Source organism: Magnolia sinica, chromosome 5, assembly GCF_029962835.1.
Source record: "Magnolia sinica isolate HGM2019 chromosome 5, MsV1, whole genome shotgun sequence".
Lineage (NCBI taxonomy): Eukaryota > Viridiplantae > Streptophyta > Magnoliopsida > Magnoliales > Magnoliaceae > Magnolia > Magnolia sinica.
This window is the reverse complement of record NC_080577.1, coordinates 112,050,403-112,187,424: the sequence shown is the minus strand read 5'-3', so window position 1 is coordinate 112,187,424 and position 137,022 is coordinate 112,050,403. Positions and strand designations below refer to the sequence as shown.

Sequence of the window (137,022 nt, the reverse complement as noted above, 5' to 3'; positions counted from 1 at the left end):
ATGTGTCGCACTAATGATACTCCAAAGTAAATTAAATATTGGATATAAGACTTAAAATCATATCAAAAGAATGATCCAAACTGCACAAAAGATGTTTATTTAAACGGATGATTAAAAAAAATGTTATCAAGTTTGTGACTTATTTGAGATTTAAATTTTTTTATTTTTGTCTAAAGTATATATTTCAATAGGTTTATTACAATCCTTCTATTAAATAATGCATATGTAAGCTAAAATGGGATATTCGAGCTAATTTGGAATATTACATGTATTACTGTGAATATATTAAAAAATTCAAATGCATTCTAAATCCTTTCATATACTCCCATCTAAACATAATATTTTGATTTTAAATGCATTTCATTTGCTCCTATTAAAACACAACTTTGTGGACAGTAGAAGTGAAAAGTTCAACAGTCTTAGTTCAATATTATTGCCAGCTGTGTAGAGGTTAATACCATTTCAATTATTGTGAAAATTACTTGACAAGTGGACTCACCATTTGGATGGATGGTTTAATTTTAATTACGTGTGACATATGTAAAATTGGAGCCCCACCATATATATTTTTTGTAAATTGGAAATAATACACTTAAAAGGGAAAACATAGATTACCTTGGTGACCCCGTCACCATGGACGGTGGTGATCTGACTTGGTAGAATTGATTAGGCCACATGCCACTGTTTTAGATGGCTTGAGTCTAGCATACCCAGCGACTTCCAAACATGTATTGGGTGGCCCCAATATCCTTGACGATGACAAGTGGGCTAATAAAATCCCATCAGGTCAAGTGACCAAAGATGGCCGTGGTAACAGGGTTAGACATCATGTAATCCATCAGGCTAGTTTAGAATGTGATAGGGGAGAGAAAAATAAATTTAGAAGTGTAATGATTATCTAGCTTTTAATTCAAGTGAGTGGATTAGGTGCGGCCCATGTATGTGGGGCCCACCCTAATGTATGTATTCTACATTCATGCCATCTATTTATTTTTTAATATCATTTTAAGGCGCAAGCTCAAAAATGAAGAAGATTCAAATCTCAAGTAGACCATGCTATAGAAAACAATGGTGATTGAATGCCTTACCATTAAAAAACTTCCCAGGGCCAACCATGAGGTTTTCGTAATATTTGTGCCATCCAACATTTTCATAAGATCACATCAACTTAGATAAAAGGATAAAACAAATATCAGCTTGATCCAAAACTTATGTGGCCTATTAATAGTTGATAACAATTGTTTCCTTCAGCATAGTCCACACAAGAATTAGATCCACCGTATCTTGTGGGCTCATGCCCTAAACACAATCCCTGAAAAATGGTTGGACAGTGGATATAGAATGCATGCATCAAGGTAGGCCCCACGGTAAGGGTTGTACTGTCCTGGGTGAGGCCAGGTTGCTCCTAATGTACTCCCTAATTCAATTCCTAGGGGTTGGGTCAGACTGACAGTTAAACTTGAGCACTCAAAAGAAGACTGGCCTGACTCAACCCAACATTCAATTCCCATGGTTGGGTCAGGTTGGAAGCAAGCTTGACACCTCGACCCGATCTACCAGCTCGCCTCGAGCTTGACTCGAAAGTTTTGGCTAACAAACCTAGCTTCAATAGTAAGTTCGAGCTCGAGCTCGAACTCGAGAAGATCACAGACAAACCAAGCTAAGCTTGGCCCACCTCAACTCGACTCGATGTACAACCCTATTCACAATCCCAAGCCAGCTCAGGTTCCTCAGTACTTGACCCTAAACCTACATGACCCGGCCTGGCTCAAATACATGTGATAAATCCATACCTAATTTGACCCAACCCAAAATTGATCCACCCGATTTCAAATTGAGTGGGACTTTTCCAACCCTAACCTAACCTGATGATCCTGATATAGCCCACCTAGGCCAATCTCAAGCTAATTTCGCAGTTGTTATTATTATTATTTTTTAAAATGTATTTGTTTCCCCATACATTGTGTCTTTTCATCACCAACATCAATCTGCTTACACAAGCAAGCATCCAATTCATTTGAATTCTTACACCTCTAAAAAATTATATATAAGAGCAGTGTTTTTATTTTTTCAGACTTTGAAAGTATTAATTAATTGACAAATTCATGCATAGACCATTAATTAGAACTGGATCTCTTTCTCTCTCTCTTTTTGATATGCACCCTCACACCCATACACGTCACAATGGGGTACTCGAGCCCATGACCTTAAAGAATGCAATTCTTTCAGGTACATCTGCGATTGAATGTGGGATCTATGTTGTGCGTGTATACCATTCAACTCGTTCATTAGGTGGGCCCACGAAGATTTAGGGACACCAAAAGACAGGCTATTCAGTGCTTGGGTGGCCCATGCAAGTCAATGCATAGGTTTTAGGCACGCCGGTGTCCAAATCCCCCTTTCCCCAGTGCTAGAAATTGGGGAGGGTGGCACCCGAGCAAAAACATCTAGATTGAATGTGGGGTCCATCATGCTAACACACATGCCATTCAACCCATAAAACCTTTGCGAGGCACCAAAAAGATAAGCCATTCTCATACTGGTGAGCCACAACAAGTCAATATATAGGTCTTATCAGTTGAGCCACAACAAGTCAATGTACAGGTCCTGGTCTTATCAGCTTGAGCCGCAACAAGTCAATGTACAGGTCTTAGGCATGTGTTGATGTGTCCTGTCTGGTGCATATCAAGAATGCCATTCTTTTCGAATAAAAGCATGTCCAGGTAAGATATATTATAAGAGCATCAGCAAGTTTTTATTTATTTATTTATTTATTATTTCAAATGAAGCGTTTAAATGAAAAATTACATGCTTCTGGATTATTAGAGATTTTTCATAGGGGTGTTTGTTTTCCAATTCCAGCCTTTAAATACAGGTAAATGAGTAATAATTATCATTTATATATGTTTGGCATAAATGAATATTTCCTTATTGAAATGCTTATTTGAAAAGGATGGGCTTAAATTCATGGGCCCCACTATAATATTTGTGACATGTCCATATTGTCCATCCATTTTACTGGAACATTTTAGGGCATGAGCCAAAAAATCCAATAAATTGAAAGCTCAAGTGGCCTACCCCACAGGAAATCGTGATCCTAAAAGGTTTTTAACAATAGGCATCCAGCTCACTGTTTTGTGTGGTGTGGTTTGCTTGAGCTTTGAATCCGCCTCAATTTTAGAATCGTGCCTTAAAATTAGCTCACAAAATGAATAGACAATATGGATAAGCCAGCGGTCATTGTTGATGTAAAAAAATAAAATAATAATATTAATAATAATAAATCGTAACCCATTTACTTGTATTAGACGATGGAATTGAAAAACAACACCCTATTGGTATCTGATTATATTCAAATTTAAAAAATTGTTTCTTATCGGATGTAGATGTAAATGAGTCCAGGATATATCGATATGATATGGATTCATCTATTATTGAAAGAGTCAATAACTTTAATAAAAGCTAAAGTCATTATCATGTAGGCTTTAACGGCTCATCATTTCATATTGTACTCAATAATGTTTTTAATTAAGTAAATTATAAGTGCTCTTTCATAGTTTGGTACCATATCCAAATCCAACCTATTTAGAATTGGATGAGTACTGAGTAATCAAGTAAAACTTCTTGGACACGGTAAAATTGGGAGCCAATTAGGTGCAGCCCACCTCATCCAAGATGGTACCCCCCTTACTGTGGGGCCCACCTTGATGTATGTATTATATATCTACGCCATCCATACGCTTTGATAGGGCATGAGTACAAAACCAAAACTGATCCAAATATCAAGTGGACCATACCATGAGAAGCCGAGGTGAGTAAATGCCATACCATAAAAATCTTTTTATGGCCCACCATAATGTTTATGTAGTGTCTATTTGCCATCAACCTGTTGATGCAGTGAGCAGACTTGAATGAAATAAAACATAAACATTAGCTTGATCTAAAACCTTTGTGCAACATAACAAGTATTTAATGGTAAATTACTCATGTTTCTTAGGGGTAATTTGGCACGGTGGATTTGAGGGGATTTGGGTTTCAAATCCCTTCATTGCTTGGCAACATAAAGTAATTAGCGTTTCAAATCCCCAAAATCCACGGTGATCATTTCAATAGGTGCAGGTGTAACATGTGTATTACTATACTATCATTCTATTGGACACATGGCCCACTAATGATGATTGACACTGTCCAAACATTGTCCCTGTAAATCAGCTCCGACCAAACATTGTCCAGTACCGCCCAAACATTGTTCATGTAGATCAACAATTAAAAATCGTTGGTTAGTCACTAAGACATGATCTTGTGCTTGTGGCCCGTCCGAGACTTGAAATTTCATCATTTTCGGATAAAGCATATATTTCAACGGGCTTATTACAATCATTATGTTAAAAATCACATATCTCACTAATTAGAGTTATTAAAGTTGATTTAGTAATTAAATTCAAACTCCTGTACCATGCATGACTATTTTTGGATTAAAGTTGGTTTACAATCTGGTGCCAAACACACTAAGGGCCTATTTGGTCGGGCAGATCCCATAGGATTAGGAGGGATGGGATGGATTTTAAGGGCGTGTTTGGGCAGTGGGATTGGAAGAGATTAGGTGGGATGGAATTGCATCTGGTCACGTGCCAATTCCACTCTATGTTTGGGGAGGATGGAAAAGCTGTCGATGGAATTGCATTGGGTCCGATGCCAATTTCACTCCATGTTAGCAAGTTGTGTAGGTCCCACTATGATGTGTAGGTTAGATCCACACCGTCCACCCATTTTTTGAGATTATTTTAGAGCATGGGCCAAAAAATCAAGTTAATCTAAAGCTCGAGTGGACCCCACCATAGAAAGTAATGGGGATTGAATACTTACCGTTGAAAACTTCGATGGGGCTATATAAGTTTTGGATCTACGTCATTTTTAGGCCCATGCCATAAAATGAGGTTACAAAACAAATGAACGGTCTAAATATAACACATGTGTGTTATTCCCAATAACTTTGAATGATGGTTAGTATATCCATTCAATGTACGACCGGATTACCAACAAAGGATGGAATTATTATCATCCCATGGCAATAGGGTAAGTATGTTTTCTGAATCCCATCCCACCGAATCCCTTCCAATCCCAACGCCCAAACACGCCCTAAGATAATGATGGTGGTGTCAGTCGATTGGTTTAAGATCCATGAGATTGCTATAACCCGGGACAAGTTCACATCCGTTTGGCAAGCCCGGCATATCCCGGGATTTTACCTTCCAATCCGTCCAACCAAGGGATAGGATCAAATTTAAGGCAATGATGGTGATGTCAGTGGATTGCTTCAAGATCCATGGGATTGCTTATATCCCGGGACAAGTTCACCGGGTCTGTTTGGCACATCATGTATATCTTGGGATATCGCGATCCCATCCCTCCTAATACTGTGGGATTGGTCTGGCCAAAAAGGCCCTAAGAGGATTTCAAATCCACGCTCCCAAGCAGGCCTTATGGTACGGTCCACCTGAGATTTGGATTTGTCTATTTTTTTGGCTCATGCCCTAAAATGATTGGGAAAACGGACGGAGAACGTGGATATAGATTACACACATCAAGGTGGGCCCCACAGTAATGGCTGCACCTAATCCGCTCCCGGTAAAAATCCGATACCCGAGACTAAATTTCTCGGGTCACCTAACCTCACAAGTCATATCCATTTCCAAGCCAATTCTCGGAGGGCTATTTTCGTCGATTAGAAACATTCAGGAGTCGATGCGTCTAAAAGCTAAAAAGCAAGGACTAATCGGCAAAACGCGGCTAATCTCTCGGCGACCGGATAAATACCCTTTAGACCGCGTACGGCTTCTGCAGCATCGGAAGAAAGTTCTCTTCCTTTCAGCGGTTTTTCCATTCCTCTCTCGGAGATCTAGGGATTTAGGGTTTCTTTTTTCTTCTATATCCGAGATGGACGCCATCGATTCAGTCATCGATCCCCTTCGAGACTTCGCAAAGGACAGCCTCCGCCTCGTCAAGAGATGCCACAAGCCCGATCGCAAAGGTTAGATCGATTCTCAGTCTCTTTGATCAGATCTCTCCTTTCGGATCTTGGATTTTAGGGTTCTTTCGCTGTTTCTCGTTTCTATAATTTTTTTCGGGGTTTGACTTGGTGGAAAATAACAAGGATTGATCCGTTTGGTGTAGAATTCACGAAGGTGGCGATCCGGACGGCGATTGGCTTCGTCGTGATGGGATTCGTTGGGTTTTTCGTGAAGCTCATCTTCATCCCGATCAACAATATCATCGTTGGATCCGGTTAGGTAAAGATCTGAAATTGCAGTTGTCTCTCATCTGTTGGGATAAACATGCATGCATGCGAGGAATTCCGTGTTTTTGTATTTTTTAAAGTAATTTATTATTATTATTATTTTTGCGGAATGAGGTTATTGTTGTATGCAATGTTTTCGAAATCATTATTGTATAATATATTGTACCCTTGGGATATTGATACATATCGGGTATTGCACTGGATATATCAGTTGTATTGCATAATTTATTTATATTGTTGGGAAACATAGGGAAACATTGGGAAATTGGTTGAATTTTTCAATAAAACTTTGAGGATTGTTAAAAAAAGACACCAATACACACTTTTATATATATATATATATATATAATCACAAAAAACAAGTGCACATAAAAAGTTTCCTTTGTATAAGGTCCTAATCTATGCACTGTTTGAATAAACAAATGCAACTATATTTGAAGTCAATTCGTAAAATTTATAAATGTGAGAAGACATGTATGGAAACGCAAGCATTGCATTCAAAAGCAAAAGAATAAGTAGAAAACTATATATATATATATAACGGAAACCTCATTAAACGCAAAAAAGAGTTACAGAAAACAGAGGGAGCTGGACCGCTGAGATAGCGATACAACTATGCTCCTATGAAATGCAAATTACAACCCTTTATCTTTTCTGCAATAGCTGCCCACTCAGCAATTAACTTGCCTCACCCTTTAAGCTATGGATTCCCCCGAATTTGAAGTACCACTAAAACATCTCGCATTCCTTTCTTCCCAAATGGACCACCATACAGCTAGGAGGGACATTCTCCGTGGTATAGTATAGTTTTGTGTTTTCCCAATCTAAATCTGTGCCAGGCCTTTAGGAGTCTCCCTGCTGAGTCTGGAAAGGACCATGAAATCTTGAAGTGGTGTAAAATTTCTGGCCAGATCTGATTTATAAAAGCACAGTGAATAAAGAGATGTTCCACCGATTCTTCGTTTTCCATACAACATAGGTAGACATTCGTGATAAACGTACCCCTTTTTCTCAAATTGTCAACTGTGAGGACCTTCTTCTTGCCTACCAGCCATCCAAATGCCGTTATCTTGGGCGGGACTTTGTATTTCCTGACGTAATTAGTCGCTGCCTTTTCTCTTGAAGGAAGATTACTGACTATTGAATCATAGAAAGACTTGACTGAGAATTTGCACGATTTGTCTATTCTCTAGACTAGTCTGTCTGCTCTGTATTGATCCGGTTTGCTACTGTTTATGCTGTTGAGAAGCGCCACATATTCTTCTGCCTCCCAATCTTGAAGATTTCTTCTGCACCCTGGACTCCACACAACCTCCCCTCCTAGGAGTGAATAGCATTCACCCACAGATATGGACTGGTTCGGGGCGAGACGGAAAATACGTGTGAATTCATCTTTTAGAGCAAACTCTCCCACGTAGATGTCTTCCCAAAATCGAGTACATTCGCTGTTCCCTATATCCATTCTTATACCTTTAAGGACATCCTTCTTTATGGATAGCACCCCTCTCCAAAGGGCTGAAGCTCTGTAGTAGGTAGAGTCCTTGGTCCACCAACCTCCTTTAGATCGCCCATACTTGCTTTTGATTATCATGTTCCAAAGAGTTCCGTTCTTGGTCCCAAGCCTCCAGGTCCACTTACCTAAGAGTGCCTTGTTCATGCTTTTGAGGTCTTTAACTCCTACCCCTCCATATTGGGTTTGCTTGCAGACCTCCTTCCACTCCATGAGGTGGAATTTTTTCTTGTCTTCCTTCCCATGCCATAGGAAGTCACATCTTAACTTTTCTAAGGTTACCATTATTGACGTCGGGCATTTAAACGGGGACATGAAATACAAGGGAAGGTTCGACAACGCTGCCTTGATAAGGGTGAGACGCCCGCCCAGGGATAAATATCTGCATTTCCATCTAGCTAGGTACTTGCTGAACCTGTTGATGACCCTGTCCCATAGTGACTTTGGGGGCTTTCCAATACACAGCAAATGGGCCACAAATGTAGTCGGGAAATGGCCGGCTGAACATTTGAAAAAGTCTGCAAATTTAATAACCTCTTCTTTCTCCATATTCACTTCGAACATCTTGGATTTTGCCATGTTAACCCTAAAAAAAAAAAAAAAAAAAATTAACAAGTTTTAATTAAAAAATTATTCTTTTCCCGAAAAATTCCAAATTTGCCAAGAATGTGTAGATTAGGTTATATGTATGTTTGCCTTCATGTTTGGACGCTAAGATAGCAAGTAGCAACTGATTTGGAAAAAAAGAAAATAAGATATTTCAATTTTCAGCAACTCGGTCTAATGGGAAGTTCCCATGAGGTCGACCTTATAGTACCATTTCCCTATATGTATATAATTAAAAAATACGCACATTTTAGAATCCGGCCCCAAGAAACTTCCTATTGCGATTTTGGAGAAATTTCGCCCAGATGGGATAATGGATATATTGTAGGATATAATAGTGCCATCACAAGGTATTGAAAACATTGGTCGTATGAGGATTTGCATGAGATCCTGAAGATCTCATTATGAAAGGAAGATTCTCTAAAGAGAAACTATGAGGTGACTCACCGAAGCTGCTTGCGCCTTCTGCCTTACCATGTGGTGATCTAAAGCATTCATCTAGAAGCTCCCCCACTGTACATGGTTACAAAGTTTCAGTTGGCGGAGACTTCATGTCCATACAAAGGCGAGTTTGAAAGAGTGAGCAGAAAAAGGACTCTGTAACTCACATTTATATGGAATGTAAGGATATATGATCAATGAAGGTTTTTTCCCTGTGGCCTGTGGATGGTGGGATCTTCTTGGTTAACAATTTTTATGATCAGGAGGTGGACCAAAAGGGAAGAGCAGCTTGGGCTTACCTTGAGGGAGTGAGCCTCCTATGAATTCCTCTCCCAAGGTCTCTCTCAAAAAAAAAAAGAAAAAGTGGTGTTACATTGCCATTAGGGAAGTTCAAAGGCTCCAATAAATTGTGTTTCATTCTATCCTTGAACAACGGACTATGAGCCAATGATGGCTCTGACGTGTTATTCATGGATGAAGAAGTAATGCCGATCTGGAGTGCGCCCCTATCTGTTCAGACAATTTTGTGCGCCCCCGATGGTTTGATTGACATGTGGGCCCCACAATGTGGTTAATGATATATGGGTCCCACAAGGTGCTCTGATTGATCTGTGAGCCCATGGTCCAGGCAATTGGGCTTATTTTTGTAGAATAGTAGCCAGTCACTTATTTTTGGGCAAGTTACCATTAAGTATTTTTATCACTTATTTTTTGTAACGCTTCTTGAGTCACAAATGATGTTTGAATGACATGAAGTTGGTCTTGTTTTTAACCCTATTAAGTTGGCTTTCAAACAAGCCCATGGTCATGTGATTCTAATATTACTTGTGTAAATTATGGAAGGCTGTATGGTTGTGACATGATCTGTCCCTTTTGAAAGTTTACTAGACAAGATGGTTGGGAGTAGATTTGATTGAATGACTGTGATTATAATGGTATTGAGTCCCAATATATGTTTGTAGATGCTGGATGACAAATGATGTATCGAATGTTTTGGTTCTCTATTGCTTGACACAATTGAATTTAGGGGGTGTGATGCTCCTTTGGATAGAAGTTTCCTTCTGCATCTGTGGTGAGATTCTAACAAGATATTCCATAATGGTAATGGTGGCCGTAACGGCCACCATTGTTACCGTTATTGTACAGGCTGATACTGTTTTTTCTGTAATGGCCGTTTCGGTCCCATAATGCGTAAAGGTTACTGCTGTTACTGTTACTGTTACTGTTACATAACGGTTGTGTAGGCATGCCTTGGATTCCAAACAACCATGTTTCAGAGAAATTCCATGTCATCTATCATTCCAACTGTTCCTCATAAAAAAAAGTGAATTACAAAAGTATGCCCTCTTAATCAGTCAAGGGGCATGTAGTCATGATGAGATGTTGACATGAACACCACAAAGCATGTGGAGATGCAGCCTTGAACCCTGGGAACCTTTGTGTACCCACACCTTGGGGGCAATTGTGGCAAAACACCTGTCAGATCTAAACTTGAGTTGATTGAATGGCCTGGATTTGATCTCCTTGCAGACATTCTTAGAGAAGAATTGGTGAGCACTGGATGCTTTGAAACTGTCTAGAGGTTTGAGAACTCACCTTTACATAAATATCTAAACCCACCAAGCCTTCCTTGACTTGAATCAAGAGTTCAAGATGCTCCATCTTTTCCCGTTCAAGTCAAATAACCCAAATGCTTGTCGGCAATTTTTCATCAATACAATTCATTCCCAATGTTGTAACTATTTCAAGATATGCCACTGATAATAAACACCTGGAATTAAACGTGTTTTGTACCATAATAATAAGCATTGTGGGCTTGTTCTAGCTATTAGGTGTTTGCTCTGCAGATCATATTTCACCATTTTATTTAAGACAAAGATTTCTCATAATTGCTTGGCAAAAATTCTATGACTGGTTGTTACCAGAAATGAAGCCCGCTTCTTTACAACCGCTTTGGGCCAGATGGCTCATCCCTTCCCACCAGAGTTTCCATATGCATCACATAACTTGATAACCTGTGCATGGACAAGGGTCACAAACGCATACCTTGAACATCCACCCAATCATCATACCTACAAGTTATGGTAAAATCCACGGGTTTCTTTTTTTAAAAAATAATAATAATAATAATTTTAAATATGAGTAAATTCAAAAAAAAAAATTTAAAAAAAAAAAAAAAAAAAAGAAGAAGAAAAGAAAAGAAAGAAAGAAAAAAAAATCCACAGCAAGTATGTAATCTCGAAACCTAATTTGTATTCTTTCTGCTGCCTTCCTTAACAATGCTGCAAACATATTGAGGCTGTGTTTGTTAAGATGACTCATCATCATCTCAGTCATTTGATCTGTCTTTTCAGTTCTTTACTGTATTTCTCTCATTGGGATACATATTTTATGGTTGCCATTAAGAGGGGGAGGGAGAACTTTATGGTTGCCATTAAGATGAGTTCTCATAAAGTTCTCACGAGAGAGAGGAATGCTCACCAGTGCACCTTCTTACGTGAGCACCCATTTTGCACACATGTCATGGGCACAGAATCTGAATGGTCCACGTATGCGGCACCCCTTGAAACTTTGTGGGCCCAATTTTCAGTCTGATCCAGAACTCTAGTGAGCAATAGCAAAGAGAAATGTAAATCAAGGGAGGAAACTGTTTCCTTTTGCCATGGCCCACCAGAGTTTTGTATTGGGCTGAAAGTTGGGCTAGTGAGGTTTCAAGGGGTGCTGCATCACGTGGACCGTTCAGATTTTGTGCCCAAGACAGTTGTGCAAAGGTGCGCAGGTGAGCATTCCCATATATATATATATATATATAGAGAGAGAGAGAGAGAGAGAGAGAGAGAGAGAGAGGAGATGAACTTATTTTCAAGTGTCTCTACCAAACAGGGCGTAAATTCTTTTTCTATCATGTGGTTCATTGGTTTGAAATTGAATATCATAGCCTCCATGTCTGTTCCAGTTGCACTTGCACCACATCACCCAAAATCTCTGACCATTTTCTTCATTAAAATAAAATATTGCAGGGTCATCTATATGGAGATTAGAAGAGATACCACACAAGTGGGGCTGGAAAGAGATTACGAATTAGTGGCCATATGTCTCCTTTCCATGTAGACTTTTGCTTTCTTTCTCTTCTGGAATCCCTTCTCTTACTTTAGGTTGTTTATTTTTGTTTTTTGTTTTATTTTTTTTTTTCCCCCAGAGTTTAGGCTTTTATAATTTTTTAATTTGTGAGCTTCATAAATGTTGTTTGGTTATGTGAGGCTTCTTTCCTGAATCATAAATGTATCTGAATTGTACCTTTTTAAGTAGAGGTATGTGCAAGATGTGAGCTTTTCTCACGTCTGCCCTCACAAACATGTGGTCTGAAAATAGCCTAGATCCGGATCATCTACAACACCTATGGCGCCCACCATTTTTGTAAATGTAAATCCACTTCTTCCATCAGGTGTGACATTCCTTATTTTAACTGTAGGTACAAAATATCAGCCCATGAAAGACCCTTATGGGCCACACCAATGGGAAAGTGTGAAACTGCTACCGAAACCTCCAAGGTCGGTCATCAGCATTGTTGCCTGCTGAAGTTTTGGATGTAACTGATTTTTGTATCTTCACTTCATCCTGATCGCTTACACCTTGATTAACGGGTTGTGTGAAATGAATCCCACACAAAACCTATGTTTGGGATCCCATCCCCATTGCTCCCTGCGGTGTGGCCTAGCAAAAGTTGTGGATCTGGCTGAATTTTTCGCCAGGGCCTAGAATCAAAAGTATAGAACTTGGATGGATGGAGTGGATTTACTTTTACAGTTAGTGGGCCCTACAGAGCTCTGGTGTTTTATCTGCTGTTATTGCAGAGGATTCAGGCCCAAATAGCTCGGTTGCCTATGGAGAGAACCAACCAAAAAAAATGCAGGTTAGGCTGCTCACATCTTCTTCGATATTTTCAGAAGCATGTGGCTGCTCCATTGATTAATGAAAAGGAGACGAATGGAATAGATCTCACTTTGGCACGTGTAGATGAATCTACTTCCCAACGTTGATGAGAACCTGGTCGGCTCGTGGTGACCCAAAAAGATGGGAGTTGTTTAAGTTGTCTTGTTTGTTGAGATGGTATTGTGTGTACGTTATGAGGTTCGATCCTTGATTGTCTTACGCGGTAAACTCCACTAGAAAGAAAGAAAGAAAGAAAGTTGAGCTCATCAAGTAATGAGAAGAATACAAGCCCCAGTGCCACTTGTCTAGTGCGAATCTACTATAAAACGAGAAAAGCTTCAGTGCTCTCAGAGCCACTATAAGTTATATAATAACTTTGACAGTCTGATTGATCAATCTGAACCGTCTGTTAAGTCTCTAACAAATTCCATGGGATTCCAAGAAAAATCTCCACTGATCGGATGGTTCAATCACACTTTATTTCGCCTTAATATCCATAGCCGTCCCTTTCCCAGGCAATGGATGGGATGGTTATGACTGCATCATAAGCAATCTATGATTGGCCCTACCAAACAGACATCAAATTATTGCATGTAAACAATATTATCTGTCCATATTGACAGCCGTTGATCAAATGGTTAATATTTATCAGATGACTTGATGTTTGCAGGGTAGCCCGTGAAGTGCGTGTTGGACCTGATGAACAGTCTGGATCAATGGATTGGACAGTCTTTAAGGCCCCGTTTGTTAAATCTGAAATCTGAAGTCTGAATTCTGAATCTGTTTGGCAATTTTGGATGAAGTGAGTATTAGGTACTGAATTTGAAATAACCTGTTTGTTAACAAACATATGAAATGTCCGAATTACATTAATCTGATGCATTTGCCCCTATCTCCTAGTTGGAAATGTTTTACATTATAAAGAAATTATTTTTATTAAATGAGAATAAAATTATTCTGTTTAATTCAAATAAACTAAAATACTTATTAAAAAAATTAAAATATCATTATTTCTTAAAAATAAAATAAAATAAAATATCATCATTCATGAAAAAAAAAATAGATAAATTCCTTATGTTGCCCCACGAATGTTTCAAATCAGGACGTTCAATCCTCACGTTTTGGGCCCACTTAATTATCAGATCCACTTTAGTTTTAGTCCCATCTTCTAAAATAAACCCACAAAACAGATGGGCAAGGTGGATTTTTCATAAACATGAAGGTGGGCCCACATACGTTTCCAGCGCAGGGAATTCTACAAGAGGCTTTAGTGGTAAATCTAGCATACGGAGGTTGCATGAAGTTTTAAGGCAAGGATTTTGGGTGGGGCCCACTATAATGTTTGTGAGAAATCCAACACGTCCATCCATTTTTCGTTCTCATTTTAAGACATTCAACCAAAATGAGGAGTATCCAAAACTCAAATAGGCCATACAAGATGAAACAGTGGGAAAAGAAATGCCTACCATTGAAACCTTCCTAGACTCCACCTTGATGTTTAAATTCCATCCAAATTGTTTATAAGGTCATTTTAACTGAGATGAAGAGAAAATACCATGAACTTAAACCTATACAAAACTTTTGTGGCCATATAAATGTTTAAACGGTGGTCACAAAATCCCCACTATTTCCTATGACGTGGCCCATTTAAGTTTTGGATACATCTTATTTCCTATCATGTGGCCCATTTAAGTTTTGGATACATCTTATTTCCTATCATGTGGCTCATTCAACACCGTAGATTCAGGCTTTAGACTTTAGATTTAACAAACGTGGCCTAAGTCATGGCCCCCCAAAAAGTTTTTAATGGTAGACACTCATTCAACAATGTTTCCTGTAACGTGGTCCACTTGAGATGGGCATATACCTCATTTTTGGTCTCATACAATAAAATGTTCTAGCAAAATAGATGGACAGCATGGATGAAACAAATACATCATGTTGGGGCCCCCATAGCACCATCCACCAGCCATTGGCTGGTGGCAGGGGGAGTAGCCAACCCGTTTCCCGTATTGGCTGTTGTACTACACACCAGCTATAGCCGGCGCATTAACGTCAGCAAGTTCTATGGTCCCATCATGAGGTATTTCTTATATTCAAACTGCCCATAAATTTTTTTAGCTCGTTCGTAGTTCTTGAGCTGAAAAATAAGAAGATCCAAAAATAAAGTAGACCACACTGCAAAGAGCAGTGGGGGATTGAAACGTCTACCATTGAAAACCTTTTGGGGGTCACAGAAGTTTCGGATCAAGGAAATATGATTCATTTTTTGGCTAATGCTCTAAAATAATCTCAAAATTTTGATGAACTGTATGGATATAATAAATACATCATCGTAAGGCTATGTAACTTTGATCTCCTTTGAACCGTTCGTACAACTTAGTAGCGACGGACGCAGAAGTTCCTGCACTGCGAACCTAGATGGGCCCACTGTCATATTTGTGAGAAATTCTCTCTGTCGATCCGTTTTTTAAGTTCATTTTAGGATATGAGGCCAAAAATGAACTGTATCTGATGCTCAAGTGGGCCAAAAATGTGATAATTGAATGTCCACAGTTGAAATATTCTCGGGCCCAAAAAGTTTTGAATCATGCTATTATTTGATTATTTCTGTTTTGAGTTCATCTCAGCACAAATGACGTTATTAACAGTATGGATGGCATGTAAACATCACTGTCGAACCTAGGGAGGTTTCAATGGTAGAAATTTCCCTAACCACCTTTTCCTTTAGTACGGCCCACTTGAATATTGTATCTTACTCAATTTTGATTTTCCTAAAATGAGCTCGCAAAACGGATGGACAGAGTGGATTTCTGAAAAACATCACGGTGGACCCCACTTAAGTTTCAAGTGCAGGAACTTCATGCGAAAGCTTTCGCAGGAAATCCGCGTCCAGGAGCCTCGGCGCCGCGTCTTCGCAGGACATGTATCGGAAACGGATGGGCTACTCCCCTGACATTCCACTGCACTGTGGGCCCCAACATGATGTATGTATTTCATCCATTCCGTCCACCTATTTTTACAGATCATTTTACAATATGAGACAAAAAATGAGGTATATCCCAATATCGAATGAACCACATGACAGGAAACAACGTTGAATGAGTGTCGACCATTAAAATCATTTTGGGGGCCATAAAAGTTTTGGATCAAGCTGATTTTTGTTTTTTCCCTTCGTTTGGGCCTGTATGACCTAATCAACATATTAGAAGTCAAATAAACAGTACAGTGGGCCTTAGGAGGATTTTATGGTGGATATCCAATCACTATTGTTTTCATGTGGTGTGGTCCACCTGAGATTTATATCCCTCTCATTTTTGGAATAAAACCCTAAATTGATCTTTAAAAATGGATGAACGAAATGGATGAAACACATACATCATGGTGGGGCCCACAAAGCACCAACCACCAGCCACGGTGCTGGTGGCAGGGGAGTAGCCAATCCGTAGTAACTGGGTAATTTTGGAAGCAAAAATTTTTGTTTAATAAAAAATTCATAGAGCGCTTCGCATTCACCATTAAGCCAGACTCCTATCACCGAAAGAATTCGATGAAAAACCACTTAGCGCTTTCCTTTTTTAGCGTTAACAACACATTAACAAACACCACTAAAGACAGAACATTTTCCCAAAATCCACGTTAAGTGCAAAAATTCAGCGTTAACAAACAGGCCCTAAGTGTCCAAACTCACCGTGTATTGGGTCTGGGCCACCTAGCACTTGCCTCTTAACTTCTCCAAAACCGTTGTGTATCAGGTCTGGGCCATCAGGAATTTGCTTCTTAATATCACCAAACCCCTTGTATATCGGGTCCTGACATGACCATTCCCATTGTTTATTGGGTTTGGTGGGCAAGTTGTACATCGGGTCTCGTCCTCCTGGAACTTGCCTCTTGATATCACCAAACACCTTGTCTATTGGGTATGGGCCACCGCCAACTCGCCTCTTCTTATCGGGTCTGGGATGGCGGGAACTTAATGCTTGATATCCACAGACCCGTTCAAACCTGTTCTTCATCGGCTTTGGTTGAGCTGGAACTTCGTGGCTGTGAATAATCATAATCGAGGTTTGCTATAATTCATACCAAGTTAGAGAAAAAACCTTAATACTCTGGCAGAGTGTGATGGTTAATACTCGAGCACTTAAAAATTACACACTCATACAAGTTAAATTAAACTGCCCAAATTATGGTACCAAGTGTAGATGTCTCATAAACCACAAATTAAACTTATTTGATTATACGATGATCAGATTGGCGGCAACTCAACTCAAAGTGACCACGAATCAGAGGATAGGATTTTATTTGAGTGAATATATGGCACCTGTGTATTGAGTGTCATATGCAGACTGAGTATCATATAACTCCTCCCTGCATTATTGCTTTAAAAATAAAAATAAAAAATAAAAAATCAGAACCATTGATTTTGGAGTCCAAGCAAATCCACAAGCTGGTCACTAGCTAGCACATGGAGTCACAATTTCCTTGTTTATCACCTTCTCATACACAGGATGACAATCAACTTCAATGTATTTGGTGCATTCATAAAAGACTAGATTAAGATGACAATCAACCCAATCAGCATGTAAAAGAAGCCCATATAGAAACTCGATGTTCGTGTTCCTTGTCTAATAGACCCTTGTCTTGGGGCTACCTTCAAGTACCAAAGAATAACGAAACATTGCATCAAGATGTGCTGCAAGGGAAGCATACAAACACTAACCAACCATTCCTGCAACATAGGACATATCCGGACGCATGATAGTGAGATAGACAAGTGGTCATCGGATGGTCTGAAAGAGCACCGTCAACATATGGCTTCTTGGTACCATCCATTGGCGAATAAATAGATTTACAGCCCACGTCCAACTGATTGAAGACATTTTCATTCAGAAATGGTCACTCTTGCTTTAGAATGGGCACCATCAATACCATGAAAGTATTGCAAGGTTCAAAGATCCTAGATTTCAAATCTCTGAAGAAGGAATGGAATGCCTTCAAGGCTGTAATGTCCATAAAATCATTCAAAGTAAGAATAATACCATCCAAACGTACAACCAAGTATCGTCCCTCTCCATGACGATGGAAGAGAAGTGGTGGCTTTGATGGAAGCTTTGCCACCAAGAGCAGACTCCGTTCCATCAGCTAAGTGACATACTACGAGGATGAGATTTGGCAGAGCATCAGGGGACTCGGAAGAAATTTATCTTACCTTTCTTTATGTTCGGAACCTTACAAGTCAGTATAAATTTATCTTACCTGTCTTTATTCTTTATGTTCAGAACCTTACAAGTCGGTGTCTATATATATATATATATATATATATATATATATATATATATATATATATATATATATATATATATATATATATATATATATATATATATATATCTTCCTTCGATATTTGGCATAAATATCACTGATCTTGGAGATCCATCTGATGATGCAGCCTGTCCAATATCCATCTAATCCATATGTTTTACTTTTGAATCCTCTGCATTGAACAAATGACATCGAATTATGAAAAACTGCTGCAACCACGCACCCTATTTGCATCATCATAGCCATTATTACAAATATCACCATGATTTGGAAAATCTTGTGGTATTATTGGAAATCTGATTAAATGATGTTATTATGATAATATAGCTAGATTTTTATATATCAGTGGTATTTTTATTTTTTATTTTTTATTTTGCGATTTTGTTGTGAAATTATTGTGATTTTAACAGAAATTATTTAGAAGTAATATTATAATGAGATTCTCAGCTAGATTTTCCTGATAATATTGGTTGGTGGTGGAAATCCTACGAACTACCAACATCTCGATCACAATGGTCCATGCATATCGTTGCCACACACGCACACACACATATATGGTGGTGGATCTACATGCAAATACTATCTACTCTTTCCTATAATTGCTCAATTCAAATATAGAATTAGAAACCCAAAAAAAAAAAGAAAAAAAGATTTATTATGAAAATCAGTGGCGGAGAATTAAGGATTTGGTTTGGCCACGCAAACACTAACTGAAATGAGAAAAAATGGTTGTTTTCATCCACAAATGAAGTTATTAAGAAAGCTCATCATTTTTTTTTTCTTTGATTGGGGTTGAATCTTCTCTTTTGATCTACTTCGACTAGTTGGAAATTCAATCGCCCATTCTGCCATTCTCACCATCTAGAAAGGTGGCATTCCTGTGACCGGAGAACCGCACCAGCGTCTCATTTTATCAAGTATCTCATTTCTTTGTAGTTGCATTTCTTTTCAATTGTTGGAATGCCAATTGCTAGCATAAATCGAGATCCGTGGGTGTTCATCAGGTGGGCCACACGAAGGATGCGGTCCAACTAAAAAATCAGGCTAGTTTACATTTCAAGTAGGTTACACCGGCATGAAAAATGGACAGCTAAAAATGAATAAGAATCTGACATGTTTTATTATACACATTGTATATAGGTTTTCCTGCAGGCATTTGTTTTTAAAGTAATATATTTATCATATATCAGTTTGGTATTCACTTAAATCGACAAAATTTTGTCTTCAGCAATTTTGTTATTATATGCTCTCTTATTGCAATACAGGTTGCTGCAACTCCCATGGCAATTTCACTAGTGAAATCAGCGAAGAAGGGTTCGTATTTTTTGTGCCCATTTTATTTATTTTTTGGTTGATTTTTATTTTTGAGAATTAGTTAGAGCATTAAGTTTGGCGATTTTCAGGAAAGAGGCATCCAGAGGAGTCTATTGAGAAACAATCTGCTGCCAAAAAGTTAAAGAGAGAAGTAGAGGAAGCAGTCGAGAAGCAAAGGAGTGGCAAGAAGTCAAAAGCTTCTTTTAAGGTGGCACCAAAGAAGAAGCCCGAAACCAGCAGTTCCGAGGATGTATCTTCGTCTAAGTCAGAAAAAGAGGTTTGCTCGATTGAAGCAGATTGTGTTTTCCTTTATGCCAATATAGATGTTCCATGCTTGGGGGCTTTTTGATGAGGGAAAGAAAATGTTCAGTAGTATTTTCTCACTGTTGGGTTTGCCTTGCAAATACAATAACTTAGCAACAACTTGCGATTTTGTGGTTTGTGGCACGAAATAGACATTGTATTTGATTGAATGAATGAATTACTGACTATGCACATGTTTATGAATGGGTTAAAATAAATGATTTAACCTCAGTTGTTGAGAACTGAGGTTAAAAAGTGAATTTAGCCTCAGTTGATGCCAACAAAGGCTAAATCTATCTTTAGTCTCAGTTTTGCCTCAGTTACTTAAACTGAGACAACAATGTGGATAAAGGCTTTAGCCTCGGTTGTTGAGAATTGAGGTTAAAAATAGATTTAGCTTTAATTGGAGGCAACTGAGGCTAAAATTTGAATTTAGTCTCGGTTGGAAACAATGGAGGCTAAAAATAGATTTAACTTCACTTGAAGAACCGAGGCTATAAAAGCCGTTTTAGCCTCAGTTGCTAAAACTAAGGCTAAAGCTAGCCACGGGGGTTCCTGCAGCCTCGGTTTGCATAATTGAGGCAAAAGTGAGGCTAATGGCTTTAGCCTCGATTTTTAACCTTTTTAGCCACAGTTTTGAACTGAGGCTAAAGCCTTCTTTTCTTGTAGCGATTATAGCATGTGCAGGTATGAACTCATTATCGAGTTCAACAATACATTATATTTTCATACTAAAATTTTAAAATTGTGGGCAAATATATCATACAATATGAATTATGTAATCAAGTTTTGACTAAAAAAAAGTCATGTCCTAATCATATCATTTGATTGCAATAAAAGTTCAATTAATAGCAATTTCAATTTACCGTATCTTCATTTGGAAGTCTTAGTTGTAGTTTGTGTTATTACCATGCCCATAAAATGTTGCTTGGACACTTGTAAGTTAAAGGCGTGCGCCTATTGAACATGCTTGGTGATGATGGGCTCCTTAAGCAGAACCATTGATACTTTGTTTTTCTTTTATTCTCTCTATATAAAAGCATCTTCATATTCATTATAAAATTTTTACAACATATACCATCTATCTATGGATTGCTGGAACTTGTCTCTTCAATTTCACCATGATCTTCAAAAGCAATAGGGCCCACCATTTGGATGCACCCTTCGAAGGGGCATTGGAGGCCCAAATACTATTTTGATCCAAACGGCCATTGATGTTGTGCATTTGGATGCACTTTGCCCTTTTCATTTCCCACTCGACAAAATAGGCGCTAAAATGCCGACTCAGCAAAAACAAATCTGTTTGGTTTTTGCCAAGTCAACCCAACAAGTAGGCTTGATAACCCCATTTGAAGAATTGCGTCCAAAGGGGCCCTTAATTTATCTTGATCCACCACTTATTACTCTTCCTTCTTTCCATAACGTTGTTCAACAGTTGGGGATATATAGTCTTAAAGATTATATAACAGCTCAACCAAAACCTTGAGACTTTTGTCTTTGCTCCTCTTTCACATTTTCAAAGGATAGAGATGCCTTTCCATTGACGGACTGGGGATATAAGATTCTACCAGATTTTCATTGTTTCTTGGAACGCCACAGTTGCAAGCAATTACATTCTTCTAATAATATAACAAAGACATGGGTCCCAAAGGCCCAATATATGGGTTATACATCCCATATGATGGGCCGTGGGTTCTATATATGTCACTACACCAAAATTGCTGATTAGGAACAGTTTATTATTGGTTTAGGTACAACTTAGAGCTGTACCTAATGTGAAATTTCTTGGGAGATGCAGAGGTTCTGGATTAAGCTAGTATTTGTGTTTTCACTTGCGTCCAGCACCTCCCGTCTCCAGCTAGGAATAGGTAGGAGCTTTGACTACCCTCCCATCTTCTCTCCACAAACTCCTCTCTATCCCTCTCCTCTCTCCTCTCCTACAAACCTCCTTCCCTCCTTCCTCACTTTTCCCATAAATGCCCCAAAATCCCTTCCAAAATCTCCTCCCTCTCCTCCAATCTCTCACCTCCAAAGCCCTCCCCATCCCTCAGATCTTCCACCTTCAAATGCTCGCCCTCCATCATCCCCCTCCAGTCCCCACTCTGTCCCAACACTGCGTCCCCGATCTTCATCTGGGTTAGAGGATCTTCCGGAATGCAATTGCCAAAGTGCAAGACGGTAATTTCATGTTGATCTAGGGGTACTTTTGTTTTTAATCTTTTCTTTTCCTTCTTGGGCTGTGATTTTTTAGATTTTAGGGTTGGTTGGGAGGAGGAGGATGGTCCGACGGACTACTCGGAATTGTAGTACACTGGCACCATTCATTGGCCCCTTTCGGTGGTGATCAGAACCGTTTATCCAGTGAGAACCATTGTGGATGGGCCATGCTACGAGGATCTCATTAATTGGATTGTCTAGTGGATCCCATTATTGCCTGAAACTGTATGGTTACATTAGATAGAGAAACTGTTCACATGATTTCCTAAAAATCTACTCAAGTTTAGATCATTCATGTGATCTGTGAAGTTTTTGCTTCAGACAGATGGATGGTTCTGATCACGGGGCTGAATAGTGAGTGCCTGTGGGACACAAATTCACATGGCTGCTGTGCAAGCTAGTTGGGTTTTTGGGCAGAGGAGGTTTCTAGGGTTTTGACCTTGCTTTGATGTGGTTTCGGCAATGCATTTGAGTGTGGATGAGTATTTGGCCGACTGGTTCGGTTTGAATCAACACAAGTATCAATGGACATTGAACTACATTTTATATCATAAGTTGTGCATTTGATATCCAATCTGTCTATCACATTCACCACAACATTTTCTTCTTATATCCCAAAACTCAGGTCCATTCGAGACTTAGAATTCAACTACATCAATCATTTTGGTGGTGTAATCCAAACTATCCAAAATTTATTTCTTAATCCAACTTTTCTTTACACTTTATTTTGAATGTAATCATTATCTTAACTAAAAAATGTATGAACTAGCTTATATTTTGATAGATTTATCTTATATGATTTGCAATATTTGGGATATTTTTGGTTAACAAAGATTTGATTTTTGTTTCTTACATTTCTATTTTATATTTCTATAGTTATTTTTTTTTTAATTGTACTACAACATTTTTTGAGTTTTAATATATAAAAAAATACAGGTTCTAAGCGAAAAAAAAAATTCCTAAATAAGAAAAATAAATTGAAATTTGAAATTTTCGGAACGGTTTTAAACCGTCCCTACTTTTTTGCGACGCCCTATTTACCCACGGTTGAAAACCGTTCCTAAAGTGCAATTTTGGTATGGTAACCATATATCAGGCTTTGCAAGGCTTGTTTCTAGTTGTTGGAGGAATTTTATTTAGTATTTTCTTATCGGGTTTTGTTCGACCACATTTAGTTGGGATAAGACTTAGATGATATGATGATTTTCTTATTGGGTTATCCTGACTTTCACCCCGATGTGCTCATTGATCTAAGCTGATGTTAGAATATACACATCTTGGATAAGACATTGCTCAAATTCCACATTAGTTGGATGATCTAGACCACGTAAAAGTAGAGCTTATGATAGCCATTAAATGGAACAACAATTTATTTATTTTTATATTGTTGTTGAAATTGTTTGCCTGTCTATTTATGGGCATTGTAGGCCATTTTTTTCATGGTTCGATCATCCAATCAATATGGGTTTCGAGCAGTCGCTTACACAAGTTAATGGGCATTATAATTTCACGTGTTCTATTCTATTTTTATTTCACAACAAGAGAATTGGCAATTTCCACTGATTAAGGATTTACCGGCGGCCAGGTAACCGCTAAAGGTTGCGTCGGTAAAGGCTTTACTGGCGGACAAGGAGTTTTACCCGCGGTTGTGCTGGACGCCCCTAAATCGTAAGTTTTTCAGAAAAATGGCCAAAAGGCTACCAGTTAAATCCGTAGCGTAAATCAAAGGCTTTCAAAAATCCGTAGCCACAGAGCTAATCTTTCTCATAAAAAATAATAAAAATGATTTTTTAAAAAAAAGGGAGAGAAGAAAAGGTGACATGGTCCCATGCCCTGCCAAGTAGTCTTGACTCATCTATCACATCTTCAATAGTCATGCTCTTGGAGTTCCCTTGATCTTGGGATTCTTTGAAATTAGATTCCATTAGCAATATGAGCTTCACCCATTTTCAGAGTCATCTCCCTCTTCTCAAAATAGCTTGCACTTCTTTGTCAATTTCCCTTCTCCTCAGGTTATCTTTTGTGGGCAAAAACCTGCAGTTTGATATTGCACACAAGATGGGGCCAGATAGAATGTTCTGAATTTCTGGATCGTACACTGCCTTTGCCTGCAAAGAACGAAACATAAGTATAAATCCATACCTTATAAAGCACTCCTAAGGCAAAGACAAAAATGACTAATATTGGTAAACCAAACTGACCTGTTTCTCTTGCAATTCCTCTGGACTGAAAAATTATCATACATTAGGATCAAGCGTATCCACCAACTCATATTGAACACCTATTCGGAAGAAAGAAAGTGTTAACTTAGCAAATAAGGAAAGAAAAACTTTCATAATCTTATGCAAATGATCCAGCCATACTCTCGGAATCATTATGAAAAAAGATACTTTTGATTATGTGATTTCGCCATAGACAGCATGCTCCTTTTGCTACAACAACTAATTGAGCACTTATGCATGCTTTTAATCCTTTAAGATGATTGCCTAACAATAAGAATCCTTTCTTTGATAGTTCTGATTTATATGGGCTGCTAAAATCACAGGGTAAAATCACAGGGTGTGTAAATCAAGTTACCCAGGAATGATCCTTTCAGCAGCAATGTATGTGAGAGAAATTGATGCACCACCTGCAACATTACATGGACCACATGTTCAGATGGTTAAGTTGACTGCACATACATACAAATATAGATGTTGGAATGAAATGCTTGAACAACGACACATAGGAATAACTCGATTATGAAATCGCTGCAAGATATCCATTCCGGGATGTCTCTAATAGAGGTTTACATTTAGAAAATAACAAATAAGAAAAATCAGGATTCACAGTAGTTTTCAGAAAACAAAATCCAGTGTCAGCTACCATTCAAAACAGGGCATCACCAAGTTTTAGGAAGTCAAAATCTATGCTGAGATTCATCTATCCTGTCAAGGAACAAAGAAATAGATATTTTTGTTGAACTGGCACTCCGGAATAAAACCTTTTGTCTACATTTACATCCGATGACGACAAAATGTTCTCACATCTTATGAGATAAGAGCTACAAAATGAATAAGGACATCATAGCACCAATATAAGAAAAAATTATTTTAGTCAACCATTAAAAGTAGCTACAATACAAGCAGAAATATGGATCTACACAGCCAGTGAAAAGAATAATTCTTTCAAGCATTTGTTTGCATGTGCAAGGAAATTACAACAATGGAAGCATCCAGAAAACAAGTAACTACGAACTACACAGATGAAACATTCCTATTTAAGTTGATATTCAGTTTCAAAAACATACAACCCAATTTCATTATGCTGTGATGGAGTAGGCACTACACAGCTGCATTTTTCAAGCAAGGCATTGGAAACACGATATATGTCACACAAGATGCAGATGGCTAAATATCGAATGCGAAACAGTTCGAACCCTTGTCATGGTTTTTTTATTTTTTTATTTTATTTTTTAAGATTGAAGTTTGGTGATGCTGGTCAAATAAAAGGCAATCCAAGAATATTCAAGCAACTTCAAATTCCTTTAGTTGCATACTGATGGTTATAATCAAGATGCACTTACATCAAATTGTTGATTGGACCTGTGTTTGTGTATATTATCTCAACTGACCATATTAATGACCATTGATTAAATGTTTTGTTTTTGTCCGATCAGTGTGATGTTTGCATGGTAGCCCTTGAAATGTGCATTAAAACCCAAGGAACACTCTACATCAATGGATTGATCTGTTTAAGTGTCACAGTGCAACTAGGAGCATGAGTATCCTCTTGAGGGCAATGGAGCATCTCTCACATTAAAGTAAGCCATTTAACGGTCTGTACAAAACCATATGGGTGGGCCACACATCTCTAGTTGATACAAGATATTCACTTTAATTCAAAGTGTATCTTGAGCAGGAAAAACAAAGAAACAGTATCTGCATTGATACAAGATATTCACTTTAATTCAGCTGAACAAATCCACAAACAGATGGTAGGAAAGTGACATGACTGAGAGAGGCTTTTTGCATGCACACTCAGATGCAATAGGACTAACCGCCACAACTGTAAGGAGTCCCTCTATCCTCTTCCTCTTTATTCATTATAAGGGCACATTCTCATACATTTCTCACATGAGACCACAAGATCTGAAAGACAAATTATCCAAGTGTTGTGTATGCGATTGGATGCATATACCAAACCCAAATGGCTAAATGATAAACAAATCAGAGCTCAGCCAAAAACATCTGTCCAACTCCTAATTCAGATGCACTTTTCAGTACAAACGCTAAAAGTGGATGGATTGCCATGAAAAATAAAAAACCAACAAAGAAAATAAATGGGGAACAAAACAAAAATTAATAACAAACGAACAAAGCATGTAGCCATCCTCTCTTGGAAGATCATTTACAGTGTTGTCCCGGTCGATGAAAAAATTCAAACTAGAGGGATCTCTTTGGCGTCTCGATGTGCTTGCTACCTACCACCCCCCGCAACATGGGCCCCACGTCAAGACGATTGATCATGTCTTCTCGTCCGGTCCCCTAGCCGTCAAAGTGTGGGACAACTTTGAACTCCTCTTCAATATCCATTCATTGCTTCCAGATGGTGGTCCTCAGCTGGATCCTCCGATCGCTTCTCAATCTTAAAGGGCCTAAACCCTTCATCTTCTAGGAAATCTGGTTGGCCAGGTAATGCAGGGGCATTTTCACACCGGGCTTGAGTAGGGTCGTTGTGGAATACAGGGGCATTTTCACATCGGGTGGGCGGGGCCCACGGGGGGTGATTAATGCAAGGGCATTTTCCACAGCATTTTCACATCGGGGAGGTCTCGTGTTCGAGACTCCTCACTGGGGATGATTAATGTGCATTTCACACTGGGCTCGAGTGGGGTAGCCTGTGGGATGCGGGGACACACTCAGGGTGGGCGGCCCGTGTGATTTAAGGCCCACGAGCCCACGAGGGGGGTTTAGCCGAGGTCCTAACCCATGAGATGTGGGGCCTGGGCTATGAGATAAAGGGATTAATTCGTCATACTCTAACAGTTCGAGCTTTTAAAGCAAGTGGTTAATTGTCCTGCATCACCAGGAACACGGTTTGCTTTGAAGAATTGTCGGATATTGTGATCGCCAAGGTCCATCACTGGATCACCCATCTTGGGCCTTCCCTTCCTCTTCCTATGGTGATCAGGAGGACCTCAGCAATGGCCCTTTCTACACTGGGGATTGTGGGGTCAGCCACGGCGGTTAGGCCTGTCCATGTAGTCAAGTGGTTGAGACCGCATTTGGGCTGGATCAAAATCAACGTGGATGGCTCTTCCCTGGGCAACCCGGGCCCTTCCAAGGGTGGTGTTGTGTGTAGGGATCATGCGGGAGACGTCCTTTTCGCTTTCTTTTCAGGTTATGGCTTCAGTTTGAACACCAGGGCCGAGATCAGAGCTATTTGGGAGGGCCTCTCCCTATGCTTTTCTTTGGGCTTCTCTAAGGTGGAGTTGGCCAACGAGTCCAAAACGGCGATCGGGTCCCTTCTAAAGTTTCCTCCATCACTTGGGCCACTCAATACTGGTGAACTAGGATCAAATCTCTTATGACCAATATGGACGTAGTCATTTCCCACACTTGTAGGGAAGCTAACACGGTGGCGGATGCGCTAGACCAAGGGGGAAGTAACAACCAAGCTCACCATTTCTTCAATCGCCACGAGGAGCTCCCAAGGCGGATCAATGGCCTCTTTTTTCTAGATAGAGTTGGCTTAGGTTGTTTGAGGGAGGGAAATTAGCTTTGTTTTTCTTAATCTTGTTGCTTTCATATGATAGGTGGGTCCTTCCCCTTTTTGTCTTTGGGCTTGCCCGAAATCTGTCATGTACATCTTTCTCGTTAGATGAATCTTCCTTTTAAAAAATTAACATTTAAAATTTTAAAAATAAATAAATAAATAAATAAAAAGACTTAGGGTTTGCTTAGGCTTTCCTTTATATATATTTGTTTGAGAATTGAGACTTGGGATAATGGACATTGAATGAAATTTCTCTACATTGCTTATTTGAGCAAGAAAACTTCCTGTGAATGGAATTTGGTGTGAAGCCATTGGAGTGATTCAAAGTTATATCTAGGTATTCCTTTCTTCTCTCTCGAACCCTCTTTTCTCATTGAATTTTTCTCTTCTCTCTCAAACCCTAACTCCATCATCAATCCAACCCATCACTGACCAACTCCCACCACACCGTCCGTACAACTGTACGGACGTTCCCATACACTACACGGATCTATCCGTACAGCTGATCGGCCTCCCCCTCATTGATCATTTTCACTTCTTCCTTATTTTATATAACCCTAGCCCTAGCCTTTTATAAAATCCTAAAGTCCCAATTTTTTATTTCCAAACCCAAAACCTAGCAAAGCGCAATTAAATCCTCGAATTTAGAAAGAATCCTATGCTAGATGAAAGTCCTACCTTCCATTGAGCCTTTTCCGATCAATAGCCTTATGGCGTGTTTCGCCCGACACACTGGATGGAACTGGATAGTATTAAGTGGGATTTTATCGGAATTTCCATCCAACTGTCAGTTTGGATGGCTGGATGTTACTCCAGCGCAAAACGCCTCGTAATCTGCACCAGCCCCCAAGGGATTCGTGAAATCCCTCCTTCAGGCTTCGCCCATCCCTCGGTACAACGTGGGATACGGGATGGGAGCATAGGCGGCCCACCGTGATGTATAACTTTGATCCACATCGTCAGTATGCAAGGTCCATTCGTTATAGAGAATTGGACCAAAACAAAGGTAGATCCAAGGTTGCAGTGAAGCAGTGGTGCTAAAGACGCCCACTGTTGAAAAATGCTTGCATTTCCAAACATTCCCACAAGTTTATAGCTGGAGGAGGGCCGAATCCCACCAACCATCCAAACAAAAAACCTAGATCATCCTAGGCTCTTCCAATCCACTGGAAGTCCTGGACAACCACTGACAGTTATCTCATTACCTTAAATCTAATTCCATCCCTTCTAATCCACTCTAATGCAACGTCCCAAACTGGCTCTTAAGGATCTATTTTGCAGGATTGTGCAGTCTTGAACTTAAGCTTAATTGAATATTTGATTTCTCTAAATTTGTGGTAGATTGACTTTTATTTTATGCTTTGATTTACTCCGGTAATCCATTAATTAATTTATTTGCATCATCCTAGTTTAGGCCATCCGTCCTGCATCATTGAGTAAAATTTGAATTAGTGACTTCGGAAGCTAGTTTGACAGCTTGAAAACCTTCAAAAATCATATCAAAACAGGACTTCAGAAAAAATTACTTGACCAAATTTAACTGTCAGATTTAAGCCCTCATTTTGTCCAGGTCAATTTTCAAATTTCTAAATCTTTCTACTCAGTGCCCTCATTTGTTTATGAGTGTTTTAGAACTAGAAAAGGTAGTCATCACAACAACAGGTATATTATATGATGCTCAACATGAGAATTATCTACAGTTTACTCACGTTTCCTACTTTGTAAAAGTGACCATGATACAGCAATCCAAATAGTTAATACGATGGGCTCCACAATGGATGGCTCATGCAACAAACTTACTTTCCAGTCAGGAAAAGCTCTAACCCCTCAATTCACCGTGGCCAGAAAACAGATGGTTAAAAAATAAAAAAAAATTATAGCAATGATCTACACTCATCAGAAGGACAAAAATTCAATGCCTAGGATCTTCCAACATGGTAATTTTTGGCTGCTGGTACACAGTACATCCAAGGTGGTGCCAATCATACCAATGATTTGGAACCATGGGAAGCCCCACTTGTTCAATTTGAAATCCAGACGAACTGTAGACATACTCAAATCGGTTTGTATGATATCTCTAACAATAATACTACAAAAACGAGACTCACCAATTCCTTCACGAACTGATAAGTTTGGTCTAATTACATCTCTGGAGTTGATTAGAAATATATCCATATCACCGATGTAAAGGTGGTTGGTGGGTACATAGACACAGCAGAGCTCCTCTTCCCCAGAATCACTCTGCAAACAAAATCACAGATTTCATTTAGGGGGAAAAAGCATCATCATCCAAATGCTCTAGTGAAAGTGTAAAACCCTGAATATTAATAAGGAAAAAAAAAACATTAATTGACGTGAATGTGCACATGGCTTAAATACATGCCACATGCATAATGCATATAAACACATGAACACATGCATTCCAACATACATGCATATACACTGTACGCATAGAGGCCCACCAAGCTAGGAGACTTTAAGTGTCGTCACATCTCCAACAATGAAAAGTTGTGACTTACAAGATTCTCCAGAAGTGATGAAGAATATGCAACCACAAGACTTTCCTTTTGCAAAAACATCAAAGAAAAATGAGAATACTTCAGTTGACGAGAAGAATAACTAACAGAACATACATGTATTTGAGTAGATAGCTACTTGATTCATTCTCTGACAATAATAACACAAGAAAAACACCAGATCTTCTCCAGAATCTTTTAAGAACCAATCATCAATACCCATGTTCCTTTTTATTTTAGAACACTCCATTTTGACAAAACAATAAACTAACCAAATTGCACAATTTGGAGATAAAACAATCCAAGACTTCTGAGTTCAAATTTCCATAGAGAATACAAGACTTGCCAAATTTTGTACCCAAAAAAAAAGGGCATTTCAGCTCTCTTCTTCAAGCCAACCAAAACTGAGTCGACCCAGTTTCATGGGGAGCAGCACGTTTTTGAACAAGGGCACAGCCTTTGAAAATGAAGGAAATGTTTCATTTACAAAAGTGAATATTACAGTCATAAAATCCACAACAAAAAAAAAACCCACATGTAAGCATTCATTACGCCATGAACCAATTCAAATCAGCCAGCAACTGACAAGCACAGGTAAATGGCTATTATGCAGATGATCAAGGTTTAAGTTATAACTGAAAAGGCAAGGTATTATTTCAGAAAAGTAAAATGGATGGTTCATACTTTACAAGGTAGCAAATGGAGCCAGGGATTCATTTCAGACCTGAAGAACGACAGCTGAAGTGATAAATCCGAATGCATATTCACCAATACGTGGATGTCTAATAATAGCAACTTCCTTGAAGGCTTGAGTGTTCTGATCTGTGGAGTAACAGAACGTTAGCAATGTGCACTCATATTCAAATTGAATGAGAAAATGAAAATCATAAGGAAATACCAGGAGATATGGCCGCACTGATTTGCTTGGAAGCATTATAAATATGACGAACAAATGGCATACGCTTGATAAACCATTCGCCTAGGCCAAGAACTGATGCCCCCAACCATGATGACATGAACACCCCGACCAAGAAGATGAACGTTATGGAGGTTAAGAAACCAAGTCCTAACCAAGAGAAACAGCAAAGTTAAATCTTTAAGCATACAAAATAAAACAGGTGGCAAGGGAAACAAATCAAGGGAATTGCAATTCGCATTCAAATAATGTCAAATGGGATAAGGATACACCACTCTTTAGAAAATTACTATATCCAATACCCAATTCAGATGCTTTAAAAAAATCAGGATTACATGTCAGAAACACTTTTCTTTTTGGAAAGGTATGTAAACACTTTTCTTTTTAACGGTGATGAATTTATTTCAAAGAGGACAAAAGCATAAAGATTAAAGAATACAAGAAAAAGGAAAAGAAAAAGAAAAAACAAAAGCTACAAAGCTGCTCAATTGTCAAGAAACCGATCCGCCACTATCATTTTGGATTCAATCACCCATTCCAAAACCAGTACTATTGCTGACTAGCTGACTTCCGAAAAAAGACCTATACAGTTCCTGAAGTACCAATTGTTCCTTTCCCGCCATATCACCCAGATCCCAGGCAAAAGACAAAGACGCCATATCTTCTTTCCTTTGCCTCCTTCATGCCAAGACAAAAAGAAAACAACAATAGAAGCCGGCATAACCCATTGAGGTACAATATTACCAAGAAAAATATCACAGACCTTGGCAAAGTCACAATGAAGGAAGAGATAAGCCACCGATTCCTCATCTTGATAACATAGTAGACACGCGTTCGGAAGGGGCATTCTTCTCTTGCACAAATTGTCGACCATAAGCACTTTATTTCTTCCCACTAACCAAGCCTTGCCTACCTTCGGGGGAGTGCCATATCGCCATAGATAAGTTGTGTGACTCACCTCAAAACCATTTAAACCACCACTAATCCTTCAGTACAAAGATTTGACTGAAAACCTTCCAGACTTTTCTTCTAACCATCTCATCGAGTCCCTTTGAGAAACCATCAGACGAGCCTTACTCGAAACTTCCAATAATCTCAAATACTCCTCCAACTCTTTTTCATACAAATTCCGCCTACAAAGAGAGGCCAAAATAACTTCCTCACCCAAGGAGAGAATAACATCTTGCCACAGGAAAGTTTCCCTCCAATGATAATCTTGGGGGAAGGGGAAAACTCTCCCTCAACTTTTTTACCCCAACATCTTCCCAAAACCTTCTACCCTCACCATTTCCCAAAGTAAACATCACGCCTTCCCAAACCTTGTCCTTTAAAGAGGCTACCGCTTTCTAAAGGGACTGTGCTCTATACAATGATGATGTCTTTATCCGCCAAGATCCCTCTTGAACCCCATATTTCATACTCACTACCTCCATCCATAAGCTACCCTCTTCGACCCCAAATCTCCACACCCATTTACCCAATAACGTTAAATTCATCTATCCCAAAACCCTCAACCCGGCTCCCCCTCGATCCCAAGGTTTGCATACTTCTTCCCACTTCATAAGATGAAACATGTGTTTATCACCCCTCCCCCCCCCCCAAAAAAAAAAAAAAAAAAAAACCTCCTAATATTTTGAAGCTTATTGACTACCCCCTCTGGGCACTTGAATAATGACATATAATATACCAGTAAATTGGACATTGTCGCCTTAATCAACGTTAATCTAGCTCCCAAAGACATGTGCCCATTTCTCCAAACTGATAACTCACTTGAAACATTTCAATAACTTTATCCCATAGATGTTTGGTCAACTTTCTTATACATAACGGCACTCCAAGATATGTGGTTGGAAATGAACCTTCCCTACACCCGAAAATCAAAGCAAAAGGGACTACCTCTTCCCTTGATAAACCAACTCCTAAAAGTTCACTTTTTATTGGAGTTAACCTTTAATCCCGACACCACCTCGAAACAAACAACTATAAAACGCAAATTATCTATTTCTAATTCATCTGCCTCACACATGAGCAAAGAATCATCCGCATATTGTAAATGAGATATTTAAAACTGAGAATTGTCAACTTTAAGACCTTTCACTAAACCGACCACCACTCCCCTATCCATCATCCCATTGAAAGCCTCCATTATCACCACAAACAAGTATGGCGACAAAGGATCACCTTGTCATAACCCTCTTGATGCTTAAAAAAAATCCATTTAGGGAACCAGCTACCAAGATTGAGAATTTTACCGATTTCATACAAACTCCAATCCACGATAGTCATTTCTGACCACACCCAAATCAACCCAACATATAATCTAAAAAATCTCAATCAATATGATCATATACTTTTTCAATACCCAACTTACAAATCGCCCCTTTTACTCCCTTTTAGTTACAAGAATCAATTACTTCACATGCTATCAATGCACTATCCACAATTTGACACCCATTTACAAATGCCCCTTGTGATTTGGAAATCACTTTGCCTATAACCATACAAAATCTGGAAGATAAAATTTTTGCCAATATCTTATAGGGGCTCCCCAAGAGACTAATGGGCCTAAGGTCCTTTAAACTTTTTGCCCCCACTTTTTTTGGAATTAATGCCACGAAAGTAGCCCCTAATTTTGTCGCTATAAACTCCTTTTTAAAAAATTCATACACAAAATCATCACATCCTTCTTTACTAGCTCCCAAAACTTTTGGAAAAAAAAAAAAAAACAATCAGATAACCATCCAGACCCAGGGCTTTATCACATTCCAACTTCGAAATAGCTGCTTCAATCTCATTAACTGTAAAAGCTTCCTCAAAAGATTCGGCCGCCTCCCTCGAGATAGTATCAAAATGGAGATCATCAACTATAGGTCTAACCCATTCTTCCTTTGATAAGAGCTCCTTATAGAATTTCACCATTGAGTAGAGCTAGACACAAACCGAGTTAGCTCGCTTGACTCGACTCGAAGCTTGGTTCAGGCCTAGTGAACTTGTTTTTTGGGGCTCGAAAAAATTTGGAGCCGAGTCCAAGCTGGCCCGAGCTCGACTTAGCTTAGCTCGGACCACAACTCGAACTCGACTCAATTTGACTCAACTCAATCTCAGTCACTTAATATAAATTGAAATTTCAAACCCTAACCCACCTTTCCCATTCGAACACCCGAGCCGAGTGCCCCTGCCCCAAATTGAAATTTCAAACCCTAACCCTCATTTCCCATTCAAACGCCCAAGCCTAAGGGCCCCCGCCCCAAACCCTACCCATTTTCCCATCTCTCTACCCAAGCGCCCCCACCAAGAGCCCTACCCCCTTTCTCCTCTGTCTGATCCCCAACCCCACCCCATCCCTACCTCCATCCGAGCAACTTGTTGCCTTGCGCGCCCATCCAACCTTCCCTGCCTCCACTCGAGCTTGTTACCTACCATGCACGCCCATCCATCCAAACCGTTTGCATCTCTGTCCACCCCGACAACACACTCGAATGCCTCTCACTCTCTTAATCATTGTATTTTGGCGTTCAAACCGTTTACATTTGTGCCAGCCCCAATAACATGTTCAAGTAACCTGAAGCCAGTCTTCCTCTTGCTTCCACAACATTAAAAAGAGTAGTGTAATCCTATGGTCTATCACCGAAAGTAACCCCCAGCATGCGAGCTATCTGCCCCACTACCTTTTTCACACGCTTCATTCCTTGCACCATTGTAACTTTATGTACCTCATTTTCCTTTAAGACCGTATCTGCCTTTTCCGTATCCTGAAGATTCGTATTGACTAACCTTCCTTCCACAATTTCCTTTGCCTGTTGAAACTCCACCGAGGAGCCGTCAAACTGTTTTACCAGTTCCCCAACCACAACCGCTACTACCCTTTCAGTACCTATCTCCTGCCTTTGTATTTCTATTACTGTGAATGCTGAGTTAATCTAATTTCTCAAACCTTGCCCCGTACTTACGAAAAATTGCTGATCTGCGCTTTTACCCCTTCTTTCTTCTGGCTGCAATTGAGTCTCTGCTGCTACCAGACTGAGAATGACCATCCAAGAGTGACTTTCTTCTCCTGCTCATAGCAATTTGAAATCGAGAAAAAACAGGAAAAGGCAAACCAGCAATTCATTCTGAGTTAACTTCAAACACGTGCCATAACTAAAAACATCCCTTTCATGTGTAAAGAAAAACACGTGCCAAACACATTCTGATTACTCCAAACACGTTCTGATTACAGCCATTACAGAAAAAGAAAAAAAGGATCATCATTTGTCCTTTCCCATATCTTTTGGTATTATTCATACACTTCTTTTTGCATAATTCTATGTTAGTTCTATTCGTCCAGATACATTTTGGCCATATCAAGTTCTTTTGTAGACTACCATTTGATACATCAATACATCTTCTAATTATCATAAGGTTGTACTTAAAATAGTTGGCATGTGGAGTTCCCTCAGCTGCCATGTGCCTGACCGCATGTGCTTGTGCCGAAGTTACACAAAAAGGCCCCGGAAGAAAACAAAGTACAATCACGGAAAAGAAGGCAGTCAAAACCTACTTATCATGTATTATGGAGGCCACTCAGGCAAAACATAGGCAATGAGCAACTTCTACTTGGGAACACATGACCTTACTCTTCGGTATTCGGTCCCTTCGCATTCTATTTTTTCTTCATATATATATATATATATATATATATATATATATATATATAGAGAGAGAGAGAGAGAGAGAGAGAGAGAGAGAGAGATGTCCCTTTGCATTTATCACTGTTTATGTTAAAACTTTTCTCTTGAGCTAAAAATTTGGTTCAATGATCGAGGGACAGTTTCAATCATAGACCATGCAACATCAAAGCCAACCTGTCGAGTGAAAGATTGTCCTTAGGTCTGCCAAATATGGATGGTTTATTTTATGTAGCATTCAAAGAGGAGAAGGTAGAATATTCATTCTGGACTTTTTGACAGCAAAAGTAATAGAGAAAATCAAGTTTCTTATTATTCAATGCAAGCAGGGAACTATCACGACAGAAAAAGAACGGATGACAGCAGTAGAAGGCAATGTTAGAGAAGTCAAAAGGGCGGCTAGGTGGGAATAACCACCACCACCATCATCATCGAAGCCTTATCCCACTTAATTGGGGTCAGCCACATGAATCATGTCCCATGATTCCACTCTATTAAGGACCATAATTTCAGTTAGACCATAGGTCATCAAGTCTTTTCTTACAACCTCCACCCATGTCCTTTTGGGCCTTCCCTTTGCCCTTTTAGACACTTCGACTAGTACCAACTCACTCCTAAGTTCTAACCAACACAGTTCTTGGTCTCCATTGCACATGACCAAACCACCTATCTAGATTCCCTCATCTTATTACCTATTGGTGCTACTCCTAAGTTTCCCTCGGATGCATTCATTTCAATTTCTATCCTTCATCTTCTTGCCACTCATCCATCTCAAAATCATCATTTCAGCTACACTCATCCTGCAAACATGTTATTATTAACTGCCCAACATTCTGCCCCATAGAGCATAGATGATCTTATAGCTATCCTATAAAACTTCCCTTCTCTTTGAGTGGTACACAATCATCACATAGAACCCCAACGGCACATCTCCATTTCTTCTACCCCGCTTGAATTCTATGGACAACATCCTTCTCAATCTCTCCACTCATGAATTATCAACACGAGATATCGAAAGTAGACATTTTGGCAACTTCTTGGTCAGCAATCACACCTAATGCCTCATTCTCACTCCTATTGTTACTAAAATTGCACTCCTTGTACTCAGTTTTTATTTGACTAATTTTAAATCCTTTAGATACTAAAGCATCCCTCTAGCTTTGTTTTTACGCACTCCCTCATCTTGTTAATCAAAATTATGTTATTTGCAAACAACACACATCATGGGATTTCTTCTCATTAATTCGCCCATAACCAATGCAAAAAGGCACAGGCTCAATGACAATCCCTGGTGCAAGACTACAGCAATTGGGAACTCACTTGTCTCTCCACTAAGCATTAGTTGCTTCAACCCCCTAGCATGTGTTTGCTGCAATTTTATAGCATTATTTGCTTATAATCTATCCTTCTAGTTGAACAAACAAGAAGACTGCTGGAATTTACTTCCACAGTCAACTATTTTAAGTATTTATCTCAAACATCAGGCACATTGGTGAAGAAATTTTGAGCTTTAACTGGTATGTATTTATCCCAATACTAAAGTTCGGATTCTTTTCATATCTTGCTGCATCAAATAGCATTGCAATATAAGGAGTATCTGATCAGCATTATGCAATAGGCAGTCTCTACCCCATAGCAGGCTTGTATTTGCAGTTTTCTTTTCCTCTTCTTTTCTTTTCTTTTCTTTTCTTCTTCTTCTTCTTCTTTTTTTTTTTTTTTTTGTTCGTGGAAGGATACCTTGTATTTCTTTTCTTTTTTGGAAGGATAGTTTGTATTTGCAGTTTAAAAAGAAAAGAAGAGAAAAGAAAAGAAGAAGAAAGGATAAAGGAGACATCAATAACAAGCAGATGGCAATACAGGAGTGTTTCAGCAGAATATGGGAGGCATTTCATGGTACCAAATATTTCTCCTAGAGGCATATTCAAAGGTTTGCAAACCAAGCATGTTCGCATATTCCACACCATCCTCCCACACTGTTAAAACTTGTTCTGATCCCTAGGAAAATTCATTAAGATCCATGTAATAGGACATGATACTTTTAAAATAATGTTATCACAAACATCACCATAGCTACTAGGGAAAGAAAGCATTGTTTCTTTCATCTCTAGCCCCATATTCAACTTTGGCAAAGTTAGAATAACCAGCAAGCCACAACTTATAAGGATGTTGATACCCATCCACCGTAAATGTGGCATACATGCGTGCCCATCCAAACTCACCAAATATTGGGCCCAATGATAGAGCATTGCCAGAAAATGACACTGACCAGATTACCCTAGCCATTCAATATGACAATCAAATTCAACAAGCAAAATAAGAAGGTTAAGATCATATAAACAGTCCACGTTGGCTTTCATGTATGCCACTAGTAAGGTGGATGAATTCCAGCATCCAAGCGGAGATAGCACCTAGAAACATTAACTTTACCTTATTAAGTTCGATGTGTTTTATCCTTGCATCGCAGGCCTTTATTAATGAAAATATATAATAAAATAGCTTTTTAATCATATAAAACTGCACGGGCTTGTGCACAGGACAAGTTTCCCATATTCATGTGTTTTGACGCCTTGTCTCGGTATTTGAAAAGGTTGTGTCAACCCAGTTAGACACAAACATGGGAGTGTGCCATAAAGAGGAATCACATCTTTCCGTAATCCAGTTGGACACAAGCATCTTTCTGCTAACTAATATGTCAAATGGAAACTCTTGATGATTGTTTTCCTTCTCTCTAGCACCATAAAGAGGAATCACATCCAATAGGAAGAAGCATTGGATGATGGATTTGTTTTATGATGCATCATGAATGTCAAAAAATGAATTATGGTTAGCCCATGAGGACTACAGCACTTATAATTGTAATCATACAATGTGTGATAGACATCTGATATGTCAAAAATTAAAAACACAAGCAACTGAGATTAAAGCTTCTTCCTTCACAGAATCAGCTTGCTGAAAACTTATATCTATGGGTCCATGACATCATCCACGTCAATAGGTAATACAAGATGTCGAAAATTAAGCAAATAATGAATGTAAAAAATAACAGTTTCAATAGTTCCAACTTTTCTAATTCTCAAATAATGGTTTTAACAAGTTATAGCTTGTCAATGCATAACTCTCATGTGTTCTCTCCATATGGGTTATATGAACCATGCACGAGTTCCATGCACGAGTTAAGAAGGATTTATTTTTTATCAATTTAAAAGGTAACTACTGTCAACCAGCACAATGCATGTGATGAATGAAATGTCAGCTTCACTAAATTCTATACATTCAATGCTGGTCCTCTATGTATCCTTAAAATATATGTATAGTGCATGCATGGATGCAAGCACGCACGCACGCACACACATGTATATGTGCAGAAACTTGGAGAAATGTATATCTGAGCTGAGAGAGAGAGAGAGAGAGAGAGAGAGAGAGAGAGAGAGAGAGAGCATACCAAAGATGTTGATTCCAAGCTGAGCGTAGATCGGAGAGAAAAACCCATCCACGAATTGTATAAACCAAAAGGTGATGTAGAAAGTGAATGCTATTGGGAACAGTATAACACTGTAAAGTACAAAAACAACAAGCAAGAAAAACTAATAGCATGAGAGGAAATACAATTTGAACATAAAAATTTAAAAATAATAATAATAATAATAGCATAGAAAGCTCCAGAGACAGCCCCATGATAGAATATAAAAATTACACAGGCCATGGAATGCCAGGTCATAAGCAAGGATGCTTGAACACCATGACTTCCTAATTTATCAGCTAAAATAATATGCTTTGCAATGAGTATCACACTTACTCATCAATATCAGTAAGTTTATTCACTTTGGCCCCATTTTTAAAAAATGGAGCTATGCAAAATTGGCCACAACCCTAGAGAGAGATTATTCATTTAATAACAAAAAAAATTGTGGTCTATGTGTCCTGAGTAGTAACAATATAACAAATTTACTATAAGGAAATAAAACTCCTGGCATTAACTGTGGATGTATTGTTGAACATGATTACCAGGAAAATGTTCGATATAAAGAATACAGGATACAAGAACTCTTTTTTCTTTTTCTTTTTGTCAGGGACAAATAAATATGACCATATTTGAAACACTTGTTGTTAGAAGATTCCAAACAAATGGAAGCAAATGACCATTATTTAGAAACTTTCAGCTCGTTGACTAAAGGAATGCTTTTGGCTGAATATGACTCAGCTAGCATTGTTTTCTAAGCTATAATAAAATTCTAGACGGAGTTTCTTCCATAGCATAATGTGACCAACCAACACCCAATGGCATTTAACCATATTCAAATGTGCATTAACAACATTCCCAATGTCCTAAACCAAACAATGTATTAAATTTCATAAATGTAGAATTTCCAGACATTTCTCCCAAACAAGGCATTAACAACCGCCAAATGTAAAACCGCTAAATTGAATTAACATTCTCCAATAAGTGAATCTAACCAAATGTACCGAAGCATTAACACAAAACCAGTGCATATCAATTCATAAATGTGCATTACCATTCTAATGGACAAACAACAAACCCCAGAGCATTTAACACAACTAATGGATTTAACATTTCTCATAATGAATCTACCAAGTTCCATGACATAACAACAAAAATCCCAACCAATACCTAAAGTGGACATTAACCCATCATATGGAACAAACCAAATAACAGCAACTAAACCTCAAATAGATGATTTAACATCTCCATAAAGAAAAATAATGATTGAACACCTACAAATGCATTAACCATCATTAAACATCAATGTGGACATTTAACCATATTCCATCAATAAAACCAACACACTGTTCATTTAAAACCAAATAGATGTATTTAAATTTTATCACATATCCAAATATTTCAATTTTCCCGAAAACAAAAAAAACCCAAAAGCCCCTATCCCCGGGTACATATGAGTCCATCCAAAAAAAAAAACCCCAAAACTTTATCTAAACGGTTGTATCATTTTAATTCATCAAAAAAAAAAACCCCCCAAAACAAGTTACCCAAACCCCTTACAAATTATTTAAATTCTCAAAAAAAAACCCAAAACAGTTACCAGACATCCGCTTAACAATTATTAAATTCCTCAAAAAAAAAAACCAAAACGAGTTACCATGACACCGCTTACACAAAATTATTTAATTCCTAAAAAAAAAAACCCAAAACGAAGATTTTTCAAATCCACAAGAATTATTTAAATTCCTCAAAAAAAAAAAACCCAAAAACAATTACCAGAACGCTTACAAAATTATTAGAATTCTTCCCAATGTTACTCCAAACAAACAAGTATAAAATACCCAAACTCAAACCGCTCACAATGTGACATTTAACCATCATGCCATCAATGTGACATCTAACCAACATGCTCCCTAGATGGCCATTTAACAACCAAATAGATGTTAGTATTAGAATTTCTATTAAATTACGTTACTAGGATATGTTATACCCGAAAACAAAAACAAGTATAAAACCTGTCACACCACGCTCACAATGTGGACATTTAACCATCATCCCATCAATGTGGACATCTAACCAACATGCTCCTAAGGAGTGAAAACCAAATTAGATGTTAGTATTAAATTTCTATTAAATAGCAATATTTTTCGCGACATGTTACTCCTCAAAACAAAAGCAAGTATAAATACTGTCAAATCGACACCGACAATGTGGACATTTAACCATCATCCCCCATCAATGTAGTTTACTACCTCAGAGTGGCCATTTAACAACCAAAAGATGTTAGTATTAAATTTCTATTAAATAGCGTTATTATTAGCAAGTCATCAAACAAAACAAGTATAAAGTTATACACAATCGACCTCGCTAATGTGGACATTTAACCATCATCCATCAATGTGGACATCTAACCAACATTCTTCCTTAGGAAGCAACCCAATAAAATGTTAGTATTAGAATTTCTATTAAATAATTTTAATTTCGGCGTAATGTTACTCCCGAAAACAAAAGCAAGTATAAAAACTCACTCCCCAACGGAAACCCGGCTCACAATGTGGACATTTAACCATCATGCCATCAATGTGGACATCTAACCAACATGCTCCTACGAGTGGCCATTTAACAACCAAACTAGATGTTAGTATTAGAATTTCTATTAAATAGTTAGTAGATTCTTCCGCGATATGTTATCCCGAAAACAAAAACAAGTATAAAACCTGTCACGCCAAAACCCGGCTCACAATGTGGACATTTAACCATCATGCCCATCAATGTGGACATCTAACCAACATTGCTCCCAGATGGCCATTTAACAACCAAATAAATGTTAGTATTAGAATTTCTATTAAATAATTAGTAGATTCTTCCACGAATGTTACTCCCGAAAACAAAAGCAAGTATAAAAACGGTCACGCCTAAAACCCGGCTCACAATGTGGACATTTAACCATCATGCCCATCAATGTGGACATCTAACCAACATTGCTCCCTAGAGTGGCCATTTAACAACCAAACTAGATGTTAGTATTAGAATTTCTATTAAATAGCTTTAGTAGATTCTTCCACGATATGTTACTCCCGAAAACAAAAACAAGTATAAAAACTCTCACGCCCCCTCGGAAACCCGGCTCACAATGTGGACATTTAACCATCATCGCCCATCAATGTACACATCTAACCAACATTGCCCCAAGAGTGGCCATTTAACAACCAAACAATAGATGTTAGTATTAGAATTTCTATTAAATAAGAGATTCTTCCGCGACATGTTACTCCGAAAACAAAAAGCAAGTATAAAAACTCACGCCCCAAACTCTAAAACGAGCTCACAATGTGGACATTTAACCATCATTGCCCATCAATGTGACATCTAACCAACATTGCTCCTAGAGTGGCCATTTAACACCAAATTAGATGTTAGTATTAGAATTTCTATTAAATAAATAGCGTTAGTAGATTCTTCCACATGTTACTCCCGAAAACAAAAGCAAGTATAAAAACTCACACGCAAAAACCCGGCTCACAATGTGGACATTTAACCATCATTGCCCATCAATGTGGACATCTAACCAACATTGCTCCCAGTGGCCATTTAACAACCAAAATAGATGTTAGTATTAGAATTTCTATTAATAATTGCGTTAGTAGATTCTTCCACGATATGTTACTCCCGAAAACAAAAAGCAAGTATAAAAACCGTCACGCCCCAAACTCGAAAACCGGCTCACAATGTGGACATTTAACCATCATTGCCCATCAATGTGACATCTAACCAACATTGCTCCAATGAGTGGCCATTTAACAACCAAAATAGATGTTAGTATTAGAATTAGTAGATTCTTCCGCGATATGTTACTCGAAAACAAAAGCAAGTATAAAAACTGCCACGCCCCAACCCTAAAGAGAGCTACAATGTGGACATTTAACCATCATCGCCATCAATGTGGACATCTAACCAACATCGCTCCCTAGAGCCATTTAACAACCAAACTAGATGTTAGTATTACAATTTTTATTAAATATATTTAGTAGATTATACCGCGAAATGTTACTCCTGAAAACAAAAGCAAGCATAAAAATTGTCATGCCCCAAACTCGGAAACCGAGCTCACAATTTAGTCATTTAACTATCATTGCTCATAAAGGTGGATATCTAACCAACATTGCTCCTTAGGAGTGACCATTTAACAACCAAACTAGATATTAGAATTAGAATTTCTATTAAATAGCGTTAGTAGACTCTTCCGTGACATGTTACCCGTGAAAACAAAAGCAAGTATAAAAACTGTCATGCCCCAAACTCGGAAATCAGGCTCACAATGTGGACATTTAACCACCATTGCCCGTCAATGTAAACATCTAACCAACATTGCTCCCTAGGAGTTGGCCATTTAATAACCAAACTAGATGTTAGTATTACAATTTCAATTAAATATATTTAGTAGATTCTTCCGCGAAATGTTACTCCTGAAAAGAAAATCAAGTATAAAAATTGTCACGCCCCAAACTCGGAAACTGAGCTCATAATGTAGACATTTAACCATCATTGTCCATCAATGTGGACATCTAACCAACATTACTCCCTAGCAGTGGCCATTTAACAAGCAAACTAAATGTTAGTATTAGAATTTATAATAAATAGTGCTAGTAGATTCTTCCGCGATATGTTACACCTGAAAACAAAAACAAGTATAAAAATTATCACGCCCCAAACTCGGCAGCCAGGCTCACAATGTGGACATTTAACCATTATTTCCCATCTATGTGGACATCTAACCAACATTGCTCCCTAAGAGTGGCCATTTAACAACCAAAATAAATGTTAGTATGAGAATTTTTATTAAATAGCGTTAGTAGATTCTTCCGCGACATGTTACTCCTGAAAACAAAAGCAAGCATAAAAACTATCATGCACCAAACTCAGAAACCAGGCTCATAATGTGGACATTTAACCATCATTGCCCATCAATGTGGACATCTTACCAACATTACTCCCTAGGAGTGGCCATTTAATAACCAAACTAGATGTTAGTATTAGAATTTCTATTAAATAATGGAAATAGATTCTTCCACGACATGTTACTCCTGAAAACAAAAGCAATTATAAAAACTATCAAGCACGAAACTCGGAACTGGCCTCACAATGTGGACATTTAACCATCATTGCACATTAATGTGGACATCTAACCATCATTGCTCCCTAGGAATAGCCATTTAACAACCAGACTAGATGTTAGTAATAGAATTTTTATTAAATAGCGTTGGTAGATTGTTCCGCAACATTTTACTCCTGAAAACAAAAGCAAGTATAAAAACTGTCACACCCCAAATTTGGAAACCGGGCTCACAATGTGGACATTTAACCATCATTGCCCATCAATGTGGACATCTAACCAACATTGCTCACTAGTAGTGGCCATTTAACAGCCAAAGTACATGTTAGTATTGGAATTTCTATTAAATAACGTTAGTACATTCTTCCACGATATTTTACTCCTGAAAACAAAAGCAAGTATAAAAACCGTCACGCCACAAACTCGGTAACTAGGCTCATAATGTGGACATTTAATCATCATTGCCCATCAATGTGGACATCTAACCAACATTTCTCCTTAGGAGTGGCCATTTAACAACCAAATTAGATGTCAGTAATAGAATTTCAATTAAATAGCGTTAGTAGATTCCTCCGCGACATTTTACTCCTGAAAACAAAAGCAAGTATAAAAATTGTCACACCCTAAACTCAGAAACCAGGCTCATAATGTGGACATTTAACCATCATTGCCCATAAATGTGGACATCTAAGCAACATTGCTCCCTAGGAGTGGCCCAGATAGAGCCAAACATATAGTAAGCCCATGTCCTCACAAAAACTAAGCTAATTAGATATTAGTAGTAGAATTTAGATGGCTCATGTCTCTCAATCCCCACAAAACACACAAATAAGCTATGGTTGAATTAAAAGCTGCACATGTTAAAAACAACACAATTAGATGTTAGCATTAGAATTTCCATTAACTATAGTTAGTAGATTCTTCCACGCCATGTTACTCCTAAAAACAAAACACGCCCTAAACTCGGAAACCGGGCTCACAATGTAAACATTTAACCATCATTGCCCATCAATATGGACATCTAACCAACATTGCTCCGTAAGAGTGGCCATTTAAAAACTAAACTACATGTTAGTATTAGAGTTTCTATTAACTAGATTCTTTCGCGACTTGTTATTCCTGAAAACAAAAGCAAATATAAAAACTCTAATGCCCCAAAATCGGAAACCAAGCTCACAATGTGGACATTTAACCATCATTGCACATCAATGTGGACATTTAACCAACATTGCTCCCTACGAGTGGCCATTTAACAACCAAAGTAGATGTTAGTATTAGAATTTCTATTCAATAGCATTAGTAGATTCTTCCGCGATATGTTATACCTGAAAACAAAAACAAGTATAAAAACAGTCACGCCCCAAACTCGGAAACCAGGCTCAGAATGTGGACATTTAACCATCATTGCCCATCCATGTGGACATCTAATCAACATTGCTCCCTAGGGATTGGGCATTTAACCACCAAAATAAATGTTAGTATTAGAATTTCTATTAAATAGCGTTAGTAAATTCTTCCACGACATGTTACTGCTGAAAACAAAAGCAAGTATAAAAACTGTCATACCCCAAACTCGGAAACCATGATCACAATGTGGACATTTAACCATCATTGCACATCAATGTGGACATCTAACCAACATTGCTCCCTACGAGTGGCCATTTAACAATCAAAGTAGATGTTAGTATTACAATTTCTATTAAATAACGTTAGTAAATTCTTCCCCGACATGTTACTCCTGAAAAGAAAAGCAAGTATAAAAACCATCACGCCCCAAACTCGGAAACCGGGATCACAATGTAGACATTTAACCATCATTGCTCCTTACTAGTGGCGATTTAACAACCAAACAAGATGTTAGTATTAGAATTAAACTAGATGTTAGTATTAGAATTTCTTGACATGTTACTCCCGAAAACAAAAGCAAGTATAAAAACTGTGATGACCCAAACTTGAAAACTAGGCTCACAATGTGGACATTTAACCATCATTGCCCATCAATGTGGACATCTAACCAACATTGCTCCCTAGGAGTGGCCATTTAACAACCAAAATAGATGTTAGTATTAGAATTTCTATTAAATAGCGTTAGTAAATTCTTCCACAACATGTTACTCCTGAAAAATAAAAGCAAGTATAAAAACTGTCACGCCCTAAACTCTGAAACCGGGCTCACAATGTTGACATTTAACCATCATTACTCATCAATGTTGACATTTAACCAACATTTCTCCCTAGGAGTGGCCATTTAAAAATCAAACTAGATGTTAATATTAGAATTTGTATTAAATAGCGTTAATAGATTCTTTCGCGACATGTTACTCCTGAAAACAAAAACAAGTATAAAAACTGTCACGCCCCAAACTCGGAAACTGGACTCACAATGTGGACATTTAACCATCATTGCCCAACAATGTGGACATCTAACCAACATTGCTCCCTAGGAGAGGCCATTTAACTTCCAAACTAGATGTTAGTATTAGAATTTCTATTGAATAGCGTTAGTAAATTCTTCTGCGATATGTTAGACCTGAAAACAAAAACAAGTGTAAAAACTGTCACGCCCCAAACTCGGAAACCGGGCTCACAATGTGGACATTTAACCATCATTGCCCATCAATGTGGACATCTAACCAACATTGCTCCCTAAGAGTGGCCATTTAACAACCAAAATAGATGTTAGTATTAGAATTTCTATTAAATAGCGTTTGTAGATTCTTCCGCGATATGTTATTCTTGAAAACAAAAACAATTATAAAAACTCCCACGCCTCAAACGGAAACCCGGCTCACAATTTGGTCATTTAACCATCATTGCCCATCAATGTGGACATTTAACCAACATTGCTCCCTATGAGTGGCCATTAAACAAATAAATTCGAAGTTAGTATTAGAATTTCTATTAAATAAAGTGAGTAGATTCTTCCGTGACATGTTACTCCTGAAAACAAAAGCAAGTATAAGAACTGTCACGCCCCAAACTAGAAAACTGGGGTTACAATGTGGACATTTAACCATCATTGCTCATCAATGTGGACATCTAACCAACATTGCTCCCTAGGAGTGACCATTTAACAACCAAACTAGATATTAGTATTAGAATTTCAATTAAATAGTTACTCTTGAAAACAAAAACAATTATAAAATCTGTCACGCCCCAAACTCGGAAATTGGGCTCACAATGTGGACATTTAACCATCATTGCCAAACAATGTGGACATCTAACCAACATTGATCCCTATGAGCGACCATTTAACAACCAAACTACATGTTAGTATTAGAATTTCTATTAAATAGCGGTAATAGATTCTTCCACGACATGTTACTCCTGAAAACAAAAGCAAGTATGAAAACTATCACGCCCCAAAATCAGAAACCGCGCTCACAATATGGACATTTAACCATCATTGCTCATCAATGTGGACATCTAATCATCATTGCTCCCTAGGAGTGGCCATTTAACCACCAAACTAGATGTTAGTATTAGAATTCTATTAAATAGCGTTAGTAAATTCTTCCGCGACATATAATTCCTGAAAACAAAAGCAATTATAGGCCTAACAAAGGCCTAAGGAAAGGTCACAATGTGGACATTTAACCATCATTGCCCATCAATCTAGACTTCTAACCAACATTGCTTCCAAGGAGGGCTATTTAACAACCAAACTAGATGTTAGTATTAGAATTTCTATTAAAAGGCATTAGTAGATTCTTCCGCGACATGCTCCCTATGACAAAAACAAGTATAAAAACTGTCACGCCACAAACTCGAAAACCGAGCTCATAATGTGGACATTTAACCATCATTGCCTATCAATGTGGACATCTAACCAACATTGCTCCCTAGGAGTGGCCATTTAACAACCAAACTAAATGTTAGTATTAGAATTTCTATTAAATAGTGTTAGTAGATTCTTCCGCAACATGTTACTCCTGAAAACAAAATCAAGTATAAAAACTGTCAAGCCCCAAAGTCGGAAATCGGGCACACAATGTGGACATTTAACCATCATTACCCATCAATGTGGACATCTAACCAACATTGCTCCCTAGAAGTGGCCATTTGACAACCAAACTAAATGTTTGTATAAGAATTTCTATTAAATAGCGTTAGTAGATTCTTCTGCGGCATGTTACTCCTGAAAACAAAAGCTAGTACAAAAATCGTCATGCCTCAAACTCGTAAACCGTGCTCACAATGTGGAAATTTAACCATCATTGCCCATCAATATGGACATCTAACCAGCATAGCTCCCTAGGAGTGGCCATTTAACAACCAAATTAGATATTAGTATTACAATTTCTATTCAATAGCGCTAGTAGATTCTTCAGCGACATGTTACTCCAAAAAACAAAAGCAAGTATAAAAACTGTCACGCACCAAACTCGGAAACCGGGCTCACAATGTGGACATTTAACCATCATTACCCATCAATGTGGACATCTAACCAACATTGCTCCCTAGGAGTGGCCATTTAACAACCAAACTAGATGTTAGTATTAGAATTTCTATTAAATAGCGTTAGTAGATTCTCAATGATTTAGGTTGACTCAGAATAATGAGAATGGGCCTAACAAAGGCCTAAGGAAAGGTCACAATGTGGACATTTAACCATCATTGCCCATCAATGTGGACATCTAACCAACATTGCTCCCTAAGAGTGGCCATTTAACAACCAAACTAGATGTTAGTATTAGAATTTCTATTAAATAGCGTTAGTAGATTCTTCCGCGACATGTTACTCCTGAAAACAAAAGCAAGTCTAACAAAGGCCTAAGGAAAGGCTCACAATGTGGACATTTAGCCATCATTGCCCATCAATGTGGACATCTAACCAACATTGCTCCCTAGGAATAGCCATTTAACAACCAAATTAGAAGTTAGTATTAAAATTTTTATCAAATAGCGTTAGTAGATTCTTCCGCGATCCTGAAAACAAAAGCAAGTATAAAAATTGTCACGCCCCAAACTCGCAAAACCAGGTACACAATGTGGACATCTAACCAACATTGCTCCCTAGGAGTAGCCATATAACAACCAAACTAGATGTTAGTATTACAATTTCTATTAAATAGCGTTAGTAGATTTTTCCGCGACATGTTACTCCTGAAAACAAAAACAAGTATAAAAACTGTCACGCCCCAAACTCGGAAACCGAGCTCACAATGTGGACATTTAACCATCATTGCCCATCAATGTGGACATCTAACCAACATTGCTCCCTAGGAGTGGCCATTTAACAACCAAACTAGATGTTAGTATTAGAATTTCTATTAAATAGCGTTAGTAGATTCTTCCGCGATATGTTACTCCTGAAAACAAAAATAATTATAAAAACACAAAGGCCTAAGGAAACCGGGCTCACAATGTGGACATTTAACCATCATTGCCCATCAATGTGGACATCTAACCAACATTGATCCCTATGAGCGGCCATTTAACAACCAAACTACATGTTAGTATTAGAATTTCTATTAAATATAGGTAGTAGATTCTTCCACGACATGTTACTCCTGAAAACAAAAGCAAGTATAAAAACTTTCATGCCCCAAATTCAAAAACCGGGCTCACAATGTGGACATTTAACCATCATTGCCCATCAATGTGGACATCTAACCAACATTGCTCCCTAAGAGTGGCCATTTAACAACCAAAATAGATGTTAGTATGAGAATTTCTATTAAATAGCTTTAGTAGATTCTTCTGCGATATGTTACACCTGAAAACAAAAACAAGTGTAAAAACTGTAACGCCCTAAACTCGAAAACCGGGCTCACAATGTGGACATTTAACCATCATTGCCCATCAATGTGGACATCTAACCAACATTGCACACTATTAGTGGCCATTTAACAATCAAAATAGATGTTAGTATTACAATTTCTATTAAATAGCGTTAGTATATTCTTCCACGGCATGTTACTCCTGAAAACAAAAGCAAGTAAAAAACTTTCACGCCCCAAACTCGAAAACTGGGCACACAATGTGGACATTTAACAATCATTGCTCATCAATGTAAACATCTAACCAACATTGCTCCCTAAGAGTTGCCATTTAACAACCAAACAAGATGTTAGTATTAGAATTTCCATTAAATAACGTTAGTAGATTCTTCCATAACATGTAACTCCTTAAAAAAAAAAAAACTTGTATAAAAATTATCAAGCCCCAAACTCGGAAACCGGGTTCACAATGTGGACATTTAACCATCATTGCCCATCAATGTGGACATCTAACCAACATTGCTCCATAGGAGTAGCCATTTAACAACCAAACTAGTTGTTAGTATTAGAATTTTTATTAAATAGCGTTAGTAGATTCTTCCACGATATGTTACTTCTGAAAACAAAAACAATTATAAAAACTGTCACACCCAAAACTTGAAAATCGGGCTCACAATCTGTACATTTAACCATCATTGCCCATCAATGTGGACATCTAACCAACATTGCTCCCCATAAGTGGTTATTTAACAACTAAACTAGATGTTAGTATTAGAATTTCTATTAAATAGCGTTAGTAGATTCTTCAGCGATATGTTACTCCGAAAAATAAAAGAAAGTATAAAAACCCCAAACTCGGAAACCGGTCTCACAATGTGGACATTTAACCATTATTGCCCATTAATGCCGACATCTAAGCAACATTGCTCCCTAGAAGTGGCCATTTAACAGCCAAACTTGATATTAACATTATAAACCATGCAACATCAATGGGGCTCAATGATTTAGGTTGACTCAGAATAATGAGAATGGGCCTAACAAAGGCCTAAGGAAAGGTCACAATGTGGACATTTAACCATCATCGCCCATCAATATAGACATTTAACCAACATTGCTCTCTAGGAATAGCCATTTAACAACCAAATTAGAAGTTAGTATTAAAATTTTTATCAAATAGCGTTAGTAGATTCTTCCGCGACATGTTACTCCTGAAAACAAAAGCAAGTACAAAAACTGTCACGCCCCAAACTCGAAAACCAGGTTCACATTTGGACATTTAACCATCATTGCCCATCAATGTGGACATCTAATCAACATTGCTCCCTAGAAATGACCATTTAACAACCAAACAAGGTGTTAGTATGAGAATTTCTAATAAATAGCATTAGTAGATTCTTCCACGACATGTTACTCCTGAAAACAAAAGCAAGTATAAAAGTTGTCGCGCCCCAACTTAAAAACCGGGCTCACAATATGGACATTTAAACATCATTGCCCATCAATGTGGATATCTAACCAACATTGCTCCCTAGGAGTGGCCATTTAACATCCAAACTAGTTGTTAGTATTAGAATTTCTATTAAATAGCGTTAGTAGATTCTTCCGCGATATTTTACTCATGAAAACAAAAATAATTATAAAAACTGTCACGCCCCAAACTCGAAAACCGGGCTCACAATGTGGACATTTAACCATCATTGCCCATCAATGTGGACATCTAACCAACATTGCTCCCTAGGAGTGGCCATTTAACAACCAAACTAGATGTTAGTATTAGAATTTCTATTAAATAGCGTTAGTAGATTCTTCCACGACATGTTACTCCTGAAAACAAAAGCAAGTATAAAAACTGTCACACCCCAAACTCGGAAACCGGGCTCACAATGTGGACATTTAACCATCATTGCCCATCAATGTGGACATCTAACCAACATTGCTCCCTAAGAGTGGCCATTTAACAACCAAACTAGATGTTAATATTATAATTTCTATTAAATAGCGTTAGTAGATTCTTCCGCGATATGTTACTCCTGAAAACAAAACCAAATATAAAAACTGTCACGCCTCAAACTCAGAAACTAGGCTCACAATATGGACCTTTAACCATCATTGCCCATCAATGTCGACATCTAACCAACATTGCTCCCTATGAGTGGCCATTTAACAACCAAACTAGATGTTAGTATTAGAATTTCTATTAAATAGCACTATTAGATTCTTCCGTGACATGTTAGTCCTGAAAACAAAAGCAAGTAGAAAAATTGTCACGCCCCAAACTCAGAAACTGGGCTTCAAATATGGACATTTAACCATTATTGCCCATCAATGTGGACATCTAACCAACATTACCCCCTACGAGTGGCCATTTAACAACAAAACTATATGTTAGTATTAGAATTTCTATTAAATAACGATAATAGATTCTTCCACGACATATTACTCCTTAAAAAAAATTTAACAACCAAACTAATTGTTAGTATTAGAATTTCTATTAAATAGCGTTAATAGATTCTTCCGCGACATGTTACTCCTGAAAACAAAAGCAAGTATAAAAACTGTCGCGCCTTAAACTCGGAAACCGGGCTCACAATGTGGACATTTAACCATCATTGCCCATCAATGCGGACATCTAACCAACATTGCTCCCTAGGAGTGGGCATTTAACAACCAAACTAGATGTTACTATTACAATTTCTATTAAATAGCATTAGTAAATTCTTCCCCGACATGTTACTCCTGAGAACAAAAGCAAGTATAAAAATTGTCACACCCAAAACTCGGAAACCGGGCTTACAATGTGGACATTTAACCATCATTGCCCATCAATGTGGACATCTAACCAACATTGCTCCCTAGTGGTGGCCATTTAACAACCAAAATAGATGTTAGTATTGGAATTTCTATTAAATAGCAATGTGGACATTCTCCCGCGAAATGTTACTCCTGAAAACAAAAACAATTATAAAAACTGTCACGCCCCAAACTCGGAAACTGGGCTCACAATGTGGACATTTAACCATCATTGCCCATCAATGTGGACATCTAACCAACATTGCTCCATAGGAGTGGCCATTTAACCACCAAAATAGATGTTAGTATTTGAATTTTTATTAAATAAAGTTAGAAGATTCTTCCACGACATGTTACTCCTGCAAAAAAAAGTAAGTATAAAAATTGTCACGGCCCAAACTCGGAAACCGGGCTCAAAATGTGGACATTTAACCATCATTGCCCATCAATGTGGACATCTAACCAACATTGCTTCCTAAGAGTGGCCATTTAACAACCAAACTAGTTGTTAGTATTAGAATTTCTATTAAATAGCGTTAGTAGATTCTTTCGTGACTTGTTACTCTTGAAAACAAAAGGAAGTATAAAAACTGTCACACCTTAAACTCAGAAACCGGGCTCACAATGTGAACATTTAACCATCATTGCCCATCAATGTGGACATCTAACTTACATTGCCCCATAGGAGTGGCCATTTAACAACCAAACTAGATGTATTAGAATTTCTATTGAATAGCATGAGTAAATTCTTCCACGATATGTTAGTCCTGAAAACAAAAGCAAGTAGAAAAATTATCACGCCCCAAACTCGGAAACCGGGCTTCAAATATGGACATTTAACCATCATTGCCCATCAATGTGGACATCTAACCAACATTGCCCCCATTTAACAACAAAACTATATGTTAGTATTAGTCCACCATATGTTACTCCTTAAAACAAAAGCAAGTATAAAACTATCACACCCCGAACTCAGAAACTGGGCTCACAATGTGGACATTTAACCATCATTGCCCATCAATGTGGACATCTAACCAACATGGCTCACTAGGAGTGGCCATTTAACAACCAAATTAGATATTAGTAATAGAATTTCTATTAAATAGGGTTAGTAGATTCTTCCGTGTATTTTACTCCTAAAATAAAAAACAAGTATAAAAACTGTGATGCCCCAAACTCGAAAACCGGGCTCACAATGTGGACATTTAACCATCATTGCCCATCAATGTGGACATCTAACCAACATTGCTCCCTAAGAGTGGCCATTTAACAACCAAAATAGATGTTAGTATGAGAATTTCTATTAAATAGCATTAGTAGATTCTTCCGCGACATGTTACTCTTGAAAACAAAAGCAAGTATAAAAACTGTCACGCCCCAAACTCGAAACCGGGCTCACAATGTGGACATTTAACCATCATTACTCATCAATGTGGACATTGAACCAACATTTCTCTCTAGGAGTGGCCATTTAAAAATCAAACTAGATGTTAGTATTAGAATTTCTAGCGTTAGTAAATTCTTCCGCGATATGTTACACCTGAAAACAAAAACAAGTATAAAAACTGTTACGCCCCAAACTCGGCAGCCGGGCTCACAATGTGGATATTTAACCATCATTGCCCATCAATGTGGAAATCTAACCAACATTGCCCCCTAAGGGTGGCCATTTAACAACCTAACTAGATGTTAGTATTAGAATTTCTATTGAATAGCGTTAGTAAATTCTTCCGCGATATGTTAAACCTGAAAACAAAAACAAGTATAAAAACTGTCACACCCCAAACTCGTAAACCAGGCTCACAATGTGGACATTTAACCATCATTGCCCATCAATGTGGACATCTAACCAACATTGCTCCCTAAGAGTGGCCATTTAACAACCAAAATAGATGTTAGTATTAGAATTTCTATTGAATAGCGTTAGTAAATTTTTCTACGGTATGTTACACCTGAAAACAAAAACAAGTATAAAAAGCGTCACGCCCCAAACACAAAAACCGAGATCACAATGTGGACATTTAACCATCATTGCCCATCAATGTGGACATGTAACGAACATTGCCCCCTAGGAGTGGCCATTTAACAACTAAATTAGATATTAGTATGGGAATTTCTATTAAATAGCGTTAGTAGATTCTTCTGCGATATGTTACTCCTGAAAACAAAAGTAAGTATAAAAACTATCACCTACCAAACTCAGAAACCGGGCTCACAATGTGGACATTTAACCACAATTGCCCATCAATGTGTACATCTAACCAACATTGCTCACTAGGATTGGCCATTTAACAAACAAATTAGATGTTAGTATTAGAAATTCTATTAAATAGCGTTAGTAAATTCTTTTGCGATATCTTACATTTGAAAACAAAAACAATTATAAAAACTGTCATGCCCCAAACTCGGAAACCGGGCTTACAATGTAGACATTTAACCACTATTGCCTATCAATGTGGACATCTAACCAACATTGCTCCCTAAGATTGGCCATTTAACAACCAAAATAGATGTTAGTATGAGAATTTCTATTAAATAACATTAGTAGATTCTTCCGCGACATGTTACTCCCGAAAACAAAAGCATGTATAAAAACTGTCACGCACCAAACTCGGAAACTAAGTTCACGATGTGGACATTTAACCATCATTGCCCGTTAATGTGGACATCTAACCAACATAGCTCCTTAGGAGTGGCCATTTAACAACCAAATTACATGTTAGTATTACAATTTCTATTAAATAGCATTATTATATTCTTCAGCGACATGTAACTCAGGAAAACAAAAGCGAGCATAAAAACTTTCACGCCCCAAACTCGGAAACCGGGCTCACAATGGGGACATTTAACCATCATTGCCCATCAATGTGAACATCCAACCAACATTGCTCCAAGGAGTGGCCATTTAACAACTAAATTAGATGTTAGTATTAGAATTTCTATTAAATAGCGTTAGTTGATTCTTCCACGACATGTTACTCCTGGAAAAAAAAAAAACAAGTATAAAAACTGTAACACCCAAAACTCGAAAACTGGGCTCACAATGTGGACATTTAACCATCATTGCCTATCAATGTAGATATCTAACAACCATTGCTTTCAAGGAATGACCATTTAACAACCAAACTTGATATTAGCATTATTAGAATTTCCATTAAATAGCGTTAGTAGATTCTTCCGCGACATGTTACTCATGAAAACAAAAGCAAATATAAAAATTGTCACGCCCCGCACTTGGAAACCGGAATCACAATGTAAACATTTAACCATCATTGCCCATTAATGTGAACAACAAACATTATTCCCTAGCAGTAGCCATCTAACAACCAAACTAGATGTTAGTATTAGAATTTCTATTAGATATCGTTAGTATATTTTTCTACGACATGATACTCCTCTCTGATACTAACTTTTCTCACGTCCCAAACTCAAAACCAGGCTCACAATGTGGACATTTAACCATCATCGCCATCAATGTGACATCTAACCAACATTGCCCCCTAGGAGTGGCCATTTAACAAATAAATTAGATGATAGTATTAGAATTTCAGATTCTTCCACGACATGTTAAAAAACAAAAACAAGTATAAAAATTGTCACCCCCCGAAACCCGGCTCACAATGTGGACATTTAACCATCATTACCCATCAATGTGGACATCTAACCAACAGTGCCCCCAGGAGTGGCCATTTAACAACCTAACTAGATGTAAGTATTAGAATTTCTATTAAATAACGTTAGTAGATTTTTCCGTGACATGTTACACCTGAAAACGAAAACAAGTATAAAAACTGTCACGCCCTAAACTTGAAAACCGAGCTCACAATGTGGACATTTAACCATCATTGCCCATCAATGTGGACATCTAACCAACATTGCTTCATAAGAGTGGCCATTTAACAACCAAACTAAATGTAAGTATTAGAATTTCTATTAAATAGCGTTAGTAAATTCCTCCGCGATACGTTACACCTGAAAACAAAAACAAGTTTAAAAACTGTCATGCCCTAAACTCGGAAACCGGGCTCACAATGTGGACATTTAACCATCATTGCCCATCAATGTGGACATCTAACCAACATTGCTCCCTGAGAATGGCCATTTAACAACCAAAATAGATGTTAGCAAGAGAATTTCTATTAAATAGCGTTAGTAGATTCTTCCACGACATGTTACAACGTAAAATAAAAGCAAGTCTAAAAACTATTACGCACCAAACTCGGAAACCGGGCTCACGATGTGGACATTTAACCATCATTGCCCATCAATGTGGACATCTAACCAACATTGCTCCCTAAGAGTGGCCATTTAACAACCAAATAAGAATAGATGGATCATGTAATTATCAATGGGGCCCAATGATTAGGGTCAACCCAATTAGAGAAGGATGAGAATGGGCCTAACAAAGGCCTAAGGAAACTGGGCTCACAATGCTGACATTTAACCATCATTGTCCATCAATGTGGACATCTAACCAACATTGCACCCTAGGAGTGGCCATTTAACAACCAAATTAAATATTAGTATTCGAATTTATATTAAATAACGTTAGTAGATTCTTCCACGATATCTTACTCTTGAAAACAAAAACAATTATAAAAATTGTCACGCCCAAACTTGGAAATCTGGCTCACAAAGTGTACATTTAACCAGCATTCCCAATCAATGTGGACATCTAACCAACATTGCTCCTTAAGAGTAGCCATTTAACAATCAAAATAGATGTTAGTATGAGAATTTCTATTAAATAGCGTTAGTAGATTCTTCCATGACATGTTACTCCTGAAAACAAAAGCAAGTATAAAAACTATCACACACCAAACTGGGAAACTGGGCTCACAATGTGGACATTTAACCATCATTGCCCATCAATGTGGACATCTAACCAACATTGCCCCCTAGGAGTGGCCATTTAACAACCAAACTAGATGTTAGTATTAGAATTTCTATTGAATAGCATTAGTAAATTCTTCCGCGATATGTTACACCTGAAAACAAAAACAAGTATAAAAACTGTCACGCCCCAAACTCAAAAACTGGGCTCACAATGTGGACATTTAACCATCATTGCCTATCAATGTGGACATCTAACCAACATTGCTCCCTAGGAGTAGCTAATTAAAAACCAAACTAGATGTTAATATTAGAATTTCTATTAAATAGCATTAGTAGATTCTTCCGCAACAAGTTACTCCTAAAAACAAAAGCAAGTATAAAAACTGCTACGCCCCAAACTCGGAAACCGAGCTCACATTGTGTACATTTATCCAGCATTGCCCATTAATGTGGACATCTAACCAACATTGCTCCTAGGTAGTGGCCATTTAACAACCAAACTAGATGTTAGCATTAGAATTTCTATTAAATATCGTTAGTAGATTCTCCCACAACATGTTACTTCTGAAAACAAAGGCAAGTATAAAATCTATCACGCTCCAAAATTGGAAACCGGACTCACAATGTGGACATTTAACCATCATTGCCCATCAATGTGGACCTCTAATCAACATTGCTCCCCGGGAGTGGCCATTTAACAACCAAACTAGATGTTAGTGTTATAATTTCTATTAAATAGAGTTAGTAAATTCTTCCCCAACATGTTACTCCTAAAAACAAAAGCAAGTATAAAAATTGTTACGCCTCAAACTTGGAAACCGGGCTCACAATGTGGACACTTAACCATCATTGCCCATCAATGTAGACATCTAACCAACATTGCTCCCTAGGAGTGGCCCACAAAGAACCAAAACATGTATAAAACCTGTCACGCCCCAAACTCGAAACCGGCTCACAATGTGGACATTTAACCATCATTGCCATTCAATGTGGACATCTAACCAACATTTCTCCTAAGAGTGACCATTTAACAACCAAACTAGATGTTAGTATTAGAATTTCTATTAAATAGTGTAAGTAGATTCTTCCGCGACATGTTATTCCTGTAAACAAAAGCAGGTACAAAAACCGTCACGCCCCGAACTCATAAACCGGGCTCACAATGTGGACATTTAACCATCATTGCCCATCAATGTGGACATCTAACCAACATTGCTCCCTAGGAGTGGCGATTTAACAACCAAACTAAATGTTAGTATTAGAATTTCTATTAAATACCTTTAGTAGATTCTTCCACGATATATTACTCATGAAAACAAAAACAATTATAAAAACTGTCACGCCCCAAACTCGGAAACCGGGCTCACAATGTGGACATTTAACCATCATTGCCCATCAATGTGGACATCTAACCAACATTGCCCCAAGAGTGGCCATTTAACAACCAAACAATAGATGTTAGTATTAGAATTTCTATTAAATAAGAGATTCTTCCGCGACATGTTACTCCGAAAACAAAAAGCAAGTATAAAAACTCACGCCCCAAACTCTAAAACGAGCTCACAATGTGGACATTTAACCATCATTGCCCATCAATGTGACATCTAACCAACATTGCTCCTAGAGTGGCCATTTAACACCAAATTAGATGTTAGTATTAGAATTTCTATTAAATAAATAGCGTTAGTAGATTCTTCCACATGTTACTCCCGAAAACAAAAGCAAGTATAAAAACTCACACGCAAAAACCGGGCTAACAATGTGGACATTTAACCATCATTGCCCATCAATGTGGACATCTAACCAACATTGCTCCCAAAGAGAAGCCATTTAACAACCAAAATAGATGTTAGTATTAGAATTTCTATTAAGTAGCGTTTGTAGATTCTTCCGCGACGTGTTACTCCCGAAAACAAAAGAAAGTATAAAAATTATCACGCCCCAAACTCGAAAACCAGGCATATAATGTGGACATTTAACCATCATTGCCCATCAATGCAGACATCTAACCAACATTGCTCCCTACGAGTGACTATTTAACAACCAAAATAGATGTTAGTATTAGAATTAGTAGATTCTTCCGCGATATGTTACTCGAAAACAAAAGCAAGTATAAAAACTGCCACGCCCCAACCCTAAAGAGAGCTACAATGTGGACATTTAACCATCATCGCCATCAATGTTGACATCTAACCAACATTGCTCCTTAGGAGTGGCCATTTAACAACCAAACTTGATGTTAGTATTAGAATTTCTATTAAATAGCATTAGTAAAGTCTTCCGCGATATGTTACTTTTGAAAACAAAAATAACTGTAAAAACTGTCACGCCCCAAACTCGGAAACCGGGCTAACAATGTGGACATTTAACCATCATTGCCCATCAATGTGGACATCTAACCAACATTGCTCCCTAAGAGTAGCCATTTAACAACCAAAATAGATGTTAGTATTAGAATTTCTATTAAATAGCGTTTGTAGATTCTTCCGCGATATGTTACTCTTGAAAACAAAAACAATTATAAAAACTCCCACGCCCCAAACTCGGAAATCGGGCTCACAATGTGGACATTTAACCATCATTGCCCACCAATGTGACATCTAACCAACATTGCTCCCTAGTAGTGACCATTTAACAACGACACTAGATGTTAGTATTAGAATTTTTGTTAAATAACGTTAGTAGATTCTTCCGCGACTTGTTACTCCTGAAAACAAAAGCAAGTATAAAAACTGTTACACCCTAAACTCGAAAACCGGGCTCATAATGTGGACATTTAACCATTCTTGCCCATCAATGTGGACATCTAACAACCATTGCTCCCTGGGAGTGGTCTAACAACCAAAGTAGATATTAGTATTAAAATTTCTCATAAATATCGTTAATAGATTCTTCCGAGACATATTACTCCTGAAAACAAAAACAAGTATAAAAACTGTCACTCCCCAAACTTGGAAACCGAGCTCACAATGTGGACATTTAACCATCATTACCCATCAATGTGGACATCTAACCAACATTGCTCCCTAAGAGTGGCCATTTAACAACCAAACTAGATGTTAGTATTAGAATTTCTATTAAATAGCGTTAGTAGATTCTTTCGCGACTTGTTACTCTTGAAAACAAAAGCAAGTATAAAAACTGTCACACCTTAAACTCGAAAACCGGGCTCATAATGTGGACATTTAACCATTCTTGCCCATCAATGTGGACATCTAACCAACATTGCTCCCTAGGAGTGGCCATTTAAAAACCAAATTAGATGTTAGCAATAGAATTTCTATTAAATAGTATTAGTAGATTCTTCCGCGACATGTTATCCTGAAAACAAAAACAAGTATAAAAACTGTCACTCCCCAAACTCGGAAACCGAGCTCACAATGTGGACATTTAACCATCATTGCCCATCAATGTGGACATCTAACCAACATTGCTCCTTAAGAGTGGCCATTTAACAACCAAACTAGACTAAGAGACTAGCCCAAGAAGAATCCTATTTGGGATGGGCCTTATAGCCTTGGTTGGGCTGGAACTTTTGATAGGCCCATTGAACCCTTGGGTCCTATATTTACCATGTCATTGTGATGGGCCTTATGGGCCAAATCCTCAAGTAGTTGGGCCCTTGTTTGCCCACTATAATAAATCCATACTTGGGCCGAGATGTGAGGCCCAACTTACATGTGTTAAAAATTTAAGGATTTCCCATATGTTGGGATAATGGGCTGCCCATTAGGCCCACCACAATAAATGAACCTATGACCCTTATGTTTGGGCCCTAACCTTGCTTAAGGGCCCATCAGGTTGCCTTTGTTTTTGGGCTTAGTGTATGGCCCACTAGGCCATGGATTGATTGTGCCTTGGACCTTTCTTTGCATCTGTAGCAGGCTACCTTTTGGGACCCAGTTGAGGTTGGATGTCCTCCTTGGTGGCCCTAAGGTAGGCCCATAGAGGCCCTTATAGGTGGTTAAAGGCCCACCTTGGGCCTGGCTAGGACCGTTCCTCTCTTAGTTTGTGGGTCATCCCAAAGTACTGGGCTCCCACTAGAGGACTTCTCTTCTTCTTAGAATACCTGTCGATGTGCCTAGATCTTAACCCTCCCTGGGACAGACGATTTCATATTCCTCAGGTAGCACACTTACATCATTGCGACCCATATGCATCATCTGTATGAATTGATTGCATTGTATAGTGGTCATTCATGGATGGAGTTTCTCCCCTTGTGCACATTGAGTGCCTGAAACTTGTGCATAATCTGTGTGTGCGACTCATGCATTGGCATCGCATTTCATGAGGATACCGCCCTTGCTTCATCAGGGCCTTGCCTCCACAGGGACATTTGTGGATGGCCGCATGTGTGGACACCGGAAATATTACTTGAGCATACCGGGTGCATAGGATGCCCATGGGTGAGATTTCCAAAACTTTCATGGTACCAAGGATCTGCTCCAACGCCGTGACCGTGTGGAATACATGAGCGCACGAGGGCCTTATACTAGTAGGCTCCCACTCGTAGGGGGTGTAGCCTTACCTACCTGGCGAGAGGAGGCATTGCTAGGCTGAGTTGACTAGCTGTAAATGGGTCCGCTACCTTCGCCTTGTTGGTGATTGGTTGTCCACAAGGTAGTGAGGTCTCTTATGCTCGTTAGACTGTGCAGCAGTCATTCAATAGTGTAATGGACCCCGCTGATTTCCTTATGATTGGAAACATTTGACATATGGTTTGGATATGAGCACCGACATTATTTGCATCGCATTAGCATTGGCACAAGCCCCTTCATGCATTGCCTTGTATGACAGTACTTTTTGCATCATATTCATGGTAAGCCGGGTAAGGCTAGTGATGTTTTCTTTGATCATGCTTCTCTCCTTGTATCTCCTACTACTCTTCTGTGTACCATTATCACACACCTACACCACCCTCTAAGCTTCTATAAGCTTAGCAGCAGAGCGTGGAGCAGAGCTGAGCATTTGAGGACCCTAGTGTTGCCGACCTTTCTCTCTTTTCCTTTTTATCTCATGTATGTCCTTTTGGACCTTATGGATGATTGTAAAAGTTCAAATTCTTAGTGGATTTTGTGATGTGTGCCCTCTGTTATTCTCAGGAATACTTGCTGTGATCTTGGGTATACTTGTATTGGAATGATTATAACCGTATATTGAAAAAATACCTACCATTGTAGTGATCGCATGACAACAATGTGGACATTTAACCATCATTACCCATCAATGTAGCCATTTAACAATGACTACCTAAGAGTGGCCATTTACCAACCAAACCAAGTTGAATTTCTATTAAATACTTGTAGATTCTTCGCGAATCTTACTGGCTGAAAACAAAACAAGTAAAATATCAGTGGACATTTAACCATCATTACCCATCAATGTAGACATCTAACCAACATTGCTCCCTAAGAGTGGCCATTTACCAACCAAACCAACGTATTAGAATTTCTATTAAATAGCGTTGGTAGATTCTTTCGCGATATCTTACTCTTGAAAACAAAAACAAGTATAAAAACTGTCACGCTACAAACTCGAAAATCGGGCTCACAATGTGGACATTTAACCATCATTGCTCATTAATGTGGACATCTAACCAACATTGCTCTCTAGGAGTGGTCATTTAACAACTAAATTAGATGTTAGTATTAGAATTTTTGTTAAATAGCGTTAGTAGATTCTTCCACGACATGTTACTCCTAAAAACAAAAACAAGTATAAAAACCATCACATGTTAAAAACAACACAATTAGATGTTAGCATTAGAATTTCCATTAACTATAGTTAGTAGATTCTTCCACGCCATGTTACTCCTAAAAACAAAAGCAAGTATAAAAACTAAGCTAATTAGATATTACTACTATAATTTAAATGTCTCGTGTCTCTCAATCCCCACAAAATACGCAAACAAGCTATAGTCGAATTAAAAATTACATGTGTTAATAACAACCAAATTAGATGTTAGTATTAGAATTTCTATTAAATAGTGTTACTAAATTCTTCCACGACATGTTATTCCTGAAAACAAAAGCAAGTATAAAAACTGTCACGCCCCAAACTCGGAAACTGGGCTCACAATGTGGACATTTAACCATCATTGCCCATCAATGTGGACATCCAACCAACATTGCTCCTTAGGAGTGGCCATTTAACAACCAAACTAGATGTTAGTATTAGAATTTCTATTGAATAGCGTTAGTAAATTCTTTCGCGATATGTTACACCTGAAAATAAAAACAAGTAGAAAAAGTGTCACGCCCCAAACTCAGACACTGGGCTCACAATGTGGACATTAAACCATCATTGCCCATCAATGTGGTCATCTAACCAATATTGCTCCCTAGGAATGGTCATTTAACAACCAAACTAGATGTTAGTATTAGAATTTCTATTAAATAGCGCTAGTAGATTCTTTCGCGACATGTTACTCCTGAAAACAAAAACAAGTATAAATTGTCACGCCCCAAACTCAAAAATCGGGCTCACAATGTGGACATTTAACCATCATTGCCCATCAATGTGGACATCTAACCAACATTGCTCCATATTTAACCATCATTGCCCATGTTCCTCCTGAAAACAAAAGCATGTATAAAAAGTAAGCTAGTAGTAGAATTTAGATGACTCGTGTCTCTCATTCCCCACAAAATAAACTAACAATCTGTGGTAGGATTAAAAACTGCATGTGTCAATGACAACCAAATTAGATGTTAGTCTTAGAATTTCTATTAAATAGCATTAGTTGATTCTTCCACGCCATGTTACTCCTGGAAAAAAGAAAAACAAGTATAAAAACTAAGCTAATTAGATATTACTAGTAGAATTTAGATTGCTCGTGTCTCTCAATCCCCACAAAACACACAAACAAGTTGTCATCGAATTAAAAACTGCACTTGTCAAAAATAAAACAATTAGAAGTTAGCATTAGAATTTCCATTAAATAGCGTTAGTAGATTCTTCAGCACCATGTTACTCCTGAAATCAAAAGCATGTATAAAAACTAAACTAATTAGATATTGGTAGTAGAATTTATATGGCTCGTGTCTCTCAATCTCCACAAAACACACAAAAAAGCTGCGATCGAATTAAAAATTGCATGTGTCAACAACAACCCAATTAGATGTTAGTATTAGAATTTCTATTAAATAATGTTAGTATATTCCTCTGCGCCAAAACAAAACCATGTATAAAAACCAGTGTTTCAAATATCGCCTGTAGTATAGCGGTAGCGTACACTACATTGCGTAGCGTGATTGTAGCGCTATGTAGCGTCCTCAATCGCATAAATATACAATAAAGGGGTCGTAGCGTACGCTACAGATATGTAGCGCGTAGCGTCCGTAGCGTAAGATATAACGTATTTTTTTACTATTTTATTTTCTTCACGTTTTCTTTGTATCTAAAGTTGAGGAATGCGACACTTGTATTGTACTTGATAATTTTAACCAATAAGAATTTTATTTCTTTTCATAATCATGACTTGTGGTTTCGTCAGACATTATTAATTAAAGTGGCTTGATTAGTAAGTTTTTAATGTGCTAAATATTTGATTTGACTTATATATGTGGATAGGCTTTGAAAAATGATAACTAATAACTTGTTTGAAGATGCTTATAAATAATAAAATTAATCATATTTTAGGAATATTTATATTTTTTTTTCCTTTTTTTTCATATATATATACACATATATATATATATATATATGTATATATATATTTCAGCATTTATTATATTTATCCTATTTTTAAATTAATCATCTTTTAAGCTACATAATAACGTTAACGTAGATTCTTCTGCGCCAAATTACTCCTAAAAACAAAACCATGTATAAAAACCAGTGCTTCAAATAGCGCCCGTAGTGTAGCGATAGCGTACACTACGTTGCGTAATGTGATTGTAGCGCTACGTAGCGTCCTTAATCACATAAATGTACACTATAGGGGTCGTAGCGTATCCTATAGATATGTAGCGCGTAGCGTAAGCTATAATGTATTTTTTTATTATTTTATTTTCTTCACGTTTTCTTTGTATCTGATGTTGAGGAATGTGACACTTGCATTGTACTTGATAATTTTAACCTATGAGATTTTTATTTCTTTTCATAATTATGACTTGTGGTTTCATCAGACATTATTAATTAAAGTGGCTTGATTAGAAAGTTGTTGATGTGCTAATTATTTGATTTGGCTTATATATGTGGATAGGCTTTTGAAAAATGATAACTAATAACTTGTTTGAAGATGCTTATAAATAATAAAATTAATCATCTTTTAGGAATATTTATATTTGTCCTTCCTTTTTTTCATATTTATATATTTTTTTCTTTTTTTCAGCATTTATTATATTTGTCCTATTTTTAAATTAATCATCTTTTAGGCTACGTAATAATGCTACACGCTATAGATGGCTCGTGTCTCTTAACCCCCACAAAACACACAAACAAGCTATGGTCAGATTAAAAACTGCATGTGTCAACAACAACCCAATTAGATGTTAGTATTAGAATTTCCATTAAATAGCGTTAGTAGATTCTTCCGCGCCATGTTACTCCTGAAAACAAAAGCATGTATCGGAAAATTGATTTCTTCTCGTATAAGTGAAGATCTGATGTTGTGAGGAAAATTGAAAAATCATATAGTGGACTAAGGAGATAAAATTTCAAACAAAATTCACAATGACTTATTAAATACAAAGAAGCAGAAAATTCAGAATTTCAATCAAACTGGCAGGTCAGGACAGATGCAACCTATTACTATGAAATCTAAAATTTTGAGTAAGAAATGATAACAGAACAGAACCTTTCTGTAAATCTTCACAATGAGCATATGTTTTTTATAATTTTTAGTTGGAATTATAATCTAATGGTACATATCATGTGCCGTGTACTCATGTTGCATTATGCATACTCTTTCTCTATTTTCAAGCAACCACTAATTTTCTTTTGAAAGTGCTTTAAATTTGTCTGAATTGGAAATCTTCCATCTCTTCTATTCTATCTGTTTTATTCCCTTAGCTTCCATTTCTAATTAGTTTTCTCACTGCCTTTAATGAAAGATATGATTGTGGGACAATTCTCATATATTATATGATTATTTTTATTTTTTTTCTGCGCTCTTGACTCTCTTCTCAATATCTTCCAAAGAATCTTATTATTATTCAGCAAAATCCAAAAAATCTGGCTGTAATGTTGTGTGCATTATAATGACTGACTTTTTGTAATCAGCCAAATTCTAGCGATGTGAAGGAATTCAGAATGAAGCTTGAGGAGCGGAGACACATGTTCAAGCAAGACAATGTAAGAGCACATGATGAAAACATAGCCCACGTACAGCTAAAAGTAACTGGGCGATTGAAGTGACAGATAGATTGATTTTAAAAGTTTTAAATTAACCTATGAGAGGCAAGCATAATCTATCATGCAGTTGAAAATGAAGAGAACGCAGACCAGAAAGACATTACGCTTGAGAGTGAGTTTCAGGTGTAAGTTGCATACAAGTGAAATCACTTCTTTTGCTTAGGATTTCAAATGCACTAAAAAAGTTGTGAGTGACTTACAGCTTTTAACTCGCTTACAGGTGAAATTTTCTGTCCAAACACCACCTTTAAGTGGGGTTGCTTGTAAACCCTTGACAACTAACAAAACTTCTAGGCATCCAAATGACCCCTAAATGCACCAGAAAATTAAGAAATCATATGATCCTTGGTCTAAGCATGTAGTGTCCTCAGATAGATGGCTAAGAAAGAACTAGAGTGGCAATCTAAATTCAACAGAAAATGCCAAATTTGGGTTAGTGGGTCTTCCCAATCTTGCTATATTTGGGGCATGGTCCATCCACTGTGCGTCCCATCATAGCAATGGTCTCAAAGACTGAACCACAAGCCCCACTTGTACAAATTCAAGGCTTACACAGTAAGTATCCCTAGGCCAAGGATCAAATGGTATTTCAAGGAGAAAATCAGATAGAGGAGACAATTACCACAGTCAATGCGGTCCAACCATTTAAAAAACCATGTTGTCTGATGGCTTCTCCATCTGGAGACTTAGACATACTTGCCAATAAGCACAGGTTCCAACTATAGACATTTCCACAGTCATGAAGCATGACCTGTGTTTCTTCACCTGCACCAAAAGGAAACAATATAGAAAGGATAGAAGAAAATGGAGAAAATGGAGGAATGTAAAGGAGTCTAACCTGAGAAGCCCACTGACAGGCTTCCAACTATAGACATTTCCACAGTCATAAAGCATGAGTTGTGTTTCTTCACTTGCACCAAAAGGAAACAATATATAAAGGATAGAAGAAAATGGAGAAAATGGAGGAATGTAAAGGAGTCTAACCTGAGAAGCCCACTGACAGAGAGAAGAAGCCAAACCAGAGAGCACAGAAGCAACTAAAACAGGAATGATTCCATGAAAGAGAACTTGATCTGGGTTAGTGCCACTAGAATCCCTACCAGAACCTTCTCCAAAGATTAGAAGTATGGCAGCAATTATTGGTAAGAATAGGGCCCCCATTTGTTTATCTAAGTGCTTCTGCCTGCAGATTGCACCCAGAAAAAATATAGTAAAGTGATTGTCAGAGAACTTGGTAATTCTCTGAAATTACCTGCAAGCGCATAGCCAATAAAAAGGCCTAGCATCAGCCTAGCCAGCAGAAATGCTCAACTCAGAAAATATAAGAAAAGCTTTCTCCTGCCTTTGGAACCAATAGGAAATGATTGAAAAGTTAGACATAAGACAGTGATTTACTATCTGGAATGGGCCTAGGAAAATAACCAGTGATTAATAACCACTACATTCAAAGAGTAAAATGGAGAGAAAAAAACAATCTACAATACATCTGGTAGTATAAACTATAAAGTGAGTCAGGAGTCAACAAAAAAATTGAAACTTCTAAAATACTCTTACATGTATCAAGACGGACCAAGTCTATGGTTCTTATACTGTTTCCCCTCAGCTAGAAGCAAGGTTCTTAAAACTCGGTTTCAGTGTGCAATTCAACAACAAATGAAACCAACTAGGCAGACAGTGACTCATCCCAAAGCATACATGTTTTTATACTCAAAAGTCCAAAAAGAAAGAAAGAAAGAAAGAAAGAAAGAGAAAAAACGGATGGCTAGGATTATCCGGTGGGGCTTGTGGGGCTCCCCCTCCATCACTTCTCTGCAACACAAGATCCACATACAAATAGGCACATGTACTAAAGAATTTAAAAATAAAAAAAATAAAAAATCCTTGAACAAAGACCCAAATGCATATAAAAGAAACACAATTCTTTATCATGTTTCCATTTCCATCTTTAATGAAAGTGAGATCTCATGCATTACCTGGTAGAAATCGACAGCAATGAAGTTGGGCCATCGTTTTCCTACTGCTTCATGGCATGTACCGGTCATGCTAGTAAGTGGAGCTGAGTTGTCCTTACAAGTTGTCGCTAAATTAGGATTGTCAAGGAAATAGTTCTCTAAAACAAGGGATCTTGTTGTTGTGTTCATGGGAGATGATTCCGCACGATTAGGATAAGAACTCGCCTTCATCCAACTGTCACCATCTGCAGTTTCAGCCCAATCACCAAAACCAATAAAAAGAGAATCAATGATAGCTTCACATGTTTATACTCCTATGCATCAGAAATTTAAATTGGACAATGCTTCCTATTCTGATGTATTTTATATCAACTTCATTTTATCTCCAAAAGCAAATTGATTCAAGGAGAAAACACAGAAATTTTATATTTTTACTGAATTTCATTAACAGTGCAGACCTCCTCATGAGGCCGCATTCGCCAACCTGCGGAAAGCATTAGAGCATGCATCAAGCGGTCCACGCTAATAAATAACCAGGCCCGAAAATCACGCCAGTTCACTCGTCAGGTGGAACACACATTTAAAAAAAGAACAATGAACATTTTAAAAGAATTACCAGGAGTCCACATTCAACTAAAGCACGTGGCCTGCCCAATGAGTGTAAAAGCCTGATTCTCAGGCCACATTATCTACCTAGCAGGTCCCATGTTATGCAGGGCTCTAACATCAGTGATGGATGCATGTGGGCTTAGCAAAGCATGTACTAAATTTCTACATTAAAAAAAAAAAAAAAAAAAAAAAAACATCCATCTATCTATTGCAAGATCTGCATGGGATATACATTTATGAAAGGAGAGAAAACAGGGCTTACATTGGTTTTCTACAATGTATCTCCACTCATAGGCAATGCCTTCAGAAGCCTCCTTGGCTGATTTTGAGGTGAATACCAACAAACGCTGGTTCTTACTAATCATATCATCGATGATGGGCCAATCCTGCCCATTTTTAGGCATCCCTGATACCAGAAACCAAAATTTCCTAAGGCTGGCGGCATTGAATACCTTAGTTAGGCCGTGAGGTGATGTGACATAATCTTCTATGAAGATTGTAATGATCTCCAAAGGGTTGGCATCAAGGAACACTTGAATTTCTTTCAGCACATTGATAGCAGGTTGTTGTTAATCAGATAGGTTAATCAGAATTCAATCATTTCATTAGATTTATATAAAAAGGAATCAGCTGCGACTTATGAATGCTATTAAATTGTAGCATTTGGCCTCCAAAGAAGTGGCACAACCAAATGTGATTGTTGAAGTCGTACATGTCAGGCATCACCCCTCTAACATCCTTCTGCAATAATTCAGAGTATAAATAGCAGCAATTAAAAAAATAACCGTATCTTTTTTTTCGTTCACTTTTTTCTTTTTGCAAAAATAATTATATATTTGTTAAGATGGACATCTTGTTCATGAACATTATATAGTAGCGAGCATGTAAATCATATCTTCTATCTAAGAAGACCCACCTACACATACATACAGATATCCCATCTTCAAGATACAAGTATTTCTATGTTGCGTGTATGTGATTTTCTGTTAGTAGAGATTGCTTACGGGTTTATTATGGATTCCTAGCTGAGCCCAGGTGATGACTTCCAAGAGCTCTTCTAAGGTTCCATACCCACCTGAAATAGGAAAGGAAATAAGAAAACCTGAAGGCTTTAGGAATCTAATTAAATGGGTTATTGAGAGAAGAAGAATAGAACCTAGTAATGCGATGAAAGCATCGGAATGGCGGGACATCTTTGCCTTCCTTTGATGCATGCTGGCCACTAGTTTCAGCTCTCTTTCTGTTTCTCCTGTAATCTGCCATTAAAGAACATCTTTCAGCAGCATAAGAAAATGAGAATAGTTGAAAGAAGCAAGAGAAGAAAGGCATATCTACTTACTTCTTTGCACATGAGAGTCTTCGGTATGATCCTACAAAGAAAAACCATCAAAGAAAAGGTCGAAAAACGTTCATTAATCCAATGAAAAACAAAACCCATATCAAAAATCATTCCTTTCTTTTATGATTGTGTTGGCTTTTCTCACCCTAGAACATGTCCTCCTCCTTTATGAAACGAGTGAGAAAAGAGTGAGAAACTCAGCTCCTTTCTTTCAACCAACATTTATGAAAATTTTTATTTTCTTTGTCAAGGAAACAATGATAAAGGTTGATAGAAAGAGTAACAAAACCTTGAGGAGAAAATAAAGTGACGATGAAATGATCAATGCCCTAGTCGCGATTACAGGATTCAAATGTCTAAAAAGCAAGACATGCACACATGCCAATATGATTAATGCCCCAGTTGCGATTACAGGATTCAAATGTCTAAAAAGCAAGACATGCACACATGCCAATATTTAGCATTAATATTATAAAAACCTATGTATCAAAAAAAATATATTATAAAAACCTACCAAAAAAAAAAACCAACAAGCTTTTATTCTCTTCACAATCTGTTGAGAAAAACCAAGAAGACAAATAGTTTGATCCGGATCCAAAAGAAATAGTACCATGCCTGATCAAATGACACCTGATCATCACATCAAGGAGTAAAATAGTTTGTGTGATGACTTCCAATGTGTCCACACATGCAAACATGGGTAGAAGCCCAATTGTCAAACTTAATTCTAGAGCATTTAAGCAACCATGAAAGGTAGAGATAAATTAGTACAGGGTGCACAGGATGAGATTTAGCTTACAAGAATGATTAGCTTCTGCCCCCCACAATGGAATTCAATTCTCCAAAAGGTTCCCTACAAGGACAGTTTGAGTCTAAATACATTATTGAGCATGACAAAAGGAAAAACAAATCTCAGCAGGATAAATGGTGCTAATTCAAGGTAATTACGAACCATCCACTAAAAGATGCTTTTTTAGAAATTGAAACGGGAATGGAAGAAATGACAAATAACAAAATGACAACGAAAACAAGAAAAGAATTCACATTTAGATACAAATGGCAAAACAAAATACCTTTGACAAAAACAGTATTTTAATGAAATCCCAATTTCCTAGTATTCATGATGAGAAAGTAGCCCGCAAATTACAGATAGATTCTTTTCAAATCCAACTTGAAAGTAATGCAATTGCAATTTGGAGCATGGTTCCTCAATTTGAATGCTGAGGAAGGTTAATTACAATTAGGTTGTTTGTGCTTCATTAGTCTGAATGGACTACTGAATATTTTTCCTGCTCTATTTTTAGTGATTTTCAGCTCCATTGCTGAGCATTGGAGGAAAGTCGATGTGGGTGTCGTCGTTTACAGCCCGCCAAGCCTTCAATCAAGTGTTGCAGCAAAGTGCAAATCACGAACCATATGGGGCACATCCAATGGACCAATATTCCACTTCAACAACCACAACTTTGATTTATAGAAACTTTCCACTAATGTATAAAAGATGAGAAACGGTAACAGATCAAACCTTGAGAACGAAACATGGCAAGCACATCTAAGGTCTTGTAGCAATCATTTGACGCTTCAAATTCGAACCTACAGTAGGCCAATGCCGTTTGGCCAGCTTGGTTATTGCAAGATCCAAATGCGATTGAATTAGCTATATATGGGTAGTAATTGTTAGTTGATAGTCAGCAGCAATTATATCATTTGGAACATTACTCATGTGAAAACTCAGTTGTAATTTCTATATTCAACCAAGACCTGACTCAAGACCGACCCAAACCCAAACCATGTGATAAATGGGTCGGGTTTGAGTCCTCTGCTCTTACTGATCACACCAGCAAGAGTACTGCAATGAAATCCCAACAACAGTCTTGCAGGAGTATTGTAATGAAAACAATAACAAATATACATCAGCAGTTAAACATACAATGCAATGGCAATATACAAGTGAGCTTATCCTTTAAGAATCCATCTTCATCTTTCAAAAAGAAAAGGAAAGGAAATAGTTCAACAGTCCACACTCAAATGTAGATGTGTGGCTCATGGGTGAGTGTGCTGCCCTGATTTTGTTTTTTGGTTTTTATGCATTTGCCCAGATTTGCTTCAGATTTATCAGAACCGATATGAGTGTCCATCTGGACAGGGGGTAGCCCAAAAACTGGGATATTGGCTCCATGACCTCCATGTCAGATTTGTTTAATTACAACTACATAATTGTGACTAATTAGGGAACTCCATCACCTTTGGAAGCAGTTAACCATCTCTTGCCAAGGGGGCATGGAGGATGAATGGCTGTACATGCACAAATGTCCCTTATGGAAAAGAAAAACAGATGTTGTAAAATAAATTAAGCTATATTTACAAAGCTCATCCATGACCAAGCAAGATGGGGCCTATTCACAATTGAATGGTGAGGATTGACAGCCCTACCAACCAATCAGGTGCATCCGTATGTGTGAGTGTGATTTATACAAGCTTCAGTTTCTCCTCACTTGATCTATGAAAACACTAATGTCCATTTGCAAAACTCCAATATGTTAAGTAGTTTTTGTCTGGCGTTTGTGATTTCCACACTATAACTTGGCCATATTGGGTTATGCAAATGATCGAATATGATCATCAAGTACAACAGCATTCTAACCGTTGATTCACGCATCCAAGCATTCAGACAGTAAGGATTTCCACCGGTGAAATGGCCCATCTGAAGTGGGACACAATTAGTGAAATTCCAATCACCGAGAGATAGGTTTACATGAACGGTGAATCATTCAGAAAGAAGGTTAGAAAAGCTTCTCGGGGTTTTCTAATCATTGATTTTTCATCAAATCTAGCCGTTAGGTTCCTGTCCAAAACCAATCCGATCGTACAGCCAGGAGTTGGGTCTGGGTTTTAGAACTGGTTCTAAGATCACGAAAGAAGGTAAATGAAACAGGATCTAACCAAAAGAACTGGTTCTAAAATTTTCTCAAATATATTGCACTACTTGTTAATTTCAGGGATGTAATGTGAAAATATAACAAAATCCAGAGGAAAAAATAAAACATACTTCTGATAGAACCTCCAAGTCTTTCTTCAGAGAAGACGCTTCAAGAACATGCTCATACTTCTCCCTATCCATTTCCTTATCAAAGAATACATTTTCTTTGATTTTCCCTCTCTGTATCCAAGGTGATTGAGCAACATAGGTTAAGAAACTGTCCAAGGAGAGAGGGAGAGAGAACGATGGGGGCCGAGAGAAGTATCCGGTGAAATTCGAACTGTATGCTGGCGCCTGGCTGTTACCGTTACGTTGATATGGGTTTGAAACTGGACGCGGATTTCTTATAGGTTAAGAAACTGTCCAAGGAGAGAGGGAGAGAGAACGATGGGGGCCGAGAGAAGTATCCGGTGAAATTCGAACTGTATGCTGGCGCCTGGCTGTTACCGTTACGTTGATATGGGTTTGAAACTGGACACGGATTTCTTATAGGTTAAGAAACTGTCCAAGGAGAGAGGGAGAGAGAACGATGGGGGCCGAGAGAAGTATCCGGTGAAATTCGAACTGTATGCTGGCGCCTGGCTGTTACCGTTACGTTGATATGGGTTTGAAACTGGACGCGGATTTCTTGCGAAAGCCTTTCGCAGGAAGTTCCTGCGCTTGGGAATCCAGGTGGGGCCCACTGCGATGTTTATGAGAAATCCACCCCGTTCATCCGTTTTTTGTGTTATTTTTAGATTATTATAGAATAAATGAACCGGATCCATTGCTTAAGTGGCCGATGACGTGAGAATTGAACGTCCACAGTTGAAATATTCGTGGGCCACAGAAGTTTTGAATCATTTTAATATTTGTGTTTTCAGCTAATCCCAGTTATGAACGGTATAGATTGCATGTGAACATCACTGTCGACCCAGGAAGGTTTCAACGGTGTGAAATTTCCTAACAACCTTCTCTTTTAGTACGCCACATTTGAGTCTTGAATCCTGCTCAATTTTCGTTTGAAATTCGAAAATGAGCTCAGAAAACGGATGGACGGAGTGGATTCCTTGCAAACATCACGGTGGGCTCCACCTCGGTTTCCAGCGCAGCTGCGAAAGCTTTAGCAGGAAATCCGCGTAATTCAAACTTGCGAGCGGATTAAGTATTGCCGCCACCTCGGGACAGGGGAGGCTCCTACAGGGCACACTGGATACTGTGATGTATGAACTTTATCCACACTATTCATCCATTTTTTCATATTATTTTGGAATATTATCCCAAAAATACAGAAGATAAAATTCTTAAATGGGCCACATGGTGGATATTAAATTTCTACCATTGAAAAATTCTTAGTGACCACGGAAGTTTCGTATCAAGATGATTTTTTTATTTTTAACTTCATCCTGATGTATATGACCATGTTAAGGGATTGGATGGAAAATAAACTACAAAGTGGGCCCTAAGAAGATTTCAACGGTTAGCATTCTTAGCACCGCTGCTTTTCAGGAGTGTACATCGGGCCGAACCGAGTCGAACTAGGCTCAACCCGGCTCGGTCCGGTCAATCTACAAAGGGACCCACGATTTGGACGGCCTGAATTGCTGTAAATGGTTAGGGTAACTGAGTAAGAATTTAGGAATATATATATAAGTCGAGTCGGGTCGGGTCTGGCCGAGTCAGGCCGAACTGGAACCTATCCAAACTCGGCCCAAACTCAATTTCGGGCCGAAGAAAATGGTTCGTCCCGACCCGAACTCAGTTCCGGGTGGGACCGAGTCGAGCAAGTTAATCCGACTAGCTTGGTTCGTGTACAACCCTAAATGGTGTGGTCCTCTTGAGAATTGAATATGTGTTATTTTGGGTTCTGTATTCTAGAATGATATGAAAAGAGTATGTACGGTGTGGATAAGAGTCATACATCATGGCGGCCCCTCAGTGGCCCTCAGAGCCTCCGCCTACCCGAGCTCCGAACAAGCGGGGTAGTACCGCGCAGGTTTCAAAGGACACAGATTTCCCGCCAAGGGATAGTTCCTGCGTGAGGATTCTGAGTGAGCCTACTGCAATGTTTGTGAGAAATCAAACCCATCCATCCGTTTTTCAACCTCATTTTAAGACATGCTACTAAAAATGAGGGGGATCCAGAGCTAAAGTGGGCCATAGGAGATGAAACAATGGGGAAAGGAATGCTTATGTTGAAACCTTCCTAGACTCCACCTTGCTGTTTATATGTCATCTAAGCTGTTTATAAGGTCATTTTCACTCAGATAAAGTGCAAACACCCAAATATTATACCGTTAAAAAACTTTTATGGCCATATAAATGTTTCAGCTATGGTCACTAAATCTCCACTATTTCTTGTCGTGTGGCCCACTTGAGTTTTGGATCCTCCTTGGTTTTGGTTTCATCTTATAAAATGAGCTTAAAAATTTGATAGAGGGGTTAGATTTCTCACCAACATCTAAGTAGGCCCCACACAGAATCTTTGTGCAGGAACTTCCTGCCAAAGGCTTCCGCATAAAATCGGCGTCCAGTTTCAAACGGGCGCGGATTAGGTACTTCCCCGCCTGTTCACCTTGATCCAAAACTTCCGTGGTCCCTAAGAAGTTTTCAACGGTAGGGATTTAATCCCCACCTTGTGGTTCATTTAAGCCTTTGATACTCTCCATTTTTGTCTTAATAATTTAAAATGATATGGAAAAATGGATGGACGGTGTTGATAAAATTCAAACGTCACGGTGGACCGTCAGTTGCCCTCAGATCGTCCGCCTGTCCCGAGCTCGGAACACGCGGGGGAAGTACCTAAACCGCGCCCGTTGCAAACCCATATCAACACAACGGTCACAGCCAGCTGGAAGGCGCCAACGGATACTTTCCGTTTGCGCCAGTATCCGTTGGCGCCAACGGATACTTTCCGTTTCCAAGGGAAACTTCTCTGCCCTCATCGTTCTCTCTCCCTCTTCCGAACAGGCAGGAGTATCAAAGTTTTTCTCTTCCAAATTTGAACGCGGTATGACGGTCTCTGTATGATGTATGTTTGCCACCGTTTACCGTCTACCATACATGTGTACGGTTATCCCGACCATCCAAATTGTGGGTCCATGGTGGATTGGGAATAGCCCGACAAGACGGTTCCTAGCCACCTCTGCTGATAAAATAGGTTGCTAGAAAGAAAACGGTCAGTAGCCGAATTCAACAGGCTAAATAAGAGAGTGTCAGGATCTTAGATCGTGGACGGTTTGGATTTAGAGACATGGGAAATTTTGTGGCCCAAATATCAAGACGCAAATTTCTTATAGAGATCCTGTGCAACAAAAAAAAACCTCTGTGGGGTCCACTGTACTGTGTGAGTGACATCCACTTCGTCCGTCATTTAGAATGCCAATCTAAACCTTAAGTGGAACCGCCCCACACAGAGAACTGGAAATAGGGCCACCTACGAATGAAATCTTACTGGGCCTATCCTTGCATGGCTCTCCTTTTCAACAGGTTGGATGGCATATGAGTATCGTGGAGGGCCCCAGGAATGTTTCAGCGGTGGGTGTTGCCATGAGTTTTGGGATTGTGTACTAATATGAAATGGTGCAAATGATGGACGGACTGGATGTCACACACATGTCACGTTGGCCCCCACAAAGCTTTTTGTAAACGAGCTCCCTGCAACAAAGACCCAAATATCACACGTTCCTCTGGCATAGAAACGAGCTCCCTGTTACAGACATGGACTTCGATCCAACTGTCCAGATCATGGCACAGTTGCCTTAATTTTACCAGTCAGATGATTTTGACCATCCAATTTTGTCCCTTGACTCTGTACTGCGGAACTAACCGTCCGCTTGAAGGCCAAAAATTGGATGTGCAAAGCTTTGGAGGCTAAGCTTAACTTACCATGTGTTGTATTGGGCCACTGTGATGGGTGCATGACACCCAATACGTCTATCATCAGTGTCTTCTTGGGTCATCCTTGCCTCCCAAAAAATCAGATGGGACATATCATGAAAAATCATGCCTAAACCTTTAAAATCCAGTGGTGAGGTCCACCTGGATCTTGGACTGGTCTGATTTTCTCTGTATCAATTCATCCTTGTGGGATGTATCTTGTGAATGGATTAGATGACATGTAAATAATAAAGTGTGCCCCCACAAACAATCTAAACGGTTTCTAATGGTGGTATTCTCATTCCAACTGTTCCTGTGGCATGGCCTACTTGAGTTTTTGAGTTTTTGATCCACCTGGTATTTATTTTCTAATAACAACACGAGGGCCCGCACGGATGGATTGGATGTCGTGCATACATCATGGTGGGCACCACACATTGACTTGTACGTTGAGCTTAACTTACCAAACATACTATTGGATCCAGCCTCGTTTATCAATGTGGTTTTTGGTCAATGGCCCATCCACAATGAAGCCCGTAATTTGGACGGTGCAGATTGGTGACCACATGCTACGTGTACGTTGGATAAGTTGCCACAATCTAGTAAGCAGTTGCAAACGCAAACCGTAGTGCCTGCCCCCGGCTTGGGGAAAAAAAAAAAAAAGACCAATTGTCTACATTGAGTCGTTGCGACCATTGTTCGGTAATCCGAACCGCCAACATGGTTTGGACCATTTTGGATGGCTCAGGCAATAAAAAGGAAAAATAATAGTAATAATGATAATAATCTACTGGGTGGATGAAATCTAACCCTCCGATGCGAAGTCCCGACTCCCGAGCAATCAGAGAGCTCCCTTCCACCAATTGAAAGTATCCAAGTTATCAATCATGATATCGATGCACGTATGCACGTTGCATACGTGTACAAGATCTGGACCATTTATCTATGAAGCCTTACCTTAGATAGGCCATACCCCCAAAAGCTATAGTCATATAATTCTAGCCAAGTGAATGACACGTGGATGGATGGAGATGGATTTTTGCCTTCCAACTAGTGGGCTTATCTTCATGGGCAGAATTGTCCGGTTTAAGTGTTTTTCAACCTTAGGCCATCCAAGCACTAACCACTGGATAGACGGTTTGGATCCACCGGCTCACCTGCCAGGTTTCAAATACTAGAGGGGCACGTCTTACGGGGGCTCGGACTTGTGACACGTTGACACAGACTAAGTGCTTCGTTACCACTGGGGGAAGTGGGCACAGATTGCCTGGTTCCTGCAGTGGGAAGCTGTGTGGGGCCCACAGATATGCGTGTGACAAATCCACTCCGTTGGTAGGTTTTGCAATGTCACGACAGGACAAAATTATATTATTCTTAAAAACAAAAGCATATATAAAAACTAAACTAATTATATATTAGTAGTAGAATTTAGATGGCTCGTGTCTCTCAACTCCCATAAAACACACAAACAAGATGTGGTCAAATTAAAAACTGCATGTGTCAACTATTAGTATTAGAATTTTCATTAAATAGTGTTAATAGATTCTTTAATACCATGCTACTCCTGAAAACAAAAACATGTATCATAAATTTTATTTCTTCTGGTGTAAGTGAAGAACTGATTTAGTGAGGAAAATTGAAATTTCATTTAATAAATCGAGGAGATAAAATTTCAAACAAAATTCACAATAAATTATTAAATACAAAGAAGCATAAAATTCAGAATTTCAATCAAACTAGCAAGTTAGGACGGATGCAACCTATTACTATGAAATCTAAAATTTTTGAGTAAGAAATGATAATAGAATAGAACCTTTCTGTAAATCTTCACAATGAGCATATGTTTTTATAATTTTTAGTAGGAATTATAATCTAATGGTATATATTATATCCTGTGTACTCGTGTTGCATTGTGCACACTCTTTCTCTATTTTTAACCAACCACAAATTTTTTTTCTTAAAAGTGCTTTAAATTTGTCTAAATTGGAAATCTATCCATCTCTTCTGTTCAGTTTGTTTTATTCCCTTAACTTTCATTTCTAATGAGTTTTCACACTGCCATTACTGAAATATATGATTGTGGGGCGATTCACATATACTATATGTTGATGCAAAAATTTGGTTCACCCTTGCCTAGCTCCGAGCACTAACTCCGAGCCCTATAAGCCTGCATAAAAGAAGGACAAAGGAGACCTTGACTAGAGCAGGGGACCCTCCGATGCCAAAGTCAAGCTAAGAATCCGGGCCTAAGTAGTGCGGGGGGTAGGTTTCTGGTGAGAGATATTGCGTACCTTCCAATGTAGATGAGACTCTTATCTATAGAGAAGATAAGACAGTGTGGTCTGTAATTTCAGGTACAATTTCAGTCATTACACGAGATGTCAGGGAGTGATGGATGTCGACAATTACACAATAATTACGTCGTGGGTGGTTACTCATGTCGTGTGTTACTGGGAGAGAATCTCGTACCTAACTGATCTAGCCGAGCCGAGATGACCGAGGCCGAGCCGAGTTGACCTGCCGAGGACGCACTGACCAGTCGAGCCAAGCTGACCTGTTGAGGCGGAGCTGAGCTGGCGAGGGCGAGTAGAGGTGTCGAGGTCGAGCTAGTTTTGGCCGACATCTCTACCTTGGCCATTGAGGAGCTCACTAGTCATGACCGGCGCTAGCCAATCTCATGTCCCGCTGAGATGTCCGAGCTGACCTAATCTCCTTAGTCAGTCCATTTTTACCCATAACAGTAAGCCCCCTATTTTCGAGCTCCGTAGTGGATTTGGAAATTAAGTTGGTTTTGTTGAGGTTGGACATTTTAGTTAAGTAGGAGTGTTGGAGTGAGCTCTTCCTTCTTAGTTGATCTTGTCATTTGCTTCTGTTGAATAGATAGGTTGGCTGCAATGACCCCTTCATGAGGAGCCAAGCAGTTTACTTTAGAGGATTATTTTCTCTTGCACTAAGAGATCCTCACTATAGATCGCACGATCCGAGTAGCGTTACCAATTAGTGATCCGACCTCTTTTTTAAGGGACGGACGACTGGTGAGGACTGTTTTTCCCTTACACTTAGAGAAGTACTCAGCAATTTGTGTAGCTCAGAGTGAAAAAAAAAAGAAGAGATTTTCTTCCCGATCTAGGGAAGCTCTTCCATAGTAGAATTCATGGTAGAGGATTTTTTTCCCTTTTAAAAATGGACGTCACTCTTGTTGAGTAGGTTGGTCAGTCGGTGCACTCCTGGTCGAAGGGCCTCTTGAATCCCTGAGAGTAGTAGACCTTCATGCATTTAGCATCTTATGGGCGAGATAAGAGCCCCTCCCCCCCCTCCCCTCCCCCCCCGTCTTCTAGTTGATACATCGCTTAGTATTTAATGTTGAGGTCGGAGTTGGCCGATGAGCCTTATTGTCGAGTTTAGCTGTCGAGGCCGAGTTGACATGCTAAGGCCGAGCTGACCTGTCAAGTCTAAGCGGGCCTGTTGAGGCCAAGTTGAGCTGCTGAGGCCGAGATAAGCTGACCGAGGTTGAGTTAACTTGTTGAGGTTGAGCTGCTTTGTTGAGGCTAAGCTGGCCTATTGAGGTTGAGCTGAGCTGACATGTCGAGGCCGAACTGACATGCCGAGGCCGAATTGACATATTGAGGTCGAGTTAACCTGTTGAGGCCGAGTTGAGTTGACCTGCTGAGGCTAAGTTGACCTGATGAGGCCGAGCTGCTCTGCCAAGGCCAAGTTAAACTGTCGAGGCCGAGCTGAGCTGACTAAAGTCGAACTAATCTATTGAGGTCGAGTTACTCTACTAAGGCTGAGCTGAGTCGACATATCGAGGCCGAGCTAACCCTTAAAGACTGAGCGGGCCTATTGAGGCCAATCTGAACTGTTGAGGCCGAGCTAATCTAACTGAGGCTAAGCTGACCTGCCGAGGCCGAACTGACCTGTTGAGGCCGAGTTGCTCTATTGAGGCCAATCTGAGCTGTCGAGGCTGAGCTGAGTTGACTGAGGCCGAGCTACGCTGACCGAGGTCGACCAGACCTGTTAAGGGCGAGCTGCTCTGCTGAAGCCAAGCTGGCCTGTGAGGGGTGAGCTGAGCTGACACGTCGAGATTGAATTGAGCTGACCCAGGCCGAGTTGACCTGATGAGGCCAAGCTGAACTGTCAAGGCCGAGCTGACCTGACTGAGGCCGAGCTGACCTCCTAAGACCGAACTGACATGCCGAGGCCGAGCTATCCTGTCAAGGCTGAGCGGGCCTGTTGAGGCCGAGTTGACTTAATGAGGTTGAGTTGCTCCACCGAGGTGAAATTGAACTGTTAAGGTTGAGCTGAGTTGATTGAGGTCGAACTAACCTGTTAAGGTCGACTGCTCTGCTGAAGCCAAGATAGCCTGCTAAGACTGAGCTGAGCTGACATATCGAGGTCGAACTGACATGCTGAGGCCGAGCTAACCCTTAAAGACTGAGCGGGCCTATTGAGGTCAAGTTGAATTGTCGAGGCACCTGACTGAGGCCGAGCTGACTTGTTGAGGCTGAGCTGAATTGTCGAGGCCGAGCTAACCTGATTGAGGCCTAGCTGCTCTGCTGAGGCGAAGTTGGCCTGCTAAGGGTGAGCTGAATTAACATGTCAAGACCGAGTTAAGCTGACCGAGGTCGAGCTGACCTGATGAAGCCAAGCTGCTCTGCCGAGGCCAAGTTGAACTGTCAAGGCCGAGCTAACCTGACTGAGGCCGAGCTGACCTCTTGAAGCCGAACCGACATGCCGAGGCCGAGCTATCCTGTTAAGGTTGAGCGGGCCTGTTAAAGCCGAGTTGACCTTGATGAGGCCGAGTTACTCCGCCGAGGCCAAGTTGAACTGTCGAGGCTAAGCTGAGCTGACTGAGGTCGAACTAACCTGTCGAGGTCGAGCTGCTCTACTAAGGCCAAGATGACCTGTTGAGGCTGAGTTGAGCTGACATGTCGAATTCGAACTGACATGCCGAGGCCGAGCTAACCTTAAAGACTAATCAGGCCTGTTGAGGTCAAGCTGAACTGTCGAGGCCGAACTGACCTATCTCTATTGAAATAATGTCACCAAGCTCTGTGGACCCCACCATGATGCTTATGCTGTATCCATACCACCCATCTATTTGGAAAGATCGTTTTATGGCATGAGAAACATAATGAAATAGATCTAAAGTTCAAGTGAACCCCACCATAGAAAACAGTGGAGACAGTGACATCCACCGTTCAAAACTTCTCAGGGGCCACAAAAGTTTCCGATCAAGCTTATATTTTTATTTTCACTTCATCTATCTCTGTGTTAACTTGTGAATAGATTGGATCTAAAAATACATCATGGTAGGCCCTATAAATGTTTCAACGGTGGGTGTGACTGATCCCACGGTTTTCTGTGGTGGGTCCACTTGAACTTTAGATCTATCAAATTCTTGTTATTATGCCATAAAACGATCTCTACGAATGGTTGGACGGTATGGATAGAACACATGCATCATGGTGGGGTCCACAGAGCTTGGTGACGTCACTTGAGTAGAGATTTAATTACCGACCTTGTCAGTATCTAATCCGCGCTCGTTATTTAAGCCCTCGTTTGCATATTTTCCCGCCTGGAACCCTCTCTCGCTCTTCCTCTCTCTCTAGGGTAATCTTCATTCGAGAAATGAAGCCAAAACCCAAACAGAAGTAATCAGATCCAGCTCCAAAGGTACGGACGGCCTTCAAACTCTCTAATTTTCCCAAGAAAACCTAGAAAAATCCATCTCTTTTTGTTCCTTCTACCGGCATTTGCGTGATTGTCTTCTAATCTACAGCTCATTTTGGAGGAAATCATTGGCCTGACGACGAAAAATGCGAGCGGTTTGGCTGCCAACATCTCCTCGGGCGATTGCGTGCACTTGGCAGGATGCGTCGTGGTGGTCTACAACATCGAATCTTGCGCTCAGAAGCACCTCTTGGTGTCTTCGCGGATGCCAAAGCCCTTGAGCTGCGTGTCTGTCTTGCGTCGAGATGGTGGCAGCTGCATCGCAGCTGGAGAGGTAACTGTATCTTGCTTTTGTTGTGGTTGCTACTGTTGCTGTCTTCCCATTTCGGTTTGTAATTTTTCGAGGATTGAATGTGGGAATTTAGGAGATAAAATAGAGTGAGAGTTAGGCTGCGTTTGGATGCACGGTTGAATTGAATTGGAATAGTTTTAGCTCGATAAGGTGTGAAAGGACCAAATTGTAGTTATGTACATCCAAATGCACCCTTCAAGATTGGAGGAATTATATGATCCTCGAGTCGAGGATATCCAGAGTATCCTTGAGCCCTGAGTGGGGACAAGTTGGCCCCATTCTACTTCTTATTGTAATTGGTGCATTCTTGCCCATGTTTATTTTTAAATTTCGATGCATTCAATTGTGAAAGGATTTATGACATAATGATGATGATTTTGTTCTTCCGTTGTGAAAGTATCTGATATTTCTTGCAAACAAATATGTAAATGTGAGGGCCAAAAGATGTAACAAAAAAATAAAAATAAAATCAGAACCATTTATTTTTTCACTCCAGAGAAATCAGGACCTTAATTTTAGTTTTTACTTAATCTTGTAGACTAGTTTTGGTAGATATTGGTGTCTGAAGGAGGCATATGTCAAAGCCATAGGGGCTGGTCTTGGATATGGGTTGGACAGATTGGAGTTCCATCACACCAACTGGACTGACATATCTATCCATGTTAATGGGGAGGAATCAAGAGCATGGGGATTTTGGCATTTTAATCTGGGCAAATGATATTGGGTCAGTGTTCCATCTTGAACTTATTCTCCTTCCTTTATTCTTGTAGAAGGGGATTGCTAATTCCCGGTGCCCAATTTTTCTGCATCCTGACCCAGTACACGTGCGGGATCTAGGACATCCATTAAAAATAAATAAAAATTACCAGATTGCATGTTTCCTGTTCTAGAAATCCTGCTGGCCCACGTATGAAATGAGCAACATGTGCCTTTGAATGTAAACTGTTGACTATCATACATCTTACTGTCTATTTGATTGTACATGTGCGGCCCAGCTGATAGAAGGACTGGCCAGATTTTTGGCTTAGGAAATTTAACGACGATGCCACCCTATAGACATCACCTGCACTGGTCATAGTTTTGAATATCAGTATTGTATCGGCAAATACGACCATATCATATTTGTATTAGCCTGATACCATATGTGATGCAGGGCCAAATCGATCCGGCCGAAAGTAAAAATCAGCAGATAGGGGCCCATAAAGGCCCAAGTTTAGACTTGTAAAAAATTAAAAAATTAAAAAATTAAAAAAGTTATTTTCCTCTTCTTTTTTCATTTCATTATTGCGGGGCCCACCAGTATGGAGTGTTGGGCTAAAACTGAAATGCCACTGTTTCAGGCTGGGCACTGTGTAACATCTCTTGGAGCATCATGTTCCTATCTTGTCTTTGCTTTCTGTCACAATCAGAATCTTGGGCACCCTAAGGCATAGGAATATGATGCTTCATCCAGAGGAAAGACATTTATTCCATAGATCAACGGATGGCAACATTGGAGCTTCCTTTTGGTGGCAACTTCATGGAATGGACCACGCCCTCATGTCTCCCCTATCAAAGATCATAACAATCCCATGGAAATGGACAGCCAACAGTTCACATTTACTGGGTAGAAAGAAACATTATATCATGGGAGAAATTCGGTGTATCTCCCATCTAGATGGCCCCACAAGAATGTTTCTGATATGTTCAACTTTTTGGGGTGAAAAGAAGCTCCAAAACACCTGGATTTATCCTCTTCCTTTTGTTATTGATCTGGTCTTGTTACGGTGAACAAGCTCCTAATGTAGTTTCACATTACAGGTATCTGTTGCAAGAGGTCCTCCAAATAGAGCTGTTGAGAGTTACAGGAGAAGGCTGGAACAGGTCAAATTCAAGGAAGAAGAATATTATTCTCGTCTCGAACTTCCGGATGCGGGTTTTATTTTGCTTACTGTGGATCGGCCCATTTCAATGATGAGCAGGGAGAATGATCTAACCACAGCTTAGAAGGTTGTTCTTATAGCCTCTCTGCAGGTTCTTGCAAAAAATTAGTTGGATCTTGTCAGCAGTATGTTTGAAGAAGATAAGATGCAATTTGATGTATATTAGCGTAAATGTTCATGCGATGGGGTATTTCTTTCTTCACATACAATAAATAGAAAGTGAACAAATTAATGAAGATGCTTCATGGTCCAAGCCACAAAGTGAGCATTTTTTAGCTACTTTATAGAAAGGGAACAAGTGGAACATGTGTTTTTACCAAGCCATCCATCCGACCTAACAAATCATTTTGGGGCATGAGCCTAAAAATGAGGTAGATCCAAAGCTCAAGTAAACCACACTATAGGAAAGTGAGTAAAGAGTGGGGATTGAATGCCTACAGTTGGAAACTGCTTGGGGGCAACAAAAGTTTCGTATCAAACTGATATTTGTGTTTTCCCTTCATCTAGGTCTAGGTGGCCGTATAAACATGATAGAAAATGAATATCATAGTCGGCCTTAGGAAGGTTTCAATGGTGGGTGTCATTCTCCCCACTGTTTCCTGTGGTGTGATCTACTAGAGCATTCGATCTGCCTCATTTTTTTGGCTCATGCCCTAAAATGATCCGGCAAAAGCCTGGATAAAACACATACACCATTTTGGCTCCAAAGATTCAGGTTACCAAGCAATATCTCACCCAAATATATAGTTTCGATGTGTTGCACCATTTAATGCAACTCAGTTTTTAATGATATTTAGGCCTATGAAATGCCACACATGTAGTTTCAAAGTGGAGCCTTGCGGAACTTCACTTGTTTGTCAGTCTCTCTATGCAGTGGATGATTTGTTGGATCAGGCATGGGCAGCTGATGGACAACTTGGATCTTGCTCAGTTGACATGATTGATGATGTGAGTGTGGGCTTAGTAGAAAACCTTTGAACAGTAAAACATTATTCCATTGAAGGCATGTTTGGATGACCCAAATCCATCCTATTAAACTGTAGACCGAGTAATTATTACTTTTTGAAATTGGATGGGTACAAACTGGAAGACCAATGTACTTGAGCCGCCGGATTAGGCAGTCCTCTCTCATAGTAAATAACAGTGCCTTGCAAAAAATTAGTGGGATCTTCTCAGCAGTATATTCCAAGAAGATAAGATAAAATGTTCCATCAGATGCAATAAATAGAAAGGAAACAAATGGAAGATGTGCTAGGCCAAGCCATGAAGTGAGCATTTTTAGCTACTTTATAGAAAGGGAACAAGTGGAAGATGCGACGGAGACTATGTTTTATCCACTCCATCCGTCTTAACAAATCATTTTAGAGCATGACCTTAAAAATGAGAAAGATCCAAAGCTCAAGTGGACCACACCATAGGAAAGAGTAGGGATTGAATGCCTACGGTTAGAAATTTCTCCAGGCAACAAAAGTTCAAACTAATATTAGTGTTTTCCCTTCATCCTGGTATAGGTGGACATGAATATGATAGCAAATGAACATCATGCTAGGCTTTAAGAAGGTTTCAATGGTGGGTATCATTCTCTCCACTATTTCCTGTGGTGTGATCTACTAGAGCTTGCAATCTACCTCATTTTTGGCTCATGCCCTAAAATAATCCGGCAAAAGTTTCGTTAAAACACACACCATTATGGCTCCAAAGAGTTGGGTCACCAGGCAATATGCCTCCCAAATATTAGTTTTTGATGTGTTGCACCATACAATTCAACTTAGTATTTAATGATATTTAGGCTTATGATCTTGATGCCACACATGTACTTTTAATGTGGAGCCTTGTCTGACTTCACTTGGCTGTCGATCTCTCTATACAGTGGATGATTTGTTGGAACAGTTGTAGGCAGCTGATGGACTGCTTAGATCTTGCTCAGTTGACATGATTGATGATGCAACTGTGCTTAGTAGAACGCCTTTGAATGGTAAAGCATCATTCCAATGAGGGCTTGTTTGGATGCCCAAGCCCATCATATTGAACCGTAGAATGAGTAATTATTATTTATTGAAATTGGTTGGTTACGAACTCAAAAGGCCTATGTACTTGAGCTGCCCGAGTACGCAGTTTTGTCTCAACGTAAATGACATTGTTTGCAAAATATTAGTCGAATATTGTCAGCAGTATATTCAGTATATTCGAAGAAGATAAGATGCAATTTGATGTACACTAGCAAAAACTGCTCCATCGCATATGATAAATAGAAAGAGCAAATGGAATATGCACATGGCCCACACCATAATGCGAGCATTTTTTAGCTACTTTATAGAAAGGAAACAAGTGGAAGATGCGCCAGACCCGTGTTTTTTGTCCCTCTGTAAACGGGTCTTAGCAGATCGCCTGCTTTTCGATCTCACTCCCACTCATGAGTTAGACATTGTAACTTTACATCATTCATATTTTCTTTTTCTTTATAGTCTCTCTCAGGTAAATGGGTCTTCGCGGATCGCTTGTGTTTCGACCCTCCACTCCCACTCCTGAGTTGGACATTACACCTTCGCATCGTCCATTCATTCATATTTTCCTTTTTTTTACTGCCTCTTTCAGGTAAACGGGTCATGGTGGATTTTTTGTGTTTTGATCATTCATTTTCATTTCTGAGTTGGACAGATATGAAAACATAGTCATCTGGGGTAGTTGGATGTTGGACACACTGAGCATCTATCAAAGGTGTCTTTCTACATTCTTCTAAGGATATCTTTACAAAAAACAAAAAAAACCTCCAAGGATGCACTGGTTCAAGAAGAGTTGGTCATGTTGCCATTCTAATAATATCCCAACCCCTACCAATGATATGATTTGTCCCATTGTAACAAGTACCAAAAAGGTTTGATCCACTTCATCCATGCCTACAACCTCCATTAGCAACCCTGCCTCCAACTGTGGATTCCACAATGAGGATTACTATTTGCATTGGGCCATGACCATGATTTCCACTCATCGCTAAGTGGAAATTACAAATGATTGATCAAACATTGTCGGGGTAGATGAGGATGTTGCATTATAAAACCTATATTCCTGCTGTAAAAGAGGATACATTGTATTCATCATAGGAAGTACTAACCCCCCAGCATGGTGAAACTTAGGATTTAGAACAACCAGCAACTGCACCAACCTTGTTTCATCACGTTACTTCTAGTATGTTTCATCATCTTCTTTACAATGAAATGGGAAAAACTAATACACATTCAATTCATCCCCCCATCCCTCATAGACTAACATAATACTCATGATCTTTCCACCTTGTTTGAATTGAGATATGTCCAAAAGCAATTGATAGACCCTTGTAATATGGCTTTTTTTCAAAGTACATATCATGTGTTGTACTTGTATCCAAAGTCTCTTTGGGAGTTCTTGAGCATGATGCCATTAACTTAAGGACTCCATACTATTCAATAACCGAGTCATAACCAGATCATTATCTTTCATCCACTGTTTATACTTGGAATCATCTTCCATGGCATAACCTCTCAAAAACACCTAATTAACTATCATTCTCTCATTTTGTCTCTTTCTTCTCATCTTAACCTCTTAGAACTCCCTTTATCTTTTTATCTCTATGTTGGACATAGGCTTGTAGGGCCCACTTGTGGGCAACCACTAGTGGGTAGGTCACACGAGAGTTTTCCTCATTTTCTCATATTTATGTTTTCTGTCAGTGGTTTAAAGTTAAATTTTTAATTCAACTTCAAATTTAGATTAGACAAGTGTGAGATCGGATGAGACTAGATAACCTCCAACCTTATCCAAACTCTCAGACGCTTCCCTATAAAATGGGGAGTTCACTCGTGAAAATTATTATGAAGTTTCGAGAATTTTAGAGAGAAAAGGGAGGTATAATACTCTATATACATTCTCTGATACTACTGAAAGTTGGCCCTGAAGAGTTGGCCCGTAGGATCCAACGATCTGCATGATTTTTGGAACCTTCACAAAAGCCAAAGATGAATGGTGCACATCCAGTCGTCCAACTAACCACTACGGAGCAAAGAAGTCTGATCACCCTTCTGATTCTACGGTTAAGATGGCTCTGAATTATGATATATGGCTCAGATTGTATAAGGGATGGGGCCATATGGACAGAATGTATATTATCTCTCTTTTCTCTCTGAAACTCTTGAAACTTTAAAATACCTATCACGAGAGGATTCCTTCCCATTTTATAGGGAAGCGTCGGGGAGTTTGGATGGTGCTAGAGGTTATCCGATCTCATCTGATCCCATTCTTATCCAATCTAAATTCAAAGTTGAATTTGAAATTTAACTTTGAACGACCGAGAAAACACATATATGAGGAAATGAGAGAAACTCTCTCGAGACCCACACTAGTGGTTGCTCATAAGTGGGCCCTACGGGCCCATGTCCAACATCGCCCACTCAATCACGTTGTGAGATAGGCACAAAGAACACTGTCCATCTAGCGTATCGTAATAACCAAAACTAAATATCACGATCAAAAGGAGGCGTGGGACCAACTGGAACACCATTATCTTCTCACAAGTGTTTGAGTACTAAGCGACTACCTAAGTAGCACTCAATAATCCAAGCTTTGCAATGCATATCTTAGTCCACCAGATGGAGTTAACTCCCGATTTACAGAAACTCTGGCCACTACACCCGTCAGTGCGCCAACAAGAATATGGTGCAACAAAGCACATGACACGAGATCATCGATGACTCAAGGAATTCTAGCCTGTAGTCACGGGGAGTTACAAGGTGTACATGGAAAATAATAGTGCTAAAGACGTGTTAGGGATTGGCGTTTACCGCCTCCGTACGTGTGTCGGGCGAACAATAATTCTCCGTAATACTCGTTTTTTTTTTTCCATCGGGCATGCATCAGAGTTTAATTTCTCTTTCTAGGTTGTTGGTTGATGGTTTTGACATTCTTTTTTCCAAGACAATAGTTTCATTAAGACTTAATAATCCCATGATGACGACATCACGTCACGTACACCCTTATGTACGTATCAAAGGAGGAAGCGGGTCGCGCCAATTTCCTTGTGGCTAGGCGAGTACTCCCGATCGTGCTGAAGACCCTATGCGCATGTGCAAACATCTGAAAGTCCTCACACTGGGAAGATGCATATGGGCTGCTTTATAAAGTGATCCAGATTGTTGGATTGGAGGGACGCGATGATTGAGCCATTGGATCGCATGGATCACATGATCGGGCCATTGATCGTTGATCGTCCACATCAATCTTAGACTTTATCATATTTTAGGATTTAGTTTTTGATTATTTTATATTTGGACACATTAGAAGTGTTTTAGTTGATCTTATTTAGACTATGGGTATTTTCATTAAAGTTCACAAGACGGGGATTTTTGTAATTTTTGAAACTTCTTGGATCTATAAAAGAGGAGGGCACGTGACCTCTCCCTCATTGAATTTTGTGATTAAAAAAAAATAAAGAGAGAGAAAAGCTCTTGCCTTCTTCTCCCATCTTCATGCGATTTGAAGATACTTCCATGCGATTTGGAAGGAAGATTAGTGCGAGGCTAATCTTCATCAACGGAGGTGCGAGGTCTCCATCTATCCCCACACCGTCTTCTCTTTTCTTCCTCATCCAAGGATTCTCTTCAAATTCTTAATTCTCCCATCCTAAATCTTCGTCTTCTCCCAAACCCAACTTTCTCATACCCATCCACAATCGAAACCCTAACCCGAAATCTAAAAGTCACAATTTTCCTGTTTTCCCAAAATACCCAAACCCTAATTTTCACCCGATGTTGTATTAGGTTTCCTATTTTGAAATAGACGATATCCTATACTAATTGGATGTCCCTACATGCATTAGATTATACTTTCTTTTTATTTAATGATGTTGAGTTATGATGTTGGTAGCTTAGGCTAGGATTATGCATGATTTTCTTTTGATTTTCATAATATTTGTGATGATTATAGCGATGTTTGTGTTTTTTTGTTAAATATCTTAATTCGGCTATTTGATCTCATATGTTACTTAACTCATGCATCGGTCCTGCATCACCCCATATTTGCATGGGGAAGTTTCATTTCAAATTTATTTATTCTAAACGTAAATAATGATGATGCACCTCTTACTTTATCTACTATGTCAAATGAATTTGTAGTATCTAAATCTATAAAATGTAACGCGATGTTAGGTTACATTAAAAAAAATCGTATAAAAAGACTAGCACATTCTGATCTGTTAGGTTAATTATTCAAAGTTAATTTGTCATTTTGTGAACACCGTGTCTAGAAAGATATATAAGAAATCATTCCCTAAAGCGGCTGGGTCCAAAGGTTTGCTAGAGTTAATCCATTCAAATATCTATGGATCATTGAATGCGCGTGCTAGAAATGGATGTCAATACTTTATTACTTCTATTGATGATTACTCGCGCTATGGATATGTGCATCTCATCTCCCACGAATTTGAGGTTTTTAACTGTTTTCTCAAATACAAAGTTGAAGTAGAGAATCGTCCTGAGAAAAAAATTAAAATCCTTAGATCTGATAAAGGTGGTGAGTATACATCTAAAACATTTAAATCGTATTGTGAAAACGTTCGTATCATCCAGCAGTATATTATAGTTTATGCTCTACGCATACCTCTCTCTAATTTGTGGCCATCAAATTTATGGTAGAAATAGACCAGTCAAGTCTAATCAATATGCTTTTGGGGTATGGTACGTACAAAACAAGAGTCGTCGTTTTGAAGGTAGGGATTATTCTTCATGCATGCCACAATTTTGGTATGTGTTTGTTGACTCCTTCCATTAGTTTGGATACTATGTCCCACTCAATGATCTATCCAAACAACACCATATGCATGGTTGGATGCATATTTTCATTCCCACCCATGTTTACCACATATGATACCCTATAGTTGCAAAAGGTGAGCCCCATAGTGGTGCTTATTTGGCATTGCAATAAGGTCGGTCCATTCGATACATTGACATGATGACCAATGCCTCACTTATGCCTCAAGTGGTACAAACCAAAAGCCCAAGTATTCATGTTTATTCGAGATTAGCTATGCTGACCCTATACACATGTTCAATGCAGCATTCATTTTTTTAAAGAGAGAGAGAGAGAGAGCATTCGATCAGAAATTTGACGGGGACATGAGAAATGACACCCCTGCTGCCGAACCAACAAGTCTTAATTGGACAATAATATAAACTAACATGATGTTTGGGAGTTTAATCTTAGTGTTAATTGCACCCTCGTTCCCTCAAAGGCACCTGGGAAGCATGTATGAGATCCAGACCTCTGGTCTAACGGACTATTCTATACTCAGGTGATGGTTTCAGACAATCCTAACTGTTTGATTTGAGGGAAGAATATATGACTGCCACTAAAATTCAGCCCAGATTTTCAGTCATGGCCCCTACATAGTCGGGGCTGCCAGAAAAGGAGTCTAGAATCATAAATAAGATCCAGAACACTTGTCCAGCGGGCCACACGATGGATGCTTCATGGCCTTGTACAATCTTAATGACTTGACCAGAAGTTTTTAAAAAAAAAACCAAAAAACCAAAAAAAAAAACAAACAAACAACCCGCACGTGGTTTGGGGGAATGATAAGCATCGTGGGTGTGCTCCCCACAGATGTGAGTTCAATTCCCCTCCTCGAGATTACCCGATGCACGAGGTTTGCAGGTGATTGCGTGCATCTGCAAGGAATAGTCTCGCCTTAAGATGGGGCGGGACCACCCCGACATCATAAAAGAAACAAGAAAAGGGGGAAAAAAAAAAAAAACTAGAATAAGAAGAAGAAGACCGTTGCCAAATTGAGGATCATCCTCCTGGCCCGAAAACCCACATATAGTGGATGGCTGCTATCCAGTGTCCAGATATTGTGCATATCTGCCATTTGGCCCCGTGAGGACTAGTGTACTGTAAGCCACTAACAATTAGCATCCACCATTTGATCTTCAACAGATTGCAGAGAGAGAATTTCTCGAGATAGTGTAGACAGATATACCAAATGAAATGATATTCCACCCTCTTCATATCACATTCAATGATTTACAAGATGAGAACAGCACTGACAGATGGAGCAGTACCTTTGAAATTAAATTCGCGGAGAAAATTCATCAGCAAATGGGATTGCTTTCAGAGACTTCCTCTGCCGATGCCAATACCAGTTGGGGAGCAGGAATGCCTTCCTTTCTTGCTTTTCGGCGCTCGCGTTGGAGGCGGAAGGCCTCCCTCTTCCTCGCCTTGTAACTGTTTGGATTATCGGGCTGTACTTCGCGTGGATAAACACTTATCTGTTGCAATTGCCACACAATAAACCATATGAAATAAAAAGAGAAATAGAAATAGAAATAGAAAAAGACCATGTACAGCAGATTTGTAACTCGACCTTTTTCCTGTCTGGACCGAATTTCTCGAACTTCACCAATCCGTCGATCAGGGAGAAGATAGTGTGGTCCTTTCCTAGTCCAACATTCTTTCCAGGGTGAAACTGAAAAGGCAGGCCATTGTAAGATATGAATCACATAATAGCACTCCATAATGCATACATAATCATAGAATCTGGTGGAGAGGAGAATTTGGAAGAACATAGGACTAGAACTTCTGTCAAGTTCAACTGAAGAGACATTCGCAACCCACCACTTTACACATACCTGTATTGTTGACTAGGGAGAAATGCGAATGCTACAATGCAAAAGTAGGTTTTTTTAATCCTACCCTTGCTACATGGTATGCAAGTACCAGGTTGTTTATCAAGTGAGCCACACATCTATCTGCAGGCCAGTCAGGTCATCAGGTGGGCCACATGAGTACACAAAGATGGATGACTAGAATGAAATAGACCAACATAAACCTTCAGCCATGGTTCAAAAACCCAAGAATTCGACTTGACTCTAAGTTCAAAGTGGTTGGATGAACTCAAAGACTCACCAGACTTGAATTAATATAATTATTGTAAGCTAAAAATATTATAGAAGGTAACAAATATTTAAAATAGTCGCGTCTAGTATAAATAATATGAAACAGAAACTAAACAGCAATGCAACAGAACTTGCTGTTTAAGAGCACTACTTACCTCATTAAGGGTTGGGGAGGTTGGGGACTTGATCCTAACTCCTCCCTTCTATTTTATTTTAATAAAATAGAGTCATAAGGTGAGTGACTCAGTTTGGGTCGCACTGAGTTGACTGCCATCGAGTCGTCTTGACAGGTCTTTTCCATGTCAAGACTGAGTCACCTCATACTAAGCGTCCCAGCAACTCAGCTCGAGATCTCGCCAAGCCGACTTAAATCGGCCGAGTTTCGAGTCGACTTGGCAAGTTTTAGAGCTATGCCTTCAGTGAACAAGTGGCCCACCTGATGATGTACAAGAACAATTTTCAGCACGTGGAGCATACACAGTGAGCCCAGTTGACGAACATCCCAGATCCCATGCATGTGGCAAGAGAAGTCTCAACAAAAACTCTTGAACTAAGAACAGAATCCGATTAACATAAATAGAGAACATAATAAGTTGAGCCTGATGATGAGGGGAGCTTATAATGACTTATTGTCATTAGGAGTGGCAATTGTCCAGCATGGAAAGGTCCCAAGCCCAACTTTTTGCCTGCAGGTATTGGGTGATTCCTCCAGGGCCTAATCAAAATTTCCCATGTGCTTACCCCAGTATTGGGCCATTGGTAGCACTAATTGTCATGTGTCAAAGAAATGAAATAAAATAAGGAAAGAAAGAAAAAGAACTGATGTGATGAAACAAAGCCCCTCCTAAAGCCTGGGGCTAAGATTGTTTCTACCACACCCATCATTTGACTCCCATAATCTATTGGACATAGGAATATAAAACAAGAAGGCCTAGGAGGGGGTGGTAGCCTCATCAGTGAAAATGAAGTTGTGCATGGGCCAGATCCTAATAGAATGTAATGTATGTGGCTGTTTGGATTGGTGGAAAACTCTGGAAAACCATGGAAATAAAATCGATTTCCACGGCTGTCATGTTTGCCCCTGTTTGCGAAAACAAAATTAGGTCTATAAATCGATTCCCATCTCCATGGTTTCCCTCAAGAAATGAGTAAAACAATTTCCAAAAAAAAGTTAAATATAGATTTCTACGTTTAAGAGAGACCACCCTCATTGTTTGACCTTTGACCTTTTAACATTTCCACGGAAATCAAGTGTACTAAAACCAACAAGCTATTGTAGTTTCTTTGCCCACATTTCCATTTCCTTAGATGTGAAGTTACCGCATCCATATGTTTTAAAAAAATTAAAACTAAAATTAAAAAACAACTACAACAAGTTACCATATCCACATTTTGATTTCCAATTCCACCAATCCAACAGGAATAGAAGAGATCAACTAATGGGTAACCTAGACATGGCCAAATATAGCATGCTCGATATCCTACATGCAATTAATTTATTTCCCGCCACAAGAAACATGCTTTTTAGATGGGATGCATGTACACACACATCAATGCTATAATTGGCTGCACTCAGAAGTTAAAAAGAATCGAAATTCAACAACCTCTCTGATAAAAAGTAAATGACCAATGTAGCAGCAAGCTCTATTCCATTTCTAACAAGTGACCACGCCACATAATCACAAGTAACATAGTTTCAAGTCCAACTCCAAACTCGGAACAGCATAAGAGTTCAGCTCATGGTTTTTTGATTCAGCAACTCGAACTGATACAACAGCCCTGAGTCAAGCAGTGGCTTGTCTGAGTGGGGGGTGAGTCCACCGAGTCAATACTGACTCGCAGTTTTGAACTGGATAAAACTCGACCGAGTCTAAGTTGCATCGAATGAGTCACATTCGACTCGGTCAAGTCATCCATCCATGGCTATGCTTGATTGAGCATCTGAACAATTGTTTTAAAACTTGAGAACTAAATTTGACTCAAAAGTCTATCAAGTTGAGTAAAGTCAAGTAACCAGGCCGAGTGAAGTTGAATCCTATGTTTGTTTAGCACCGTCTAAAAAATGGTTGTGACTCTTCAACCAGGTACATGCAAATTTTACAGCAATCTAGACCGTCCAAATCACTAACCCAACTGCAAATGGGGCATCACCCAAAATTTACACTGATATGATAATAGCCACCATTTGATTTTGCACTTTGAATTTGAAGGGCTCACTATTTTCCTTCTTACCATCCATTTGATAGCCATCAATTACACATGAGCGCTTGATTGGTGTGATTAGACATATGATCTATCTACAATGTGACCCACAATTTGGATGGCCTGGATAGCTGTAAATGAATGTCATGCGTGGGAGGACGTGTCACCAACATTTCCAAAATGGTGGTAAACTATCATAGGAGTACAATGTTTTTAATAGCGGTAGTGTGTTTCGTGGTGTTCAACCCTCTGTAGCGTGTATCGTAAATAGCATAGCGTGTAGCTTAAGCTACACGATACTTCTATTTTTTTTAATTTTAAAAATAGGAAAACTATGATAAATAGTTAACAAAAAGCAAAAAATATAAAGATGCCTAACAGATGATTTATTTATTTATTTTATTTTATTTTTCCATTTTTCCATTTTTCCAAATATAAGCATGTTCAAACAAGTTATTAATTATTATTTATCAAAAGCGAATCTACATATATAAAGTTATAGAACAAGTCAAGTAATTATCGCATCAACAACTTTCTAGGCAAACCACTTTAATTAATAATATCGAATTGAAACCACAACTCACAACTCACAAGTATGAAAAGAAATAAAAATCCACCCATTAATAGTATCAAGTACAATATGGATGCCATGTATACAAAGAGGGTGAGGGTTTTTTGAAAACCCTCTTTCAAAACGCTTTTTCTTTTTAGTTTTAAAGGTTTTTAGTGTGTGAGTTTCACACCAACTTTAACAAAGGATCACCACCATTTAAAGTAAAAGTAAACATAAAAAGGTTTGGTTTTAACTTTACATTTTCAGGTTTTATTTTTTATTTTTTAATGATGTGAGTTCTACACAATTTTTTAAAAATAAAACTCGAAAACAAAAATAAATTGTAGCATACACTATATAGCTATAGTGTACGCTACGACCCCTAGGGTGCACAGGGATTTACACTATCTAGCTATGCTACGAACGTTATTTGAAACATAAGGTCCTGTTTGGATGCCTGTAAGTTGGGTAAGTGGGAAGTGACTTACACGGAAGTCACTTACAGGTGGTATTTAGGGGAGAACTTACAGCTTGTAAGTCACTCACAGGCAAATCTACCGAAAAACTGCAGGGCGATGGGGGTGAGAAGTCACTTCCCTGTAAGCCACTTATAGGCTCAACGGTCAGATTTTTAAAAAGAAGGGAAGATGGAGAAACACACTCTCCCTCTTTGCAATCTCTCTCTGTCAGCAACGACCGCCCTCCCTCTCTACAATCTCTCTCTGTCAGCAACGACCGCCCTCCCTCTCTACAATCTCTCTCTGGCTGCAATGACCGCCCTCCCTCTATGCTCATTTTAGGACGTGGTCCCAAAAATTAAGTTGATCCAAATCTCATGTGGACCCCACCACAAAAATAGTTGTGACTAGTTTAATGAACCCACGGGCTGTTTGCCTATTTCTAATGGTGAGGTCCACCTAAGATGGATTCTTTTTATACATTTATTTATTAATATATTAAGGTGGGCCGTATATGGATTCTTTTTATGCATTTATTTATTAATATATTGAGGTGGGCAACACAAATCTTATGCTCCCTTGGATTCTTTTAATGCATTTATTTTTTAATTTTTATTTAATCATGTTCATGCATTTGGATTCTAAAATTTGGACGGTAATGATAATTCTGATTTTGTTATATATGGACCATTTATGTTTAATGGTATGTATTTTTTGACTTAATAATTCCTTAATTTTTAAATTTATTTGCGAAACGAATTCGGATTTCAAGATGGATTAATGTTTCTTAACTTATTAATGTTTTTAAGTTTCTTATCAATGCTTAAATTGAGTTCTTGCTCCATACTATAGATATTTTGAATTCATAGGCCCACTTTTATGGCCCACTTGATAATTAGTTTGGCCTAAAAATTAGCTTAAATATTCATCTTGATGGACTTAATAAAATTACATAGTTGATCCCGTGCATTTTTATATGATCATAACATTTTGAAACAATTCCCTAGTCCAAGTTCTGCTCGATGTGAATATACAATCTTTTACCTGTAAGTAACTTACAGGATACCCAAACAGAAAAACTAACTTACCTGTAAGTGACTTACAGCTTACATCCAAACAGGTTACCTGCAAGTAACTTTCACCTGTAAGTGACTTACAGGTAAGTCACTTGCAGCTTAAAAGAACTTGCAGGCATCCAAACAGGCCCTAAGGAGTGTAAACCTACTTCCATAGTTCAAACCTTATATCCAAAAAGAAAAGAAAAGAAAAGAAAAAAAATTAGTTACCAGATACTCTGGCTGGGTATGATGCTTGATACTCAGGCACTTAGAAATGGTACACATAGCATATATTAGTTAAAATCAAAACCGAATAAATTCTGGAAACTACTGTCGTTAAGCTACAGCCCAAAACTAAAACTGGTTGAACAATCCTAACCTCTGATCTGGACACTTGTTTTGTTGAAATAAGACCAATGGATATTTTTCATTATAAGCCGTCCAATAAATGTCCACCAATCAGATATTCAGATGAGTGAATATGAGTAAGTTTTGGGTCATGACACATCTAAACTGGTATTTGTATGACACGTGTACAATTTGAAGTAATTCCTGAGTGCCAGCGTATCATCCATCACACTCTACCAGAGTATCAAAGATGGAAGAAGAGGTACGAGAATAGCTGACCTTGGTCCCACGCTGCCGGACGATAATGGCACCGGGCTTGGCGACCTGATCGCCGTAGATCTTGACGCCGAGCCTCTGGCCCGGAGAATCCCGACCGTTCTTTGTACTTCCGGCCCCTTTCTTATGGGCGGATTCTATGGTTAGTGGGAATTTTGTAGGAAAAGAGACGGACGTATTGGGACGGGCCACGATGACGGACCCAATATCCCCTTTGAAATGGGAAGATGATGAGATCGAAGATAGGGAGAGGCTTTTGAACGATCCGACGAGACTGAGGATCGTAACAGATGCTGCCATCGGACGGGACCGTATTTTTCTTAGTTGGTTGTGATGAGGAAGAGAGAAGGGATCGACGAGGGAGAGGCTACCAGACCTTATCTTCTTTTCGTGGGAAGCGGATCTCGTACCGAGTAAACTATGTGGGGACGACCGTGAATGTGTCTTTTCAGGGTATGAGACCAAAATTGGGGAACGGATTGGATTGGCTACGCCCCCTGGCACCAGCCAATGGCTGGTGGTCGGTGCTCTGTGGGCCCCATCATGATGTATGTGTTTCATCCATGCCGTCCATGTATTTTTAAATATCATTTTAAACAATGAGACCAAAAATGAGATATATCCCAATCTGAAATGGACCACATTACAGGAATGAGCATTGAATGAGCGTCAACCATTAAAAGTTTTGGATCAAGATGACTTTTGTTTTTCCCCTTAATCTGGGCCTGTATGACTTAATAAACCGATAGGCTGTCAAATAAACAGTAAAGTGGGCCTTAGGAGGATTTTAGTGATGGATATCCAATCACTATTGTTTTCATGTGGTGTGGTCCACGTGAGATTTATATACCTTTCATTTTTGGATAAATCCCCAAAATGATCCTTGTGGTGTGGTCCGCGTGAGATTTATATACCTCTCATTTTTGGGATAAATACCTAAAACGATCTTTAAAAATGGATGAACGAATGGATGAAATACATACATCATGGTGGGGCTCACATAGCACCGACCACCAGCAGCGGGGTTGATGTCAGGGGGAGTAGCCAATCCGTTTCCCCAAAATTGAAGCATATCCGAAGATCCAGTGGACCATGCCACGGGAAAAAGTGGGGACAATGACCTCTACCGTTGAAATTTTCGTACGGCCCACAGTCATGTGTATTTGTCATCCAACGGTTTTACCTGGGCAGGAGGGATGAAGCTGATTCAGTTGTTTTATCCGTGTCTTGATAATGGTTGCATTTGATTGTAATGATGATAATTCGACATTATTTAATTTATCCAGTGTATAATTATAGTGATGTCAATTTTACATTGATTTTAAATCTTTTGGTTGACATAAACATACAAATTTTAATTTCCTACATGGTGATTGGTCGTCCTCATTGGTCTGTATCATCATTCACCTTATCAACACTCAACTGTATTTTGTGTGTGATGATGTAGCCCAATTAGATATCAATAAATATAAACTTTCTGTTTGTTGCAAGCAATAATCCTTTCTTTTATATTAACTTACTCGTCTACTTAATGTATCTTTATTTGACTAACCATTCACGTATTGTTTTGGCAACAGGACATAGTAATAATGACATTTTATCTTATGCCATAGGTAATAATAATAATAACAACAACAATAATAATAAAATACATACCTTGATGTTGCAATGTGTGGCCACTGAGTGGACTAATTTTTGGTCATCCATCTACCTTGGTAACATCATCTTTTGAAGGATTTATAATGCTAAGTGTCTTCATCCAAATTGTTCCCTCCATAGGTAGCCCGCCTAATTTCCTTATCAATGTGATTTTTGGGTCCCTCGGATTAAGGCTAAAGGTTGGGTTGGATTGGTGCTCAACCCTAACTCAACCCAAGGTTCATATACCTCAACCCTAACTCAACCCAACCCATCCTCGGGTTGGGAATTCTCAACCCAAATTCAACCTAAGCGAGCTCGATCGAGTAGGTCGGGCGGATACATGCCAATATTTTCGTTATTACAGTAGTTTATTACATTTAAATACACGTCTTATTTTTTTGTACCTTTGATTTTCTTAATTATATATATGATTATTATCATAAATAACTTCATTTTTTCTAAATAAACAAGCTAGAATATAGGACAACTACTCCTTTAAAAGTTGCGTTGTGTAAAACGCAGTCGATTTTGGAGAGATAAATTCGACATATCTTGTTAGCTTCGGTCATTGGAAATAACGTGTATTAATGAGACCCAACAACATTTGAATTTCCTATGCCTTCAACATAGACGAGCCTCACTCAATTATATATTGATTAGGTTCGAGTCAGGTCAGGCAACTCGAGACCTCAACCCAAGCCCGACCCAAGTTTTATCAGGTTGGTGTTTGTATAACTTAAGCCTAAAACCTAACCCAATACACCCTGCTCAAGCCCAACCTAATGTCCGATCAGTCACGGGTCGGTCGAGTTGAACCCACCTGACTTTCAGCCCCACCTCAGATGATATTAGGAGCGTGCATGATGGATGGATTGGATGTTATGAAAACATAGTGATGTCCCAACATCTGACATTGTAAGTTGAGTTTCACCCAAAAGCTCCAATTGGGTCTAGCTTCATTTATTCAATGCAGTAGGTGATATGCAGACACCTATAAATGAATTAGGATCTTTGCTCGCCACAAGTAAAAAAATTACACTTTCTTGTATCAAGATTGGTCCATATTGTTACTTAGTATGACCTTGTCAGCAAATGCAGTGTGTGATAATGTGGTCCAATTAATTTGCAACAAGTAGTATTTTCCTACCAGCGGAGAATAGAGGAGCAAATTGAATGGTCCAAATTATAAGTAAAATAATAGTAGGCAGTTATTGGAAGTTAGAAAAATATACAATGGTACTATTTCGCTGAATAGTCTTTCACATCCCAAATAACATCCAAAAAGAAAATAAAATTGACAAAAGCTGACCAATCCTGAAGATTTTAATATAAAATATATCAATATTTAAAATTTAATTAAAAAAGTGTTCTTACTTAGGTAAATTATGAAAATACACCCGCGTAGTCGGATACGCTGAATCCGATTGGAAGTCGGGTAGTAGGATAACGGGGTAAAAATTTTTTAATGGTAGAAGTCTCATAACCACTTCCATATCCGATTATCTCGGGCTAAACGGGTATATATTCCCTGGCCTTCGAACCCCGGGACGGATTAGTCGAGGCCTTGACCGTGGGCCTACCTCAATGTATGCGTTGTATATCCACACCGTCCATCCGTTTTTCCAGATCATCTTAGGATATGATTTCAAAAACGAGGCTGATCCAAATCTGAAGTGGAGCACACAGCGGGGATTGAATTCCCACCGTAAAAACTTCTCGGGGCCACACAAGTTTCGGATCCAGCTGCTATTTGTGTTTTACCTTCGTCCAGGTCCGTCTGTGACTGTCCGACCTAATCAACAGGTTGGTTGGAAAAAAAACATTACATGGGGCACTAGGAATTTTTTAACGGTGAACGTTCAATCCATCCTATTTTCCTGTGGTGTGGTCCCACTGAGATTTTTATGTGCATCATTTTTTGTAAATCCCCTTAAATAAGCTGGAAAATCGGATGGACGGTGTGGATACAAACAAATACATATAGGAGGGCCCCACCCTCCACGGTCAGGCCCTCACCCACCAAGCTGTTAACCTGACTCACCTAATTCGCGCCCTCCTACTCCAAGAGCCGAAAGCTGAAAAGTTTACCGGCTGAGCCGGTGGAATTACCCGTTGCTGCCAGTTACCTACCGCTCCTCCTCCTCGTGTCTCTCTCTCCCCGCCATCATCAGATCTTCTCTGAGAAAACGGAGGAATAGAAGAAGAGAGAAGAAGATGAAAGAGAGAGCAGCACGCCTATACAGAGAACCTAACCCTCAAGAAGAAGAAGAAGAAGAGGAAGAAGAAGAAGAAGATGATGAAGACGACGACGACGACGGTGATGATGAGGATGAAGAAGAGGATGACAGGAAGGAAAATCTCAATCTTACAGGTTTTTTTTTCTCTCTCTCTCTACAATCTGAAGTGGAAATCTAACCCACGCCATGTGCACAGCCTACTTAACATGTTGCCCTGTTGAAATTTGGAAGCGCCAACAATCAATTTAACTGATCTGGAGACCGTTCATTGGGTGGGCGCCACCACGGATGGATTACAGCTTGATTATCTTGGTAATTGGACGGTCATAACTGTCTGATCGTTTTGTTTCCAAATGGATAGTAAATACTACTGCTACTACTTAAAAAAAAAAAAAAAACACTACCAAATGGAACGTTAGGATCGCTTGATACCATTTTGTGTCGTTGTTGCTTATTGGATGGACGGTGCAGATTACAGACTGGCGGGGCAGCGCATTGATACTTTAATGGCATCCATCATTTTATCTTATTCTATTCTGATCAAAGAGGAATTGCATGTATGCCAAATGCATCTTTGCACAGTTATACATGGATTTTCAGTTCTGGCAAGTGGGGCCTGTGGTTCGGTAATCCAGACTATTGGTCTGCTGCATCCTGTTGTAGGTGGGGGGCATGTCACTAAAATCTCTAGGATTGGCATTCTAGCACCAATATTGGGACTTTTTCAGTTGAATGTGGGCTGTTGATGTACTTCTCTTCTCAATCGTCTATTTGTACCTCTAGGCTGCTAATTGAAAGGTCGTGATCGCCCTATCAAGGTCCATCTTTGGTGGGACACAATTGACCAATGGTCTAGATTGCCGACCTGCGGGCCCCATTTGCTAGAATTGAGAACCTGCTTAATTCTTCCTGATCAAAATCATCTCTTCCGAACACTCAAAAAACTGTGACTTTGTGTGCTGGCATTTTTTGTGATGTTGCTTTTGCAGTTGTTGGTCATGAACGTAACCCCATGGAAACCACCCCAAACCAATATCACCTGTTGAATAGATCCCATTCCAGTTCAGAAGATGTTGGAACCGATGCAGGTGAAGACAATAAAACAATGGACAATTCCCTAGGGAGGGAGCTGATTGTATCCCAAGGAATCTCGAATCTTGAACCGCGTGTTGGTATGGAATTTGATTCTGAAGAGGCAGCGAGGATATTCTACAATGCATATGCTCGGCGTGTGGGGTTTAGCATTCGTGCAAGTGACTTCTATCGCTCTAAGCGCACTGGAAAGCTCACCTCTCGCAAATTTGTATGTGCAAGAGAGGGTTTTCATAAAAGGAAAGACATGCTCAAACGGCCGCGTGCAAGCAACAGGGAAGGTTGCAAGGCGTCGATGCAAGTCAAGAAACAAGATTCTGGGAAGTGGGTTATTGTAAAAGTTCTAAAGGATCACAATCATGAATTGGCTGCTTCCAAAAAAGTGCATTCACTTCGATCTCATAGGCATTTATATCATGCGGCGAAAAGCTTGGTCGAGTCATTTGAAGAAGCGGAAGTAGCCTCCGGTCGCACTAGATCAATGTCTAGGGAAAAATCTCATTTCACCGAGCGGGATTGTGGAAAGTCTATTAGAAGTGGCCAGCAGAGTAGTCTTGGAAGAGATGCTCAGAATCTCCTTGACTATTTCAAGCGTGTGCAAGCTGAGAATCCTGCATTCTTCTATGCTATACAAGTTGATGAGTGTCAGTGTATGAGAAATGTTTTCTGGGCTGATGCAAGATCTAGGATGGCTTACAAATACTTTGGTGATGTGGTCAACCTTGACATGACATATAAGATGAATCAGTATCGATTGTCATTTGTTTCATTTACGGGAGTTAATCATCATCTACAAACAGTGTTGTTTGGATGCGCACTTCTAACAGATGAATCTGAATCTTCTTTTGTTTGGCTATTTAACACATGGGTTGCAGCTATGTCCCGACGGCATCCAAACACGATAGTTACGAATCGAGATAAATGTGTTCGGGCAGCGATTGCACGGGTTCTTCAGGGAACCCGTCACTGTTTTTGCAAGTGGCATGTAATAAGGGAAGTTCTAGAGAAGGTGTCTCCTGTATTTCATGCACATCGAAATTTTGAACCGGAACTCAATAAGTGTATCAACCTCACAGAGACAATTGACGAGTTTGAATTAAGTTGGGGGTCACTCCTTAATAGATATAATCTTGGAGAGAATGAATGGCTTCAATCACTGTATGATGTACGTCGACAATGGGTGCCAGTGTACTTACGAGACACTTTCTTTGCACAAGTGTCCACAACCCATCAAAACGAAAATATAAATTCTTTCTTTGATGGGTATGTGAATGCACAAACAACTCTCCAAGAGTTTCTAAGGCAGTACGAGAAAGCTCTAGAGAGTTGTTACCAGAAAGAAGTTGAAGCGGACATGGAAACAATTCACACCAAACCGTTTTTGAAGACAGCATCACCTATAGAAAGACAAGCAGCAGGTCTTTATACGAGGAAAATATTTATGAAATTTCAGGAGGAGCTATTTGAAACATGTGCTTATATTGCAGACAAATTTGAGGAAGATGGGGCTGTGAACTTGTATAAGGTGGCGAAATTCGGAGAAGACCACAAGGCTTGCACCGTTGCATTTAATATTTCTGAGCTAATGGCAAGTTGTAGTTGCAGGATGTTCGAGTCTTCTGGCATTCTTTGTAGACATGTATTAACGGTATTCAGGGTAGTGAATGTTCTTAGCCTCCCATCCCATTACATCTGGAAAAGGTGGACACGAAATGCTAAGAGTGGGATTGCACTAGATGAACGAGGAACTGAACGTGAATCTTTAACCTTGCGATACAACAGTCTTTTCCAAGGGGCCATTAAACTTGCAGAGGAAGGGGCAACATCTGTTGACATTTATGATGTGGCAGTACGTGCTTTGCGAGAGGCTTTGGATAAAGTTGCTGCTGCAAAAAATAATGTTGTGAGGGTTGTGCATCAAGACACTCAGGCGTTTGAAAATTATCATGGCGACAATACCAGTGAAGGAAGTCAAGCGGAGAATACAATGGACCAAATATCACCAGAGCAAATACCAAAATCAAAAGGAATCACGTTGAATTCAAGATTTAAGCCTGGGCTGGAGAAGGCCATACGAAAGACAAGGACTTGTGTTATATGCAACCAGTCCAATCATAACTGTCGTATCTGCCCAAAATTGAAGGTCATAGGGTCGAAAGCTATTGGAGACAGTGAAATGGTTAGATATTTCATTCAAATCTCAGTATATTTTCCATCACTTCAAATGAAACAATTCTTATATAATTGTTTCTCACTTGATGAAGGGACACTCTTCTCGGGGCGTGTCTTACATTGTGGGTCAAAGTAGCACCCAGGACAGCTGTACAAAAAGTTGCAGGTAAACACATTGATGTCAAATATATACGTGGCATGCTAGCATGGTTCACGCATCTGTTTGCAAGCCATGAACTTGCCTCCAAATACCACTTAAAAGGCACATTTTCATCTTGTATTGACCAAAATGCCCCTTTTAAGCAGGTTGCAGGGGTGAGCTTGGGATGTATCATCCCAGGCCATGCCTTGCTGGAAAAATTCATCATTCATAGTTGCTATGAAATAAATGATTGCCCCAAACTTAAATTTATTTACTTGAATACTTCTATATCCAATATTGTAATGTGAACTTTTTGAAGTTTTAACTATAACTTTTTCTAAGTTTATGTTTTGATTCTTATCAGCAGGGATGCTTAATTCAGTGTATTGGCTTGAGTTTCTTTAGAAGAGTTTTTCTGGGTAAGTTTCTACAGATTTTTGAACTCATTTACTTAAACAAACAGAATAGACCCTGTGTTTGGCGGTGAGTAGGACAGTATTAGAAGAACAATTTAGAATTACATATTCGACAATTTTCTGTGCAATGTTTATGCTTTTAGGATTGCTATTCTCGCAGCTTTTAGTTTCTGCTTCATACCGGTTGATACTTTGCAAATTCATTGTGATTTTAAAATTTGGGGAATTCTAATTGCACAGGAGTTAGCAGTTAGCACGCATCCTGATACACAGGATTCCCATGTCACATGGAAGACATCTACATGATCCATACAGCTTTTCCAATCGCCCCCACCATGAATGGCCCATGATCCAAAAAATGGGCTGATTGGAAGGTCCTAATTGCTGGATTGGAAGAGATGGGCAGTGATCATTTTCTTCGTCAAATCAAGCAACTAGGATCTTCTTATCTGCCTGATTTATGTGCTATTGATCATTCATGATGGGGCCTGATGAACTAGTGATATGGATCTTGTACATTTCTGCCACATGTCCCCATCGGAACTCGGGTGCATTGAGTCTAACAAATCATGTGCAATTACAATTTCTTTGGTGCGTGATTTTGGCTTCTTGGTTAAGGTGCTGTGGAGCAGATTGTGATTGTGCCACATTTAAATGGTGCCTGCTTTAAATTGAAAGCAGTGCTTTGTTGGGAATTGCAGCAACCTCATTTGACATTGAGCAGAATGGATAAAATCCATCAAACTGGCTTGAAATTGAAAGTGAGCTTGCTTCTTCAATAAACAAAAATCACAATAACCATTTCTGCCAATGGCAATGGCTACATAGTGCAAGTATAGTGACTTCCAGATCCCTAGAACCTTTTCCCGGCTTGGTCAAAGATTTTTGCCTAGTAAATTTCTGAATAACTCAAGAAGTCTGAAGCTTTGTTTATTTCATCAAATAAATGAAGTTCTGCAATTGGTAGGAGAGAGAGATGGAACAAATCAGTGGGAAATTTGTGACATTATATCTAATGCTTTCTGTCAATATTGAATGCTTTTATCTTGTTTTTGCTGGGAAGGATTACTTTATGCTTCCAACCATTTATCATCTTCAGTCTGTATACTGTTCAATTAGAGGAGGAGCCAACGACTTCATAGTGCAAAATCAGTCACATGGTCTTTGGTGTCTGTTGTTCAGGTTGCATCTGGAAGACACTAAAGTCAATATGATTCATTAGCACCAAAACGTGTGTGAGGTTTGTTTGGGGCCTTCCCTCACATATCTTCCTTGTGATTTGGGGTAGAAAAAGTGGGATGGAAGTCTGAGAAGAGAGCTATTATCTGTGCAGCGCCAATGAAAATAGCACCTTTTGGGTTGAAAACCTGCCAACTGCAATTAGTTGCCACATCCAAAAATTACCTCATTTCTTGAAGAAAGTAGACCACTTTGGATGGGTTATTATTGAAGTCCTTGTTCCCAATCTCAACAATGATTCTTTAAAGCCTGGTCTATTACTTTCATATGACATACGTGATTCCTTTGCATGGTTCGTTTTCTCAGTGATGGATGTTGTCTTCTGCAAATGTAGGAATTTTGTAATATCTTATTACACCTGGGCTTGAATATGGAGGGAGAGTGTTGACATGCTGTAAGTACTGTTTATTGCAACTCATCGTTTCATCTGCTTCTTTAGCTGCTTTAGAGTGCATTTGAGTCTACCACCACCTTGTGGTTGGAGTGACTTCTCTTAGTCAAGACACATAATATTTGGCTAGCGTGAGAAATGGAGGCCACTTTAGGTGGGCTTCTGTTCTCCCCTACTTTTTTCCCACCCTAAATCACAAGTGAGTTAAGAACGGGAAGGTCACCCAGTTCTTGCTCCATCGTTATTTGGAGGTAGTGCATATTGTCTGCTTTGAGAACAGCTAACACTCACTCATATCCTTAGCAAGATAAGAATCATCACTTAATGCGCTTACTTTTCTTTCTAACAGTGCTTTTGTTATGGAGGACTTCATTCTACATCTGCATAGCTGCCAGCTAAAACTGCCACACAGAAGAATTTACTGTCAGAGTTGGCCTTGGAACAGTCCTTGCAGATAGCCCTGTAGCAGTCCTTTGGGGCTATTGGATTGTGTATTCCTGTTTTGTTCATATCAGATTGTACTCAAATACCAACTGTAGAGCAGCAATGTATATAACGTGCACTGGTTAGGAGCTTCGAGCTAAGCTGCTGCGACAGTTTGGGAAAGATACAAGTTTTGTGTGTGATTCAAGTATTGTATGTCTACTTTATTTCAGTTTGAAATGGCATTCGTTTACGAGGAATAATAGGGTCCCGACTCCTGAATGGCAGTAAATATAGTCTGATGATGCTTCCAATTTGGTACATATGGGTTCGTAGTTTGACAATCATGAGATTCAAGACCGTTGATCTGGTGGATCATTGAGAGATGAGGGTTGCCTGAAGATGACCGTTGATCTGGTGGATCATTGAGAGATGAGGGTTGCCAGAAGATGTCCCTGATTGGAAGATCTTTACCCTATGCTTGAAGACCAACAAATAGATAATTGAGAAAAAAAAAAGAAGGCAACATTCCACATTCAGAGGAAGAAGGCAAAAGATCGAAGGATTATAATATTCCAGCCTAGGATATTTTTGGGGCACCCACCAAGGCCCATCAGATCAACAGACTGATCACTGAACAATGGGCCCTAACACATACTTAAATGAAAGCATCAACAAACTGTACATTTGCTAAGGCTCAAGATCCCTTAATTCCTCTTCTTCTTTTTTCTGCATATTTGATTTGTATAATTGGAGCTGTACTGGGGATGGATTGGATCCGTTGTTAACTCACATGTAACTTGGTATCAGTAAGAAAGAAGGGGTTGTGATGCAAGATTTGCGTTCTTGTTAAATTTGAGAAAAACTCCATGTACCAAGATTTGCGTTCGGGTCTGGAGCTCCGGGTCCACTTTCAACCCGTACCCGATGTGATCCGATGGCGTGTGCCCCTTTTACCTTAACTGAAACCGACGAATCATATAAAACCAACCCTGTCCCTTCATCCATTCCCCAGATTCATCCAAATCCTACACCCGAAAACACATTTACTCAAATCCTCAAGCCTACCTACCCTCACCTCCCATCCCCTTCCTCCTCAGTTCAGAACCTCTCCCCTTCTGACACGGGTGACATGCTCTCTAGAGGGGAAGACTCTGAGAGTCGTCTGTCAGAACCTCAGTCCTACCCCTCTCTCCTTGCTTCCCCAGCCTTCTCTGGTCCTTGCTCGAGGGACTGGACGGATATGGGTCCCATTACGCTATTCCAAGAGGACACTGCTGGAGATGTGATAGTTGCAGAGCCCCTTCAGACGTGTGCCGAATCTCCTCATCAGCACCATGCGAATGGTGCCATGATCTCAACCGAAGGAAAGAGTAGAGAGGAAATTTTCGATGAGATCCAGAATAAGAAATGGATCAGAGATGCGATCGGTCGTATTGGACGATCCCTTGGATTGTCTTTTGGAAACAGATCTGAGGACTACACTGCCCTGTTTCAATGGATCGAAAATAGGGGAAGACCCCTTCCCCCCCTTCCTCCTAATAGAACGCCTTTCAGATGGGTCCCTAGATCTTCCAGCAATCGCAAACTGCAGAGTTTGCAGCCAAGTCCAGGATTGCTAACTTCGTCCGGTGCTAGGCGTGGACGTAAGACATATCGGGGCAGCTCGGTGCCCCAATGAATATTCTTTCTTAGAATGTGAGGGGAGTGGGCTCTAAGCAGAAACGTCGTCTAATTAAGGAGTCCATTGGGAGGAAAGACCCAGAGGTCATTTGCCTTCAGGAAACTATAGTTTCTCGATTCCCGGGTAAGCTGTTGGCTACTCTTTGGACAACCAAGGATGCAAAGTTTGTTAGGCTCGATGCGGATGGCTCGTCGGAAGGCATCCTTATTGCTTGGAAGGAAGTCCTCCAAATGGGACCTTCTATCCTCCTCTTCAGGTGCCTTCTCTGTGATGGTTACCCTTTAAGATAAGTTATCGAACTTTTCTTGCATCGCTGTTGCTGTTTATGGTCCTAACGACGATTCCTGTAGATCATTATTTTGGGATGAATTGACTTCTGTTAGATAGTCATTTTCAGGGCCTTGTTGTTTTGTCGGCGACTTCAATGTCGTTCGTTTCGCTGCTGAGCATTCCAGACAACATAGAGCGACCTCGGCTATTGAAGCTTTTTCTGTCTGGATCCAGTCCCAGGAGCTGGTAGACCTTTCGATGTCTGGAGCGAAATTCACGTGGTTCAATGGCCGCAGGGTGCAAATCCAATCTCGATTGGACAGATTCCTCTTATCCGCTGATTGGTTGGAGGCCTTCCCTTCAACCTGCCAGAGAGCTTTGCCCAAAACTACGTCTGATCATTGTCCGATTCTCCTTTTTGTGGAAGACGAAATTGGGGGCCTAAACCCTTCAAATTGAATGCTGCGTGGCTCCAAATTAATGGTTTCCACCAGCAGATTGAGAGATGGTGGCCCACATTTCAGACCGACGGTTTTGCTGGTCATAGGCTACTTTGTAAACTTCGGCTGCTCAAGGGGAAGATCAAAGAATGGAAGGATGGCGAATATCGTAAGCGCCTAAACGAATTTGAAGCCTTATTCGCTGAGCTGCAGCAACTCGACTTAGACGCTGAAGGTAAACCCATATCCTTAGAAACACTATCCAGACATATCCAGATCATTCAATCCATCTCTTCCAGAGTGTTCGAGGATGAATTATCATGGAGGCTGAAATCGAGGGCTAGATGGATCTCAGAGGGTGATAAAAACACCAAATATTTCCACAGTGTGGCCAATATGCGAGCGTGTGTCAAAGCCATTCGGAGTAAAACCGTCGAAGGAATGCAGATCGAAGATAAACAAGAAATAGCCGAGCATGCAATTTCTCATTTCAAATCCCTGCTATCTTCTGATGATTGGTCCAAGCCTCGCCTTGATGGCCTCTCTTTTAACTCTTGATCAAGCTGAGGCTGATCTACTTGAGGATGAGTTTACAAAAGAAGAAGTTGAAGCTGCTATAAATTCGCTGGGAGGAGACAAGTCTCCAGGTCCGGATGCTTTCCTGATGTTGTTCTTCCAAGTGTTCTGGAACACCATACGTAACGACATAATGGATTTTCTACCTGAATTTCATCAGAGGGGCAAATTATCCAAAGGCATGGGAGCCTCTTTCATTTCGTTAATCCCCAAAGTTGCGGGCGCAAGTTCTTTCTCTGAATTTAGACCCATCTGCCTGATCGGAGGTCCTTATAAAATATTGGCAAAAATCCTGTCTTACAGGCTGTCCAAAATCATGGGGAAGCTTATTTTGAAATACTAGAACGCTTTCATCAAGGGCAGGCAGATCATTGATTGTGCCCTCATCGCTAATGAATGTCTCCATTCGAGCCACAAGAGGGGAGTGAAGTGTATTTTTTGTAAGATTGATATTGAGAAAGCATATGATCATGTCGACTGGGGGTTTCTTCAATACATGCTATTCCGAATGGGGTTTGGTGAGAAGTGGAGAAGGTGGATCAAGGCGTGTCTCGAATTAGCTCACTTTTCGGTCCTTATCAATGGCGCCCCCCAAAGGTTTCTTTGCCAGCTCAAGGGGTATCCGTCAAGGGGACCCTCTTTCCCCTCTCCTATTCCTTGTAGTGGGCAAAGCTCTCTCTCAGATGCTGATAAATGGCCAGAACTCAAGGATTCTTAAAGGAATCACTATGCCTAGTGTCGCCACCCCGGTTTCTCAATTCAATTTGCAGACGACACCATCATTCTATCTGAAGCTGATCCGATTCTCATTGAAAATCTTCAGACGACCCTTCGATGCTTTGAAGCGGTTTTGGGGCTGAGAATCAATATGGCAAAATAAAAAATATTCGGGGTAAACATAGATGATGCTGATCTGGCTAGGTACGCCGTACGCTAGCTTATTAGGGTGTCCTTCTACTTCCTTCCCTACAACTTTTGTAGGTCTGCCCCTGGCCTTTAGGCCTCCCCTGATTTCGATGTGGGACTCGATCATCAATAAATTCCAAAAAATGCTCGCCACATGGAAGTGCCAATACTTATCTATGGGAGGGATACTCACTCTCAAACCTTCCAACGTACTTCATGTCCTTATTCAGGTGCCCGGCGTCGGTCTTGGATCGTATCAACAAGCTCAGAAGAGACTTCCTCTGGTGTGGTAAGGAGAACCAGAAGAAGCTGCGTCTCCTTGAATGGCATCGGGTCTGCAAACATTTTCGGGAAGGGGGGGCCAGCATAAAAAATTTGAAAATCATGAACAAGGCTCTCCTAGGGAAATGGACTTGGAGATTGGGTTCTGAGGAAGACGTGCTGTGGAATAACATCATTAAAGGAAAATACGAAACTTCTCCTGGTGGTTGGTGGACTAAAGACTCCTCTGCGTACAAAGCCTCTTTCATTTGGAAAGGGATCCTGCGCTCCAAACAAGCTGTGGTTGACAATAGAGGTTTCAAAATGGGAAAGGGATCACCTATTTGCTTCTGGGAAGACCTGTGGGTTGGGGACGTGCTGCTGAAATTTAAATTCCCGAACTTATACAGCCTGGCCCCTGACAGGAAGATCTCGTTCGATAGATGCTATGAGCAGACTGATGCCGGATTTGTGTGGGATGCTAAGTGCACTCGGAACCTTCATGATTGGGAGGTCAACGAGTTCGTGGGGCTGCTCAACTATATCGCTACTATGGTTCCTGATCCATCCACTCCAGATAAGCTGATTTGGATTAGGGATAAATCCAGCGTCTTTTTGGTTAAATCCCTTTACTCTTACCTTATCCCCACTCCCACTACTGTAGGCATGGCCTCCCCTTTCATCTGGAAATACTCAACCCCTCCTAAATATATTTGTTTTGGATGGCTGGTTGGGAAAAACAGGATCCTCACAGTAGATAATCTCAGGAAGCGTGGTATGCAGCTCATTAATATCTGCCTCTGCTGTATGAAAGACGAAGAAACTGTTGATCGTTTACTGGTTCATTGCCCATTCATCGGCCAAATCTGGTTGGACTTCTTCAATAGGTTTAATTTCAGCGGGTGCCTCCCACCCTCTGCTTCATCCATGTTAGCATCCTGGCATGGCTTCAAGACGGACAAGTCCAAGACCCGGATCCGGAGAATGTGTATCCTGGCCATCTGGTGGGCAGTCTGGGAGGGGAGGAACAACAGGTGTTTTAACGACATCCAGGCTTCGGTTCAAGCAGTGGGATCTCGAGCCAAAAAACTGGTCATCGAATGGGCAGTTAACGTAGTGGGGCTGAAGGAGTTTAATCTGTTGTTTTTAGGCTTGTAGTTTCCCTTTTTTTCTTTCTGCTGTCTCAGCAGTGCTTTGTCTTTTCTTTTTCTGCTTTTCCTTAATAAAATTCCGTTACCTTTCAAAAAAAAAAAACTCCATGTACCAAGAACACTAGGATAGGCAGAAGAATTTTGATAACAAGGAGTCTTTAGGTGAAAATCAAATTGTTTGTCATGGAGTGGGGTTGCACTTCTGGAGAATTCAAAGGTGTTCTGGTGGCAGATCTCAATAGATGTTGGGATGAGGTCTTGGACTGTAGTAAGCCACCGAAAAAAGGGTGCTTGATGGGGAATGCGGGTCAATCCGGGGATTGGGGGAGTCATTGCATATACTAATGGCATGATTAAGAATGCTTTTTTTTTTTTTTTCTCTAGATCCTCTGGAGTGGGCGATTCCAACAGACCTGAATTACAAGCAATTAAGACTGGTTTTTCCTTGCCCAAATCTTAATTGAACCCATGGGAACAGCTAAGAGTGACTCCAAGTGCACTCTTCTTTGGGTGGTGGGAGAATCTCCTATTCCTTGGAGAAACCTTTTCGTGTAAATAAGAGCAAGGGGCTGATGTCAAAATTTTCTGTTTCTCTTAGCTTAGTGCCCTGTGAGGCCAACTCATGGGCCGATGTATTGGTCAAGGTGGTGTGTTGAGGCAATATTTGTATATTTGTGACGCTTATCCATTATCTTAATGGATGGTGCCCTTGCCTTCTTCTTTTATTAAAAAACGAATAAAAGCATGTAATTGCTTTCCACAAGGCTTCCTATAACGGTTGCTCGTTCGATATGGAAAAAGGTCTATGGGTATGCAAAAGAAAGCTCATTTTCTCCCTTGAGATTATGTTTATCTTCCTGCATTCTACTGTTCCAAATATCGGCAATATTATTGCCAATCTTATTGGTATCTCCAGGGCAACGATGCTGAAGCTGCTGAAAATATAAAAATTTCCAAATATCGGATATTTTCAATAATATCGGTGATACTTGGTAATATTATTGATATCAATGATACTGTGAGAAGAATTCCTTATAAAATTTCCCTAGTATCAGTGATACCATCGATAATATACCAAATACCAGGGAAATATCTATAAATAGGCAAATATTAACATAAATTCAGAAAAATTTCAAAAACCCAAAAATCTCCAATTTTTTTTGGAATATTCTTTAGAATTTTGTTCTGTAGGTGATTTCGATTGCACTCTTGGTTTTTATTTTATAAAAGTTTATATTTTGGGAGAAATCTTGACTCGAAACGAAGATGGGACGGAACTCAAAGGTGACAAAAAAATGTAGAAACTTTTTTTTTTTTTCAAATTCTAGCATGGTTTGCAATGGAAATCCATGTCTATGCTTGATTATCATGCATTAACATGAATTTGTGGCAAAAAAATTAACATTGAAATGAAAATGGGAAAAATTCTATTTTTTCTCGTTTTTATATTGGAAACTGCGTTATTCACCGTTACTTAATGTGGAATTATATATTAAGAGTGTTGGGATTGGTCACAAATTTTATGTATTTATTTTATACTGATTTTTTCGACAACACATGGTTAAGCCTCTATAAAATAGAACTTATTATGTACAGATTTTTTTTTTTTTTGTTTTTTTTTTGTTTTTTTTGTTTTTTTTTTTGTTTTTAAAACAATATTTTGATTCCTACATGTGTAAACATGGGTCTTTTAATCTCTTGAAGTTTCACTGAAAAATTCTAAAGAAAGGTTGATGCTACGGAGGATGCCCTTACTCGCTGTTTGGTGGGCTGTTTGGGAGTAACGAAATGCAAGATGCTTCTGGAATGAAAGCAAGTCAGCAGGTTCTACGTCCCAAAGGGTGAGGCTTTTAATCATTGAGTGAGCTTCCATCTCTGAGAAGCTCAAGGGCTGTAATCTTTCTTTTGTGGGGATGTAATTTAGTCGCCTTCTTGGTGGTTTTGGGCTGTTTTTTCTTTTCTTGGTTAAAAAAAAATTCAGTTATCTTTCAAAAAAAAAAACAAACTGTCAGCTCCCTCTTTCTTTGGAATCAATGCGATAAAAGAAGTGCCAAATTCTGCCACCAGCTTGCCTTTCTCTAAAAACTCCCAAATGAATGCCACCACATAAATGTGGTAGCAGTGATACCAATGTTTCCCTCAGGCAGCCATATTTTTCTGAGTATCAGCGATAATATTGGTGATACCAATACATGTTTCTATATCCCCGACACACATGCAAACGCATATATATTATGTATAGTACTACATAACACACACGCACAATGCACGTATGATATATCATGATTTCTTGTTCAAAAATTACCCTGAATTTTTAGTATTTCAGTCAGCCCAGGTCTCCATGTATTTTTTTTCCCCCCAAAAGGCCCCTTGAGCCAAAGCCTGTCAAGCATAGCTTCTCTTTCTTTTCCTTTTCCTTTCCTTTTAAGTAGACACTAAAAGCTTAGTAGCAAGCTGCATTTATACTGACGCGCAGACATTCATTTAGCAAAATCATTTTCATTTCAATCCTTCCAATCGTTTTTCGAGCTTCTTCTCAACTGATTCCTACTGTTGGAGCTCTAACTATACTTTAGTCTTGGGGAAGATTCATTAAGTGCTCTCTCTAATGCAAGAGCAGACCTGATTGCTTCCTCGTTCTGACTTTTAACTTGTTCTATACTCTCTATTGCTTGCTTCTTTTACAAGCCAAACAAATACACACAAAAAGAAAACAAGGAGAAGGATAATAGTAGTTTCTTCATACCAGACAATGATTGCTGAGCTCGTTCTCCTTGAAAAATCAGGTGAAAACTCCTTTTCTTGTGTATCTTTTGATGGTCCTTGGAACTTTCTGGAAACTTCGACAAGTTTCTTTCCATGATCAGGTCTTTCATTTTTAACAATTTGTTTTTCTTTTTGTGTTCTAGGTAGCAACTAGTCAAAAGGCATTGGATAGTGCTGGCGGAGATGCAGAAGTGGCTATGTTGCTTAGATATGATGTGGATATTGAAACTGATAAAGTGAGTGGTGATACACCTCCAACTTCCTCTAAGTGTAGGGCATGAAATGTATGCTAGTATCTGTCTGTATCTTAAAATTATTTTTCAACACGCTCAATTTCATGAAGCTATCAATATTCACAAAATCTTGGCAGTGAGTAGATATTGTTATAGTTGGAAAATAATGAACCAACCGAAAGGAAAGGAAATAATCAACCTAATAATACCGCATAAATTGAAATTGTACCCTACAAGTGTCAATCAATCACAACCCAATACCAGTACTGCTGTGCTGTTATATTGTCTTAATGTTGTCAAGGTAAAGCATATAAAAACATCTCATTTCATTTTTTTTAAATTTTTTTAAATTTTTTTAATTTTTAAAAAAAATTATAGCATATGGAAGCTTCTGTCCACGTAACTATGCTAAATCTGTTGTAAGGTGAATCAGTATCCTACATGCATATATTAATAGAATGTGCTGGTCAATTAGACTAATACAACATTTTAGCCACCTCTTTCTTCTCTTAGATCTCTTCGCCCTTCTCTTTATTTAAAACAACTTGGTATTCGAGCATCTCCCTAGATTGTCCAACGGCAACATTAGTGGGCCCCATTGCTGACGTCATCAATGGTATGATTGATGTCAGCAGTGTATGGGCAGATGGACACTTGAAGGAAGAAAGTATGGGGTCTAATATAGGATGCTTTTAGAAGAATTTTGGTGAAATTTCAAGATATTTAATTAAGTTTTAAATGGCGTTTTCTCAGATCTAGAGGAAAATTTGAAAAAAATAATAAATTTTAATGTGCACTTTGTACTATTTTTCTATTATTATTATTTTTTTGAGGTTTTTTGCACCAATCTGCCTCAGTTGGTAATTTGCAACCCTCAGAAAAAAGAATCTGTGGTTTAAGATGAAGAGAAAGAAGAAGAAAGGAGGGAGAATAAGAGGAAGGAGAAGAGGAGAAGGGAGAGCTCAATAGAGATCCACACGGCCCCACTTTTTCTTTTTATTATATTAGGGCTTCCATTAATTACAAGAAAATTACCTATATGCCCTTCTCGCTAAGAGTAAAACAATAAAGATCTCATGGGCCTATGAATACTAGCTCAAACATACCAACTAAAGCCCAAACATAAAACCTAACACGTGAGATCCACATACAACATCAAGGGACCATACGTATAGTCAGGTCAGCCTACACGTGGTCCAACACTAGTTGGAGCATATATATTATGAATGCCCAGCTTGAAAAAGAATTTGTCTAGGTGAGCTTGACTTAAAGCCTTCGTGAACATGTTTGATACTTAATCTTGTGACTTGATATATGGAGTGCATATTTCCTTGTTAGTGACTTTCTCCTTGATGAAGTGACAATCGACTTTGACATGCTTGGTTCTCTCATAATAAACCGGATTATTGATGATATGTGATGCTGCTTGATTATCATAGTATAATTTCATAGGAGTGTCCACCACAAACCCGATCTCACATGTTAACGTCTTCAACCAAATAAGTTCACATGCGACATAAGCCATGGCCTTATACTTTGCTTTTGCGCTGGACCGAGTGGCAACCTGATGCTTTTTGCTTTTCCAGGTAACTAGATTTCCTCCTACGAATGTACAATAACCTGTGGCGGGTTGCCTGTCAGACGGACGACCAACCAATCTGCATCGAGAACCCTTTCACTCTAAGGCGTTCATTTCGCTTGTAGAGAATTCCACTGTCAGGAGCTCCCTTTAAATATCTGAGTAAACTCAGCCTCCATATGAGACACACGAGGAGCCTGCATAAACTGAGTAACTACACTGACCGGATAAGTAATATCTGGTCATGTAATTATTAAATAAATCAACTTGCCCACTAGCCGACGATATCTCCCTACATTGTCAAATAGTTCCCCTCCATCTATAATTAGCTTTGAATTAGTATCCATGAGAGTTACGACAGCCTTAGCCCCCAGCAGACCTGTCTCTTCTAACTAGTTCATCACATACTTCCCCTGTGATAGATTAATTCCCACTTTCAACTTTGCTACCTCAATACCCAGAAAGTATCGAAGGTTACCTAAATCCTTTGTGCAAGTGTTGCTGTAAGAACTTCAACTCAGATATGCCTGCACAATCACTTACAATATAATGATATCATCCGCATAAACTAGTATAATAGTGCCAGTCTTCCACTGTCAAACAAAGACTGAGTGACCTGCCTGGCTGCGTTTCATCTCGAACTGAAGCACCACATTACTAAATTTGTCGAACCAAGCACGTGGAGACTGTTTTAATCCATAAATTGATTTTCTCAGATGACAGACTTTTTCTAACTCTTCCCAAGCAATAAAGCTAGGCGGTTGCTCCATATACACATCTTCAAGTAGATCACCATGAAGAAAGGCGTTCTTCACATCCAGCTGGTATAGAGGCCAGTCTAAATTTGTAGCAATAGAGATCACTATATGTATGGAATGGAGCTTGGCTACAGGAGAGGTCTTCGAGTAATCTACACCAAGAGTTTGAGTGTATCCTTTCGCAACCAACCAAGCCTTTAAACGATCACGAAACCATTGGGATTGTATTTGATTGTATATACCGATTTGCACCCTGCTGCACATTTTCTTGCAGGTAACTCAGCTAGAGTCCAAGTTTGATTTTGATGAACTATAACCATTTCTTCCTCCATAGCTCGCTTCCACCCATCAATATTAGGAGCCTCCTGAAAAGATCAAGGGACAAACACAGAGAACAAACACAAAGCAAACTAATGAAAAGAAGAAGAAAAGGCATGAAAGGAAACAAAATTAGAGATTGGATGGTGAGTACAAGAGTGTGTACCCTTATGGATAGCAATGAGTAGATAATCTTCATTTGATTGTACTGGTGAAGACTCAAGAGGATGGCCTTCAAATGGGGTGGTAGGATTGACAAAGGGCACATTGATATGCACTTCATCACCTCTCTTGGAACGTCTGGAGTAAACTTGCAATGGTGGAGCTAAATGTTGCACAAGAGCTTGCTTTCTGGGTGAATTTGCATTTGACACCATAAGAAGAGTAATGGAACCCTCATGTAGTTGTAGAGTTCTTCCATCCTTCGAAAAATACAGAGTATTTTAAAAAAAGGTGACATCGGTTGACATATACTGTTTACTAGTAATGGTATTATAACACTTGTAATCCAATTGAGTACTGGAGTATCCCAGGAAAACACACTTTAGAGCTTTGGGTTCAATGTTGTTAAATGCGACTGCATATTCGCATATGTGATTGCATATGCAAATTCCCATATGCATATCGCATATGCTAAATGTGTGAGGATATGTGATTGCATATGCAAAGTATGCGATCGCATACAGCATATGCGACTGCATATCTACCAACCGTTAGCACATTATTATTATTATTATTTTGCAAAAAAATGAACTTTAGTAAGTAGTGTAACTTGTAACTGTAAGTTGTGTAACTATATTGTTGAATGCAACTTAGTGTTGGGGTAACTAAGTTGTAACTTATTGTAGTGTAACTTAGTGTTAGTGTAACTAGGTTGTAACTTGTAGCTTGTGAGCAGTGTTAGTGTTATAGTGTATAAATAATAAACATTAAGATGTAACTTCAAAATAGTATTTGCACAATAAATAGCTTATTGATTGTTTTGTTACTTCACTATATTGTTGAATGTTGAATTTGATGTACTTCATTCTTTTTTCTAACAAGTCACAAACTAATTTTATATATGTAAAATTACTATATTAGTTATCTATTAACTTGAGGGAAGTTTCTCCTAAGGTCTTATATTTTCCTACATTTTTTTTTTCACAATTTCCCCTTATTTTTTTTAAAAAAAAATTTTAAAAAATAAATAAATATGCGACCGTATATGCGATTGTGGGATTGCATATGCGATCGCATAGAACCGCATATGTGGTTTGACGACGTTGTTTGTGTTCAAACTTATCAGAAACATGTTCAAATTGATGTACAAAGCATTCACACCCAAATTTTTTAAGAAGAATAAAGAAAGACTAACATTGGGGATATAAGACAGAAAAAGGAGTTTTACCGCATATGATTGATGAATGCATTTGGTTGATGAGATAACATGCGGCCAAAACTGCATCACTCCAAAAACCCTTCGGAACCTTCATATGCAACAACAATGCTCTAGCGACCTCAAGTGATGGTTTTTATGCTTCGCAACTCCATTTTGTTGTGGTGTGTGCACACATGAGTTTGATGAATAATGCCATGGGATAAAATATAGGAATGAAAATAGTTGTGTACTCAACATTGTCGAATCTTAGAATACATACTTTAACATCAAGCTGAGTTTGGATTTGCATAAGGAATTATTTAAAAGCACATAAATACCTCATAACAGTCTTTCATCAAATATAACTATGTTATTATACTGCAATCATCCACAAAGATAACAAAATATTTAAATTAAGATGAACTGGAAATATGAATTGGATCCCAAACATATGAATGTATTAAAAAAAATAGTTTATCGTGTGACTTTATCTTCACGAGACATAAAAGACACTCTAAAATGCTTGCTTAACTCCTAAACTTTACACTTTAACCTAGAGATACATACAACAAAGACAAGATAAGACTCTTCAACCTATTTAAGGATGGGTGACCAAGCCTGGAATGCCACTAATTAGGTGAGATGTTGGTCTGTAGTACGACTCCAACTCCAGTTGTTCCATGGTTAAGGTAATAGAGTCCATTTGATTCATGCCCTCCACCAATCATCCTCCTCGTCTTTAGATCTTGAAATTTACAATAAGAAAGATGGAATTTGATAGAACAATGCTTACTGGTCATATGATCGGAAGTGCCAAAATCAATAATCCATGGGATACTCTTAGAAAACATAAAGCATGATGTACCTGATTGGGTCAAAGTCGCAGTAGAGGAAGAGGCATATGTGGAGCAATCTCTCAGAAGCTTGGTATGTTTTTCCTTGGATATAGTAATTGTGTCACCTCCAGTACTCGGCTTAGTAGGAGTGGCAGACGTAGATACATACACTTTAGAACCATCATGCAATGAGCGGACTTGATTAGCCCAAGTTGGCTTTCCCTCTAAATCCTAGCACGTATCAACAATGTGATTATTGAGGCTGCAGTGGGTGTTGTGTCGATTATTGCGACCGTGACTATTATCGCCACTAGAATTTATGCCACGACCATCCCAAATACTTCTACCTCTAACACGACAACCACAACCACCTTGGCTCCTTCATCACCTCTATAAGATGTAGAGACAAAAGCAGATCGATTGGATGATGAGGAACTCTGTTTAGGATAGCTTTGGTCGAGATAAAACCATCACCCTAGTGGAGGATAGATTTTATTGGCCAAGTCTCAAGCGAGATGTAGCCAAAATTTTAGGGTAATGTCCAACAAGTGAATTGGCAAAACAGAAGAAGCAGAATACCGGATTGTATATGCCATTGCCAGTGCCACATGCACCGTGGTAAGACATCAACATTGATTTCATGCTTGGGCTTCCCAAGACAATTAAAAAGCACGATTCCATTTTTTGGTCATGGACTGCTTCTCTAAAATGGCTCACTTTCTCCCGTGTTCAAAAACGTCGGATGCGTCTAACACAACCAAGATTTTCTTTGAGGGGGTGGTTCGATTACATGGTTTACTTAAGACCATAGTATCTGACAGGGATGTCCGATTTACTAATTATTTTTGGAAGACATTATGACACATGATGGGCATGAGACTCCAGTTCTTGTATGCCTACCATCCTCAAACTGATGGCCAAACTGAGGTTGTGAATCGAAGTCTCAGAAATCTACTACGATGTTTAGTGGGTGAACACATTAAAACTTTGGACTTGGTCTTGTCTATCGCTGAGTTTTGCATATAACAGTTCAGTTAATAGGTCTACGGGTATGAGTCCATTTGAGATTGTTAGTGGTTACAAACTCAGACCGCCCATAGATCTGTTACTTATGTCAGTCACTCAGAGGCCCTCGGAGTCAGCCGATGCATTTTCCCATTACATTCATGAGTTGCATGCGGAGATTAGGTGGCAGATAAATTCTAGTAAAGAACAATACAAAATTTCAGTTGACTTACCTTGTAGAATTCAAGAGTTTAATGAGGGTGATTATGTAATGGTTAGGATGAAGTTAGAATGGTTCCCGTAAGCTACCGTTAAGAAGTTACAAGCACGCAGTGCTAGATCATTTAAGATTTTGAAAAAGATTGGATCCAATGCGTATGTGATAGATCTTCCACCTCGCATGGGGATTAGTTCAACATTCAATGTGGAAGATCTAATGCCTTGTTTAAGTCATCCCACAGACCCTAATTTTGTTCCAAACCATTGGCCAATTTCTGAATTTTCCTTCCAACCTACACCACCTATGCTCACTATACCTGAGAAAAGAGAAGAAATTGAAGGAATTGTGGATGAGCAAATTGTTTCCACTCGAGACGGTGGATTTTAGAGGTACTTGGTGGAGTGGAAGAACAGACCATCATTTGGCTGTACATGGTTGACGAAAGCGGAGTTGCAAGGGCTAGATCCGGATTTGTTAGAAAGGCACAAGAGTTTATCTTGCTGGAGTTGAACTCTTCTCAACCGAAGGGAGTTGATGCGGACATCAGATCATTCAAAGTATATCAATGCAAGATGCGTGCATTACCCTTGTCAATGTGGTTAGATGATGGGTACTGGTTGGGTCTCTAGAGGTTAAAGACCTTACAAATATGTTCGTGATGTGTGTAAGTTGCTTGGAGGAGATATTTGGGTCGTTGGATTGCGAGGATGGTGTGATTGGATCGTTGCATAGTCGGGTCCCACCTTCATTGTGCTATTATCGGGGCCCATCGGGCATCTTGGATTTGAGTTTATTTTATGCACATTTTATTTATTTGAGTTTTGTGACAGTGCACGCACAAATTTTTGTGCAAATTTATATATTTTAAAATTTTTTTAGTAGGGATATTTTGGTCATTGAATGTCATTCCGAATTTATAAGGGTGTTTTGCCCTAAACTTCAAAGGTATTGCTATGTTATGTTTATGAAAAAGAGAGTTTTTGCTTCTTCAAGGCCGGACGATTTCGTCTTCGACTTCCAATGATTGGAAGAGGGCGTGAGGCACAGGGAAGTGATTTCTCATCTTCTCTTTCTCTCTTCTTTCTTTTATCAAGGTATTCTCTTCTTTAAATTTTTTATCTTCTTTTCCTTCTAAATTCTTTAGATCTAGAAGCCAATTCCTTTTTTTTTTCAACCCAAATCTTTATATCTTGGAAGATCTTGATCCCCACATATACATATTTTGATATTCTTCAAATACCATCACCCAAGGCCCTAAATTTGAACTATAATCAAAGAACCATCAATTTTTCTAAAATTTTCAGATTTTCCAATCTAGAAAATTCCTATTTCCTGGATTAGAAAATCCACTTGGATTGTCGGACGGACCCATTGTAAGACGAAAGTCCTATCTTTCACTGGATTTGATTAAATTCAGATTTTAAGGTTCAAGACAACGTGTTTGTGATGGATGTCTGTGATCATTGCTGAATTTTTTTTAGTTCTTTTTTATTTTATGACGTATAATGCTGAATTTTTATTGTTAATGCTTGCATAAATCTGCCCATTTTAAATTCTGCATTCATTTGGGGTTGGATTAGGCCGTCCTAAACCATGAATTAGGTTAGCTTAGGTAGGTTGGAATGTAGGTTGGTGTTGGAGTTCCGGCTCTTATCTCACACCACTATGCTGTAATCCTAAGTCACAACAAACCCAGATCAACCCTAGGTATTAGAAATTTGGATCTAACACCAACGTCAATCCATGCGCTTTGTAGAAGCATGTTCAATGAAGATAGAACAATCACAATAAACAAAATAACCAAACAATCAATCAAGCAACCACAGAACACAAGATATTTTACATCGAAAACCCTTGCGGGAAAAAACCATGGCACAAAGCGACAGAGATCCAATATAATCAAAACCTTAGAGTTTACATTACTCATCTTCTTCGATTACAAGATCACTTGATCTCCTCTTGTGATGTGCACCTAGGAAAACCTTAGCCCCTTGAGAAAATCCCTTCCCAAGTCCTTACAAGTGTCTCGAACCATCTCACCTCTCAAAACCTTTGCCCTTAGAGAGAAAACACTCGTCTATACTAAGCCCTAATCGTATAACTTGTTGGTCGGACCGAATCAAACCAACTCACACATTTTAGTCGAATTGAAAATGTGCAAATCTTCATAGCGTGCAAACTGAGATTCCATCCCTAATTCGGTTGGCCCGATGATATACCGGTTGAACTGAAACAGGACTTCTCTGCACTAGCAGATTGACAAAATCCATGGCATCCTGCACAATAGTTTGGTTAGGTCCTCTTGAGGTCGGTTGGGTTGGGGTTGACCCTCAAAGTGACCTGACCCAACCCAACCGAGTTTCACCCCTATTTGGAGATAATAAAAAATCTGCAAAACAAGTCACCAAATATGTCTACAAATCGAGATCTATCAAGAGGCACCGCTTTCGACTGATCCAAGGTGGTTGCCCATATGGCTGATGATGTCATCATATGACCTGAAGCACGCAAGTGTGTTTAAAAACTGCTGTGTTGCACTCCAGAGACATGGAGGAACAAAAGAAAAATGAAGAACCAACCTTATATGTTGTCCAGAGACATTAGGAAAGGCTTATAGATCTGAAGGAGGCTTTGTTACAATGAGATCTGCAATAAAAGGTTGAGAGAGTCCATACCTTCACTGAAAGGAGCAACTCGACATATATACAAATACAAATATCCATAACTAAACTGTTCTCAATGAGAAAAATGAAATAAAAAGCAACAGCAAAAGCTGCATTCTTGCTGCCTTCCTTTTGCTGTGTATTTTGTCGGGGGAATTTGCGGCCGAGTCACTTTGACATCAGGTAGTGTGACCCACTCAGCCGAGAAGACTGGAAAGTGTGTTCAAAATGACTTTTGTCATAAGGGCTGTCTGTGTGGGACCAGAATCATCTACAAAACATTGTTTTACGTGGTGCATAAAACACCCAAGCTCTGCGGAGCACACCATATCGTATATGTAAATCTCTCTGTTCATAAGCTGAGAACCCTTGAACCGTACATACAAAAGATCAGCCTGATAGAAAACTCTGATGGGCTACATCGATGGTATCAACTGAAATTGCTCCTGAAACCTCTAATTTCATGCAGTGTTGCCTGCCTAGACTTTTGGATCAGGCTGACTTTTGTCTCTTCACTTCATCCTGGTGAGTTGCACCTGATTACCGAGTTTAATGAAAGACACCAAGGTGGCCCCACACAAACCTATGGTTGGCATCATCCCTATCGTTCCTCGTGGTGTGGCCCACCTGAGTTGTGGATCTGGCTGATTGATTTTTTATTTTTTTTTCTTCCGAGGACCTAGAATTGAGCATAGAACCTGATGGATGGAGTGCATGATACACATACAACATTGTATGCTCCACAGAGATTTGGTATTTTACATGCTGCGTAAAATAGGTGTTGTAGAGGATTCCGGTCTGTCTGTGTGGGGCCTGTACTGGATTTGAATTTGGAAAGCGGATATGCAAATGCATGGGTTCATTCTCTGGTGTGTTATAAGAGTAAGAAGTCAGAACCATTGGTCATGATTCTCAACCGGCATTAAATTATCATTCAAAGAGAAATACCTAGTAAATTTCGAACTATCTTTTGTTTTGCAAGCTTCCTTGTTTGAGTTAATTATATGTTAGAGAGGAATAAAGATCATTAACATTTTTGTAATAATAATAATAATAAAACTACTCTTGATGACCTTGTCTATGTGCATAACAAACTTTACGTTATCCTATGACAAAACTACCCTTGTATGCAACACCGTGTTACAGAGGCATGTCATATCTGGGAATGCAACATTGCTACGAAATTGATAGAACCTTCATTGGTATGTATCTGCGTGTCTGCGTAGTGATCATATCCACAGTTTCAATTTGGATGGTTAATTTCAGTTATATGTATGATCACTATGATCAAAATTGTTGATATGATCACAATGGATGATCATTGACCCATACATGACGACTCCCAGATTGTAAGATCGCAACTACAGAACATTCTCATTTGCTTTTCTTTTTCTTTTTTTTTTTTTTTACTTTCGTTCTTCAGTTACATGTGAATTTGTGAATCTTTGCGATTTTTTTTCTCTAACTGTATATTTGTTGGTGACCTATTGAAGGGTTAGGATTCTTCCAATCTGGGTAGTTATTGGCACTTTATCAGATCACAGTTAGTCTCATCATATCGACAGTTTGGATCACTGAACCCCGGGACTCCCAATTGTACAAACTGAAACCAACACAAACATAACAACCATTCTGCCTGAGAACTGTGATAAACCTGTCTTAAGCAATGCATTAGGTTGTTTGGACTATGGAGTTTTTTTACAATGATAACAGGTTTTTGCTTGGAGTGTTCAGGTTCATATTTATGTTTTTGGACTTTGTAATGCCCTCTGCAATATGTTTTTTTTTTCCTTCTCAAATTGGTTATTCGTTTGAAGCAGGTAGTCAGATTTTCAGTGTGCCTTTGGATTCTGAATTGACATTCTTCTTGGAGGACTTTGGCGCCGCCATCATTCATTAAAAATGTCTTCTCCAGGTTGGTCTTTTCCACTTTAAGAATTGTTCTGTTTCATGATATCATGCACTTCATTTCTGCATTATAATTAAGGGAGGCTGAGTTCTCATACCGAAGAGGGAACTTCCTTGTTTGGAACTCAGTTTGTACAAATGGGGCCCATGGTTGTTCTATCCAAGCCATTGACCTGACAACCCTGGTCATGGATAGACCCAGAATTTGGGATTTTCCAATTTGGGATAATTTGGTGGAATGGTCTATCCATGATGGCTGCAGTCAGATCAATGGCTTGGGTAGGGCAAGCATGCACAACTACAAACCAAGTTTTGAACAAATAGTGAACTCAGCCTCTAATTGAGTTTTTTTTTTTTTTTTAATTTTAATAATTAATTTTTGAATGAAAAATGTAACTTGCGTACGAGGAATTATTGCTGTACATATTGAGAAATTACAAAAATGTGGGCCCCAAGAACCATAGGTTTTTATGATTTAGATTCAGGCAAAAACCAAACTTCAGTTTGATAGTACATTTCCTATGGCTAGAATATGAGTGATGCAATGCAAAGTGCGAACGATACTCAGCGTGAGTGGGATGGAGAAGTGGCCTCGCCTTGTTTGCAACATATGGGCCATTCATCAGGTGGGGCAGGCCATGAACATGCCTGACACAAAAAATTGGACTAAATGCATATATTGAATATAGACCTTTCTCATACAAGTGTATTCCACCTGAGGGATGGACTGGCCTGTTTTCTGGGTCAGGGCATGTTCACTGTGTGCCCCACCTGATGAATGGCCTGGATATTGCAGTATGCCAAATTGGCATGCTAATAGACCAACCCAATGAATAGCCTGTGTCCATTTAGCAATGTTTTGAACTTTATTTTTTGGGTGCTCTCTTGCCAGGCCAATTTTTCCGTTGCCTTGCCATTTCAGCTTCAATTTGTTGCTTGGAATTTCTGGATCACTTGAATTGAGATGCTGGACATAGTTCAAAAACCCAAACAGTCTGACTTGGCTCCATGTCTAGCCAGGTTGGGCCAACTCGGAATTGATTGAGTCTTTATTGACTCGACTTGGTATTTAATGATGAAATTAACAATATTTATAATAGTATAAATATTTAAAATATTTAGTGCAACTGAACACACTGATGTGGTACTAAGTCACGTCACCTCCTATCCACATTGGGGCCCATCTGATCAAGGCTCTGGATCCCCAAAATCATGGGCCTCATCGGCCCAATGATGGCCCATCAGGACACTTGAGTTCACTTCATGATTTCGTGATCCTACTGTTGTGCATTTAAGATACATTAACTTGCTCTTACCAAGGTTTAGTGTCTTTGATGTTGATGACAGTGGCTGTGCTAACCATAGTTTTGAAGCTGGACTAGACTCGATAATCAGCTGGTTGGGTAAACATGAAGACTTGAAGGAGTCTTTATTTATTTATTTTTGAAAGGTGCAATTTTATTAGGCCAAAGGCCACCCCCCCCCCCCCCCCCAACAAAATAATAATAATAAATAATAATAATAAAAAATAAATAAATAAATGAAGGAAGAAGGAAGAGTAAGGAGCAAACCTAGCCTAAAAAACAAAAAAACAAAGAGTGCAACAACAGCAGCCCGTGGGTCATGCATGATCCCAGAAAAAAAAGGTGAAAATGACTAGGAGCACGGCTCGAGGGCCCAGTCCATAAACAGGAACAACGCTCTGTTAAACACTTCTAAGGCTGAAAGACCCTTACTGTGAAAACAAAGACTATTTTTCTCCCTCCAAATAACCCAGAGAACTGTAAGAAGAATGAGTCTCCATCTCTTTCTACCCAAGGACCCCCTGTCTACTTCGTGCCATCCGAGCAACAGATCTCCAATGGAAGCAGGCATGATCCAGCAGACACTGGCTAAAGAGAACACCCCCAATCAGATGATTGTCAAAAATGGACAGTGAAGGAAGACATGGTTGACCGTTTCTGCATCTCGTTCGCATAAGAGGCACATGTTTGGAAGGACCATTCCTTGCGAGCACGTGACCTCTTCCAACGACCCATGCAAACCCTATGATTTTAGGGGGAGCCCCATACGTCCAAACAAAGCTCGAAGGGCTTGGAGATTCTGAATTTGCCGGTCTAGGGAGAAGATTGAAGAAGGAACCTGAGGCTTTACACTTCCAAACCAAAGAGTCTTCCTCTCTCTTCTGACAAGATATAGGCTCCCTGCAAATGGGAGAGTAAATTAGCAAGGCCGGCGATCTCACTATCCCTCGGGTTCCTCCTAAAAGGAGGAAGCCAAAGGCCTTCCAATCCCCTCCCAGAATAGCATTGATCCACAGTGATATTAATATCATTGCAAACAGATGCCAGGTCCAGGAATAGGGAGAAGAGAGTTTTCTCCCCCAACTAGGGGGTCCAACCAAAATGTCACCCTTTCACCATTACCTACCAAGAATCCGACACCTTGAAAGACATGCTGCCACCTGATACACACCTTTCTGTATAAATGATGACCAGTAGAGGGAAGAAGATTTTGTCCACCATCCCATAGGAGATGGACTATATTTAGCGACCTACGAGAGATATCCACAAAGCTGACTCCTCTTTAGAGAACCTCCAAACCCACTTACCCAAAAGCGCTGAATTTACCAAATCCATGCGCTTAATTCCTGCTCCCCCTCGTGCATATGGGGTACACACTAACTTCTAATTTTGCAGGGCAAATTTTCTAGAGGAAGATCCATCTTGCCAAACACACAGCACCTAGTATCCATCGTTTACGTCTGGGACTGCTGGGGTATCCAATCCCATTCACTCCCCTAACTTTTGTCTCTGTGTCAGTGTCGGCTCAGCAGAGTGCTTTCGCCGTTGGTATTGTTTCTGATCTCTATGCATTTCACCGCTCCACCGGAAATTCCCTTTGCCCCTACCGTACTCCAGCTTGGTAGTTTCCATCGCCTGTCCAGGGTTGAGCCCTGGGATTTGATGGCGGACTTGAAAAGCCACCTACAGACGCTTTACGCCCTGAAGTGAATTGGAATCGTAATCAGATGCATCTTGAGTTTTTGAGAACCATTTAAATTACTAGATTAGTAATTTAAATGGTTCTCAAAAATTTGCACAAACTTTCACTATATATGGGATTCCTATATATTTCAGTCTGTTTCATCAATTAGATGAGGTCCCTGCGTAATTTATCAATTCTGGAAATAACTGATTTTGGGCAATGGAATAAAGACATGTAGTAGACAGGGAGGTTAGCTAAAGAGTCCTTAATGCAAGCTTGCCTCCAAGAGAAAGCAAGCTACTCTTCCAGGAGGAGAGTTTTTTCTTTATTCTTTCAAGCACTCTATCCCAAAGGTATAACAGAGGCTTTCCCACACAATGAGAGGGAGAGCCAGGTAATAGGTGAGAAAGGATCCAATCTACAACCAAACACAGTCGACTCTACTTGATATTTGATTTACAGATAAAAATATAGGAATGAAATTTTAGAACAGTAAAGACTTTTACAAGTAATATAAATTGCCTTATTGAGTAGTAATAACAAGTGCTTGGTGCAGTGATTGAATGCTTTGTGCCCCTCGGTGGATTTCCTTCACTTCCGTTCTCGGCCTGAGTTTTGTCAAGTGTATTTTCCAGTTGACTTGATGAGTGAGTCCAGTTAAAGAGGTGAGTTTTGCAATGACTAGGCTCAAAATCTTGCCAAGTCGGTTGATTCGGATGAGTTTCAAGTGAGTTAGCTAGTTTTAGAACTATGGTGCTAACCTGTTCTTACCCTATTTGAATATGTAAGACTATGGTCATTGAATTGCGGTCGGTTGGGGTTCTCATTGGGCCATGTCCCATAGAGCTTTCGGGTTTAGCCCACCACAGGCTGGACTTCAGTGTCAATGTTAGGCCCGCTGGCTGAATCTGGGTCCACTTTTAATTGGAGACCGAAATAAATAATAATAATAAAACATGTTAGGCCTGCCTGCTAGATCTGGGCCCTCTTTTAAAGCAAGAGAAAAGAAGAAGAAGGTTGGGCCTAGGCACAATCCCAATAACCTTTTTTTTTTTTTCCCTTCATTGAGATCTGAAAAAGCCACAACCATGGTTCTCTTTGTGATTGTCATTTGCTGGTCGGGCCCATGAACTGAACTTCAGGAGTGGCAAGTAAACAGGAGGGGCTGATGCCCCATTTCTCCTCTGCCCTATTCGGAACTTGGGCTTCATGAAGATTTTATAAATCAGCAACAACACATGGTAAATGCACTATAATGTATATGTGAATGGGTTGTGAAGGGGCGAGGTTGGGGCCCGGCCAGTGTTAGCCTCAGCCTGCAGCAAACCTTTGGGCCAGAAAAGCATGAGCTCAGGGCCTTGGTTGAGGCGTGGGCTGTGCCGTAAGATTTCGTCGAGGCTTTTCCAAGCCAGCTGTGTGCTGAATGCCAATGCTTTGGTAAGGTGTCCATGAGTGGTTCGGGACGTTGGACCCATCTCAGAGTAACTCGGGTTTTGGACTAGAACCTCAGGGGGAAAACATTGCAATTCATTAGTGGAATGAATACTATCCGATGGTTGGATCTTGCTTGGTGAGTAGGTCCGCTGCTCGTTCAGGTTCTCTGCCACACTGAAAATTTCCAATGCCCTAAGCTTTGGAAATCAGCGCTATATTGGCATTTGACGCTCTATACTTATCTTTTTATATGATAAAAGGACATGAGTTTTGTGTAGGCAGCATTTGGTTGAGCCAAATATCATGATATTTTTTACACCTGATATATGGTGCAACCAAATGCAACCTTTGGGCCGTTTGGGATCTTGGATTTGGAATTGCATTGGAAACAAAATCACAATTACATTGGAATAAAGGTGATTCCAAATCCTCATTTATGTTCGGTTGAAATGCACCGGAATCTAAGCCTTTCATTTAGAAGCCTGTATTTGGAAGGCATTGGAATTCTTTGGTATGTTCACAAGACTTGGATTTGATTAACTAAATCAGATTTCATATATCAAATTAGTATATATATATATGTGTGATTTTTGATAGAATGATTGTAATAAGCCCATTACAATACGTACTTAGGCCTAAAAGATGATATTCCAAGCCTTGGGTGGGCCACAAATGCAAAGATCACAAACAAGCGACTCACTAATGTTTTTAACCATCCATTTAGATGTCTAATGTTTGGATGGTTCAGATTATTTTATTGATTTTAGTATTGCAGCTGATAATTGAATTGTTTTGGGTACCATGAGCATGCCATATATCCAGTGAATTAGTAGCCTAGAGACACATTTGTTACACATGCGACTCACCTACACTTACGCTTACACTTAAATGAGAGGAAAAAAGTCAAAATTTTTGTTTTCTCTCCTTTTGAATTATATATGAATCTCAGCATTTAACTCAGATTTCAAAATACACCGAAAAGGTAGATCTTAAATACCTCATATACCATTTACCTCCGAATCCAAGGCTTCCAAATGCAAAAGCAGTTATATGGATTTGAAATACACCCATTCACCACCAGATCTAAGGTACCGAAGGGGGTATCATTGAATTACCGTCAGTACTGTTTTAAGACGAGGAACGATCACATACACCTCCAATCGAGTGCAACTTGGCTGCCAACCTGTAACCAGCAATGTGAGTTTGACTCTGACTGTAGGACCCACCTCAATGTATGCATTGAATTTCCACACCGTCCATCTGTTTTGTCAGCTTATTTTAGGACATGTTCCAAAAACTGATACAGATACAAATTTCAGGTGGACTGCAACACAGGAGAGAGTGGTTATTGACCATTAAAAACCTTTAGTGGGCCACAAAAGTGTTTTGGATCAAGCTGATAATTGTTCTTTTTCATTTCATCCAGGTCTGTGTGACCTTATCAACAGGTTGGATGGTCAATAAACATTACAGTAGGCCCTAGGAAGTTTTTAATGATGAGCGTTCAGTCACCGTTGTTTCCTCCAGTGGTCCATCTGAATTGATTGATGGCATAGATATACAATGCATATATCGAGGTGGTCACTATGGTCAGGGTCTTACCCACATCCCTTATTGCGGCTGTCAAGTTGTGCTCTTATGTGTAACTTTCACAAGTAGCCCTTTCTTTCGTGTCAATGTGTAACAAGGATACTGGATCCGTGAAAAAGGTGGGCCACACCGAAAATTAGGCCGGCCTACTCATTGGGCGGTAGATAATAGACTAGGACATTTTCGCAAATGCTTATGGCATGTTCTAATTTTGTGGTCTGTTTGGATGAGAGCAAGAAACCATTTGAACTCATTTTTTAGCAAAAGGTGCAACGGATGTGTTACTCCTGTTCAGGAAAGCTGACCATACACGACTATTGTGGTCCATTTGAAGAATGGATGGTCGTGATTTTTAAAAAATTAATGTATGGTTACGTGATGATGGGCACTTAATGGACTGGAACTGACACATACACGGTACATTAGCACGGGTGCAGGCCAGAAGTTAGACACGGCCTTCCCAAATTATTTTTTTGCTTAAAAGTGCTAAAAATTATTTTTCCTAGAAAATGTCAGCTGCTTGCAAAGATCATTAAAAAGAAAAAAAAAAAATTTATTCAAGGTGGCCGTCCAAACATGCACTTGGGTAATTTGTGGGAATGTCAAGTACACACACACACACACACACACACACACACAAAAGAAGCTACTTTTTCTGGTAGTCGCGTGTTATACTCAACATTTTAATGTTCTTTTTTTTTTTTTTGGGGAAATAATTCAAAAGAATCTGTTTAATTTGCATTTAAAAAAAAGAAGAAGAAGAAGAAGCTGAAAGTGCTTATACACGTTTTACGCTTATTAACGAATAATGTATTTATTGGTGATAAAGGTTTTTTTTTTTTTTTTTTTAAAAGTAAAAAATGCCTTTCAACTACACTGTAGCTGTTAAGGTGAATCGCTGTCTTTACTACATTGTAGCTAATTCTTTTAGGTTACTCATGATTTTTTGAATTTTAATCTTGTTCAACTAATAGAATAGCTGAAGAATTTTTTATTTTTATTTTTTCTTTTCTTTTGAATTATTAGAACTAACATGGTCAAGATCTGATATAAACAATATTTAACTTTTAAACCGTCCAATTTAAAGATGTATTTTTTGTTAACTTTAAATTGCCCGGTTGTTTATTAGAAGTTTAATTTAAGCTAATGAGTGCCAGATGTAAATTTTTATTTGGAATTCTTCGGTACGTTCACAAGACTTAGATTTGATTAACTAAATCAGATTTCGTATCCCAAATTAGTGTATATATGTGTGTGTGCGCGTGCGCGCGCACGCGTGTGAGAGATTTGATAGAATGATTGTAATAAGCCCATTAAAATATGTACTTAGGCCCAAAAGATGAAATTCTAAGCCTTGGGTGAGAAGAACACAAACAAGTGACTTACTAACGTTTTTAACTATCCATTTAGATGCCTAATGTTTGGATGGTTCAGATCAATCTATTGATATGATTTTAGTATTGCAGCTTATAATTGAATTGTTATGGGTATTATGAGCATGCCATATATCTAGTGAATTAGTAGCCTAGAGATACTTTTGTTACACGTGCAACTCATCTACACTTAAATTTAAATAAGAGGCAAGAAAGTCTCTTTTTTTTTTTTTTTTTGAAATTATATATGAATCTAAGCATTTAACTTAGATTTCAAAATAAAAGGTAGATCTTAAATACCTTAGATACCATTTACCTTTTTGCAGTTATATGGATTTGAAATGATCTAAGGTACCGAACGGGGTATCATTGAGTATCATTGAATTACCATCAATACCGTTTTAAGACGAGGAACGATCACGTACACCTCCAATAGAGTGCGACTTGGCTGCCAACCTGTAACCAGCAATGTGAGTGGGACTTTGACTGTAGGACCCACCTCAATGTATGCATTGTATATCCACACCGTCCATCTGTTTTTCAGCTTATTTTAGGACATGTTCAAAAAACTGATACAGATACAAATTTCAGGTGAACCGCAACACAGGAGAAAGTGGTTATAAACCATTAAAAACCTTAGTGGGCCACAAAATTGTTTTGGATCAAGCTGATTTTTGTTCATCTCATTTCATCCAGGTCTGTGTGACCTTATCAACATGTTGGATGGTCCATAAACATTACAGTAGACCCTATGAAGTTTTTAACGATGAGCGTTCAGTCACCGCCGTTTCCTCCGGTGGTCCATCTGAATTTGTATCTGATTCATTTTAAAGACCATGCCCTAAAATAAGCTGGCAAAACAGATTGATGGCGCAGATATACAATGCATACATTGATGTGCTCGCTACGGTTAGGGTCTCACCCACATCCCTTATTCCGGCTGTCAAGTTGTGCTCTTATGTGTAACTTTCATAAGCAGCACTTTCTTTCGTGTGAATGTGTAACAAGGATACTGGATCCTTGAAAAAGGTGGGCCACACCGAAAATTAGGCCGGCCTACTCATTGGACGGTAGATAATAGACTAGAGATTTTCGCAAATGCTTATAGCTTGTTCTAATTTCGTGGTCTGTTTGGATGAGAGCAAGAAACCATTTCAACTCATTTTTTAGCAAATGGTGCAATGGATGTGTTACTCTTGTTCAGGAAAGCTGACCATACACCACTATAAAAGAATGACTCGGAATATAAAAATAATAATAATAAAGTTGAAAATGAAAGGTTTTCCAGGCTCGATGAATCCCGTCCGACTCGGCTGACTTGACTCAGTGGGAGCTGATCCAGTTGGACACAGTTGAGTCAGGAATGAAAATAG

General features: G+C 39.1%; 7 protein-coding genes and 1 long non-coding RNA gene across 19 annotated transcripts; 4 read left to right on the top strand and 4 right to left on the bottom strand.

Moving 5' to 3' along the window:
* Positions 1-5,716: 5,716 nt before the first annotated feature.
* On the top strand, positions 5,717-6,357 carry LOC131246741 (protein transport protein Sec61 subunit gamma-1-like). Its single transcript, XM_058247120.1, has 2 exons — positions 5,717-6,031; positions 6,175-6,357. The coding sequence occupies exons 1-2, from the start codon at positions 5,746-5,748 to the stop codon at positions 6,288-6,290; spliced, it is 402 nt and encodes a 133-aa protein (XP_058103103.1). The 5' UTR covers positions 5,717-5,745; the 3' UTR covers positions 6,291-6,357.
* Positions 6,358-17,187: 10,830 nt separating this feature from the next.
* Positions 17,188-99,982, bottom strand: LOC131246738 (large ribosomal subunit protein bL27c). Of its 4 annotated transcripts, XR_009171486.1 has the most exons (5): positions 99,581-99,982; positions 94,151-94,252; positions 93,849-94,055; positions 17,828-17,942; positions 17,188-17,517 (listed from the first exon to the last, which is right to left on the bottom strand). XR_009171486.1 is itself a non-coding variant. In XM_058247116.1 (4 exons), the coding sequence occupies exons 1-3, from the start codon at positions 99,875-99,877 to the stop codon at positions 93,879-93,881; spliced, it is 576 nt and encodes a 191-aa protein (XP_058103099.1). In that variant the 5' UTR covers positions 99,878-99,982; the 3' UTR covers positions 17,188-17,517; positions 93,849-93,878. The 4 variants fall into 4 exon arrangements, 3 of the variants coding, with proteins under 3 accessions (XP_058103099.1, XP_058103100.1, XP_058103098.1); XM_058247116.1 differs by lacking the exon at positions 17,828-17,942; XM_058247117.1 differs by lacking the exons at positions 17,188-17,517; positions 17,828-17,942 and adding an exon at positions 86,730-86,908.
* LOC131246740 (nucleolin 1-like) lies at positions 18,494-19,921 on the top strand. Its single transcript, XM_058247119.1, has 2 exons — positions 18,494-19,424; positions 19,514-19,921. The coding sequence occupies exons 1-2, from the start codon at positions 19,391-19,393 to the stop codon at positions 19,771-19,773; spliced, it is 294 nt and encodes a 97-aa protein (XP_058103102.1). The 5' UTR covers positions 18,494-19,390; the 3' UTR covers positions 19,774-19,921.
* LOC131247162 (uncharacterized) lies at positions 29,583-68,240 on the bottom strand. Its single transcript, XM_058247594.1, has 6 exons — positions 67,935-68,240; positions 67,776-67,844; positions 39,243-39,384; positions 31,116-31,283; positions 30,942-31,039; positions 29,583-29,942 (listed from the first exon to the last, which is right to left on the bottom strand). Exons 1-6 carry the CDS (start codon positions 68,238-68,240, stop codon positions 29,598-29,600), a joined length of 1,128 nt encoding a protein of 375 aa, XP_058103577.1. The 3' UTR covers positions 29,583-29,597.
* LOC131247160 (PI-PLC X domain-containing protein At5g67130-like) lies at positions 68,324-70,581 on the bottom strand. The gene is made up of 5 exons (XM_058247593.1): positions 70,567-70,581; positions 70,282-70,381; positions 69,873-70,205; positions 69,053-69,327; positions 68,324-68,888 (listed from the first exon to the last, which is right to left on the bottom strand). Exons 1-5 carry the CDS (start codon positions 70,579-70,581, stop codon positions 68,787-68,789), a joined length of 825 nt encoding a protein of 274 aa, XP_058103576.1. The 3' UTR covers positions 68,324-68,786.
* Positions 70,465-71,115, bottom strand: LOC131246739 (cytokinin riboside 5'-monophosphate phosphoribohydrolase LOG1-like). Its single transcript, XM_058247118.1, has 3 exons — positions 70,980-71,115; positions 70,797-70,896; positions 70,465-70,715 (listed from the first exon to the last, which is right to left on the bottom strand). The coding sequence occupies exons 1-3, from the start codon at positions 71,088-71,090 to the stop codon at positions 70,627-70,629; spliced, it is 300 nt and encodes a 99-aa protein (XP_058103101.1). The 5' UTR covers positions 71,091-71,115; the 3' UTR covers positions 70,465-70,626.
* Positions 99,983-103,299: 3,317 nt separating the features above from the next.
* LOC131246737 (protein FAR1-RELATED SEQUENCE 5-like) lies at positions 103,300-109,562 on the top strand. 8 transcript variants are annotated; one of them, XR_009171484.1, is made up of 7 exons: positions 103,300-103,589; positions 104,445-106,726; positions 106,812-106,885; positions 107,229-107,280; positions 108,460-108,517; positions 108,851-108,910; positions 109,257-109,562. XR_009171484.1 is itself a non-coding variant. In XM_058247114.1 (5 exons), the coding sequence occupies exons 1-4, from the start codon at positions 103,433-103,435 to the stop codon at positions 107,236-107,238; spliced, it is 2,523 nt and encodes an 840-aa protein (XP_058103097.1). In that variant the 5' UTR covers positions 103,300-103,432; the 3' UTR covers positions 107,239-107,280; positions 108,460-108,787. The 8 variants fall into 8 exon arrangements, 2 of the variants coding, with proteins under 2 accessions (XP_058103097.1, XP_058103095.1); XR_009171481.1 differs by having other exon boundaries at positions 107,226-107,280; XR_009171483.1 differs by lacking the exon at positions 108,460-108,517.
* A 5,160-nt stretch (positions 109,563-114,722) lies between these two features.
* On the top strand, positions 114,723-132,064 carry LOC131246735 (uncharacterized). 2 transcript variants are annotated; one of them, XR_009171479.1, is made up of 5 exons: positions 114,723-116,459; positions 117,307-117,404; positions 117,528-117,620; positions 128,177-128,271; positions 131,809-132,064. It is a non-coding gene; the product is annotated as an uncharacterized LOC131246735 (long non-coding RNA). The 2 variants fall into 2 exon arrangements; XR_009171478.1 differs by having other exon boundaries at positions 114,723-117,404.
* Positions 132,065-137,022: the final 4,958 nt, after the last annotated feature.

What these genes read in the sequence shown, in the direction of transcription:
- LOC131246738 (XM_058247116.1), bottom strand. Translation starts at nt 99,877, where the DNA reads ATGGCAGCATCTGTTACGATCCTCAGTCTCGTCGGATCGTTCAAAAGC. An exon ending in TCCGGCAGCGTGGGACCAAG is followed by an intron (nt 94,253 to 99,580) that starts GTCAGCTATTCT and finishes CTGCCTTTTCAG; the next exon opens with TTTCACCCTGGAAAGAATGT. An exon ending in TCGGTCCAGACAGGAAAAAG is followed by an intron (nt 94,056 to 94,150) that starts GTCGAGTTACAA and finishes CAATTGCAACAG; the next exon opens with ATAAGTGTTTATCCACGCGA.
- LOC131247162 (XM_058247594.1), bottom strand. Translation starts at nt 68,240, where the DNA reads ATGGGGGCCCTATTCTTACCAATAATTGCTGCCATACTTCTAATCTTT. An exon ending in ATGTCTATAGTTGGAAGCCT is followed by an intron (nt 67,845 to 67,934) that starts GTCAGTGGGCTT and finishes CTTTTGGTGCAG; the next exon opens with GTGAAGAAACACAGGTCATG. An exon ending in CTTCAGCTGTCGTTCTTCAG is followed by an intron (nt 29,943 to 30,941) that starts GTCTGAAATGAA and finishes TTTTGTTTGCAG; the next exon opens with AGTGATTCTGGGGAAGAGGA.
- LOC131246740 (XM_058247119.1), top strand. Translation starts at nt 19,391, where the DNA reads ATGGCAATTTCACTAGTGAAATCAGCGAAGAAGG. An exon ending in AGTGAAATCAGCGAAGAAGG is followed by an intron (nt 19,425 to 19,513) that starts GTTCGTATTTTT and finishes GGCGATTTTCAG; the next exon opens with GAAAGAGGCATCCAGAGGAG.
- LOC131246741 (XM_058247120.1), top strand. Translation starts at nt 5,746, where the DNA reads ATGCGTCTAAAAGCTAAAAAGCAAGGACTAATCGGCAAAACGCGGCTA. An exon ending in CCACAAGCCCGATCGCAAAG is followed by an intron (nt 6,032 to 6,174) that starts GTTAGATCGATT and finishes CGTTTGGTGTAG; the next exon opens with AATTCACGAAGGTGGCGATC.
- LOC131246739 (XM_058247118.1), bottom strand. Translation starts at nt 71,090, where the DNA reads ATGATTTTTGATATGGGTTTTGTTTTTCATTGGATTAATGAACGTTTT. An exon ending in AGACTCTCATGTGCAAAGAA is followed by an intron (nt 70,897 to 70,979) that starts GTAAGTAGATAT and finishes CTTTAATGGCAG; the next exon opens with ATTACAGGAGAAACAGAAAG. An exon ending in TGCTTTCATCGCATTACTAG is followed by an intron (nt 70,716 to 70,796) that starts GTTCTATTCTTC and finishes TTCCTATTTCAG; the next exon opens with GTGGGTATGGAACCTTAGAA.
- LOC131246737 (XM_058247112.1), top strand. Translation starts at nt 103,433, where the DNA reads ATGAAAGAGAGAGCAGCACGCCTATACAGAGAACCTAACCCTCAAGAA. An exon ending in GGAAAATCTCAATCTTACAG is followed by an intron (nt 103,590 to 104,444) that starts GTTTTTTTTTCT and finishes TTGCTTTTGCAG; the next exon opens with TTGTTGGTCATGAACGTAAC. An exon ending in CTATTGGAGACAGTGAAATG is followed by an intron (nt 106,727 to 106,811) that starts GTTAGATATTTC and finishes CACTTGATGAAG; the next exon opens with GGACACTCTTCTCGGGGCGT.
- LOC131247160 (XM_058247593.1), bottom strand. An exon ending in TTTTCTCTCCTTTCATAAAT is followed by an intron (nt 69,328 to 69,872) that starts GTATATCCCATG and finishes AAACATGTGAAG; the next exon opens with CTATCATTGATTCTCTTTTT. An exon ending in TTGCTGTCGATTTCTACCAG is followed by an intron (nt 68,889 to 69,052) that starts GTAATGCATGAG and finishes CTTGTGTTGCAG; the next exon opens with AGAAGTGATGGAGGGGGAGC.